This window comes from Mobula hypostoma, chromosome 5, assembly GCF_963921235.1.
Source record: "Mobula hypostoma chromosome 5, sMobHyp1.1, whole genome shotgun sequence".
NCBI classification, from domain to species: Eukaryota; Metazoa; Chordata; class Chondrichthyes; order Myliobatiformes; family Myliobatidae; genus Mobula; species Mobula hypostoma.
In genome coordinates this window covers 180915842-181060020 of record NC_086101.1, presented here as the reverse complement: position 1 = coordinate 181060020, position 144179 = coordinate 180915842, and the positions used below count along the sequence as shown (strand labels likewise).

General features: G+C 43.3%; 1 protein-coding gene across 1 annotated transcript; it reads right to left on the bottom strand.

Moving 5' to 3' along the window:
• Window positions 1–41339: 41339 nt before the first annotated feature.
• hpgd (15-hydroxyprostaglandin dehydrogenase) lies at window positions 41340–115843 on the bottom strand. The gene is made up of 7 exons (XM_063049480.1): window positions 115613–115843; window positions 114678–114801; window positions 105252–105358; window positions 94880–94976; window positions 55091–55167; window positions 50204–50367; window positions 41340–45797 (listed from the first exon to the last, which is right to left on the bottom strand). The coding sequence occupies exons 1-7, from the start codon at window positions 115703–115705 to the stop codon at window positions 45659–45661; spliced, it is 801 nt and encodes a 266-aa protein (XP_062905550.1). The 5' UTR covers window positions 115706–115843; the 3' UTR covers window positions 41340–45658.
• Between the last annotated feature and the right edge of the window lie 28336 nt (window positions 115844–144179).

Here is a 144179-nt window from a genome sequence, read left to right as displayed (position 1 = left end):
TAAGATGATGATGAGAGGCATTGATTGTGTGGATGGCCAGAGCTGGATTCCCAGGGCAGACATGGCTAACACAAGGTGCTTGGAAGTATGTACAGAGGGGATGTCAGGGGTAAGTGTTTTACGCAGAGAGTGGTGAGTGCGTGGAATGGGCTGCTGGCAACGGTGGTGGAGGCGGATACGACAGGGTCTTTTAAGAGATACTTTGATAGGTACATGGAGCTTAGAAAAATAGAGGGCTATGCGGTAGGGAAATTCTAGGCAGTTTCTAGAGTAGTTTACATGGTTGGCACAACATTGCGGGCTGAAGGGCCTGTAATGTGCTGTAGATTTCTATGTTCTATGTTCTATATCATAAATCTGATTCTGATTCTGATTAGTGGCAACTATCAGAGTCATAGAGTCATACTGGCCAGATCAAGTCCTTCAGCACACCAACCATCAACCATCAATTAACACCAACTTAACTTCATTTCAGTTCTTTGGCATTATCATTTCAGAGGATCTGTCTTGGACCAGCATGTAAGTGCTATTACAAAGGAGGCATACTTTCTGAGGAGTTTATGCATACTCGGCATGTCATTTAAAACTCGGACGAACTTCTACTGATGCACAGTGGAGAGTGTCCGAACTATTTGCATCACGGCCTGATATGGAGACACCAATGCTGAAGAATGGAAAATCCTACAAAAGGTAATGGATGCAGCACAGCCCATCGGGGGAAAAGCCCATGGCACCATGGAGCACATCTAAACGAAGTGTTGTCATGGCAACTGCTCTGCACGTGACCACAGAGCGTTATGGACACAGCTCAGCACATCCCAGGAACCAGTTCCCTCCCACCCCTCCACTATTGACTATGTCTATACTTCTCTCTGCCTCAGTAACACAGACTGGCTACTTTAAAGTTCAACATTCAAAGTTCAAAGTTACTTTGAACTTTTGAGCAGCGCACAATCAAATACTCTAGCCACCCTGGATGTCCTCTTTTCTCCTCTCTCCCCTTGTCACCTAACGCCAGGCTCAGCCACAGCTTCTATTCCACTGTTATCAGAATCTTGAACTGACTTCTTGCACCGTAAGATGAACTCATGACCTTTCTTTCTACCTCTTGCACTTTATCATTCACCTGCACTGCACTTCTCCGGCAGCTTTTCCTCTCCATTCTGGATCGTTATTGTTTTAGCTTGTTCTACCTCAATGCATCGTTTAACGATTTGATTTGGTTGAACTGTATGTGACAAGCTTTTCACTCTATCTTGGTACATGTAACAATAATAAGCCTGTATCAATACTAATAGAATCTCATTTAATACAAACATAATCTAAGCAAATCAAGGGGCTCCCTCAGAAGAGTGATTTGGTGGTTGCAACTAAAATCAGCCTCCACTGAGTCCAAAACTGAGATTAATTTTCTTTCAGTCTAATCACATTTATTGTTTTCTGCTGACATGGAGTAGAGCTGTTTGTGAGATTTATGTCTTGGCTCTGAGCCGCATTATTTCAGCTAAAAATAGACTGCTCACATAATTCCTTGTTTGATAAAGCTGAGGGTCAGGGATGTCAGCAGATAAGCTCCAATCTTCCCCAGTGTTTTTAATTCACTTACACTTTGCTCCCATAGCTACTGAATTTATTTGTGTAAATAAATCTTTTTATTTTCAACTCAGAATGTAGGCCCTCATCCACCTATCACCTCCTAGCTTCTCACATCATCTCCCCACTATCCCCCTCACCTGGTCACACCTGTCACCTGCCAACTTGTACGTGTCCCCCCCACCTTATTATTCTGGCTTCTGCCCCCTTCCTTTCCAGTCCTGATGAAGGTTCTTGGCCTGAAACATTGACTGTTTATTCTCCTCCTCCGTCACTACTATTCAGGGCCACAAACAGTCCTTCTAGCTAAAGTAACACTTCACCTGTGATTCTGTGGCGGTCGCCTGCTGTCCTTGGTGCTCCTGGTGTGGTCTCCTGTATGTCGGTGAGGCCCGATGTAGGTTTGTTGAGCATCTTTGCTTCGTCCGCCACAAAAAGCAGGATCTCCCAGTGGCCACTCATTTCAAATCTTCTTCCCATTCCCATTCCGACATGTCAGATCATGGCCTCCTCTACTGCCACAATAAGGCTAAACTCAGGTTGGAGGAGCAACACCTTATATTCCATCTGGGTAGCCTCCAACCTGATGGTGAGAACATCGATTTCTTGAACTTCTGGTAATGTGCCGCCCCGCCCTTACCATTTCCCATTCCCATTTCCCTCTCTCACCTTATTTCCTTACCTGCCCATCGCTTCCCTCTGGTGCTCCTCACCCTTCCCTTTCTTCCATGGTCTTCTATCCTCTCCTATCAGATTCCCCCTCCTCCAGCCCTTTATCTCTTTCACCTATCAATTTCTTAGCCCTTTACTTCACCCCCTCCCCCTCTCCCGGTTTCACCTGTCACCTGCCACCTTGTACTTCTCCCTCACTTTCTTATCCTGACTTCTCCCCTTCCTTTCCAGTCTGTTGAAGGGTTTCAGCCTGAAACGTTGACTGTTTACTCTTTTCCATAGATGCTGCCTGCATTTTATGTGTGTGGCTTTGGATTTCCAGCATCTGCAGGATCTCTTATGTCTGTGGGTATTACTAATGGTTCAGCTTTTATGGTTGTTACGGGGAAGCAGGTTTACAGGTTTGGTAGGTGAGACAGAAGACACTGATTATGAATAAGCGCGTTAACAATTTATTTACAGACAAACAGTAAGACATTCAACCAAACAATTAAGTTAAACAAGTTCTCATCTATACCAATCTAAGTTACAAAAACTACAAAACTAAACTCAGCAGGTACTTCATTAAGTCTCCCCAGGGTACACAACTATCAAATTAAACATTCAGCAGATACTCCGCTAAGTGGGCACGTGGGCCCTTATATAACAGTAGTATACTTTCCCAATGGTCCTTCAGCACTGGTCATGACCTCAGTGTGAAGGTGAGCCACTGGAGGCAACAGAAGGCCAGTGAGTCTCTCGAACATTCCATTCTTATACCTCTGTGGGACGTGGAACTGGCCGAAAGCGTTGTGGTGTGCAAGGCAATCAATAGGAAAGATCTGCTACATCCTTCGAATGGGCCAATTGATGACCAGCACGGTGGAGGCAGCTCTTGACTGGCAAGTAAACCAACCCTACATATTACAATTGCCTGTTGCTGAATGCCGCAAGCCGACGGATCTTAAGAGAATGTTACAGGGCAGTTAACAGTTAACCACACTGTTCTGGGTCTGTTATCACTTGCACATGAGATAAAGGCTTCCTTCTATAAGGCAAAATATTTTCTGTCCCAAGAGGGCCTATGTGGTTTCATGAGAGATTATTGATTGTTACATGGTGGATGAGAACACTCAGTTACTGCTGTAATGGAGTTAGACAGTTGTTGCCATGGTAGCGTGGCAGTTAGTGTGACCCTATTACAGCTCAGAGTGATGGAGTTTGGAGTTGAGTTCTCGTTGCCTGGAAGGTTTGTACATACACCCCATTATTTATTTATTATTCTGAAGGTGGAGGGGAGTGATGACGGCACTAAACGGCGACTCCTTTGCTGACAACTTTGGAAGCAGCTCTATTTCCATCTTTAACATCTTCATACATGTTACACTTATCCAGTTATGTTATATGGCTCAGAATGTTGGACAATATCTAGTAACATGAGGAAATGAATCGAAGCAGCAGAGATGTGGTTTTTGAGGAGGATGCAAAGAATATCATGGACGAAACAAATACCTAACGAGGGTGCCACAAACAGAGCAAACACAAAAAGAGAAATAATGTATGGGATCATGAAAAGACAACGTAACTTCATTGGACATGTGATTAGGAAAGAGGAGTTAGAATGCACTGTAATTATGGGAAAGATTGAAGGGAAGAAAGCAAGAGGAAGAAAAAAACAGCAGCCCCAGAACTGGAAATGAATACCAATGAATTGATCCACTTGCTGAGCACTGTGGCTCGTTGGACTGGAAGGGCCTCTTCCTTGCTGTCGCTAAATAAGTAAATAAATAAATCACAGAACCAAGTGTTTCTCTGCCTACTTTTGTGCCCATCTTCGCTACTCCCTTTTTCCTGCATTAGGTTTACAACCTTCTATGCCTTGCCTTTGAGTGTCTAAGAGTCTCTTCAGTGTAATAATTGTATCAGGTCCCATTGTTCTAGATAACAACACTCTCTGTATATAAACATTTCCTTCAGACTGCAAGCAGGCTTTTTTCCTCCACTGAGGGGTGAGTCTACAATTAGAGGTCATAGGTTAAGGCTGAAAGGTGAAATATTTAAAGGGAACGTGAGGGGAAACTTCCTCACTCAGAGGGCCGTGACAGTGTGGAATGAGTGGCCAGCATAGGTGGTGCATGCAAGCTCGATTTCAACATTTAAGAGAAGCTGGGATAACACATGGATGGTAGGGGTCTGGAAGGCAGTGGTCTGGGTGCAGGTCAATGGAACTAGGCAGTTTAAATGGTTCAGCATGGACAAGATGGGCCAAAGGGCCTGTTTTGGTGCTGTACTTTTCTTTGACTCTACCTCTTTATTGCTTTTATGTAACTCAGTAGTTGTGTCCTATCTATGTTGTACCACATTAGGAGGAAAGTTAACCCAAAAAAATTAATTCAGTATTGGGCAAATATACAACCCATGTAACAAGCTCTTCAGGCCTCTGCGGGGAGCCAGAGAGTGTTAGGTGCCCAGGTTTTTGTTATTGTTGAGTGCCGTTGAGTCGTTGTTGACTCATGGTGACCGTACGGATGGTGTAGTTGTCCATTGGGTTTTCGTGGCAAGATTCGGAAGTAGATTGCCAGGCCTTTCTTCTGTCAAGATGCTGCTGCTGTCCAGTTTGGAATCCAGCCAGATTCAAACTCAGGACCACCCATCTCGAAGTCCAGTACTAATGCTACTACACCATCTGCTGACCAGGTTTTTTAAGAGCACCTGAATTGGTTAATGGCTGTTGAATGAGGGTTGTTATTCGTTTAGAGTTCCTTGTGCTTTCTCTCGAGCAACTTGCTCTTTGTAATGCAGTCTCCATCTGTTTAGGCTTCTTCAGTTTATTTCAATAGGCTTGAGGATTACATGTTACTTGTGTCATTTAAGTGAATGCCTGATTTGTGCTAATCATGGGGTCCTAGTTTTGAGAATGTTACATCTTGCAGAGTTGCTCGGCTGAGCATTGATATTCTGTTGAAACTCTTATGAATAAACTCTGGTCGCTCTCTCTGCATTGAAGTCTGTCTTTCCTCCTCACTTGGGTTCTGACATTGGCAGTGCACTTGGTGTTAGAAGGGCCTCACCAAGTAGTGAACCCAATGGAGGTTGAAGAGTGATTTTTCCAGTCCTGATGAAGGGTCTCAGCCTGAAACGTCGACTGTGCTTCTTCCTATGGATGCTGCCTGGCCTGCTTCATTCCACCAGCATTTTGTGTGTGTTGCTTAAATTTCCAGCATCTGCAGATTTCCTCATATTTCATTTTGACAGCGGTTGGCTTCAGGTGAAAATGCCATTCATCTTCAAGTCCATGTTCTATGTCTACATTCACAGTGTCTTTAGTCAAATGAAGAGATTACCTGAGTGCTGTCAGTTCAGTGATAGGCTTAATGATGCACCGAGAGATCATTTAGTTTGTGGAATCCAACATGAAATTGAATGATGCAAAAATAGCTTATAACTGAAGCACAACTTACATTTAAAAGAGCAGTTGAAATTGCTGTATCAATGGAAGCAGAATCAGAATCAGAACCAGAGTCAGAATCAGGTTTATTATCACCGCCATGTGTCATGAAATCTGTTAACTTAGCAGCAGTAGCAGTTCAATGTAATACATAATATAGAAGGAAATAATAATAATAATAATAATAATAATAATAATAAATAAGTAAACAATTGCAGTATGCATATATTGAATAGATTAAAAATCATGCAAAAAGCAGAAATAATATATATTAAAAATGTGAGGTAGTGTTCACGGGTTCGATGTCCATTTAGGAATCAGGTGGCAGAGGGAAGAAGCCAGAGGTGCTATTGAGTTGCAGTCATGAATGAAACTAAGCATGAACAAAATTGCTTTGCCTAGATGGAGCCCTGTCTGGCTGGACAAATTGCCTTATCATTGTGGCAGACGCTCACATACTCCAGATAAATGCAGATTTAAAGGTGAAACTTGCAAAAAATGTAACAAAGTAGGTTAAATTCAAAGAACAAGTCAGGCAGACAATAATAAATGGACTGCAAAGAGAAAAGTTAAGAAGTCAAGCTGCAGTTTCAAAAGAAGCACTAATCTACACGTTCTTGATGAAAAATATGATAATGATGAGAGTGACTCAGGACTGAGTAGTCTTAAGATTTACATTGTGAAAACTAACAGGAGACAAGCAACATGGTTTACACCAGAAGTAAATTGCAAATTCATTAAACTGGAATTTGACACTAGCTCAGCTGTTTCAGACATTCCGCAAAATGAGTTTGAATGGCATTTCATAGATACTAAACTGAAGCCTGCCAATATCCGACAAAGAACTTACACTGGAGAAAAGGTAACTCCTGTGGGAATGATATTCATAACAATGAAATACAACAACGAACAAGCCATATTTGGCTTATATGTGGTAAAAACAGGAGGACCAGCATTGTGGGTATATGATTGACTGAGACAATTACAACTTGATTGGAGAGATATCCACCATTTGTATGCCGCATCCCTTGTAATAGAATCAATTGAAAATGAATTAAGAAAGGCACTGGATAATGCTACAGCCGTGTTCAAGGATGGCATTGGAAATCTCAAACATATCAAAGGCAAAATAGTGTAAATAAAAATGCCACACCTAAGTTTTGCAAAGCCCTTCGGGTTCCTTATACCGTTCACGGTAAAGTAGCCAGTGAATTCGATCGCATGCAGGCTGAAAGAAATTGTCCTGGGTTGAGTGGAGCCCATGGGCAACGCCCGTGCTCCCAGTGGCCAAAAATGGGTGTCAGGATATGTGGTGAATTTAAGTTCACCATAAACCCAGTATTGAAAGTAGATCAATATCCTCTGCCCAGGGTAGAGGATATCTTCACGAACATTTCTGGAGAGAAACACTTCAGCAAAGTGGACTTAGTTGAGATCTACCTACAGAAGAAGAAGGAAGAAGAGTCTGAAGCCTATTCTTGGAGTATTATCTATACCTGAACGCTGGCAGAAATCTATGGACCAGGTGCTGCAAGATTGTTCAGGCAGTCAGTGTTACCTGGATGACATCATTGTTACTGGTGAAGATGACAAGGAACATCTCCAAAACCTCAAGACAAAAGATTACAAAATTTATGGACTTAGAGCACAATGGGAAAAATATGAATTCTCTAAACCAAGTGTAACATGCTGTAGGGTTTCACTGCTGTGTAACACACTGCAAGGTTTCACTGATAGTGTGATGGTTTCTCTGTAGCAGCAATGTTTAGGTTATGACTAGAGATAATGGGGTTTGGAATGCTGTTGTTCTTTCTCGTGAGTCTAGAAGAGAGATTTTCCCGGGCTTTGGTCGATGAGAGGAGAAGAAGGAAGATGCGTGTGGAAAGAGCTGGAAGACTACCAGACGAAGTGGACCAGAAGCGAGGGTCTGAAGGTCGGCAACGCTCTGAGGAGGTCGATGGTCGACGAATGGCTGTATTTGTGAGCTTAAACCTGCACTTTTGACTTGGGTCCTTTTTCTTTTTATTTTCTTTGCTAACCCTATATTCAGATTAAGATTTATAAAGTTTAATCAGTTAATTGCATACGGTGTACTGTCTGATATTTTGCAGTGCGGATTTGTAACCGGGCAACACATCACGCAGCATCCACACAAACAAGATTTCTCAGTTTGGCAGGGACAGAAGTTGTCTTCTCCTGGATGAACACGTGCTGGCCAAGCCTGAGGGTTACACAAGTATCACTGACTGTGGTCACACTATTGATGCACAAGGATTACACAAGTGTGCTGAGAAAATTCAAACAGTGTTGCATGCCCCAAGTCCAAAGGACGTGTCACAGTTGCAGTCATAGTTCCTGCCAAATCTGGCTATTGTGCTTCACCCCTTGACAAAGCAGTTCAAGATGGTTTTCAAAAAGATAAAGGAAATGGTGATGTCAGACTCTGTACTCACACATTATCATCCACATCATCTCGCCTGTGATGCCTTGCCCTTATGGTATAGGTGCAGTCATCTCAAATGTTATGAGTGAAGGAAGTGAACGCCCCATTGCCTTTGCATTAAATTCCCTTAATGCTGCAGAGAAAAACATTTCAACCAGTACTTGTGTGGGAGAGAATTTACCCTTGTTACTGACGTTCAACAACTAATGTCCATTTTCAATCCGCAGAAGGGTGTTCCACTAATAGCAGCAGGGATGCAGAGATGGGCTCGGTTTCTTGGAGGACACAATTACAAGATTAAATTCCAGATGACAAGTAATCAATGCTGATGACTTGCCCTGCTTAACCTTGGAAAAAGAAATACTGGAAAAATTTACAAAAAAAGACTTTCCTCTTGATATATAGGACATAAGAGCATAAGATATAGGTGCACAATTAGACTATTTGGCCCATCAAATTTGCTCCCCTGTTTATAGAAAAAGCTTTTTCAAGTATATAAAAAATAAAAGAGAGATAAGAGTGGACATAGGACTGCTAGAAAATGAGGCTAGAGAAATAATAATGGTGAACGTGGAGATAGCAGATGAACCAAATGAGTATATTGCATCAGTCTTCACTGTGGAAGACACTAGCAGTTTCAATAGGTTTCAATCATCATCATCATCAGGTGCCATGCCCAGTTTGAGCTTTGACTGCCATGGCCCACACACTCTTGTTTCCAGTCAAGTGGATCAATTCATTGGTATTCATTTCCAGTTCTCTGGCTGCTGTCTCCATCATCATTTGTCTTTGTCTTCCTCTTGCTTTCTTCCCTTCAATCTTTCCCATAATTACTGTGCATTCTAACTCCTCTTTCCTAATCACACGTCCAATGAAGTTACGTTGCCTTTTCATGATCTCATACATTATTTCTCTTTCTGTGTTTGCTCTGTTCATGACATCCTCATTAGATATTCGTTTCATCCATGATATTCTTTGCATCCTTCTTTAAAACCACATCTCTGCGGCTTCAATTCGTTTCCTCATGTTACTAGATATTGTCCAATATTCTGAGCCATATAACATAACTGGATAAACGTAACATTTCAGTACTCAAGCCTAGCTTTGTATTGGTCAGTATACTCTTCATTCTCGTAAAGGTGTCTTTTGCCATCTCTAGTCTTCTTTTGATGTCCAAGTCGCACCTGCCATCTAAGCAGCAAAAGTTCTGTACTTGTTTTATGTCTTCCCCATTTATTCTCAGCCTGCATATAGGATCTTCCTTCTTTTTGGATATCACCATACATTCTGTCTTTTTGCAATTGATAGATAGACCCATTTTTGCACTTTCTTCAACAATTATATCAATTAAGTTTTGTAGTTTTTCCTCCGTACTTGCATTTAACACAGTGTCATCTGCATATCTGAAATTATTGATGTTTTCACCGCCAATTTTGATTCCCAAGATGTCTCTTATTTTTTGTAATATTGTTTCACTGTACACATTAAATAAATCAGGGGAGAAAACCCACCCTTGCCTAACGCTTCTCCTGATTTTCATAAACTGACTCAATTCTTCATCTATTCTTACAGTGGCAGTTTGTTCCCAGTACAGATTTCTGATTAGGTGGAGGTTTTTTGAATCTATATCCAGCGTTTCCTGTAATATTTCAAATAACTTATTGTGCTTCACTTCATCAAATGCTTTTGTGTAGTCGATAAAACAAACAAACAAATCTTTTTGCACTTGAATAGCTTGTTCTGATAGTATCCTTAACATCAATATTGCGTTTCTTGTACCTTTGTCTTTCACAAAACCACATTGTTCTTTGCTTATTTCAGCTTGTATCTTACTTTTAGCTCTTGTCATCAAAATTCTTATAAGTATCTTGGTGATATGACTCATTAAATTTATAACCATATAACAATTACAGCACGGAAACAGGCCATCTCAGCCCTTCTAATCCGTGCCGAACTTTTACTCTTATCTTGACCCACCGACCTGCACTCAGCTCATAACCCTCTATTCCTTTCCTGTCCATATAGCTATCCAATTTAGCTTTAAATGACAACATCGAACCTGCCTCAACCACTTCTGCTGGAAGCTTGTTCCACACAGCTACCACTCTCTGAGTAAAGAAGTTCCCCCTCATGTTACCCCTAAACTTTTGCTCTTTAACTCTCAACTCATGTTCTCTTGTTTGAGTCTCCCCCACTCTCAATGGAAAAAGCCTATGATCCTATGTAATTCAACATTCTATTGATCCAACTTTCTTAGGAAGAGTGATAAATACTGATTTTTTGATCTCTTCTGGTATTATTCCAGTCTCATAAATTTCATTGATTAAATCAGTAAGTTTTTCAATTCCATAATCTTCAAGGGTGATAATTTGTTCTATTACTAATTCATCAGGATCTGCTGCCTTTCCTTTCTTCATCTTATTTATTGCATTACAAACTTCAGATTTTAAAATACTTGGGCCTTCAATGTTTTTCTTAATTTCTGGTTTTTCGCCTCGATTGTCTTCAAACAATTCCTGAATATACTCAGTCCATCTGTTCATAATCTCATCTTTTTCCATAATAATGGTACTGTCCTTTGCTTTCAAGCATCCACCTGAAGAATAGAGGAGCTTTTTACCAGTGATATTCTTGATTTGTTGATGTAGACTTTTTGGATCAGTAATAGGGATTCTTTCTATTTGCTCACATTCCTGGTTTAACCATTCTTCTTTGGCTTTTTGACATAAACTTTTAACTTTCTTATCTAAGGACTTATATTCTATAGGATTTGCTTTCTTCCTTCTTTCTTCCATTAGATTTTTGATTTCATCAGTCATCCATTTATTTTTCGTGCTTTTTTACTTTTTTAGGAATCATTGACTTTGCTGATTCTACCAAGGCATCCTTTAGAGAGTTAAATTTCATTTCTACGTGATTGCTATCATCTTCAACAGATTCTATTTCTGGACTTTGAAATCTATTCCTTACTTCAATTGTAAATTTTTGTCTTTAAGTTTTCTTCTTTAATTAATTGCAAGTAGTCAAGGGATTGTTCAGGTTTTTGCTTCTTTAGTTTTTGAAGTTTTACTTTTACGTGACATACTATTGGGTTATGGTCACTATTACAGTCTGCACCTGGACATGCTTTGCATTGAGTTACTGAGTTTCTAAATATTTGGTTGATAGTAATAAAGTCAGTTTGATTTCAAGTGTTATCACCTGGACTTTTCCAGGTTCACAAGCATCTTGGATGGTTTTTAAAGTAGGTATTCATAATGACCTGGTTATTCATCTTGCACCATTTCTCACCTCTTTCATTTCTTTCCTCTAGTCCAAATTTTCCTATGGTATTTCCATCAGCACCTTGTCCTACTTTAGCATTTAGATCTCCCATGACAATAACAATATCTTGAGATTCGCATCCATTCTTTGCTTGTTCAAGCTCTTCATAGAAATTATCTATATCTTCATTTGTTCCATCTGCTGTTGGTGCATATACCTGTATAATTGCTAAATCAAATGATTATCCTCTGAATCTAACAAGGAGCACCCTTTCCAATATTGCCCAATGTCCTAAAACACTTTTTGCCATGTTTTCATCCATAAGAATTCCTACTCCATTATTATGGGATGTTTCACAAGAATAAACTAGTGTTTTATTTCTAATCTGACATGTTCCAACACCTATCCAACGAACTTCGCTAATTCCCATGATGTTAATCTTTAGTCTTTTCATTTCATTTATCATGTTGTCCAAACTTCCTGCTTGATATAGGGTTCTTACATTCCAAGTGGCAATAATTTTCTTTTGTGTTACCTGAATTTTATGACCAGTAGCTTGATGACGGTTGGGGATCCCCTGCTGGCCAGAATCAACCCAACCGAGCGAAACATCTTCAGAGTTGTCTTGACGCTGTTGTTGTGTGATACATTTTGTGAGTTTGACCATGGTTTTCTTAGCAAATAGCAATGGTGGTTTTCTATTGCCTACCATTGGGCGAACTAAAGAAATCGCCATTTCTCTTTCCAAATGTTCATCCGCCTATACTATAGCCTTTGATATTTGAGGTCATAGGTCATCCACCTTCTCCGTCATAAGTTCAGTTACTGAACCTGATGGATCCAATAGGTTTCAATAGGTACATTTAAGGCCAGAGAAATGTATACAATATACATCCTGAAATTGAAGGGTGTGAGGGAACAAAAGTGAGTGCAGTTGCTATATTACAAGAGAGAAGGTGCTCAAAAAGCTGAAAGGCCTGAAGGTATATAAGTCACCCAGACCATATAAACTGCACTCTAGGTTTCTGAAAGAGGTAGCAGTAAAAAATTGTGGAGGCATTAGTAATGATTTCAAGAATCATTGGACTCTGGCATTGTTCTGGAGGACTGGAAAATTGTAAATGTCACTCCACTCTTTAAAAAAGGAGGGAGGCAGCAGAAAGGAAATTATAGACTGGTTACCCTGACCTCAGCAGTTGGGAAGATGTTGGAGTCAATTGTTCAGGATGAGGTTATGGAGTACTTGAACTGAATTGAATTGAACTGACTTTATTACATACATCCTTCACGTACACGAGGAGTAAAAATCTTTATGTTACATCTCCGCCTAAACGTGCAATGTGCAATTTATAGTAATTTGTAATAAATAGTATGTACAACAGGACAGTCAATATAACATAGAACTACAATTGTATCAGTGTGAATTAGTCAGTCTGACGGCCTGGTGGAAGAAGCTGTCCCTGAGCCTGTTGGTCCTCACTCCTATGCTGTGGTATTGCTGTCAAAGCGACCTGCACCTTGGTCATCTCTGAGCTGAAGTACGCAGGAGTTCCAATGAGTGGACGGTCGCAAGGCTCTGTGACTTAATGGCATCCCAGGCTGGGTACAGGATGTGCACGGCACAACTGGCAGGTGTGTATACAGGCATTTTTAATCTCTCCCTCTCCCCGTGTAGAGTGCCCTCCTGTTTCAAAACATTCACCATTGTCCTTGTACCTAAAAAGACCAAGGTAACATGTCTGATCGACTGGTGTCCTGTTGCACTCACCTCAATAATAAGCAAATACTTTGAGAGGCCGGTCAAGGATTACATTTGCAGCAGGCTACCACCCACACTGGACCCACTGCAATTTATCTACCAACACAACCGATCAACAGATGATACAATAGCCACAGCTCTACCCACTGTCCTTACACATCTGGAGAAGAAGGATGCTTATGTGAGAATGCTGTTCTCGGACTACAGTTCAGCATTCAACACTGTAATTCCTTCCAGGCTTGACAAGAAGCTCAGAGACCTCAGCCTTCACTCTGCCTTGTGTAGCTGGATCCTGGGCTTCCTGTCAGATTGCCGGCAGGTGGTAAGAGTGGGCTCCCTCACCTCTGGCTCTCTGACCCTCAACACAGGTGCCCCACAGGGCTGTGTCCTAAGACCCCTCCTTTATTCCCTGTATACCCATGTCTGTTGCCACCCACAGCTCCAATCTGCTAAATAAATTTGCTGACAATACCACATTGACTGGCCTAATCTCAAATAATAATGAGGCAGCCTACAGAGAAGAAGTCATCACCCTGACATAGTGGTGTCAAGAAAACAACCTCTCCCTCAATGTCGCAAGAACGAAGGAGCTGGTTGTGGACTATAGGAGGAATGGAGACAGGCTAGCCCCTGTTGACATCAATGGATCTGAGGTTGAGAGGGTAAACAGCTTTAAGTTCCTCTGCATAAACATCGCCAAGGATCTCACGTGGTTGGTACATACCGGCTGTGTGGTGAAAAAGGCACAACAGCACCTCTTTCACCTCAGACGGTTGAAGGATTTGAGGGCCCATACCAGACTTCTAAGAATTTTCTATAGGGACACAGTTAAGAGCATCCTGACTGGCTGCATCACTGCCTGGTACTTCTCTCAATCGCAGGACTCTGCAGAGAGTGGTGCGGACAGCCCAGCGCATCTGTAGTTGTGAACTTCCCACTATTCAGGACATTTACAGAGACAGGTGTGCAAAAAGGACCCAAAGGATCATTGGGGACCTGAGTCACCCAGCCATAAACTGTTGGTGACACAGGACAAGATAGGTCAAAATGAGTATGGTTTCCTTAAGGGAAAATCTTGCTTGACAAGCCTGTCGGAATTCTTTTAGGAGTGTGACGGGGTCCTGAATTACTCCTATGAACTGTGCTTTTGAAAAGAGAGAGAGAGAGAGAGAGAGAGAGAGGTATTTAAAACCGATATGTTGTTTTGAAAAGAGAGAGAGAGCGACAAAGACTAACTCTTGAACTGTCACTTTAAGGCACAAGGAACTTCTGGATTTTTGCAGAGTTGGAGAGAGAGTACCGAGTAGCTCGTAAGTTGCTGTGGTGACTGAGGGTGGTGTTATTTGATGGACAATCAATGTTATGATTTTTTGGCAGCGTGTTTATACTTCCCAAGGACATGGCATGCTAGTGCATTTCTTACACAGACAAAGGAAGAAGGAGTTATTTGAATGACAGTTGGTATGCAGTACGGGGAGAAAAATAGGAGGTCAGATGATATAGACCTCAGGCTCATGTTTTGGACACTGAATGAGCTTTGTTGTGCCTGCAGGAAAAGTGGGTTTTTGGAGGATCGATCAGGCAGACCGATCAGTCGCTCTTGCAGTGAGAAAAGGGATTGACCGTTGGGGAGTTGTCCATGTGTCCAACTCTTGCCTGGGTTGATAGCTCCACCACAGAAAACTGGTCCCCTTTGTTGTGGTCACAGTCGGTGACTTTCAAAGTATTTCGGAGGACAACGAGAAGGTCGACAAGGTCAGCTCAACTGAAGACTCAAATCTCTCCCCCTCTCTCTCTCTCCATCACTACTCAACTCAATACAACGAACTGAACTGAACTTTACTCATCATCATAAGACTATCTATTTACCCCTAGACTTGAAGAAGCTTGGTTTTCATATATTTCCACACTTACTGATATACTTACTTATATATATATAATCATTGCTAACCTGTTTGATTTATCTACATTTGTATTACTGTATTGCGTAGTTACTAATAAATATTATTAGTTAATAGCAATACTGGAGTACAAAGTATTTTCCATCTCTGCTGGTTCTTTAACCCGTCACGGGGTATGTGACACCGAGATTGCATGTAGCGTAGATAAAGGGAATGCAGTGGATGTTGTATATTTGGATTTTCAGAAGGTCTTTGACAAGGTGCCACACATAAGGCTGCTTACCAAGTTAAGAGCCCATGGTATTACAGGAAAGTTACTAGCATGTTTAGAACATTGGCTGATTGGTAGGTGACAGCGAGTGGGAATAAAATGATCCTTTTTTGTTTGGCTGCCAGTGACTAGTATTGTTCCATAGGGGTCGGTATTCAGACTGCTTCTTTTTATGCTGTATATCGATGACTTAGGTAATTGAATAGATGGACGTCGCCACTTTTGGAGATAATATTAAGATCGGTGGAGGGGCAGGTAGTGTTGAGGAAACAGACAGGATGCAGAAGGACTTACAGAGATTAGGAGGATGGGCAAGAAAGTAGCGAATGAAATACAATATTGGAAAATGTATGGCCATGCACTTTGATAGAAGAAATAAATGTGCAGACTATTTTCTAAATGGAGAGAAAATTCAAAAATCTGAGATGCAAAGGGACTTGTGCGTCCTTGTGCAGAACACGCTAAAGGTTAACTTGCAGATTGGATAAGTGGTGAGGAAGGGAAATGCAATGTTACTATTCGTTTCAAGAAGTCTAGAATATAAGAGCAGCAATGCGATGCTGAGGTTTTATAAGGCATTGGTGAGACCTTACCTTGAGTATTGTGAACAGTTTTGGGCTCTTTATCCAAGACAAGATGTGCTGGCATTGTAGCAGGTTCAGAGGAAGTTCACAAGGATGATTCTGGGAATGAAAGGAATGTTTGATGGCTCTGTGCCTGTACTCGCTGGAATTTAGAAGGATGAGGGGGGATCTCATTGAAAACTTTCAAATGTTGAAAGGCCTAGACAAAGTAGATGTGGAAATGTTGTTTCCCATAGCAGGGGAGTCCAGGACAAGGGAGCGCAGCCTCGGGATAGAGTGGCGTCCATTTAAAACAGAGATACGGAGGATTTTTTTTAGCCAGAGGGTGGTGAGTTTGTGTAACTTGTTACCACAGGCATCTGTGGAGGCCAGGTCATTAAGTGTAGTGGGGGCAGAGCTTGTTAGTCTCTTGATGGACCATGCTATCAAAGGTTAACGGGAGAAGGCCGGAGTGTGGGGCTGAGTAGGGGAATGATTGAATGATTGAATGATTGAATGATGGAGTAGACTCAATGGGCCAATTGGCCTAATTCTGGTCCTAGGTCATGGTTAAAGGGTGAAAGGTGAAATGTTAAAGGCAACAGTAACTCAAGTCACCACATTTTACAACAGTGCTGTGTAGAAGAGCATCTTTGAACACACAACACATTGATCCATGAAGCAGATGGGCTATAGCAACAGTAGGCCACTAAGTGTATAAGGAAGGATATTTCTTGGTGACTCCAGACCCACCCATCGATACAATTTATTCTTAACTGCTGTCTGAAGAGGCAATTCAAGGTATCCAGTCTCCAGGACAATTCAGGAATGGACAGCAAAATACACACCTTATGAATGAATGCACCCCAGTGTTAGAACAATTCAGTGTAACAGAAATTCACTCTTGAAGAATTCACAAAAAAAGGATTAGGATACAGAATAAGAATCCACTCTTATGAAATATATAATAGAAAATGTAACTAAATAAACACAAAATACCCCAAAAAATTAACTAACTTATACCATTTCTGCCAAGGGTTTGTGGTGCAGAACATTGCAATGCACGTTTTTTTAGGAGTGCATCCCCTCCATAACTGAGTTCAGTCTGAACAGGGAAAAGGAAAGCTGGATCAGGAGAGACTGAGGGATGTGGGGATAGTGCAGGAACACAGACCTGAAGTAGAAGTTCAGCCACAATCTTGTTCAATGTCAGAGTGACCTGGCTTCCTCTGCTCCTTATTCTTATTTCTATTAACTGTACTGGATGTACTAAAATAACATTTACACAAACTACTCAGAGACTGATGTGGGGACTTTACAGAATCCACATGTCACTGTGCACCAAAGATCTGCCCTGTGAGAGAAGACTATCATAACCCATCCCTACAAAACATTCCACCAACATGGTGGTTAGGGAAGGTACAATAACAACATTTAAAAGACACTTGGACAGGGAGATAGTTAGGAAAGGGAGGAATATGGGACAAATGCTAGCAAATAGGACTGACTTAGATGGGAATCTTGATCAGCATGGACTATTTGGGCTGAAGGGTATGATAGATAATTGGAATGTACAGATAAATTGCCAAAACTGTTTGATGAAAATAAAATTTGCCTGTTTCTATGAATTAAGATATTACTGCACTATCTTAACTGCTGTAAAGTTGAATTGATCAACTGAACTATATTAAAGCTAGTTGGCATGACTACAATGACACACATTGGGCTGTAATATATTTATGAGCTAAGTAAATGACTCTTTTGGAAGTGACCAATATTCCTCCCACAGAAAAGAATAACCGTAAATGTATGTTGTTGCTCTTGTCTGGGACCTTGGTGTTCGTCAACAGCCTGATGTCAATATCACTCAAGGCACTTATGTCTACTGTTGTAACAGTGGGTCATGTATGCCAGTCTAGAGTAAGTATATGCTTGCGAAATTGAGTGGCAACCAGCCGACTGTCTCAGTCGCTATTTCCACATTATAATAGAGTCAAAGTCGAGCATGTGTGCACAGGTTCAATGAAAAACATACTTGCTCCAGTATTACAGGCACATAGAATCTGAGATTCAACATAAACAAGAATTCATTGACATTCGTTATACAAGAAAGAACACAATCAGAACAAAGAAAAAGGTCCATTGTAGTGTAAACTTCCACAGTGTTGCTGAACTGTAGTATTCGGGTCACAGACAACACTACAGGCCCTTCGGCCCAAGATGTTGTACCAACCACTTAACCTGCTCCAAGATCATTCTAACCCTTCTCTCCGACATAGACCTCTATATTTTCTCTCTTCCATGTGCCTATTTAAACATTTATTTTATTTATTGACATACAATGTGGAATATGCACTTCCGGACTTCAAGTCACAACACCCAGCAATCCCCTGATTTAAACCTAGCCTAATCACAGGGCAATTTACAATGACCAATTAACCTGACAACTGGTCCTCTCCTTAGACTGTGAGAGGAGACTGGAGCACCCAGAGGAAACCCACAAGGTCATGGGAAGAATCTACAAACTCCTTGCAGCAGCAGGAATTGAACCCGGTTGCCTGCACTGTAAAGCATTGTGCTAACCACTCTAATGTATACAACTACTCTAGTGTCTCTAATGTATCGGCCTCTACCATCATCCCTGGCAGCGCATTCAATGCACCTACCACTCTCTGCCAAACACTTATGTCTGATGTTTCCCCCCTCCGACTATACTTTCCATCAATCACCTTAAAATTATACCCGTTTTGGCATAACCAGTTGTGTCGGTTGGTTCAAGAACTGAGTGGTTGAAGGGCAGTCGCTGTTCTTGAACCTGGCAGTGTGGGGCTTCTGTACGTGCTGACCAGTGGTCTCTGTGAGTGTGGCGGTGGTCTTCAATGATAAATTTTGCCTTCCCAAGGTAGAACATAATGTAGATGCTGGTATTAAAACAAGGTGAATATGTTAACTGGTTGGGCTTGTATCAAATTCTGCACTCTATATGTTTAGTAACTTCTTTATTTCATTTAACATGCAAAGTTAGATGAGCAGTGTGAATTTAACAAGTTTTCATATATTGACTCTATTAATAGAACAGTTTCTCACAGCTCCAGAGCCGAGCTCACTGTGGCCTTCTCAGCACTTTCCTTTAATAATTTACAGAGAGCAAACAAGTACGTGTTTATATAATTTATTTTTTTTTCTCTCTTGTTAAAATACATTAGATATGATACAAGATACAGAAGCATAAGAAACTACATTTGACCCCAGTTAGAGCATTATTTATAGGCATCGGTTAATCTCGTGAGATCATGGATTTGCGCCTTGGAAGGTTTCCAGGGCGCAGGCCTGGGCAATTTTGTATGGAAGACCAGCAGTTGCCCATGTTGCAATTCTCCCCTCTCCACGCCACCGATGTTGCCGATACAACTTGGCACCGGTGTCGTTGCAGAGCAATGTGTGGTTAAGTGCCTGGCTCAAGGCCACAACATGCTGTCTCAGCTGAGGCTCGAACTAGTGACCTTCAGATCACTAGACCGACGCCTTAACCACTTGGCCACACGCCAACACCAATATAGCATTATATTCTTGTCATTAAGGAAGGACAGACAAGGTAAAGAGAGATCTATGGATCACATACAAAGCAGGCACAAGAATTTTTAGAAGTGTGATTCTCTTCTGATAACTCCAGAAACAAACATATCGAAGTAGATGCCATCTACGAACCTGTAAGAGCCAAAAGAACTCAAAAGGTCAACTGAAGTGAATAGAACTCAAAAGGTCAACTGAAGGAGTAGCCAATCAGGACCGAGGCAAGCGATCGGGGCCAACATAAACGCGAGCACTCCCAGAGAGAAACACTAAGAACTGTGCGCTGAGGTTATCACCTCAACTGGTGATGAAACATCTGTAAGCTAATTGCTAAGCTCAGCGAACTCTGCAACATCAAAGATTTACAGAGTACCAACAGGGAGGTAAGGCTTCAGTCATGTAGTTTCACAAGGAAAGTAGTGAATGGCCAATATTCAAGTAAATTAATTAAAAAGATGGTATATGCCACCATATATTGCCTTGAGATTCATTTTCTTGTCAGCATTCACAGTAGAAGGGAAGAAATACAACAGAATCAATGAGAAACTACAAAGACTGAGAAGAACTAATGTGCAAAAGAAGTCAAACTATGCAAATATCAAGAATAATTAACCAATCAATCAATAAATAAATAAATAGTCAGACAGGTAGTTAGTGCTGAGAACACAAGTTGTAGAGTCCTTGAAAGTGAGTCTATAGGTTGCGGAATCAGGTTAGAGTTGAGGTGAGTGAAGTTATCCACGCTGGTTCAGGAGCCTGATGGTTGTAGGGCCCTGAATCTGGTGATCAGGCCAATCCCTCAACTTTCCAGTGTGCAGTTAACCCATATATTACTAAATCTACTTAACTTCCTTGTCTTTTTTGTATATGTGCAAAATTAACACCAATCACTATGAGGTCGGGATGAAAAGGGTGCAGAATTCCTACTGGGTGGTCTAATTAAGTTGCTTATTGAAAGATTTGGTTAAAATCAACTATTTCCTTTAGTGGAAGAGGATATAAAACTAGTGTTTGCTTATTAGGGTAATACCAGAAAACAATTATCACTTACATGAGAAAATCTGCAGATGTTGAAAACTAAAGTGGAAAATGTAAAGTTAAAAGAAGCTTTATTCAAACACTATTGATGACGGGTGGGATAGAAGCATAGCATAATGCTTTACAGCACCAACTGAAAGATCAGGGATCAATTGTCACCACTGTGCAAGGAGTATTATCTTCTCCCTGTGAGTTTCTCCAGGTGCTCCTGTATTCCAAAGACGTGCAGGTTAGGGTTAGTAAGTTATGGGCATGATATGTTGATGCCAAAAGCATATTGACACCTGCAGACTGCCTGCAGCATGTTCTCAACAGAAACAACATATTTTACTGTATTTTTTGACATGCGTGTGACAAATAAGTCACGAGTATAATCTATAAATGACTCAAATTACACCTTCAATAATACTCTCCAATTCCATATATTTAACCATATAACAATTACAGCACGGAAACAGGCCATCTCAGCCCTTCTAGTTCGTGCCGAACTCTTACTCTATCCTAGTCCCACCGACCTGCACTCAGCCCATAACCCTCCATTCCTTTCCTGTCCATGTAACTATCCAATTTAACTTTAAATGACAACATCAAACCTGCCTCAACCACTTCTGCTGTAAGCTCGTTCCACACAGCTACCACTCTCTGAGTAAAGAAGTTCCCCTCATGTTACCCCTAAACTTTTGCCCTTTAACTCTCAACTCATGTCCTCTTGTTTGAATCTCCCCTACTCTCAATGGAAAAAGTCTAACCATGTCAAATCTATCAATCTCCTTCATAATTTTAAACACCTCTATCAGGTCCCCCCTCAACCTTCTACGCTCCAAAGAATAAAGACCTAACTTGTTCAACCTTTCTCTGTAACTTAGGAGTTGAAACCCAGGCAACATTTTAGTAAACTTCTTCTGTACTCTCTCAATTTTATTGACATCTTTCCTATAATTCGCTGACCAGAACTGTACACAATACTCCAGATTTGGCCTTATCAATGCCTTATAAAAATTCAACATTACATCCCAACTATACTCAATGCTCTGATTAATAAAGGCCAGCAAACCAAAAGCTTTCTTCACCACCCTATCCACATGAGATTCCATCTTCAGGGAACTATGCACCATTATTGCTAGATCCCTCTGTTCTAAAGCATTCTTTAATGCCCTACCATTTACCATGTATGTCCTATTTTGTTTAGTTCTACCAAAATGTAGCACCTCACATTTTTCAGCATTAAACTCCATCTGCCATCTTTCAGCCCACTCTTCTAACTGTCCTAAATCTCCCTGCAAGTTTTGAAAACCTACCTCATCATCCACAACACCACCTAACTTAGTATCATCTACATACTTACTAATCCAATTTACCAACCCATCATCCAGATCATCAATATATATTACAAACAACATTGGACCTAGTACAGATCCCTGAGGCACACCGTTACACACCATCCTCCAATCTGACACACAGTTATCCACCACTTATACAGTTATTCAGCACATCCTTTCTAAGGTAAGGGGCCTAAAACTGCTCCCAATTCTCCAAGTGAGGCCTCACTGGTGCTTTATAAAGTTTCAATATTACATCCTTGCTTTTAGATTCTAGTCCTCTTGAAATGAATGCAAACATTGCATTTGCCTTCCTCACCACAGACTCAACTTGCAAATTAACCTTTAGGGAATCCTGCACAGGGACTCTCAAGTCCACCTCAGTTTTTTTTTTGTATATTCTCTCCATTTAGAAAATAGTCAACCTTTTCATTTCTTCTACCAAAGTACATGACGATACACTTCATGACATTGTATTACATCTGCCATTTCTTTGCCCATTCTCCTAATATGTTGAAGTCCTTCTGTAACCTCTCTACTTCTGCAAAATACCTGCCCCTCATCTATCATCATATTGTTTGCAAACTTTGCAACAAAGTCATCAATTCATATTATTTACATATAACATTAAAAGAATTAATCCCAACACAGACCCCTGTGGAACACCAGTAGTCACTGGTAGCCAACCAGATAAGGCACTCTTTGCCTCCTGCCAGTCAGCCACTGCTTTATCCATGCTAGAATCTTTCCTGTAATACCATGGGCTCGTAGCTTGTTAAGCAGCCTCATGTGTGGCACTTTGTCAAAGGCCTTCTGAAAATCCAAGTACACAACATCAACCAATTCTCCTTTGTGTATCCTGCTTGTTTTCCTTCAAAGAGTTTCAACAGACTGGTCAGGCAAGATTTTCCCTTGAGGAAACCATGCTGGTCTGGCTTATTTTATCATGACCAAGTACCCTGAGACCTCATCCTTAATAATTGACTGCAACATTTTCCCAACCACTGAGGTCAGACTATCTGGCCTATAGTATCCTTTTTCCTGCCTCTCTCCCTACTTGAAGAGTGGAGTGACATTTGCAATTTTTCCGTCTTCTAGAACCATTCCAGGATCTTGTGATTCTTGAAAGATCATTAGTAATGCCTCCATAATCTCTTCAGGCACCTCTTTCAGAACTCTGAACACTATCTTGTCCATGTGACTTATTTACCTTTAGACTTCTCAGTTTCCCAAGAACCTTCTCTCTAGTAATGGTAACTTCACACACTTCATGACTCCTGACAACTGGAACGTCCACCATACAGCTAATGTCTTCCACAGTGAGGACTGACGAAAAGTGCTTATTTAGTTTGTCTGCCATTTCCTTGTCCCCCATTACTACCTCTCCAACATCGCTTTTCAGTAGTCCGATATCAACTCTTGCCTCTCTTTTACATTTTACGTATCTGAAGAAACTTTTGGTATCCTCTTTAATATTGTTGGCTAGCTTACTTTCATATTCCATCTTTACCTTCTTAATGACTTACTTAGTTGCCTTCAGTTGGTTTTTAAAAGCTTCCCAACCCTCCAACTTCCCATTAATTTTTGCTCTGTTATATGCCCTCCCTTTGTCTCTTATGTTGGCTTTGACTTCTCTTGTTAGCCACTGTTGTGTCATCTTGCCTTTAAATTTACTTCTTCCTCTTTGGGATATATATATGCTGTGCCTTCTGAATTGCTTCCAGAAATTACAGCCATTGCTGCTATGCTGTCTTCCCTGCCAGTGTTCTTTTCCAATCAATTCTGGCCAGCTCCGCTTTCATGCCTCTGTAATTCGCTTTACTCCACTGTAATACTGGTACATCTGAATCTAGCTTCTCATTCTCAAATTTTAGGGTGAATTCAATCATATTATGATAATTTTCCTCTCAGGGTTCTTTTTACCATAAGCTCTCTGATCAATTCTGGTTCATTGCACAACACCCAATCCAGAATCCAAATCCTCCAGTTGGCTCAACCAGGAGCTGCTCTAAAAAGCCGTCTCATATGCCCTTTAGAAATTATCCCTCCTGGAATCCAGCACTAACTGGATTTCCCCCATCTACCTGCATATTGAAGTCCCCCATGACTATTGTAACATTGCCATTTTGGCATGCATTTTCTATCTCCCATTGGAATTTATAGGCCACATCCTTTCCACTGTTTGAGGTCTGTATACAACTCCCACTAAGGTCTTTTTACCCTTCCAGTTCCTTAGCTGTATCCACAATGATTCAACACCTTCCAACCCTATGTCACTTATTTCCAATAATTTGATTTCAATTTTTACCAACAGTGTAACACTGCCCCGTCTGCCTTTCTGCCTGTCCTTTCAATACAATATGTATCCTTGGACTTTATGATCCCAGCTATAATCTTTCAGCCATGATTCAGTGATGCCTACAGTATCATACCTGTCAACCTACAACTGTGTTGCAAGTTTATCTATTTTATTTTGTATACTGTGCATATTCAGATATAACATCTTCTGTCCTGTATTCACCCTTTTTGATTTTTCCCGCCTTTTACTTTGCAACTCGTCCTGTTGACTGCACTTTTGCCCTATCAACAGCCTCTCCTCACTACACATTGCCACTCTCTGTAAACCAACTACCTGATCCGCCTTTCCTTCTTGCATTGAAATTTACACAGTTCAGGACACTAGTCACGACATGCTCAACCTTTCGATTCCTAACTTTGCCTGAGGTCTCACCAACATCTGCCTCCACAACCTCTCTACTAACTGTTCTGACACTCTGGTTCCCATCCCCCTGTAACTCTAGTTTAAACTCCACCGTGCATCATTAACAAATCTTCCCACTTCAATATTAATCCCCTTCCAGTTCAGATGCAAACCATCCCATCTGTAAAGGTCCCACCTTCTCTGGAAGAGAGCACAAAAAATGTTATGCCCTCCCGCCTACACCAACTCCTTAGCCACATATTAAACTATATATTCTTCCTAGTTCTGGCCTCGCTGGCATGTGGCATGGGTAGCAATCCAGAGTTCTCTACCCTACCCTTTAACTTAGCACCTAATTCCCTGAACTCCCTATGCAGAACCTCATCACTTGTCCTACCCATGTCATTGGTACGTGGATGGCCCATGACTTTTGGCTGTTCGCCCTCCCACTTAAGAATGCTAAGGACTCGATCTGAGATATCCCGGACCCTGGCACCCTGAGGCAACATACCGTCTGGGAATCTCGTTCTCGCCTACAGAACCTCCTGTCCATTTCCCTTATGCAAATCATTAGGGCAGAGATGATCCAAAGAAAGATCAGAAACAAACCCAAACTGTCTCAGATCTACACAGCCACCCAAAATGTCTGGAATGTGTAGCAGAAGCTCCAGTTCCTCATTTTACCAGTGCTGAGATAAACTTGCCCTTGACAGTGGTTGCTTTATGTCGGGATTGAGAGTTGTTGTACCATCCAAGCTGCGAGTTAAAGTGCTGGAGGAACCACATGCCAGCCATCTAGTAGTCAAAATGAAAGCGGTGGCTCAGAGCTTTGTCTGGTGTCCTGGGATGGATCTGCAGCTCAAACAGCTTGCCATGCAGCCAGCCATGCACTGTGCAGAATGCCAACATGTCCAGAAAATGCCAAGAGCCACACCCCTGCATCCCTAGGAATGGCCTGGATTGTCCAGGCAGAGGAATCATGTGGATTTTGCCAGACTATTCATGGGCAAAAATTTCTTGGTAGTAGTCGATGCAGCTACAATGTGGCCAGAAGTGTTCCCAATGGCCTCCACTGCAGCCTCGCACACTGTAGATATGTTGAGAAGCCTTTTGCAAGGGCTGGTGTTCCAGAAGACTTAGTCAGTGACAATGGACCAAGGTTTGTGGTGGAACAGTTTCAGTCATTCCCAAAAATGAAGGAATAAGACATATCACATCTGACGAGTACCACTCAGCTACAAATGGCTAGGTGGAAAGGTTTGTCCAGCATCGAAGGAATGCACTGTGAAGAATGTCAGGAGAACACACTGCAGTCTCACTGAATCAGAAGCTCGCCATTTTCCTCCTTGCAAATCACAATGCAGCACATTCCATAACCAACAATTCACAAGCTACAGGTTTGATGAGCCAAGCATAGAGGCAACACATCAAATGTATTTCCACGGCTTTCCATTGTAGCCATTTTGGAGCAGATATTAGATTTTAATAAATTTTAATAAACTTCTGGCTTAATATGTTGCTAATGACTACTTATTGGCACCAAACAGAACAAAGAAAACTACTAAATACTTTTTAATAACACTTTATTAATAATGATAGCAGCTAACAATGGAGAGGCGAGCAAGCGAGGCAGATAGAGGCAGAGGCTCGAGGCACATGGGTGCAAGGCAGAGTTGAGGCATCCCTGACAGTGAGGAAAGAACCAATGTTCGTTCAGTTTAAGCTCTGGGCCAAATTGCAAAGGTTGGGTAAGGGTCAAATCATTGCAGCAGGGTCCAGGCCCCAGCGTGGTGTGAGAGTGAGGAATGACCCAACGTTTGGGTGATTTAAGTGCCGGGCCAGATTGAGAATGTCAGGTTGTTGGGACTTGAGGCAAGGAATAGGCCAGTTCTGCTTGGTTCGACTCACTGCTTGGTGATGTTAGTCTGTTCTGTGCTGATCTGAGCCTATGGCCTGCTCTGACTGCATTAATGACTTGCTTCGTGTCTTTCGTAAAACTTCAGTTCTGAATGCTATTTGCTTGCTTAGTTTCGCTGTTTGCATGATTTGTTTTTTTTCTGTCTGCATACTGGGTGTTTGATGGTCTTTTTAAAAAATGGGCTCTTCTTTCAGTTAGTCCTGACGAAGGGTCTCGGCCCGAAACGTTGACTGTACCTCTTCCTAGAGATGCTGCCTGGCCTGCTGCGTTCACCAGCAACTTTTATGCGTGTTGCTTGAAATTCCAGCATCTGCAGATTTCCTTGTGTTTGTGTCTTTTGGGTTCCTTTGTGTTTGTGGCTGCCTGTAAGGAGACAAACCTCAATGTTGTATAATGCATAATATTTTGTTAATAAATGTACTTTGAACTTTGAACTTTAATATTGACAGTAACTTCTGATGACAGTTGTTTGACATCCATGAGTTCTTGTACTAGTTGGTCATACTTGGTAGGGTTTCCTAAAGCCATAAGAAATCCTTTTTGTCTCCATATGTTTCCAAAGTCATGACCAATGCTAAAAGCATATAGAGAATCAGTAGTATAGAAATTAACTGACCTTCCTTCTGCCAACTTACAGGCTTCAATCAGAGCTTTCAGTTCTGCCTATTGCTCAAGAGTTACAAGGAACCATGCTTCCTCATGCCCCATTTCAGTTCTAGGAACCACAGCTGAATTCCTCTTTCAATCATTCAGAAGCCACCAGTGTACAGCATCAGATCAGGGTTTGATAGATGTGCTAATATGTAATAACTTCCTCCTTCATGCACATCATTGTTCTTACACAGTCATGGTCATCAACGTCTTCCATGTCCGATGGCAACATTGTATCTGGATTTGCTGGGCTTGCTCGTTGAATGATGATATTAGGTGCCTCAAGACCATTGGCCCACCAAGCAGCTGTGTCAGTACCTCCAGCTGAACCGTGTTTCTGTGTGTTTCTCCCAGCCATCGGTCTGTGATTTTGTATTGCCATGTGCTCCTGTCCCCGCTCCTGCTCCACTCCAGCCCCTGTATTACTGAGTCCTCCGTCTCTCACCTGTTTCTCATTATTACTTGTTTTGCTGCCACCTGTGTCTCATGGTGCTCCACCTATCATCTGCCTCGCTGTCTATTGCTCAGTATATTTTAGTCCTCTGTTTTCACCTGTTTGTTGCCAGATTGTGCCAGTAGTTTTCTTAAGCCTTTCCAGCATTTGTGTCTGAACTCTGTCCGTCTGAATATCAACTCTGCCTGTTTCCCGATTCTGGATTTTTGGATTTCTCTGGAATTTTTGATCTCCGCCTGAACTTTGACGCCGACTTTGTTGTCCCCACCAACCCCCACTGGATTTGCTACACAGTACGTGGTCTGCGAGTGGGTCCCTGCTTCAACGTCCTGACAAGCTGTTACTTGAGAGGCCCTATTCATAGTCAATTAAGTGTGTACTCAGTGCGGACATCGAACATTTGAAACTTGATCATGCACGTTGCTAGAAACAGCGAAAACCGCCCGTTCCAACATGTCAGTCCATGGACTCCTCGTGTGCCACGATGGAGCCACTCTCAGGGTGGAGGAGCAACTGCTTACATTCCATCTGGGTAGCCTTCAATCTGCTCCAAGTTGATGGCATGAATAGTGATTTCTCCTCCTGGTTAAAAATATTCCTCCCCCTCCCTTCTTCTTCTATTCCACACTCTGGCCTCTTATCTGTATTCACGATCAACCTCCCCTGGGTCACCTCCTCGTTCCCTTTCCTCTCCTACCAGATTCCTTCCTCTCCTGCCCTTTATCTTTCCTACCCACCCGGCTTCACCTATCACCTTCTAGTGATCCTCCTTCCCCTCCCCTTCCTTTTAGTTCGGGCATCTTCCCCCTTTCTTTCCAGGCCTGAAGAAGGACCTTGGGCTGAGAAGTCGACTCTTTATTCATTTGCATAGATGCGGCCTGAGCTGCTGAATTCCTCCAGCATTTTGTGTTTGTTGCTTTGGATTTACAGCATCTGCAGAACCTCTCGTGTTTAGGAATATAATTTCAAAGCTTGTGTTTATGACTGCCAGATAGGTTTTCTGTACTGCTCTTTTGCATGATCTGCAGTGAATTTTCCGCTAGTCTTGGGAAAACTTCTGTCCCAAGTAAATTACTTCCTCTTGCTGCAATTGTGCTTCTTTCCTGATTTCTGAAAGAACCTTGGATTAAAACATCTGTATCCGACATAAATCAGGAGGTCAACTGTCCATTTCTTTCCAAACATGTTGCCTGACCTGCTGAATTCCTGTGTTGTTCCAGATTCCAGAATTCCTCTGTCTCTTGTACAGTTAAAAACTTGGCTGTCTGGCACTTCATTAACCATTGCTCTTCAGAACCGACACGTTAGAGGGAGCTGTTGGTCCAGGTCCGGACATAGCTGCAGGATGCAGTGTAGTAGTTGACACAAAGCTTTTCAGCGCCAGTGATTAAGTTCAATTTCTGCCAGTGCCTGTAAAGGGTTGTATGTTCTCCCCATGACTGCATGGGTTTCCTCTGAGGGTTCTGGTTTCCTTCAACAGCTCAAAGGTGCACAGGTTGGCAGGTTATTTATTTACTTATTTATCTACCTATCTATTTAATCCAAGGGAGTAAGAATCTTCATGCTGCATCTGTCACTATGTACAAGCAATAAAGAATGGAAATGTGTGAGGATATTGCCCAAACACTAAGGTTGTGTACTTTATTGTTTTGTATACATGTACATACAGTCAGACCTGAGGAGAGCTATGGCACCAGTGACCCCTGTTTCCATCCAGGGGGTCAGTGTGGACATGGTGGAGGATTACAAATACCTGGGGATACGAATTGACAATAAACTGGACTGGTCAAAGGCTGTCTACAAGAAGGGTCAGAGCCGTCTCTATTTCCTGAGGAGACTGAGGTCCTTTAACATCTGTTGGATGATGCTGAGGATGTTCTACGAGTCTGTGGTGGCCAGTGCGATCATGTTTGCTGTTGTGTGCTGGGGCAGCAGGCTGAGGGTAGCAGACACTAAAGAATCAACAAACTCATTCGTAAGGCCAGTGATGTTGTGGGGATGGAACTGGACTCTCTGACGGTGGTGTCTGAAAAGAGGATGCTGTCCAAGTTGCACGTCATCTTGGACAATGTACTGGTTGGGCACAGGAGTACATTCAGCCAGAGACTCATTCCACCGAGATGCAACACAGAGCGTCATAGGAAGTCATTCCTGCCTGTGGCCATCAAACTTTACAACTCCTCCCTTGGAGGGTCAGACACCCTGAGCCAATAGGCTGGTCCTGGACTTATTTCATAATTTACTGGCATAAAATTACATATTACTATTTAACTATTTATGGTTCTATTACTATTTATTATTTATGGTGCAACTGTAATGAAAACCAATTTCCCCTGGGATCAATAAAGTATGACTATGACTATGACTATATGCAATCACACCAATGTCTATTGATAAATCTGATGGCCTGGTGAAAGAAGCTGTCCCAGAGCCTGTTTGTTGGTCCTGGCCTTAATGCTACGGTACCGTTTGCCTGACGGAAGCAGCTGAAGCATTTTGTGGTTGGGGTGGTGTGAGTTCCTGATGATCCTCCGGGACCTTTTTTTTGCACCTGCTGCTGTAAATGTCCGGAATAGTGGGAAGTTCACATCTACTGTTGGCACCACGCTCTGCAGTGCCTTGCGATTGAGGGTACTACAGTTCCCGAACCAGGCAATGATGCAGCCAGTCAGGATGTTCTCGATGGTAATTCTGTGGAAAGTCCAGAGGATTTGCAGGACTCATGCCAAACTTCATCAGTGGTCTGAGGTGAAAGAGGTGCTGTTGTGCTGTCTTCACCACACGGATGGTATGTACAGTCCAGGTGAGATCCTCGGTATTGTGTATACCGAGGAACTTGAAACTACTCACCTTCTCAACTACAGTCCCATTGATATCACTAGCCTGTCTCCATTCCTCCTGTAATCCACAATCAACTCCTTCATTTTCTCAACATTGAGGGAGAGGTTATTTTCTTGGGACCTCTGTGTCAGGGCATTGACTTCTCTGTAGGCTGTCTCATCACTGTTGGAAATGAGGCCTATTAATGTCGTGTCATCTGCAAATTTGATTGGCATATTGGAGATGTGCATGGCAACACAATTGTGGGTGTAAGGGAGCAGAGGAGGGGACTCAGGACACAGCCCTGGGGTGGCTTCTGTGTTGAAGGTCAGAGGGAGTTCATCCTTGTCACCTGCCGGTGATCTGACAGGAAGTCCAGGATTCAGCTGCACAAGGCAGGGTGAAGGTTGAGGTCTCTGAGCTTCTTGTGAGGCCTGGGGGGGGGGGGCGGTGAACTACGGCAATGAATGCTGAACTGTAGTCCAAGAATAGCATTCTCACATAAGCATCCTTCTTCTCCAGATGTGTAAGGACGGTATGTAGAGCCGTTGTTATTGTATCATCTGTTGATTGGTTGTGTCAGTAGGCGAATTGTAGGGGGTCCAGTGTGGGTGGTAGCAAGCTGCAGATGTCGTCCTTGACCAGCGCCTCAAAGTATTTGCTTATTACTGAGGTGAGTGCAACAGGGCACCCATCATTCAGCCATGTTACCTTGGTTTTCTATGATACAGAGACAATGGTGGTTGTTTTGAAGCAGGAGGACACTCTACACTGGGAGAGGGAGAGACTAAAGATGTCTGTATACACACCAGCCAGCTATGACACGAGTACTCTGAGCACATGCTCTGGGATGCTGTCTGGCCCCTCTGCCTTGTGGTTGTTGATGCGTTGGAATGACCTACGTACCTCAGCCTGGGAGATGACCAAGGTACAAGGTGCAGGTTAATTGGTCATTGTAAATTACCCTGTGATTAGGCTAAGTTTAAATTGGGGATTGTTGGGTGGCGCGGCTCAGATAGTGGTGGTGATGCTGCCTCACTGCTCCAAGGATCACACTAGCAGATAGGGTGATTGGGAAGGTGTCTGATGTGTTGGCTTTCATTACTTGGGGGATTGATTTCAAGATCCTCGAGTTAACGTTGCAGCTCTGTAAAACTCTGGTTAGATCATTCTTGGAGTACTGTGTTCAGTTCTGTTCATCTCATTGTAGGAAGGATGTGGAAACTTTAGAGAGGGTGCAGAGAAGGTTTATCAGGCCCTGAATTAGAGAAAGTTATGTGGAAAGGTTGAGCAAGCTAGGGCTTTTCTCTTTAGAGGGAAGGAGGATGAGAGGTGACTTAACAGAAATATATGAGCCGATGAGGCATAGATCAAGTGGACAGCCAGCACTTTTTTCCCCAGGGTAGAAATGGCTAACACAAGAGGACATAATTTTAAGATGATGGGACGAAAGTAAAGGGGATGTCAAAGATTGTATTTTTTTCACACTAAGTTGGGGAGGTGTGTGGAACTTGCCTCCAGGAGTGGTGGTGGATGCAGATACATTAGAGATATTTAAGAGACTGTTTGAAAGGCACTTGAAGAAAAAAAATGGAGGACTATGTGGCAGAGAAGGTTAGATTGATCTTAGTGTAGGTTAGAAGGCTGGCATTACATTGTGGGCCAAAGGGACTCTACTGAACTTTATTGTTCTATGTCCTACCACAGCATGTATATATATATTTATAATATCCTACATGCTATTTCTTTCAGGTTTCAACTTGACCAGTGACAAAACTGCTACCCCTGCCTGACAATTACCTTGTCTGATCAGACCAACCTTTATCATCGCTATTTACCAAAGATCTATTAATTCGGAATCTTTATTGTCTTCTCGTGTTAAATCATCCACATCCTTGAAATTATCACCCTGAGAAATTTAATGCCAATGCAATCAACACATTTGCAAGCAAGCTTTATTTCCTCATAATTCAACTAAGTACTGTTTATCCGAATAGATTAATGACTCCATTCTTACAACCAGCCTTTTGAGCATATAAGCATCTGGTGTCTGAATTATCTAGTTGGAAGGTTGAGAGTTCAAGCCCCATGCATTTTCTTGGCTGTGCTCCCGTTCTAGGGAAGACCGGACTATCATTGTGGGTAGTTTCTATTTAAGATATTAAATGTTAAACATTAACATGTAGAAGGATTCCCTGTCCCCATTTGATGAGTCACAGACTTGACCTCGGTGTGTTGGTGATCAACCATTTCAACCTCTGGATGTTGCTATCAAAGTTCAAAGTAAATTTATTATCAAAGTATGTATATATTACCACATACTACCTTGAAATTCATTTTTTGTAGACATTTACAAGAAAATATAGAAATATAATAGAATTTATGAAAAGCTATAAATAACAAAGATTAACAAACAACCAGTGTGCAAAAGAAGACAAATTGTGCAATTCGTAAAAAAAGCAAATAAATAACGAGTTGCAGAGTCCTTGAAAGTGAGTCTGCAGGCTGTGGAGTCAGTTCAGCATTGAGCTGATTGAAATTATCCATGTTGGTTCAGGATCCTGATAGTTGTTCCTGAACCTGCCGGTGTGGGGCTTAATGCTCCAGTACCTCCTGCCCGATGAGAGAAGAGAGATGAGAGAAGAGAGCATATCCTGGATGATGGGAGACCCTGATGATGGATGCTATTTTCTCGTGCCAGCGTTCCTTGTAAATATGCTGAATGATGGCGAGGGCTTTTCCTGTGATGAACTGACCTGTATCCACCACATTCTGTAGACTAGGGGTTCCAAACTTGGAGTTCGCAGACCCCTCAGTTAATGGTAGGGGTGCAAGGCATAAAAAAGGTTGGGAATCCCAACCCCCCCCAGTGCAGACTGTTTTGTTCTTGGGCATTGGCCGTGAAGCAACCAATCAGGGTACTCTCTGCCGTGCATATAAAGACTTCCTGACAGTTTACACTCCTTCAGGTAGGTGCCTTTGGAGGGCAGCCTATTCTGAGGGAATTTGCTGGAACATTTCTAAAGCACTGTTCTTAGCCAAACAGAGCACTATGAAAACTAAACCGCATTGAATAATGAGAAGGAAGGAGGTGTCAGCATCACAGGTAGAGCAATGACACTTCAAGATAGAGAAGGCAGCAAGGTCATAAACTGTCCAACACAAGAAAATCTGCAGATGCTGGAAATCCAAGGCAAAACACACCAAATGCTGGAGGAACTCAGTAGATCAGGCAGCACCTATGGAAAAGAATATGCAGTTGATGTTTCGGGCCGAGACCTTCATCAGGACTGGAAACAAAGATGAGATGTCAGAGAAGGGAGGGGAGGAAGAAGCACAAGGTGGCAGGTGAAAGGTGAAACTGGGAGAGCGGGAGGGAGTGGAGTAAAGACCTGGGAAGTTGACTGATAAAAGAGATAAAGGGTTGGAGAAGGGGGAATCTGATCGAAGAGGATAGAAGATCATGGAAGAAAGGGAAGGGGAAGGAGAACCAGAGGGAGGTGATGGGCAGGCAAGGAAATAAGAGAAGGGAACAGAAAAAGGAATGGTGAAGGAGGGGTGGTGGGCCAATTACCGGAACTTCGAGAAATTGATGTTCATGGCATCAGGTTGGAGGCTACCTTGATAAGATGTTGCTACTCCAACCTGAATGTGGCCTCATCGCAGCCGTAGAGGAGACCATGGACTGACATGTCGGAATGGGAATGGGAAGTGGAATTGAAATGGGTGGCTACTGTGAGACTCCGCCTTTTCTGGCAGATGGAGCATACGTGCTCGCAAAATTCTCCTTGCTCTATTAGAACTTAATAAAATTATTGTAATGCAACAATTTTTATGCCATTTCTTGACTTCTGAAAGAACCTTGGATCAAAAACATCAGAATCAAGATTCAAAGTGCATTTATTATCAAAGGATGTACAAATTATACAACCTTGAGATTTGTTTGCTTACAGGCAGATGCAAAGCGAGGAACCCGGAAGAACACAAGAAAAATAAGACCAACCCCCAGTGCCCACAGAGAAAGAGGAAAAAAACCACAAAACAAATCATATAAACAATAGAAGCGAGGAACAACAACAGCATTCTGAACCAAATTGAGTCTTTAGATCCAAACCCCTGGAGCAGCCCAGAGTAGGCCCAAAGCCTCGGTATTCAGTTCATCATATTAGTGGGGCAAATCACTGCAAAGTTTGCAGACACGAAGCACAGCAGCCAGGGGGCAGTCTCACAGCCTCAGTGTCGTGGAGAGATGAGCATCCAGACTATCCAACAGTTTAAATCTTTTCTTATTGTAATTTATAGTGGATTTTTGCACTACTTTATTTTATATATATCAGAATCAGGTTTATTTATTATCACCAGCATGTGATGCGAAATTTGTTAACTTAGCAGCAGCAGTTCAATGCAATACATAATCTAGCAGAGAGGGGGAAAAAAATAATAATAAACAAAATAAAACATAATAGATAAACAAGTAAATCAATTACGTATATTGAATAGATTATTAAAAATGTGCAAAAACAGAAATACTGTATATTAAAAAAGTGAGGTAGTGTCCAAAGCTTCAAAGTCCATTTAGGAATCGGATGGCAGAGGGGAAGAAGCTGTTCCTGAATCGCTGAGTGTGTGCCTTCAGGCTTCTGTATCTCCTACCTGATGGTAGCAGTGAGAAAAGGGCATGTCCTGGGCGCTGGAGGTCTTTCATAATGGACACTGCCTTTCTGAGACACCGCTCCCTAAAGATGTCCTGGGTATATATACATATATCTTCTTAGTGAAATTTATGGTTATTATTATATATCACATTGTACTGCTGCTGCAAAACAACTAATTTCACAACATTTGCAGGAGATATTAAACCTGATTCTGATTGTCTCTATAGATGCTACCTGACCTGGTGAGTTCCTCCAATACTGTCTGTGTCTGCTCTGGATTTCCAGAATCTGCAGAACCTCTTGTGATAATGCCTTTGGTTTTTTCCATGTTTAGATAAATTTGGATTATTTCCCCTGTCAGAGTGTATGGGAAATATTTAGAAGTTTTATTTTGTCTTAACTTGTGTCATCACTACTGTCTTGTTTATTATTTATTATTATTTATTGTAGTGTCTGCACTGTTTTGTGCACTTTATGCAGTCCTGGATAGGTCTGTAGTCTAGTGTAGTTCTTGTGTTTTTTTTTCTTACGTAGTTCAGTGTAGTTTTGTGTTGTTTCATGTAGCACCATGGTCCTGGAAAACGTTGTCTCGTTTTTACTGTGTACTGTACCAGCAGTTATGGTTGAAATGACAATAAAAAGTGACTTGACTTGACTTGACTTGTCATTATGGTTATTGTAGTTTATTTTGATCATGAGTTATGTAAAATTTATGTCACTTTGTTTTTTCTTAACTGCAATTTACTGCGCTGTTGCTTCAATAAGTTTAACTTTCATGGTGTTTGCCCTCTGGGTATATGGCTCAAGAAGCTGCTCTAGCCAAAGAATTAAAGAATGGGCCGTGACCGGGCATGTATCTGGATAGTGGTTCAGCGTCCAGAGCAGAGAACACAGAAATCAAAGACGTAGAGATCTGGAGAATTTCAGTCTATGTTGTAAGTGCAAAGTGTCTCCGTGATGTGTGCCCCAAGAAGATGTCCAGAAATCTAACGTTAGCTATGATCGTCTTGGGTGCAAAATGAATCAGGTTCCAGGAAAAACAAAAAGCAGCTAAGTCACCGAAAGAGATTGCTAGAGCCCATTAAAGAGAATCCATGGCTTTCTAGTAGTTAGTGGTTCAACAGAAGACCTCAAGTATTCGGTATATCCGAAGAAATAGGAGCAGCATCTACCATCAGAGATCGTCATCACCCAGCCCATGCTCTTCTCTTGCTGCTGCCATCAGGTAGGAGGTACAGGTACCTCAGGATTCGCACCACCAGGTTCAAGAACAGTTACTACCCCTCAACCATCAGGCTCTTGAACAAAAGGGGATAATTACATTCAATCTTGAGTACTAGCCTAAAACTACCCAGGACATCTTCAAGGAGCAGTATCTCAGAAAGACAGCATCCATTATTAAGGACCTCCAACACCCAGGGCATGCCCTTTTCTCACTGTTACCATCAGGTAGGAGGTACAGAAGCCTGAAGGCACACACTCAGTGATTCAGGAACAGCATCTTCCCCTCTGCCATTCGATTCCTAAATGGACATTGAACCCATGAACACTACCTCACTTTTTTAATATATACTATTTCAGTTGTTGCACAATTTTAATCTATTCAATATACATACAATGTTATTTATTTATATGTTCTATATTAAATATTGCATCGAACTGCTGCTCCTAAGTTAATAAATTTCACGACACATGCCAGTGATAATAACATGATTCTGATTTTGATTCATTCTATTTCTTGTGTTCCCAGAACGGATCGCTTGCAAGCCAGAAGAAAGAATCTCGGGGTTGTATGTGGTGACATGTATGTACTCTGGTTATAAATTTTACTTTGAGCTTACTGAAATTTGATTAGGCAAGGGTTAAATCAGGGGATTTCTGGGCGGTATGGCTGTAAGGGCCAGAAGGGCCTGTTCCATGCCTTATCTCAATAAATAATAAATAAAATTGCTGAAACTGTGAGATGTGATTCTTCCTGGGACATTTTATAAAGCCTTCTGCAATGATCAGGTAACATTTACCACAGGAATTCTCCCTTTCTTTAAAGAGTTATTAAAACAAAACCTTCATTTCAGTTTAAGAGTTTCTTCCCTCAAGCATTTAATCTGACAAATAGTGACTCCCACCACCATTCTATCTATTATCCCCATCACTACATTACATTGTAAGCACTTTAAACCACTTTTTATGATTCTGTTTATATCATAAAAAGGCTATTATTTATGAAGTTAGGCACACTTTATTCCACGTCTGTTATTTAAACTCCAACTTTTACTCATGCACAATTTATTCCATATCTGTTCTTTAACCTCCTACTTTATTTTTATATGATTTTTTTCTACTTTATAATTGTTGAATGTTTGTCTTTTGTTGCATGTTACTCCCTGACCAACACACCCCAGCAATTCCTAATACATGTAAATGAATACGACAAATTAAGTTGGTCGTTGAAGTGCTTTGTTTTACCACTGGGTCATGCTTGTGGCCTCTCTGAGTTTGGATGAGGACAGGGAAGAGAACGTGAGTTCACACAGAGCAATGAGGAGTTGTAACAGACCATCCCCTCTCTAAAAGAAGTCTTCTACTGTATTTGGATGAGCTCCATCTGATTTTAGTCTGTGCCTCCCTTCCCCATGCATCCAGAAACTTCACACCTTCAATTGTCTATGATTAAACCACACACGCTTCACCTGCACCACTAAGTCTGTATGCTAGACCTACTGGAGGCAAGTCCAGATTCTCATAACTAATAGCAAAATCTAAAATTATATCCAGCAGAGGAGTCAGATATTTCACCCATAGGCCAACAACCATCATCCCACCCATCCTCCACTCGTTTTTGTGCCTCAGTGACTGAAGCTGGGCACAGTATTATTGAAGGTGTAATTTGAGTAGTTTAAAGATTATACGCGTTACTTATTTGTCACACGCACGTCAAAGTATACAGTAAAATATGTTGTTTCTGTTGAAAACGTGCTGGAGGCAGTCTGCAGGTATCAATATGCTTTTGGCACCAACATATCATGCCCATAACTTACTAATCCTAACCTGCACGTTTTTGGAATACGGGAGCCCCTGGAGAAACTCACAGGGAGAAGATAATACTCCTTGCACAGTGGAGACAATTGATCCCTGATCTTTCAGTTGGTGCTGTAAAGCATTATGCTATGCTTGTATCCCACCGGTCATCAATAGTGTTTGAATAAAACTTCTTTTAACTTTACATTTTCCACTTCAGTTTCCAATGTCTGCAGACTTTCTCATGTAAGTGATAATTATTTTCTGGTATTACCCTAGTAGGCAAATACTAGTTTTATATCCTCTTCCACTAAAGGAAATAGTTGCTTTTGACCAAATCTTTCAATAAGCAACTTAATTAGACCACCCAGTAGGAATTCTGCACCCTTTTCATCCCCACCTCATAGTGATTAGTGTAAATTTTGCACATATACAAAAAAGACAAGGAAGTTAAGTAGATTTAGTAATATATGGGTTAATTGCACACTGGAAAGTTGAGGGATTGGCCTGATCACCAGATTCAGGGCCCTACAACCATCAGGCTCCTGAACCAGTGTGGATAACTTCACTCACCTCAACTCTAACCTGATTCCGCAACCTATAGACTCACTTTCAAGGACTCTACAACTTGTGTTCTCAGCACTAACTACCTGTCTATTTATTTATTAATTGATTGATTGGTTAATTATTCTTGATATTTGCATAGTTTGACTTCTTTTGCACATTAGTTCTTGTCAGTCTTTGTAGTTTCTCATTGATTCTGTTGTATTTCTTCCCTTCTACTGTGAATGCTGACAAGAAAATGAATCTCAAGGCAATATATGGTGGCATATACCATCTTTTTAATTAATTTACTTGAATATTGGCCATTCACTACTTTCCTTGTGAAACTACATGACTGAAGCCTTACCTCCCTGTTGGTACTCTGTAGATCTTTGATGTTGCAGAGTTCGCTGAGCTTAGCAATTAGCTTACAGATGTTTCATCACCAGTCGAGATGATAACCTCAGCGCACAGTTCTTGGTGTTTCTCTCTGGGAGTGCTCGCGTTTATATTGGCCCCGATCGCTTGCCTCGGTCCTGATTGGCTACTCCTTCAGTTGACCTTTTGAGTTCTATTCACTTCAGTTGACCTTTTGAGTTCTTTTGGCTCTTACAGGTTCGTAGATGGCATCTACTTCGATATGTTTGTTTCTGGAGTTATCAGAAGGGAATCACGCTTCTAAAAATTCTTGTGCCTGCTTTGTATGTGATCCATAGATCTCTCTTTACCTTGTCTGTCCTTCCTTAATGACAAGAATATAATGCTATATTGGTGTTGACGTGTGGCCAAGTGGTTAAGGCATCGGTCTAGTGATCTGAAGGTCACTAGTTCGAGCCTCAGCTGAGTCAGCATGTTGTGGCCTTGAGCCAGGCACTTAACCACACATTGCTCTGCAACGACACCGGTGCCAAGCTGTATCGGCAACATCGGTGGCGTGGAGAGGGGAGAATTTCAACATGGGCAACTGCTGGTCTTCCATACAAAATTGCCCAGGCCTGCGCCCTGGAAACCTTCCAAGGCGCAAATCCATGGTCTCACGAGATTAACCGATGCCTATAAATAATGCTCTAACTGGGGTCAAATGTAGTTTCTTATGCTTCTGTATCTTGTATCATATCTAATGTATTTTAACAAGAGAGGAAAATAAATTATATAAACACGTACTTGTTTGTTCTCTGTAAATTATTAAAGGGAAGTGCTGAGAAGGCCACAGTGAGCTCGGCTCTGGAGCTGTGAGAAACTGTTCCATTAATAGAGTCAATATACGAAAACTTGTTAAATTCACACTGCTCATCTAACTTTGCATGTCAAATGAAATAAAGAAGTTACTAAACATATAGAGTGCAGAATTTGATTCAAGCCCAACCAGTTAACATATTCACCTTGTTTTAATACCAGCATCTACATTATGTTCTACCTCGTGAAGGCAAAATTTGTCATTGAAGACCACCGCCACACTCACAGAGACCACTGGTCAGCACGTACAGAAGCCCCACACTGCCAGGTTCAAGAACAGCGACTGCCCTTCAACCACTCAGTTCTTGAACCAACCGACACAACTGGTTATGCCAAAACGGGTATAATTTTAAGGTGATTGATGGAAAGTATAGTCGGAGGGGGGAAACATCAGACATAAGTGTTTGGCAGAGAGTGGTAGGTGCATTGAATGCGCTGCCAGGGATGATGGTAGAGGCCGATACATTAGAGACACTAGAGTAGTTGTATACATTAGAGTGGTTAGCACAATGCTTTACAGTGCAGGCAACCGGGTTCAATTCCTGCTGCTGCAAGGAGTTTGTAGATTCTTCCCATGACCTTGTGGGTTTCCTCTGGGTGCTCCAGTCTCCTCTCACAGTCTAAGGAGAGGACCAGTTGTCAGGTTAATTGGTCATTGTAAATTGTCCCATGATTAGGCTAGGTTTAAATCAGGGGATTGCTGGGTGTTGACTTGAAGGCCGGAAGGGCCTATTCCACATTGTATGTCAATAAATAAAATAAATGTTTAAATAGGCACATGGAAGAAAGAAAATATGGAGGTCTATGTCGGAGAGAAGGGTTAGAATGATCTTGGAGCAGGTTAAGTGGTTGGTACAACATCTTGGGCCGAAGGGCCTGTAGTGTTGTCTGTGACCCTAATACTACAGTTCAGCAACACTGTGGAAGTTTACACTACAATGGACCTTTTTCTTTGTTCTGAGTGTGTTCTTTCTTGTATAATGAATGTCAATGTTTTCTTGTGAATGTTGAATCTCAGATTCTATGTGCCTGAAAACACAAAATAATCTGCAGATGCTGGGGTCAAAGCAACACTCACAACACGCTGCAGGAACTCAGCATGTCGGGCAGCATCCATGGAAAAGATCAGAAGGGTTCCAGCCCAAAACGTCGACCAATCTTTTCCACGGATGCTGCCCGACCTGCTGAGTTCCGCCAGCGTGTTGTGAGTGTTGCTCTGTGCCTGTAATACTGGAGCAAGTACGTTTTTCATTGAACCTGTGCACACATGCTCGACTTTGACTCTGTTATAGTGTGGAAATAGCGACTGAGACAGTCGGCTGGTTGCCACCCAATCTCGCAACCATAAAGTTACTCTAGACTGGCATACATGACCCACTGTTACAACAGTAGACATAAGTGCCTTGAGTGATATTGACATCAGGCTGTTGGCGAACACCAAGGTCCCAGACAAGAGCAACAACATACATTTACGGTTATTCTTTTCTGTGGGAGGAATATTGGTCGCTTCCAAAAGAGTCATTTACTTAGCTCATAAATATTTTACAGCCCAATGTGTGTCATTGTAGTCATGCCAACTAGCTTTAATATAGTTTAGCCGATCAATTCAACTTTACAACAGTTAAGATAGTGCAGTAATATCTTAATTCATAGAAACAGGCAAATTTTATTTTCATCAAACAGTTTTGGCAATTTATCTGTACGTTCTAATCATCTATCAGACCCTTCAGCCCAAATGGTCCATCTGATCAAGATTCCCATCTAAGTCAGTCCTATTTGCTAGCATTTGTCCCATATTCCTCCCTTTCCTAACTATCTCCCTGTCCAAGTGTCTTTTAAATGTTGTTATTGTACCTTCCCTAACCACCATGTTGGTGGAATGTTTTGTAGGGATGGGTTATGATAGTCTTCTCTCACAGGGCAGATCTTTGGTGCACAGTGACATGTGGATTCTGTAAAGTCCCCACATCAGTCTCTGAGTAGTTTGTGTAAATGTTATTTTAGTACATCCAGTACAGTTAATAGAAATAAGAATGAGGAGCAGAGGAAGCCAGGTCACTCTGACATTGAACAAGATTGTGGCTGAACTTCTACTTCAGGTCTGTGTTCCTGCACTATCCCCACATCCCTCAGTCTCTCCTGATCCAGCTTTCCTTTTCCCTGTTCAGACTGAACTCAGTTATGGAGGGGATGCACTCCTAAAAAAACGTGCATTGCAATGTTCTGCACCACAAACCCTTGGCAGAAATGGTAAAAGTTAGTTAATTTTTTTGGGTTTTTTGTGTTTATTTAGTTACATTTTCTATTATATATTTCATAAGAGTGGATTCTTATTCTGTATCTTAATCCTTTTTTTGTGAATTCTTCAAGAGTGAATTTCTGTTACACTGAATTGTTCTAACATTGGGGTGCATTCATTCATAAGGTGTGTATTTTGCTGTCCATTCCTGAATTGTCCTGGAGACTGGATACCTTGAATTGCCTCTTCAGACAGCAGTTAAGAATAAATTGTATCGATGGGTGGGTCTGGAGTCACCAAGAGATATCCTTCCTTATACACTTAGTGGCCTACTGTTGCTATAGCCCATCTGCTTCATGGATCAATGTGTTGTGTGTTCAAAGATGCTCTTCTACACAGCACTGTTGTAAAATGTGGTGATTTGAGTTACTGTTGCCTTCCTGTCAGCTTGAACCAGTCTGGCCATTCTCCTCTGATCTCTCTCATTAACAAAGCATTTTCACCCACAGAACTGCTGCTCACTGGATATTTTTTGTTTCTTTCACCATTCTCTGTAAACTCTAGAGACTGATGTGTGTGAAAATCCTAGCAGCTCAGCAGTTTCTGAGATACTCAAACCACCCCGTCTGGCACCAACAATCATTCCATGGTCAAAGTTACTTAGATCACATTTCCTCCCCATTTTGACTTTTGGACTGAACCTCTTGACCATGGTACCACAGTAATGCAGCAATTAGTACGAGGCCATTACAGCTCAGTGTGTTCCAGAGTTCAGAGTTCAATTCCAGCTCCGTCCTGTATGGTGTCTCTGTATCTCCTCCCTGTGGAATGTGTGGGCTTTCCCCAGGTGCCCAGGTTTCCTCCCACAGTCCAAAGATGTATCAGGTAGGTTAACAGTTTATTGTAAATTGCCCCATGATTAGGATAGGGTTAATTGAGGTTGTGGGGATGCTGGGGAGGAGTGGCTCGAAGAGCTGGAAGGGCTGACTCTGCATTGTATCGCTAAATAAATAAATAAATAAATGCCTGCATTCCTTTATGCATTGGGTTGCTGCCACATGATTAGATAGTTAGATTAAAGACCAATTGTACAGGTCTGCCTAATAAAATGGCCACTAAGTGTTTATTAATAAACCAGATAGATTTTTAACAGCTTTCTGGCAGTGTGTGGTCACCATTACTGACCTTCACTTCGTATTCCGGATTTATTTAAATAATTGAATTTAAATTTCCTACCAGAGGGAATCAAAGTCCACAACCTGCAATACCAGATATTTGATCAGCAAACGATTTTTTCTGTGAAATTCATTGCCACAGGCAGCTGTGGAGGCCAAGTCTTTACATATATTTAAGACAGAGGTTAATAGATTCTTGATTGTTCAGGGCATGAAGGGATACAGGGAGAAGGCAGAAGACTGGGGCTGAGAGGAAAATTGGATCAGCCTAATTCTGCTCCTATATCTTATGTTCTAAAATGTACTTGACCTGAACAAAGATCACCAGGATAAACATAATCTCAGCCATCTCTCATGGATGTTGTGTGATGGAATATGATCCTAGTTCTACCCTGGAGTCATTGTGGATGAGTACTGAATAAGACATAAATCTTCTCCTTGGATCCCACTTCTTTCTTGTTGCAACAACTTAGGTTCAAATAATTCCCCTTCTCTCCATCAAACTGCTCACTTAACTTCTGGGCAAAAATGGCTAAAAAATCAAAGAGCATCTTAAAAGCTTACAACTCCTTCACACACAAGTAAAAATCTGCAGATGCTGGAAATCAAAGCAACACACACAAAATGCCAGAGGAACTGAGCGGACCAGGCAGCATCTATGGAAAAGAGTAAAGAGCCAATGTTTTGGGCTGAGAACCTTCATCAGGTTGATAAAAATTGTTTCCGGGTTGTGGATATTGTTCGTTCAAACTTTGCTTTTCCACTAATCATAAAAACAAAGCAAATCCTGACAAAGGGTCTCAGCTCAGAATTCCTCTCCATAGATGCTGCCTGACCTACAGAGTTCCTCCAGCATTTTGTGCGTGTGTTCTCTGGATTTCCAACAACTCAGAATCTCTTGTGTTTTGAAAACAAAAGACCACGTGAAAGCCAGATAATGTTATAAATGATGAAATATTACAGAGCTAACGTGTTTTATTTGAACAAATTAACATTAATCACTTCAAGTTACTTTTGCTGCCTTTGCTAAAAGATACGGTAATCTTTGGTCCCAGTGTGAAAATGACACTGAAAGAAAAAGCATGAGGTAAAAAGACTTTAAATGTCAAAATATAGACCCGCTAGAAGCATGTGATCCTCAAAGCTTGATTTTCACTTAAGTGGCCTGATAAAAAAAGATGTTGGTGGGGAGGGAAGAATAACTTGAGCAGAATAAGTTGGAGGAGCATTCTTTCTCTCTTTCCAGACTAACCTACTTAATGTTGAAATACTTAAATGGACTGTTTTCAAATCTCTTCACGATGCTGAAATTGATGAGTCTCTCCATTCGTAATCTCACAGAGAAAGGATGAAGCTTTGCACTGCTCCTCTTTCTCTCACAGGAATCATATTTAGGACAGACACTGGACTAAATGGCTGGAACTCTCCAATTCATGGGGGCAGCTGGCAAAGAACATCTATCCTTTTGCCCCTTCCAGAGAGTTAGTTGGTAAACATATCTACCCCCCAGCACTCAGCAACGTAGACTGCAGACAATGATGGGTGATCCTTGAGTGCTGCTGTCATGAGGTACGCTGCCATGAGGTTCCTCAGCCTTGATTTCACAGGTACCTTGGCAAAACTTAAACTTTCCCTCCTCTAAAATGCCCTCTAAAGCCTATTTCCAGAATTTCCAGTCACTTTTTCTAAAATTTTGCATTCCCTGTTATATTAAATAGGTGACGGGGTGTAGATATATCTCTACTAAAGGAAGTGTAAAGTGCTCCTTTCCTCCGTTAGCCTGCAGGTTATCCTTGGGCGAGATGTCGTACCTGCTTAGTGATGCAAGTCACACAAGTCCTGTTTATGCGACCACTGACGTCAGGCAGACAATCCCTGAAGAGTGTTGATAATGATAGGGGTCACCCCTCTTGTAAAGATACTGCCCAGAAGAAGAGAATGGCAAACCACCTCAGCAGATAAATTTGCCAAAAGCAATCCTGGTCATGGATGAAGACCATGATCGTCCACGTCATACCGCATGGCACATAATAATGATTATGACAATATTATATTAAAGGCACCGTAATAATTTTGATGGAGTTTGAATGATTATCTGTCATTGTAGCCTGAAGTTTGAGCAGTTCAGGAATTATCCTGAAGTATACAATGCCCAGATAACCTTTTCTATGGAAGGAGCATCAAAAATCAAGCTGCTTTTAATTTACATCAAAATTAGCTGAAGGAATCCTCTATGATCTTACATTTCAGGACTGCATAAACAAAATTAATTTATAAATAATTTAATGCAAAGAGAAAAGACACCCAGGAACGAGTGTGTACTATCAGTTTGCATAGGTGCCAAAGCAAAAGTTCTTTCTGCTCCGTTGAGTCCCCTGTTCAGATAGTGCACTCCTGGCAAGACACAGCACTTCTTGATGATAGTTTACTTTAGTGCTGGCTGAACCAGAGACGAGTCATAATTTTCAAAGTGGATTCCCTTTGTCTTGGTTATTCTCATTACTGCTCCATTCAAGTCTTCCTCTTGAATTATTTTCATCAGTCCCTGAACGATTAATGCAGGGCTGGAAATTGCAAATAAAATAGAGGATAAGACAAAAACATATTCAACTGCATGCAGAAGCAATCAGTCCTATTAAGGAATTTAAAATGTGTTCTGCTGTTTACTGCCATGACCGATCTACAAGTTATCTCCATGATCTAGAAATTAGATACCACCTTTATGTGAAATGTGCCTGTGCTAACCTACAATCAAGGATCAATTGACAAATAATGTGAAAGAAATTGTTTGCTTGGGTCTGGCTCATTAAGAAGATAACCTGTAATTTTACAGAGAGTATCTGGAATATGCTGACAGAGAAGGTGGTGGAATCCAATACATTTGAAGATTTGTTTCTTTGTCACATTTACATTGGAACACCAGAACATAAGACCATAAGACATAGGAGCAGAAATAGGCCATTCGGCCCATCAGGTCTGCTCCGTCATTCATTCATGAGCTGATCCAATTCTTCCAGTCATCCCCACTCCCCTGCCTTCTCCCCATACTCTTTGATGCCCTGGCTAATCAAGAACCTATCTATCTCTGCCTTAAATGCACCCAATGACTTGGCCTTCACAGCTGCTCGTGGCAACAAATTCCACAGATTTACCACCCTCTGACTACAGTAATTTCTCTGCACCTCTGTTCTAAATGGACGTCCTTCAATCCTGAAGTCGTGCCCTCTTGTCCGAGACTCCCCTCCCATGGGAAGTAACTTTGCCATATCTAATCTGTTCAGGCCTTTTAATATTTGGAATGTTTCCATGAGATGCCCCCTCATTCTCCTGAACTCCAGGGAATACAGCCCAAAAGCTGCCAGACCTTCCTCATACAGTAACCCTTTCATTCCTGGAATCATTCTCATGATGTACTGTATGTTACCTGTTTCAATAACCAACACAACCTGAGGACAAGCTGGGTGCAGTCCGGAAGTGTTGCCATGTTTCCTGCACCAAAAGTTTACTAACTCTAATCTGTGTGTCCTTCGAATGTCGGAGGAAAGTGGAGCACCCAGCGGAAACATGCGTGAGAAAGTACAATCTCTTACAAGCAACGGTGGGAATTGAACCCCAATTCACAATCACTGGTGCTGTAAAGCGTTACACAACCACTACCTGAACTGTTGATCAATCAATGTTTAACGAGCCTCCCCTCTATTGACTCCACCTACACTTCCCTGTGACTCCGCACAGCAGCCAACATAAACCCTAAGCCCATTGAGGACCTAAAGACCACTCTCACCCCATCAATCTCTCTTCTCTCCACTCCCCTGTCGGGCAAAAGACAGAAAATCCTGAGAGTAGGTAACCCCACTCTCAAGAAGAGCTTCTATTCCACTGTGAATGGAGCCCTCCTACACTAAAAGATAAACTCCTGATCTCCATTCTACCTCACTGTGGACCCTGCTCTTTATTTCTCCACTTTCACTGCACATCCGTTGTGATACTGTAACTGTCCAAGCATCCTTCAAATGTTGTTATTGTACCTGCATCACTCTTCCTCTGGCAAGTCATTCCAGACATTACTTTGCCAAAGTCTGAGGCACACATGTAGAGCTAGGCTGCCTAAGACACTTCCACAGTACTGTAGTAATTTTATGTATTGCACTGTACTGCTGCCACAAAGAAAAACAAATTGCACGACATAAACCTGATTCTGATATATAGAAACATAGAAATCTACAGCACATTACAGGCCTTTCAGCGCACAATGTTGTGCCAACCATGTAACTCGCTCTAGAAGCTTCCCAGAATTCCCCACCACATAGCCCTCTATTTTTCTAAGCTCCATGTACCTATCTAAGAGCCTCTTCAAAGACCTCTACCACCTTTGGTGCCCTGACTAATCAAGAAGTTATCCATGCACCCACCACTCTCTGTGTGAAAAACTTACCTCTGACATCCCCCTTGTACCTTCTTCCAAGCACCTTAAAACTATGCCCCCTCGTGTTCGCCATTTCAACCCCGGGAAAAAGCCTCTGGCTATCCACATTATCAATGCCCCTCACCACTGCTGAATTCACTGCTCATCCTCCATTGTTCCAAGCAGAAAAGACCAAGTTCACTCAACCTATTCTCACAAGGCATGCTCCCCAATCCACGCAACATCTTTGTAAATCTCCTCTGCATTCTCTCTATAGTATCCAGCGGATACGGGTCTCTATCTGATCTGGGTCTCTATCGTGAACTGAGAGTGGGAAGGGGGCAGAGAGAGGGGAATCATAGTTGGAAAAAGGGGAAGGGAGAGGGGAGGGAACGGGAAGCACCAGAGAGACATTCTGTGATAGATAGATACATTATTGATCCCAAATATTACGGTAGAAATACACAAATATTGGAAGAGAAGGAAGAAAGAATAAAAAAAACAAATTATCTTAAACAGTCTAACAGGAGGGGGCCATCACTTCTCTGACTATAGGTCGACTCATTATACAGCCTAATGGCTGAGGGTAAGAATGACCTCATATAGCACTCTTTGATCAATATACCAATTGTTTGGAATCAAATGAGCCTGCCCGGTGCCTCATTGCTGGGTGTGTCTGTACCTGCGCCACCCACGCCGCTGGCACCCCCCCCCCCTCCAGCAGTGCTCCTCTCTCTCCATTCCCAACATCCTTTGTTCCCACCAGATTTACAAACTCACTCTCCACTCCACATTGTAAATACCGTACCGTGCAAAAGTCTTGGGCGCCATAGCTATAGATATGTGCCTTAGACATTTGCATAGTACAGTATACACCCCTCCCTCTGTGCAAAGAAGTTGTGCCTCAGATCCTTTTAAAATCTTTCCCCTGATCACTGCGAACCATAATACTAGCTTCACCATCCCCTTTGCTCCTGATCTCTACGTAGACAATACCACACAGAAACAGGCCCTTTGGCGTACTGAGCCTGTGCCAATCATCAAACACCTACTGTACGTATACTAACACCAGCACTCCCAACAATTCTCCCTGGATTCTGTCACAAACCCACAGAGTTAGGGTCATCATTACTATTTACCTATTGAGATACAGGGTGGAATAGGCCCTTCGAGCTGTGCCACCGAGCAACCCCAGGTTTAACCCTAGCCTAATCATGAGACAATTTTCAATGTCTAATTAACCTACCAGCCGGTACATCTTTGGACTGAGAGAGTTAGTTAGTTAGTCCTACTTTACTGATCCGGGGGGAAATTGGTTTCCGTTACAGTTGCACCATAAATAATAAATAGTAACCCCATGTATTTGTAATCATCCACCATGTCCACACTGACCCCCTGGATGGAAACAGGGGTCACGGGTACCTTAGCTAGTCCTGGTCTACCACCAGCTCCTTAGAAAACTGGAGCAACTGGAGGAATCCCACATGGTCACAGTGAGAACATGCAAACTCCTTATAGACAGCGGCAGGAACTGAACCTGGGTCGCTGGCACTGTAATTATACTATGCTAATTTTAAGTGGCCACTTAAGCTGCATGTTTTCTGCTGCTACATCTTATGGCCTAAGTCACGGGGAGACATTCAAACTCCACACACTCATAACCAGGGATCTGGATTGATCTCAAGTTACTGGAGTAAGAAACCACACCTTCACCAGCTGGGGTCACTTTGTTGTCTTGAAACCTCTTTTATTCCTCAGCAACTCACACAAAGTGCTGAAGGAACTCAGCAGGTCAGGCAGCATTTACAGAAGGGGATAAACTGTTGATGTTTCAGGCTGAGACACTTAGTCAGAACTGGAAAGGAAGGGGAAGAAAACAGATTAAGGAGGTGGGGGAGGAGGAGGAGGGCAGGCTAGAAGGTGATAGGAGAAGCCAGGTGGACGGGCGAGGGTGGATGAAGTGAGAAGGTGGGAGTGATAGGTGGAAAAGGTAAAGGGCTCAAGAAAAATGAATCTGATTGGACAGTGAACCCCGGAAGAAAGGGAAGGAGGAGGAGCACAGACAGAGGTAATGGGCAGGTGGGGAGAAGGGGTAAGAGGGAAGCCAGAGTAGAGAACTGGAACAGAAAAAAGGGGAAGGAGGGGAGAGAAATTATGGAAGTTAGAAAAATCGATGTTCATGCCATCAGTATGGAGGCTACCCAGATGAAATGAGGTGTTGCTCCTCTAACTTTAGATTGGCCTCTTTGTGGTAGTAGTGGAGGCCACAGACCAATGTGCCAGAATGGGAGGTAGAATTAAAATGGGTGGTCACCGGGAAATCCGATCTGTTGGGGTAAATGAAGGTTTTCCTTAATCCTCTCTGTCCACTTGTCTCCCCCAACATAAACTGCTGTTACCTCAGATCTTCATCTGATTTTTATGAAACAGTCATTGACCTAAAACAATGATCCTGTTTCACCCTTATCAGATAATACTTGACCGATTGATACTTCCCTAGATTTTCTATTTGATATCTTATCACAGACCATCGTTCTACATAAACATCTCTCAAAATGTACTTACTCTAATATTCCATAGTGATCAATCAATTCTTTGACAGTGTCCTTGAAAATGTAAAACTTCCCCATCATTTCCTGGCTGTCAACAGAGTTAAGCAGGGGAGTGTCCACAAAGGCTGGACAAATGGTGTTGACCCGGACTCCGTAGCCTGCCAATTTTGATGTGGCCTGAAAGCAAAGACACAGGGGAGTTACCTCCTGCTATGCCAAGTGGTCAAGTTAAGCACACACAATCTGAGGCAGGTAAAGGTCAGCAGATGAACCTCTGTGAGAATTCTAAGACAAGGCGAAGCTGGAAGGTTTGCTCACCTTAAGAATTTCTACTGTGCAGAAATAGGCTGGGAAGCCATTTTGTTTTTGGGATTGGCCCTTTACACCCTTTTACTTACTGCCCATTACAGCACTGGCGTTTGGGGCAGCATTGAAGGTCTTCCATCTCTGGCAGTGTTCGGGGCTTCCTTCATCACAGCAGTAGCTTCCTTTGTGTTTTCACTACTGTCAGTCACGGAAGTCCTGGGTGGAGGCTCAGGAATACCATTGCAGTCAGGTGTAGAGGGATTCTTTATTGCTGTTTCCGCAGCAGTTTTGTTTTATCAGTCAGTTGTTAGTTCTGAGTTGAACTCCTGACCTGGAGGACCGGTGGACCACTCTTAGTCTGGCCTCTACCCTCTGACCTGTTTGGCATGGGTGACCATACCAAGAGCCAAAGCATACAGCCTTGACTCCAGTCAACATAGCTCTCCGGGTCATTAAGGCATGCAAACCTCCAAACCCAGCAACAAGGTTGTGGTTCTCTTGGAGGTTCACAGCCTTTACTCATAGTGTAAAGGCAATGGTGGGCTTACATCTTGAATGTCAATAGCCAACAAGGTTACTCCAGCAAGATTGTACCCTGGACTGTGATGTCAAATTAAGGGGTAGGCCATTTTGGACTGAGATGAGAAAGAAATCTTTTCACTCAGAAGGTAGTGAACTCGCTGTGGAGACTCAGTCATTGAGTTCATTCAAAACAAAGATCGTTGCATGACTACAGTCCAATAATTTAACCTCTATTCAACTGTACAGTACCTCCAATAGTGTCGATAAGACTCATAAGCAAAATTCATAAACACAAGAGACTCTGCAGATGCCGGAAATCTTAAGCAGCTCATGCAGAATGCTGGAGGAACTCAGCAAGTCTATGAAGAGCAATAAACCGTCGACACTTTGGGCCGTGACCCTTCGTCGGGACTGGAAAGGAAGGGAAGGTAGAAGCCAGAGTAAGAAGGTGGGCTGAGGGGAAGGAGTACAAGCTGCCAGGTGATAGGTGAGGAGCAGAGGAGGGGATGAAGTGAGAAGCCGGGAAGTGGTAGGTGGAAGAGATAAAGGGCTGGAGAAGAAGGAATCTGTTAGAAGAGGACAGTGGACCATGGAAGAAAGGGGAAGAGGACAGTGGACCATGGAAGAAAAGGGAAGAGGACAGTGGACCATGGAAGAAAGGGGAAGAGGACAGTGGACCATGGAAGAAAAGGGAAGAGGACAGTGGACCATGGAAGAAAGGGGAATAGGACAGTGGACCATGGAAGAAAGGGGAAGAGGACAGTGGACCATGGAAGAAAGGGGAAGAGGATAGGCACCAGACAGAGGTGATGAGCAGCTGAAGAGAACAGTTCCCCCTTCCTTCCCAGTCCTGATGAAGGTTCTCAGCCTGAAACATCAACTGTTTATTTCCCTCCACAGATGCAGCCTGATTTGCAGAGTTCCTCCAGTATTTATGAGTGTTTCTTTAGCAAAAGTTACTAGTCACCTAGTGCAGGGAAGCAACAGTGTGTACTGACTAAGTAAAACTTCAATGGCTTGAAGTCACTTAACACCCATTTGAGTTTGTTCATTAGTTGGGGTCGAACATGGATGTTGGCTTCTCTGCTGTCAGCACGATACACGAGTCAGGGCAGTATAATATGGAGAGGGAGCTGTTGCTCGTATAACAGGCAACCCCTCTCTACGCAACTGATGAATCCAAAGGAATGGCAGATACCGATACAGTTTGGCACCAGCAGTGTTGCAAGAGTTGCCAGTCAATGCTGAAATCAACTTAAGGCTGCCTTAGGGGCCTCAGCTCCAGACTCTTCCTTGGGGTTTACTCCCAAAGCCTTCCCCACGAGTGGGTAGAGCCGCAAGGCAGCACAGGTTTGAGATCAGAGGTTTCCTTCTCCTAGATGAGCTGCCAACCACAGCTGAACAGCTGTCCAAAGTGACTGGTTTCAAGGTGCCAGTAGCCTTTGCCCCTTCTTAAAAAGGAAAAGACTGATAAAGACAAATGTAGGTCCCCTGCAAACAGAAACAGGTGAATTGATTATGGGGAGCAAGGACATGGCAGACCAATTGAATAATTACTTTGGTTCTGTCTTCACTAAGGAGGACATAAATAATCTTCCAGAAATAGTAAGGGACAGAGGGTCCAGTGAGATGGAGGAACTGAGCGAAATACATGTTAGTAGGGAAGTGGTGTTAGGTAAATTGAAGGGATTGAAGGCAGATAAATCCCCAGGGCCAGATGGTCTGCATCCCAGAGTGCTTAAGGAAGTGGCCCAAGAAATAGTGGATGCATTAGTGATAATTTTTCAAAACTCGTTAGATTCTGGACTAGTTCCTGAGGATTGGAGGGTGGCTAATGTAACCCCACTTTTTAAAAAAGGAGGGAGAGAGAAACCGGGGAATTATAGGCCGGTTAGCCTAACGTCGGTGGTGGGGAAACTGCTGGAGTCAGTTATCAAGGATGTGATAACAGCACATTTGGAAAGCGGTGAAATGATCGGACAAAGTCAGCATGGATTTGTGAAAGGAAAATCATGTCTGACGAATCTCATAGAATTTTTTGAGGATGTAACTAGTAGAGTGGATAGGGGAGAACCAGTGGATGTGGTATATTTGGATTTTCAAAAGGCTTTTGACAAGGTCCCACATAGGAGGTTAGTGTGCAAACTTAAAGCACACGGTATTGGGGGTAAGGTATTGGTGTGGGTGGAGAATTGGTTAGCAGACAGGAAGCAAAGAGTGGGAATAAACGGGACCTTTTCAGAATGGCAGGCGGTGACTAGTGGGGTACCGCAAGGCTCAGTGCTGGGACCCCAGTTGTTTACAATATATATTAATGACTTGGATGAGGGAATTAAATGCAGCATCTCCAAGTTTGCGGATGACACGAAGCTGGGTGGCAGTGTTAGCAGTGAGGAGGATGCTAAGAGGATGCAGGGTGACTTGGATAGGTTGGGTGAGTGGGCAAACTCATGGCAGATGCAATTTAATGTGGATAAATGTGAAGTTATCCACTTTGGTGGCAAAAATAGGAAAACAGATTATTATCTGAATGGTGGCCGATTAGGAAAAGGGGAGGTGCAACGAGACCTGGGTGTCATTATACACCAGTCATTGAAAGTGGGCATGCAGGTACAGCAGGCGGTGAAAAAGGCGAACGGTATGCTGGCATTTATAGCGAGAGGATTCGAGTACAGGAGCAGGGAGGTACTACTGCAGTTGTACAAGGCCTTGGTGAGACCACACCTGGAGTATTGTGTGCAGTTTTGGTCCCCTAATCTGAGGAAAGACATCTTTGCCATAGAGGGAGTACAAAGAAGGTTCACCAGATTGATTCCTGGGATGGCAGGTCTTTCATATGAAGAAAGACTGGATGAACTGGGCTTGTACTCGTTGGAATTTAGAAGATTGAGGGGGGATCTGATTGAAACGTATAAGATCCTAAAGGGATTGGACAGGCTAGATGCGGGAAGATTGTTCCCGATGTTGGGGAGGTCTAGAACGAGGGGTCACAGTTTGAGGATAGAGGGGAAGCCTTTTAGGACCGAGGTTAGGAAAAACTTCACACAGAGAGTGGTGAATCTGTGGAATTCTCTGCCACAGCAAACTGTTGAGGCCAGTTCATTAGCTATGTTTAAAAGGAAGTTAGATATGGCCCTTGTGGCTACAGGGGTCAGGGGGTATGGAGGGAAGGCTGGGTTCTGAGTTGGATGATCAGCCATGATCATAATAAATGGCGGTGCAGGCTCGAAGGGCCGAATGGCCTACTCCTGCACCTATTTTCTATGTTTCTATGTTTCTCTGTTTCTTCTGTCAGTAGAAATGTTTCCGTTGGGCTTAGTAGCTGAGCCACATGTGAAGGCTAGGAGCCGGACTTGGTTGTCAGAGGCTATTTGAGATGCAGATCATCGGGAGCATGATGGAATGTGGGGAGAAGGCAGGAGATTGGGGCTGAGCGGGAAAACGATCAGCCATGACAAACTGGCAGAACAGTCTAGATGGGCCAAATGGCCGAATTCAACTCCTATATCTTATGGTCTTATGTTCTGAATTGGTAGTGGAAGCTCACGCTCACTACCACTGTACTCCACCCTCCCCACCCCCCATCCTGGGTTGTAACGACCTTAAGGAACCAAACAACTGGTACAATTGGGGTTTTAGTGACATGGTGATTTCAATGTTAAAAGCCCTTCTACAAACTGCTGCAAACCCAGTCCAGGAGAAGAGGGTGAACAACATTCTTTGTTAAGTGGCCTTCCTGAAACCAGTTGTGCGGATTCCTGGATGGGAAGTCTTTCTGCTTCAATATGCAGTGCAACAGAGAGCAGGTACAGAGAATGGAAACGTTTTAACACGAAGCACCAGGGGTTGCTAGCCATACGGTAGACCTAAAACCTGCTGGGGTGGCAGGGTGAAGAAACTCTGCATCAGTGTACCGGGCAAAGCTCCCTCGTGCCGAAATCCACCGGCAGTCCACGTGACCAGTGAACACGGCATTTTAAATGCTGTTTTAATCAGCTACATTAAATACTAACAAGAGAATGAAGTTGAGCAGGGAAGGTTAATGATTGTGGGAGGACTTGTGTGTACTCACTGCTATTGCCCTGGTGAAACCAACGACACCGTGTTTTGTGGCTGTGTACACTGGCCCATGCGGCGCTGGGTATATACCTAAAAGGATAAAACAAAACAAAGCAAGGAGATGAAATAGCTGAAACAAATAGGTAGCATACAGTACCGTATAAAAGTCTGTCTTAGGCACATATATATATATAGCTGGGGTGCCTAAGACACTTCCACAGTACTGTAGTAATTTTATGTATTGCACTGTACTGCTGCCGCAAAAAAAATTTTGTTGACATATGTGGGTGATGATAAACCTGATTCTGATCTGGGTCTGAGGTGGACTGAGAGTGGGAAAGGGGCAGAGAGAGGGGAATCATGGTTGGGAAATGGGGAAGGGGGGGGTAGTGGCAAGCACCAGAGAGACATTCTGTAATGATCAATAAATGTTTAGAATCCAATGGCCTTGCCTGGTGCCTTCAGGGCTGGGTGTGTCTGCTCCTGCGCCAGCCCACCCCATCCCAGCACGCCTTCTCTGCCACCTGTCCTTTAAACCTCTGTGGCGCACCACCCACTGCGGGGAACCTGAGGGGGAACTTGTTCACTAAAAGAGCATGCTGCGAGTGTGTTCTGAACTGCCAGCAGAAGTGGTGGATGGAGGTTTGATTGCAAAATTTAAGAGAAGCTTGGATAAATACGTGGATGGCAGTGGGATAAAGGCCCGCAGTTCAGCTGTGGTTCGAGGGATTAGACAGAACAACAGTTCCGCATACTCTAGCTGGGTCAAAGGGCTTGTTTATGTTCTGTGAGAGCAAGTACAACAAAGGATCATTCAACATCTGTTTCACGGCGAACTACCTCATGGTGTTTAATGAGAGCGCAATCAAATACAATTTGGCACTGAGGCAGACAGGAACTTCGAGCTGGGAAAGGGGTCAATTTAAGGAGCAAGGGAGATGAGGTTGAGTACAGGGCTACGGTAGGAAACTTTGTCACATGGTGTGAGCAGAATTATCTGCAGCTTAACGTGAAAAAAGACTAAGGAGCTGGTGGTGGACCTGAGGAGAGGTAAGGTACCGGTGACCCCTGTTTCCATCCAGGGGGTCAGTGTGAACATGGTGGAGGATTACAAATACCTGGGGATACAAATTGACAATAAACTGGACTGGTCTAAGAACACTGAGGCTGTTTACAAGAAGGGTCAGAGCCTTCTCTATTTCCTGAGGAGACTGAGGTCCTTTAACATCTGCCGGACGATGCCGATGATGTTCTATGAGTCTGTGGTGGCCAGTGCAATCATGTTTGCTGTTGTGTGCTGGGGCAGCAGGCTGAGGGTAGCAGACACCAACAGAATCAACAAACTCATTCGTAAGGCCAGTGATGTTGTGGGGATGGAACTGGACTCTCTCACGGTGGTGTCTGAAAAGAGGATGCTGTCTAAGTTGCATGCCATCTTGGTCAATGTCTCCCATCCACTACATAATGTACTGGTTAGGCACAGGAGTACATTCAGCCAGAGACTCATTCCACCGAGATGCAGCACAGAGCGTCATAGGAAGTCATTCCTGTCTGTGGCCATCAAACTTTACAACTCCTCCCTTGGAGGGTCAGACACCCTGAGCCGATAGGCTGGTCCTGGATTTATTTCATAATTTACTGGCATAATTTACATATTACTATTTAACTATTCATGGTTCTATTACTATTTATTATTTATGGTGCAACTGTACGGAAAACCAATTTCCCCCGGGATCAATAAAGTATGACTATGAAAAAAAAATGAGACTGTGTGCATACTATCAGGAGACTGTTCCTTTGCAAATTGTACAAAAGCAACTAATTACTGTATGTAAATTTACCTGTAAATTTTGGAATTTTATCTAATTCACTGATGTATTCATATGTTCATATAAATACTCAGAGATGAGTAATTGCAATGTGGCTGATCCACAGATGCTCGCAGTTCATAGTGAAAAGCAAAAAGGAGATAAAGGACCCTAACCCTAAAGCCCTTTGAAATGGCGGGATTAGATCTGCACCTCATTCCACCAATCCTAAAGACAAGAGGCTTTGACCTCTGGAGGACAACATGAAATCTGTGCTCAAATTTCACTTCAGTAAGGCAGGAGCAGAGTACACTGCTGTAATCTAATAACACTCCATGTAGAAGAGTACAACACAGAAACAGGCCCTTCAGCCCACATTGTTGTGCCGAACCAATTAAATTAGCGATTGAATGGCTAACTAAATGAATCTCTTCTGCCGATACAATATCTTTCCATTTCCTCACATTCATGTGGCTACCTAAACGTCTCTTTAAAGTTTCCGGGTTCTTCATGCATTAAGGCAGCTTCATGCTGCCTTAATGGTGATAGAGTTCTTCTTGTCCCTACCTAGCAACTCATGAACTTCCGTATCCAACATATCATTGTCCACTACTTCTGCCATCTCCAAAGGAATTCACCACGAAACATATCTTTAACAACGCCCCAATCCACTTTGCTTTCTGCAGGGATCGCTCCCTCTATGATTCCCTTCTCTATTTATCCCTCCAGACTAATCTCCCTCCTGGCACTTATCCCTGCAAGTGGTCAAAGTGCTAAACCTGCCCATTCACCTCTATTCAGGAGGGCCACAAGCAGTCCTTCCGGCAATACTCCACCTGCGAATCCGTTGGGGTTGGCTATTGTGTCCGGTGCTTCCAATGCAGCTTCCCCTACATTAGTGAGACCCGTCGAAAATTGGGGGACTGCTTCATTGAGCATCTCTGCTCTATCGGCCAAAAGTGGAATTTCCTGGTGGCCAAATGTTTTAATTCAGAGCCCCATTCCAAAATGCCAGCCCATGACTGCCTCTTGTGCTAAGATTAAAAAAGGGCCTCCTCCTGGTCCCCCCTTCGTACCCTTTCTCCTATGGTCCTTCCTCCATCCTCTCTAGACCTTTACCTTTCCTACCCATATGGCTACACCTATCACCTCCCCCCAACTTTTTATTGCAGTATCTTCTCCCTTCCTATCCAGTCCTGAAGAATCACCTTGGCATGAAACATCAATTGTTTATTCACTTTCATAGATGCTGCCTGACCTGCTGGGTTCCTCTAGCATTTTGTGTGGGTTGCATTTCCAGCATATGCAGGATTTTTCATGCTCCTAAAAGTCTCTAGTGTATCTGCCTCTACCACACCAGGCAGCACATTCCAGTCACCTACCATTCTCTGTGTGAAAAAAAAAACTTGCCCCTCACTTCGACTTTGAAATTAACCACTCTCACCTTAAATGCGTGCCTTCTGGGATTAGATATTTCAACCCTTATAAAAAAAATACTGTCTGTCTACTCTACGCCTCTCAAAATCTTATAAATCTCTATCAGATCTCTCCTGTGCTTCTGCCACTGCAGAGGAAACAACCCAGGATTGTCCAGCCTCTCGTTAAGATACATGTCCTTGAATCCAGGCATCATCCTGCTAATCTCCTTTGGCATTCTTCCCAAAGCCTCGACATCCTTCCTATAAAGGAGTGACCTGAACTGCATATAATAATTATGTAATTACATGCAACTTTATCCATATAAGTCATGGCCAAAACTAAATTATTGTACAGTGATGTAGTACTTTATAATCCGGGCACAGAAACGTAGCCTTGTTTGCTGTTCTCTCTGTTTACTCTTTTTTCCTGTTAATTTTTGAAATCAAGTCCAGAAATAGATAAAGTAATTGACAAGGCAAAGGAGTTACTACACAAAATCTGATCAGTGGATAGATAAAAGGGATTGCCTGAATAAGTGTTTCTAATTTACTCACTAATACATATCCTGGAAGCTGGCATGGTTAGTTATTTATGTGTCCCTGGGTTTTTTGAGTAGGGTAAAGAGCACAAACAGCAGAAATTCCTGGCTTGTGCCAATGTCGATCTGTAAGTTACTCTTTCTAACCTGACTTGCGCTTAGCATGCTATTTGTAGGATAAACACAAGTGATTCTGCAGATGTTGGAAATCCAGAGTAACACATAGAAAACGCTGGAGAAACTCAGCAGGTCAGGCAGCATCTGTGGAAAGAATAAACAATAAAAGTTTCAGACCAAGATCCTTCCTGGCCCTGAGGTGTGACTGTTTATTCATGATTGTTTAATGTCATTTCCAATACACTAGTGTAAAGGAGAGTTGATACTCTGGAACTGATGCAGCACAGAAAAAACATTAAGATAAAGACAGACATCCCACCCTGCAAAAACTTATTTCAGCGAGGTCTCAACCGGAAGTCTCAACCTCATAGCAGTCTGTGTCAATGAATTTGTTAATTTTGCAAGGCATCAGATTTACAAGTGTTTTGTGAGACAGCTGACTTCTGAATTCTGTCTTAATGTGCCGTGTTCACAATAGCTGCTGTCTTGGTTGATGAGCAGGCATAGTTTTCTGCTATTTCTGAATCAGGAAACATTTTCCTGAATAGCTTGCCTGTGTGCTTACACGCCTGGAATGGCAGATTATGCTCAAAGGTGAAAGATGTAAAGTACACCTCAGCTCTAGTGACCTTCTCTGTCAGACTTTGGTTTTCTGCTGAAAAGAACTGTGAAATACTTGTGCAGCCTTCCCTGCGCTTAGCCTCCCTAACATGTTGTGGTCCCTAAAAGAAATAATAGCATAAAGTGTATACTTATTATAGGTATGCGCTGCTTAACGTCCATTCGGACAACGTCCGATCGCATATACGTCCATAGTCACACACACACACTCACTCACTCACACATTGCCTGTAATAGTCAGGATCAGAACTTACATTTTTACATCGAAACGGGGGTTTCAAATGACTGATTTAGAAGTTCTGTATCTTGAAGTTCAAGTTTATTGTCATCTGGCTGATTGTCCACAAACAAAACCATCTCTGTTTGGACCATGGTGTAGCCACAATACATATATCACGCACACCACATAAAACAATATATTACCATATTATTTAATAAAGTGTAATTCAAAATGCATATAAAGTGCGCAGTACAGGTAAACAGTTCATTGTCCTAATGACGAGACCTCAGTGGGGGCCAGGTACTTATTAAAATCGTTTTTTCTTCTGAAAACAGCAGTGCTTAAACCCAGCCCATCATGGGCATCGATGTAGCTGTAAGTGGAAGTGTTTCAGGAAAAATCCCCCGAAGAATTTGCTCCTTGCGAGCACGTTTTTAAAGATGTCTTAGCGGATGATTTTGGAATTTCACTCCAATTTAAACCCTGCTCTAATCTCCTTTAAGACACCAATGCGCCCCGCCCGTATATGACAGCCTCGCGTAGTCGGGTTGTCACCGCCAGCCTTGGGAATTTCTTCACCAGGCTTTTGTACTTCATCACCGACAGTTGTCCGGATGATTTCAGTGTCATTACAGACGGCAGTAACTGAACTGATGGAATATGGAAGAGATAGAGAAGTCGACTGTAGAGCCTGCCCACAGAGAAAACTGAACGGTCTACTTAGCACAAACAGAGATCAAGCAGGATTCATTCATTTTCTTTCTTTCTTTTTTGTCCCTCTCCCTCTCTAAAAAATCCATTTCCGGGATATTGTATATAATTTGCGGGCATCAGGGAGCTGCTATCCATATGCGGGAGACTCCCGGAACTCCCGGGAGAGGTGGGATGTCTGTAAAGAGCACAATAAAAAAACAACACAATATATTATAAATACATAAAGTATCTTATATACAGATCAACCTTCACTCATCCGACTACCTGTAATCCGGTTCCTTCAATAATCCGGCACTGATTATGCTTTATGTGATCCTTCTGTAATTCCGCATTTTCACTAATCCGGCACTCCTCAGGTCCCAATGGTGCCGGATTAGTAAAGGTCGACCTGTACATAGATTCATTGTATAAGACCATAAGACCGTAAGATATAGGAGCAGAAGTAGGCCATTTGGCCCATCGAGTCTGCTCCACCATTCAATCATGGGTTGATCCAATTCTTCCAGTCATCTCCACTCCCCTGCCTTCTCCCTATACTTTTTGAACCCATATAGTGATGCTAGGCACTGGAGTGTCTGTATATAAGGCGACTGACATGAAATAATAAAGTAGTAGTGATGGGAAGTGTGGAGGTTACTTGTCTGGCACCACTGTGCCGTCAATATAAAGAGGGGTGTGAGTTCTCCTAAAGCTGATAACTATCTCCTTTGTCTTGTTGACATTGAGGAAGAGGTTACTTGCCTGGCACTGGGGCTCAAGCTCTTCCACCTCCTTTCGGTAGGCAATGTCATGGTTATCGGTGATGAGCCCCACCCCCTATCATGTCATCGGCAAACTTGGCAATGCGATTCCTCAGGCGTTTGGCCATGTAGTCAGGTGTGAGCACAGTGTACAGCTGTGTGCCCAGCACACAGGTCTGGAAGGCACTCATGTTGGGGAGGAAGGAGTGGTTGTGTGTTCTGACTATCTGAGGTCTGTTGTTTAGGAAGACTATCACACAGTTGCACAGAGGTATATTTTTTTAGATTAGATTATGAAGACACGCAGTCCTCTTTTATTGTCATTTAGTAACGCATGCATTAAGAAATGATACAATATTTCCTCCAGTGTGATATCACAAAACACAGGACAAACCAAGACTGAAAAAACTGACAAAACCACATAATTATAACATATAGTTACAACAGTGCAACAATACCATAACTTGATGAAGAACAGTCCATGGCACAGTAAAAGAGTTCAAAGTCTCTCAAATGTCCCACATCTCACGCAGACAGGAGAAGGAAGAAAACTCTCCCTGCCATGCCCGACCACAGTCCAACTCTGAGTCATCCGAAAACTTCGAGCCTCTGATCAGCCCTCCGACACCCAGTACTGAGCACCATCTCTATCCAAATGATTCGACCTCAATCTTGCTTGCCAGCAGCAGGCAAAGCCGGGGATTTTGGGGCCTTCACTCCAGAGATTCTCGATCGCGCAGTAACAACGGCAGCGAACTAGTGTTTCAGAAATTTCTCCAGATGTTCCTCTGTGCTTTCACGTCTGTCTCCATCAAATCAGAATTGTCCACGGCCCCTATTTAACTGATACAATATCATTTTCACCGGAGAGCTGTGCGCGCACGGCGCGCTGCTATCTCATCCTCCCGCCTGACTGAGGAGAAGGAGTTTGCACAGATCCTTTCCATAAATGTTGCCAGTATTTGTAGGATACATTTTTTCCACAAACTGGACTACACAACCAGTCAGATAGAAAGTCAATGCATGCAGATGCTGGAAATCTGAAATTAAAGCAATAAATGCTGGCAACACTCACAAGGTCAGGCAGCATCTACAGACAAAGAAACCGAGATAACATTTCAGTATGAACAACTTTTATTGAGCGCCTCTATTCTGAAGGATGTTGAACTTGAGAGTTGCTACGCCTGCTCAGATGAATATCACCAGCATTTTCTGTTTTTATTAAAAAGCAGAATTATGATGAAAATGAGTTAGAGTTACATTCACCATAAGATAATGGAGCAAAATTAGGCCATTTGACCCATCGACCCTGCTCCGCCATTTCATCATGGCTGGTCCATTTTCCCTCTCAGCTCCAATCTCCTGCCTTCTCCCTTCATGTCCTGACTAATGAAGAATCTGTCAACCTCTGCATTAAATATACCCAATGACTTGGCCTCCATAGCTGCCTGTGGCAAAGAATTTCACAGATTCACTTCTCTCTAGCTAAAGAAATTCCTCCTCATCTCCATTCTAAAAGGATGCCCCTCTGTTCTGAGACTTGTGTCCTCCGGCCTTAGACTCTTCCGTCATGGGAAACATCCTCACACATCCACTCGATCAAGGCCTTTCATCTTTCAATACGTTTCAATGAGGTCACCCCTCATTCTTCTGAATTCCAGTGAGTAGAGGGACAGAGCTATCAAACACACCTCATATGACAAACCTTTCAATCCCAGAATCATTCTCGTCAACCTCCTTTGGACCCTCTCCAATGTCAACGTATCCTTTCTTAGACAAAGGGCCCAAAAGTGCTCACAATATTCCAAGTGAGGCCTCACCAGTGCTTTATAAAGCCTCAGCAATGCATCCTGGCTTTTATATTCTAGGCCTTCTGAAAGGGTGAAGAGTAAGGCAGGTCTCAGTGGAAAGGGTTATAAGCTTCATAACAAGGGGAATTGAGTATAGGAGCAAAGAGGTCCTTCTGCAGCTGTACAGGGCCCTGGTCAGACCACACTTGGAGTATTGTGTACAGTTTTGGTCTCCAAATTTGAGGAAGGACATTCTTGCTATTGAGGGAGTGCAGCGTAGGTTCACAAGGTTAATTCCTGGGATGGAGGGATTGTCATATGTTGAAAGATTGGAGCGACTGGGCTTGTATACACTGGAATTTAGAAGGATGAGAGGGGATCTGATTGAAACATATTAGATTATTAAGGGATTGGACACGCTGGAGGCAGGAAGCATGTTCCCGCTGATGGGTGAGTCCAGAACCAGAGGCCATAGTTTAAGAATAAGGGGTAGGCCATTTAGAACGGAGTTGAGGAAAAACTTTTTCACCCAGAGAGTGGTGGATATGTGGAATGCTCTACCCCAGAAGGCAGTGGAGGCCAAGTCTCTGGATGTTTTCAAGAAAGGGATGAATAGAGCTCTTAAAGATAGCAGAATCAAAGTTTATGGGGATAAGGCAGGCACTGGATACTGATTGTGGATGATTAGCCATGATCACAGTGAATGGCAGTGCTGGCTCGAAGGGCTAATGGCCTACTCCTGCACCTATTGTCTATTGTCTATCAGCCAAATGGTGGTAAATGGGACTAGCTGTGATGCACAGTTTGGTCAGCATGGGCTGAAGGACCTGATACTGTGCTGTACGACTGGATAGATACAGCACGAATGTTCCCAATGAGTGGCGAGTACAGGAGTAGGAATACCTTCAACACGACGACTTATATCCTAGGAGTTTAGAAGCAAGTAGATATGGAAATTCTTGAATTGTTCTTATAGATTAAATGTGGAACATTCCAAACAAAGGAGACAGGAAACAGGAATGACAGGCCAGTTATCCTGAAACCAGTGGTATGGAACGTGCTTGTTTCTATTATCATGGAAGTGGTTTAGAAGCGCTTAGGAAATATTAACAGGATTGGGCAGGGTTAATGTGGATTTATGAAAGCAAATATGCCAAAAGAATCCTAACTGGTTGCATCGTGGCCTGATATGGCAATTCTAACACACAACAACACAAGAGGCTGCACAAAGTATGGACACAGCCCAGTCCATTACAAGCAAAGCCTTCCCCACCATTGACAGAATCTACAGGAAGGCAGCACCCATCATCAACAAACCACACTATCTAGGTCATGCCTTCTCGCTACTGTCAGGCAGGAGATACAGAAGTCCAAAGCCCTACACCGCTAGGTTCAGGACCACCCATGATCCTGTTTTTGAACTGATCCTACTCCAGCAAGAGAAAACTATGGACAGCCTCTTCCACTACCATGGACTTGGCTCTGTACTGATGTCTTGTTTTGCCTAGTCTATTTATCACTTCACTATCTAGTCTGCTCCTCACTGATAACTACAATACTATGCAAAAGTCTTTGGCATATGCAAAAATATTCTACAAAGTGAAGAAGATGCTTCTAAAAATGATGCAAAATTTCTAAATATAATATTTTTCTATATAGAGCAGAAAACAGTAAAAAAACTAAATCAAATCAATATTTGGTGTGACCATCCTTTGCCTTAAAAACTACATCAATTCTCTTGGGTACACTGTAGTTCAATTTTACAATAAAATTGGCTGGTAGGTTGTTCCAAGCATCTTGGAGAACTTGCCACAGTTCTGCAGACTTTGGCTGTCTCGCTTGCTTCTGTCTGTCCACGTAACCAGAGGCAGCTTCGATGATGTTGAGAGCAGAGCTTTGTGGAGGTCATACCATCTGGAACCACATAAAATAGTGTCCTGGGGTCCACAGACCCCTTGGTTAATGGTAGGGATCCAAGTCATAAAAAAATGTTGGGATCCCCTGATATAAAAATCTAGGGAGCCTAAGACTTCTGCAGAGTGCTATAACTTAGGTGCACCTCAAGGATGGGTGCTTAGCCTCTCTAAACTCATTACTGTGCAGCTCAAATGCCATTTATAAATTTGCAGGTGACACCCCTGTTGCTGGAGGAAACTCGCATGACACTGAGGACTGAGGTAGATAGAGTTGTGTTGTAATAACGCACTCAGCATCAGCAAGACAAAGGAACTGACTGTAGACTTCAGGAAGGGGAAATCAGGAGAACGCACACCTGTTCTCATTGAGGGATCAGTGGCGGAAAGGGGGAGCTGCTTCATCTTCCTGGGCATCAGCATCTGAGAGGATCTATCCTGGGCCAACACATTGATGTATTTACGAAGAAGTATGAATACAGCGGTTATACTTTGCTGAGCGTGTGACGAAGTTTGGTGTGTCACCAAGACTCATACATATACAATTGAGAGCATTCTTGAGTACATGCATCAGAGCCTGATATGGAGCCTCCAACGTGTAGGATCACTAGAGGCTGCAGAGCGACATAGCTTCAGCGTATTATCGACTCAACTTGCTCCATCATGGGCACAATTCGCTCCATCATCAAGGATGTTTTTTTAATCTTCCCCTTTGCTCGCAGTGCTTAGCAGCGGAGTCATTGAACACAGAGTTTAGGACAACAGTGCAACTCATAGCTTGGCCATTTGGCCCACAACATCTGTGCCAAACACAATGCTCAGCTAAAGTAAATCCCTTCTGCCTGTACATAATCCATAGCCCTTTGTCCCTGCATATTTATGTGTCTATCTAAAAACCTTACAAACAGCACCATTGCATCTGGTTCCTTCACTTCCACTAGTGGCATCCTTCAGGCACCTATCACTCAAACATAGCAAAATGTCCTCCTCTCACCTTAAGCAATGCCTTTTAGTCTTTCTTGTCTTCACCCTGTGAAAAATATTGACCGTCCACCCTACATCTATGACTTATAATTTCATTAACTTCCATCAGGTCTCCCTTTAAAGCCTCTGGCATGCCACAGAAAACAAATGTTTGCCCGACCTCTCCTTAAAGATAATATTGTCTAAATCCAGGCAGCATCCTGGCAAACCTGTTCTATATCCTTTCTGTACTCACCTCAACTCTGAACTGATTCCACAACCTAGGGACTCCACAATTCATGTTCTCAGGGTCTACCTTTCTATCTATCAATGCAGAGCTTCTCTTTTACTGCACATTGGTCACTGTTAGTTTTTATTTGTGTGTAATTTTTCATTGATTCTATTATATTTCTCTGTTCTACTACAAATATCTGCAAGAAAATGAAACTCGAGGTAATATATGGTGACATACATATCTTTTGACAATAAATTTACTGTGAATCTTGAAGATCCTTCTTGTAAATGGGGGTGACGAGAACAGCACATGATACTCCAAACATGGCCTAAGCAAAATCTTCCGCAGCTGAAAAGAGTTGTTATTGGCTTGGTGGTGTTTGAGGAAGAGTTTAGACAAATACAGTGGATAAAAGATATTTTCCTGCAGGCTTCCATTCTCCTTTTCCCCATGTCACACTTCTGTAGCTCCCACAAAGCCACAATGCCTGCAGCCTACAAGGAGGGTGAGGTAGGTCATGTGACATTAACAATAGATCTTAACTTTATCAGCAAGTCACTATCCTACTGTCAGTGTGATGCTAATTTCATGTAAAGCAAGTCTGCTCAGGACTGCTGGTTTATAAATTATTAAATTGATTGTTGTTATTGATATGCAATGAGAGGCCAAAGATGTCCTTGCACATTCCAGCCAGTTAGTTGGTTAGCACAGGTTTTCAGAACACAGTGGGGCATGATGCAACAGGTTCACCCTTTTGAAAGATACTCTGGTCTCTGAGATAGAGATCACCAGATTGCTGGATGATGTGGGAAATCACACAGGTGTAGTGTTATAGTGTTATACTCCCTTTCAAAGTGTACATAAAAGGCATTGAGCTCATTGGGGAGGGAAGCATCACAACCATTAATGCTATTAAGTTTCACCTTGTGGGAAGTAAAGACATGCAAACTCCGCCTCAGCTGTCAAGCATCCAATTGTGCCTCCATCTTCTGATGGGATTCGTTTTGCTCTCACCCTTCCATAGGTCGTTCCTGGGCGTCTTGTAGGGTATTGGATCACTGGTCTTAAACGCCAGAGATGTGGCCCTCAGCAGTCTGTGAACCTCCAGGGCTTCTGGTTTGGGAAGACTCGGTATACTCTCAAAGCCACATACTCTTCTGCATATTCCCTCAGATCCAAAGATGAATCCCTGAATATTGTTCAGACCACTGATTCAAAGTAGTCCTGAGCGCTCACCTCTGCCTCCCTTCACAATACATTAATGGTGCTCACCGCTTGTGTTGCAACCCTCAGTCTCTGGCAGGGTACTGTGAGTGAAAGGAAAGCTCTGTGTGCATGGGATGACGCGCAAGTGTTCTTGATGGTGGTATAACAGTGATTAAATATGCTGGCTCTGTTGGTTTTGCAGGTAACGCGTTGATGGTAATTAGTCAGAGTTCTTCAAGCTAGCCTGGTTGAAGTTCCCCACGATGATCAGGAAAGCATTAAGGTGTGCTGTTTTGCGACTACTGATCACATTGTTTAGCTCCTACAGTGACAGTTTGACGTTTACCAGTGACAGAATGCTCACCATTACCAGGATAACAAGGGAGAACTCCTTCTGCAGATAGAATGGATCACACTTGACTTCTACTAAAACCTACTCTAAGATCAATCTAACCCTTCCCTCCTGCATAACTCTCCATTTTTCTATCATCTATGTGCCTATCTAAGAGTTTATTAAATGTCCCTGATGGATCTGCCTCTATCACCACCCTTGGCAGGGCATTACATGCACTCAGCATTCTCTTTGTGGAAAAAAAAACTTACCTGTGATGTCCTCCCTATACTTTCCTCCAATCACCTTAAAATTATGCCCCCTCGTTTCAGCCATTTCTACCCTGAGAAAAAGTCTCTGGTTATCCACTCGATCTAAGCCTCTTATCAACTCCACCATGGACAGTCCTAAGCCCAGCTGCAAAAGGAGGAGGGTTGGGCATGGAGCTAGCAACCCCATCGTGTAAAAACCCAGTGCTACAGAAACACCAGCAGAAGCTCCAAAGACCTCATCCCTGGGAAAGAAAGGATCTTCAAGGATGGGCTACACCTGGGAAGGACTGGCGAAGGACAGAGGATGGCAAACTGCTGTTGGTGGCCTATGCCCCAGAAGGGGTGATGACCTTAAGAGAGCAGCCTCTTATCATTTTGTACACCTCCATCATCACCTTTCATCCTCCTTCACTCCAAAGAGAAAAGCCCTAGCTCAATCAACCTATTCTCAAAAATACATCCTGATAAATCTCTTCTGCACTCTTTCCCAAAGTACAATACCCAGAAATGGCCATAATACTCTAGAGAGGTCAAAGCTAGTGTTTTATATAAGATCATTGTGGCTTAATTGTTTATGCCTAGTTTGACAAGAACACAAGAAAATAGGAGCACAGACGGTCACCAAAGGCACATTTGACATGATGGAAAATTTCTCATGAGTAGCACCACCAGAATCAAGTTTCTGGAAGAGAAAACGGATTCATCGTGGTTGGATGTCGAAGGGGTCAACAGAATTTTCCAAAAATGAGCCATTATTCACAAAGAATGTTTGCTCTTAATTAAAACAAACAACGACTGATAGGCATAATTTCAGAAAGCACTCCAGTGGGTAATGCAGGATATAGAATTCTACATTAAATGTTTTGTGAAGACTAAAAGAGGTGTTGCTAAAGTTCAAGCTTTTCCATCTGAACTTGAACTGACTTCTAAGGAAGTTCCCAAGGTGCTGTGGAGCCAGTTCTCTACTGTTTAAGATCTGGTGTACAACTGGGAGTCAACCTCCACAGCGAGGGACTCTCCAAGTACAGTTTGACGTTGCAATACGTCAAAGCAATTCACCCTTGGAAAGAAGCCACCAAAATGCTTGTTACCACATGAACCTAACTATTTGCTGAGATTAAGTAATGCAGGAAGAAAAATCAGCTTTACCTACTGAAAGCAAAGTGAATTGAAAACCACGATAAAGACATTGTTGAACTAATTGACCACAAAAAAACAGTGAACATTTCTAGGTTAGGAAGCAAAGTCCTGAGGCAGGCCTTGAAAGAAGAATAACTTTGTTAATATCCAGTTTCTCCTCAGCAACATCAATCACATGTCACTCACCAGCATGTCTAGTACCAGAGGGCAGGCATTTAAGGTGAGAGGGGCTAATTTTAAAGGAGATATAAAGGACAAGTATTTTTATACAGGCAGTGGTGGGTTTCTGGAATGCACTGCAGATACAGTGGTGACTTTTAAGAGGTGTTTAAACAGGCACATGAATGTGAGGAAAATGGAAGGCTATGGACATTATGTAAGCAGAAGAGATTAGTTCAGTTGGCCATTTGGTAACTAATTTAATTGGTTCAGCACAACATTGTGGGCAAGAAACCTTGGGCTACTGAACCACTCAACACTAAGAATGTCAGGATCATAGCCCAATTCAACAATCAACCTGGTCGAGGAGCGTCTCTAATGTCTATGATTTGGTGCTCTATTAACAAGTCTCTTTGATGTATACCTACTGTGAGGAAGTTTAACTCCTCCCTTCAACGGGAGTTCAGTGAGATTCTCTCTCAACTGCTTCCTCTCTGAGATAAGGGTCACAGCCTGAAATGTTGACTGTGATCGAGAACCATTTTTATGGATCAATACTTTTAGACAAGGGTTCGGTGGAACCCCTGCTTTAGATGCTGCCTGACTTGTTGAGGTCCTCCAGCACTTCGTATAGGTTTCTCAAGATCTCTAGTATTTGCAGAAATCTATGGTGTCTACAGGTGGGTCAAAAATAGTTTACTTAGATCTCTTTTTCCCTAAAGGGAGAATTGAGTCTCTAAGTTTTCAACTTCTACAACAGTACCAGGTCTAATAATGAGATATTGTGCTAAATCTACTCTAAATCTTGGGAGAGATTCATGAAGCGGAGCAGCCATATAGACTGCTAAATTGAAAAACAGAGCCACTGACAGGCACTGTGCTGGCATGCTGGTGAAGTTAATGATCCAGTGAAAGAGCTGCATCAATGATTGTTATTATTTCATATACAACAAAAACAGCTAGTTCATTAATGATCTTCAGGGGAAGAACTCTCCTCTGCCTACTTGTCTGGCCAATATAGGACCCAGACCCACAAAATAGAGCTTTGACCAGCTGCCAATCTGGAAATTGGAAGTTTGGAGAGAAGGGGACTTCAATCAGCTCCACTATCCGAGGATAAAGGGGAGGAGCGGATCGCTGAGTTTTGACCAGTGACCAATCGGCATTTGGGATTGATTAGTAAGAGGAGGGGCAAGCAGAGTGGCCATTGTCTAAGTGGACATAGTCAGAGTGGTGATCGTAAGGCTTCAACAAAGAGGGGCTTCACTCAGAGAAAGCAAAGGAAAGAAAAGAAAAGCTAATTTTTTTTTCATTCTCCTTTATATCTGCTCAGCTAACAGTAGGGATTGGCCAGGATAGTGAAATGCTCCTCTTGCAGTATGTGGGGAGGCAGAGAGAACTCCAGTGTCCCTGATGACTACAACTGCGTAAAGTGCGTCCAGCTACAGCTTCTAACAAACCACGTTAAGGAGCTAGAGCTGGAACTGGATGAACTCCAGATAATTCGGCAGGCTGAAGGGGTGATAGAGAGTCATATAGGGAGGTAGTCACATCAAAGGTGCAGGATGCAGGAAGCTGGGTGACATTCAGGAAGGGAAAAGGGGTTAAGGAGTCAGTGCAGAGAACCCTTGTGGCCATCCCCCTCAACAACAGGTATATCACTTTGGGTATTGTCAGAGAGGATGACCTAACAAAGGAAAGTCACACTGGTCGGGTCTCTGGCATTGAGTCTGTGTCTGTGACTCAGGAGGGAAGTGGGTTGAATAAGCACACTGTGTTGATAAGGGATTCATCAGTTAGGGGAACAGATAGGAGGTTCTGTGTGCAAGAATGAGATTCCTGGATGGTATGTTGCTTCTCAGGTGCCAAGGTCCGGGATATCTTGGATCAAGTTCTCAGCATTTTTAAGTAGGAGATGAACAGCCAGAGGTCGTGGTCCATGTAGCTACTGATGATATGGGTAGGACAATTGCTGAGGTTCTGCAAAGGGAGTTCAGGAAGTTAGATGCTAAGTTAAAGGCCAGGACCTCCACGGCTGTGATCTTAGGATTCCTGCCCATGCTGTGTGCTAGTGAGGCCAGAACTGGGAAGATTTTACAGGTTAATATGTGACTAAGGAGTTGGTTTAGGAGGGTGGGCATAAGATTCTTAGATTATTGGATTCTCATCTAGGGAAGGTGGGGTCTGTACAGAAGGGATGGCTTGCACCTGAAATGGTGGGGGACCAATCTCCTAGCGAGAAGGTTTGTTAATGCTGCGTGGTGGGGTTAAACTAGAGATTCAGGGGGATGGAGGCCAAAGTGCCAAACCAGATAGTGGAGATGTTGTGGAGGCAGATGTTGGTAAGACCTCAGACAAAGTTAGGAATCCAAAGGTTGAGCATGTTGTGACTAGTGTCCTGAGCTGCCTACATTTCAGTGCAAGAAGTATCATTGGAAAACTGGAAAACAGTGCTGAAGATGGGGTAGGTGGTTTACAAACAGGCAATGTGTAGAGAGGAGAGGTTGTTGATAGGGCAAAATTGCAATCAATAGGATGAGTTGCAATGTAAAGAGCAGACAAAAGGGTGAATACAGGACTGAAGGTGTTGTATTTGAATGTGCGCAGTATACTGAATAAGGTAGATGAACTTGCAGCACAGTTGCAGATTGGCAGATATGATGTTGTAAGTATCACTGAATCATGGCTGAAAGATTATAGCTGAGAGCTTAAATATCCAAGAATACACGTTGCCTGAAAAGGACAGGCAGGAAGGCAGAAGGAGTGGTGTTGCTCTGCTGGTAAAAAGTGAAATCAAGACATTAGAAAGAGGTGACATATGTCTGGAAGGTGTTGAATCATTGTGGATAGAGTTAAGGAACTGCAAGGATAAAAAAAATTCCTGATAGGAGTTGTATACAGACCCCCAAATAGGAGTAAGAATGTGACCTACAAATAACAATGGGAGATAGAAAACGTATGCCAAAAGGGCAATGTTACAATAGGCATGGGGGATTTCAATATGCAGGTAGATGGGGAAAATAAGGTTGGTGCTGGATTACAGAAGGGGGAATTTCTAGAGTGCCTATTAAATAGCTTTTTAGAGCAATTCATGGTTGAGCCCACTGGAGGATTGGACATTGTGCAATTGATTAGAGAACTTAAAGTAAAAGAATCCTCAGCTGATGATAATATGATCAAATTCACTCTGACATTTGAGAAGGAGAAGCTAAAGTCAGATGTATCAGTATTACAGTTGAGTAAAGGGAATTACAGAGGCATGAGAGAGGAGTTGGCCAGAGTGGATTGGAAAAGAACATTGGCAGGGATGACGGCAGAGCAGCAATGGCTGGAATTTCTGGAAGCAATTTGGAAGGCACAGGATATAGACATCCCAGAGAAGAAGAAGTATTCTAAAGGAAAGGTGACACAACCGTGGCTAACAACAGAAGTCAATGCCGCCATAAAAGTCAAAGACAGGACATATAATAGCGCAAAAGTCAGTGAGCAGTTAGAGGATTGGGAAGCTTTTAAAAACCAACAGAAGGCAACTAAAAAAGTCAGTAAGGCAAAGATGAAATATGAAAGGAAGCTAGCCAATAATATTAAAAAGGATACCCAAAGTTTCTTCAGATACATAAAGTGTAAAAGAGAAGTGAGAGTGGATATTGGACTCTCCAGTGGATATTGCTGGAGTGGTGGCAATGGTGACAAGGAGATGGTGGATGATCTGAACAAGCATTTTGCATTAGTCTTCACTATGGAAGACACTAGCAGTAAGGTTGAAGCTCCAGATGCCAGGGAGCATGAAGTGTGTGAAGTTACCATAACTAGAGAAAAGATTTTTAGGAAACTAATAAATCTGAAGTTAGATAAGTCACCTGAACCAGATGGTGTACACCCCAGAGTTCTGAAAGAGGTGGCTGAAGAGATTGTGGAGGCATTAGTAATGATCTTTCACTAGATTTCATTAGTAATGATTCCAGAAAATTGTAAATGTCACTCCATTCTTCAAGAAGGGAGAGAGGCAGAAGAAAGGAAACCATAGGGCAGTTAGTCTGACCTCTGTGGTTGGGAAGATGTTGGCGTCAATTATTAAGGATAAGGTCTCAGGGTACTTGGAAGCACATGATAAACATTGGCTATAGTCAGCATGATTTTCTCAAGGGAAATTGTTGGCTGATAAATCTGTTGGCATTCTTTGAAGAAATTACAAGCAGGATAGACAAAAGAGAATCGGTTGATGTGTACTTGGATTGTGAGAAGGCCTTTGACAAGGTGCCACACATGAGGCTCCTTAACACGCTATCGGCCCATGGTATTACAGGAAAGATTCCAGCATGGATAGGCAAAGAGTGGGAATAGAGAGCCTTTTTTGGCTGGCTGCCAGTAATTAGTGGTGTTCCACGGGAGTCCCTGTTAGTACTGATTCTTTTTACATTATAAATCGGTGATTTGGATGATGGAGTTGATGGATTTGTGGCAAAGTTTGCAGATAATATGAAGGTAGGTAGAAAGGAAGGTAGTTTTGAGGAAGTAGAGGGGCTACAGAAGAACTCCCACAGATTAGGAGAATGGGCAAAGAAATGACAGATGGAATAGAGTGTCGGGAAGTGTTTGGCCGTATGGTCATGCACTTTGGTAGAAGAAATGAAAAAGTTGACTATTTTCTAAATGGAGTGAAAATCCAAAAAACTGAGGTGCAAAAGGACTTGGGAGTCCTTGTGCAGGATTCCCTAAAGGTTAATTTGCAGGTTGAGTCTGTGGTGGGGAAGGCAGATGCAATATTAGCTTTCTTTTCAAGAGGACTAGAATATAAAAGTAAGGATGTAATGTTAAAAGTTTATGTAGCACTGGTGAGGCCTCAGAGTATTGACAGCAGTTTTGGGCCTCTCATCTTGGAAAGGATGTACTGAAACCAGACAGGGTTTAAAGAAGGTTCACAAAAATGATTCCAGGAATGAATGGTTTGTCACATGAAAAGCATTTGATGGCTCTGGGCATGTATTCACTGGAATTCAGAAGAATGAAGAGTGACCTCATTGAAACCTATTCTTACTGTCAGAATTGGGGCAGCATGTTATCATAGCGGTTAGCACAACACTTTACAAGACCAGTGACCAGGGTTCAATTCTTTGCCACTGCATGCAATGAGTTTGTGTGTTCTCCCTGTGACCACGTGGGTTTCCTCCCACAATCCAAAGACCTGCAGGTCGGGAGGTTCATTGGCCATTATAAATTGTCTAGTGATAGGACAGGATTAAGTTGGGCATTGCTGGGCCAGCTGAGCTCAAAGGGCCTGAAGGGCCTGTTCTGCATTGTTTCTCAATAAATAAATACATACGTAAATTGGTCCTCAAATCTTAACTAATAAACCACTTAGCTCTAGTGCAAATATAAGAGACAGCAGATGCCGGAATCTGGAGCAACAAAGTGCAGTGGGAATAAACTCAGCTGATGAGTTAGCATCAGCTGTGGAAAATGACAGCCGACGTTTCAAGGTGAGACTCTCCTTTTGGACTGGAAATAGACATCATGAATTAAAAAAAAACAACAGCCCTGCCAGTGACAGGAGTGAATATATTTTCAAAAACTAATCTGTGTGCAATCTTTTCGTGAACACAGGTCCTTGTAGTTTATCAATGTTCAAAGAGTTCAGTCAGGAATCCATTTCCACAGCCATGAAGATTTTGCAAATCTTATTTGAGTAATTATTCATCCACAGAATATGAATGTCATGGGGGAATGGCTACATTTATTGGGACAGCACGGTAGCGTAGTGGTTAGCATAACACTGACAGTGCCAACAATCAGCGATCAGGGTTCAATTATTAAAGATCCCTTTCTCCCAGGGCACGCCCTTTTCTCATTGTTACCGTCAGGAAAGAGGTACACACTCAGCAATTCAGGAACAGCTTCTTCCTCTCTGCCCTGATTTCTAATTGGGCATGAACCCATGAACACAACTTCACTTTTTTTTATTATTTCTGTTTTACACTATTTTTAATTTAACTATTTAATATAAATACATATATTGTACTTATTGTAATTGATTTTTTTTCCTATACTTGTCTGTACTGCTGCCACTAAGTTAACAAATGTCACGACATATGCCGATGATATTAAACCTGATTTTGATTCTAGTTCCGCATTCCGCCATTCCGTGAGGAGCTTGTATGCTCTCCCCTCGACTGCGTGGGTTTTCTCCGGGTCATAAGCACACCAATTGGGTTTCTAAGCCAGAGGCTAGTCTTTTTATAAATTTCTCAATATAGAATTGTTGAATCATACAGTACAAAATCAGGCCCTATGGGCCTCTACGTTTATGCTGACTATCCAGTAGGGGAAAGTGGTTCTTAAAAGGAAAGGAAATGCTTCTACCCCCTTCCTTTCCAGTCTTGATGAAGGGTCTCGGACTGAAATGTCGACTGTTTATTCCTTTCCATAGATGCTGCCTGACCTGCTGAGTTCCTCCAACATTTTGTGTGTTCCTCTGGATTTCCAGTCTCTGCACACTCGCTTGAGTCCAGACCAACTGAGGTACAATTGAGCCAATGAAACGTCAAACTAGAGTGTACAGTTTCTGGGGTTAAAATTATCTGCAGCATTTCCATTTGCAAAACATTACTTCCTGTTTACTTGCACATGTAGTCCTTTTCACAACCAAAGTACGTAAAAAAAAAGCCTAAATATTCCCTTCCTCCACCCAGTGCACTGTGCATGCAGTTACTTTATTAGGCTCATCCAACAGCATCTCCCAAACCAGCAAATCAAGTTCCGCAAGAAAATGGGACAGCAAGCGTTCAGGTTCTTAATATCTCTCTCAGTTGTTTCTTTTTCGTCACTTTGGCTTTCCTCTTTGCATGACTGCAGATTGCACTACCTTCTTCCCACCATTCTGCTGTTTTGTACTTAACATTGTATCTAACCCCGTAGCCCCAGGAATCAACACCTCCCTTTGCAACTGGATCCTCATCTTCCTGACCAGCAGACCACAATCAGTAAGAACAGTCAGCAACTACTTCTCACACCTTTATTACTTTATTTTTATTTGTTTTATTTCCAGCCCAATGGGCCACACCCCCCTGCAATCCATCTATTTAACCCTAGCCTTATCACAGGACAATTTACAATGACCAATCAACCTATTGTCCAGTCTTTCGACAGTGGGAGGAGCCCCACATGCTCACAGGAAGTATGTTCAAGCCTCTAACACAGGGGTCCCCAACCTTTCTTTTGCACCGTGGACTGGTTTAATATTGACAATATTCTTGCAGACCGGTCGACTGGGGGTGGGGGGGGGAGGGGTGTTCAAGTAGGGTTAAACTCACCTCAACATGTCTTTTACATTTAGGGTTGCCAACTTTCTCACTCCCAAGTAAGGGACAAAAGTAACAGACAAATCCCGGGACACTTGCGTTTACCCCTAGAAAGACTACCATGACCATGAAGCCTTGCGGGGGCACTTTTGTGCGCATGCGTGACGTGCGCATATGTGACGTGCGCATGCACGTATGTGCCGATTTTTTTTCACATGAATCGGTTTTGGCTTAATCTTCCCAACTATACTGTACATACATTATTTCTACTTTATATAGGCTGTGTATTTATCATATCATTCCTGCTTTTACTATATGTTAGTGTTATTTTCGGTTTTGTGTGTTATTTGGTATGATTTGGTAGGTTATTTCTTGGGTCTGGGAACGCTCAAAAATTTTTCCCATATAAATTAATGGTAATTGCTTCTTCGCTTTACGCCATTTCGGCACGAAAGGTTTCATAGGGACGCTCTACCTTAGTGGGGGAAATACGGGACAAGGGCGGTCCCGTATGGGACAAACCAAATTAGCCCAATATATGGGATGTCCCGGCAAATACGGGACAGTTGGCAACCCTATGTTCAAGTTCAACAGTGCGTGACAGGGAATGAGGAAAGGTGCAGCTGACTCATCGTTTCCTCGCGGCTTGGTAGCACATGCTTTGCGACCCGGTACCAGTCCGTGGCCCGGAGGTTGGGGACCGCTGCTCTAACACAGACAATATTGGAATTGAACTCCAAACTCTGATGCCCTGAGCTGCAATAGTGTTGCGCTAAATATTACCATTGTGCCCTGTCTCACCATGGTGCCCTACAAGGCTGCATCCTCATTCCCTATTTCTACTCCCTGGACAACTCCCTCGCAACTGATTCTGCTCTCATTCCATCTACAACAGGGGCTCTCAAGCTGGACCCTTGCTTAATGGCATTGGTACACCTGTAGTGGGCCATATCTTAAATAATGATGAGTCAGAGTGCAGGGAGTAGATTACCTCATGAAATGGTGTCACGTCAACAACCTATCCTCCAATGTCAGAATAACAACAGAGCTAATCATTGACTTCAGGGAATTTCGGTTTACATCAACTGTTCTGAATGTGGGCCAGTTGGCAGCTTCAAGCTCCTAGCTGTGAATATCACAAATAGTCTGTACTGGTTTAACCATGCAGGTTAAGCCAAGAAAGTCAGCTAACATGACAATTTGCTGAAGAGAAATTTGGCAAGTTTCTTTTAACCCTCACCAATTGTTACTGACACCCCATTGAAAGCATCCTGTTTAGATGCATTACAGTTTAGTACAGCAACTGCTGTGCCCGTGACTGTAAAGAACTACAGAGAGTTGTGGACACAGCTCAGTATATCATGGAAACTATGAAAGGAGACTATCTAGTTTCTGTTCAAACTTCTTAAAAAAATCCATTAATTACTCACACTACCAGATGTTTGGAACAGTTATTACCCCTCAGCCATCAGACTCTTGAACAAAAGGGGATAACTTCACTCAACTTCACTTGGCCCGTCATTAAAATGTTCCTGGAACCAATGGACTCACTTTCAAGGACTCTTCAACTCATGTTCTTGGTACTTATTGCTTATTTATTTATTATTATTTCTTTCTTTTTGTCATCTTTTGCACTCAGGATAAATACCCAAGTTGGACGGTCTTTCATTGATTCTGTTTTGGTTATTATTTTATGGGTTTATTGAGTATGCCTGCAAGAAAATGAATCTCAGGGATGTATACGGGGACATATATGTACTTAGATACTAAATTTACTTTGAACAAACCTACCACCTGTGGTATCTCCACCCTTATGGCTTTACCTTAAGCTGCAACTCAGCTGATTCTCACCCTCATCTCGAAGACAGAGATTGAGTGAGCTCAAGTACTCCTCCAGAGACTTTGGCAAAGAAATGTAGGGAAAACACCAGCTGTGTTGCCTGATTTGGGGTGGCACAGTAGTGTAATGCTTTTAATATGCCAGCAAGGTGGGTTCAATTCTGCCAGTAAGGAGTTTGTACATTCTTCTGTAACTGCGTGCATTTCCTCCCAGTTCTCCGGTTTCCTCCCACATTCCAAAGATATAGAGAGTAAGTTAACTGGTCACATGAGCATAATTGGTGGCGTTGGCTTACTGAGCTGGAAGGGCCTATTACCATTCTGTACCTTCAAATAGAGTACAACATTCAAAGTAAATTTATTATCACAGTATGTACTGTAAATGTCACTATATATTCCCCTGAGATTGGAACAAAGAAATACAATAGAAGCAATGAAAAGCTACACACAGATAAAAACTGACAAACACCCAATGTGTAAAACATGACAAGGAGTGCAAATACACAAAAAAACTTAAGTAAAAAAGTTCTCCAAATGAAACATTGAACTCTGGCCCTAAGGTTCTTGAAAGTGAAACATCATGATTTATTAAAATAGAACAAGAGGGTTACTCAAGTTAATATTTATTATAAAACAAGTGTTGCAATAGCAGCTTATTGAACCATTATCTCATTCCTGTTTACAAGGGATTGATCCATGTAAATTGACTGGCAGAGTTTTTGTATTGGTACAGCATAGTCGCATGTAAAACATTAAAACAATATCAGCTTTGATTACCATTGTCAAATCTCCCCTCAGCCTCTTAACCCTCAACGATACGAGGGGAAGATCTAAGATCCTTCAAAACCTTTTTGCAAGCCAATGTCTTTCTAATGTCAATACAAGAGACTGCAGATGCTGTAATCTGGATCGACATGCTGTTGGAACTCACTGGGTCAGGCAGATGACGTGGAGGGAAATGGACAGTCGACATTTCATGCCGAGATCCTTCTTGTGTACTGATGAGGGTTTTCAGCCTGAAATGTTGATGATCCATTCCGCTCCACAGATGCTGCCTGACTCACTGAATTCCTCTGGTGATTTGTGTCCCTCTCTGATGTGTGTGTACAAACTTTCAGATATCAAAAATCTACAAACCTGCCTCCCCAGTAAGACATTACAAAGCACTTCTTGCAATACCATGGGCTTATGACTGAGTGTCTTTTGTTTAGAATTAATCTCTTGATTTTGCAGCTATTCCCCCTCTCTTCACTGTCAGAATATAAATTATACACGGTTTACACTCAGTGGCCACTTTATTAGATACACCTGTAATGCAAGTATCTAATCAGCCAATCATGTGGCAGCAACTCAATGCAAAAAGCATGTAGACATGGTCAAGAAGTTCAGTTGTCAATCATCTGAATGGGGAAGAAATGTGATCTAAGTAACTTTGACTGTGGAATGATCATAGGTGCCAGATCGGGTGGCTTGAGTATCTCAGAAATTGCTGATCTCCTGGAATTTTCGTGAACAATAGTCTCTAGAGTTTACAAAGAATGATGGGAGAAAAACAAAAAAAAATCCAGTTGGTGTCAGTTCTGTTAGAAAAAACGCTCTGTGGCCAACTTTCTTTGTAGTTTAACATTCTCTTTAAAGTTTCCTACTGTCAATATAAAATTATGTCCCCTTGTATTAGATATTTCCATGCTGGGAAAAAGTCTTTGGCTGTCTATGTCCCTTATCATCTTGTGTTCTTCTATCAGGTCACCTCTCATGCTCCTTTGCTCTAAAGAGAAAAGTCCTAGCTTGATCAATCTAAGCTCATAAGATATGTTTTCTAGTCCAGGCAGTATCTTCGTAAATCTCTTTACCCCCTTCTAAAGCAGGGGTTCCAAAGCTTTTTTATGCCATAGACCCCCTACCATTAACTGAGCGGTCCGTGGACCGCAGTTTGGGAACTGCTCTCTACAGTAACAGTGGGCATCCTCATTTACCTTCAGTTTGAGCTCATGCAGTTTGTACTGCTTCCTCAGACAACCAGCAGGAACCTCAGAAGCACTGGACGCCCAGACACAAAGTCTGAAAAGACTGGGACTGTCTGGGTTACACTGAGTGCATCCACCACTCCCATGCTACGCAGGCTGGACTTGCAGAGAGAGTGGTAAACACTGCCCAGTCCATCACAGGCTTCTGACTTCCTTCCATCCAGTCCATCTTCACAATGAGTTGCATTACAAAGACTAACAGCAACATTAAGGATGCCTGCCACCCTGGCACCTCCCTTTTCTCCATTCTACATTCTAGGAGAAAATACACGAGGTTGAAATCCTGGGCAACCTGACTTAAATATAAATACTGAAATCCGAACAAACCACCTCTGTCATATAATCTTCCCGGTGGTGCTGTCACATTCTTAGGCCCTTAATTCTATTCTGTTATTACCACATTGCATTTCTTTTTGCACTATTTCAGGCAGCACTACAATCTTTGCACCATTCTGTTGTCTTATAGTCAATACTGTATTTATTAGTACAATGCTTCGACTGTGAGCTTTATGCCAACGAGGAATTTCCTAGCACCTTGGTGTGAATGACAACAAACTAATCAGCTTTGATCCGAGTTTATCAGAACATCCTATAAGCATCAGCAGTTGCAGAAGAATAGGCAACTCAGTTCTAGGTCTATATTGATATTTTACCTGAATACCAACACCAGCTCCTTTACTCCCTTCATATGTAAATATGAACAACGGGCATCAAGAATAGCAAAAGAAATATGTCTCTCAGTTCTTGATTTCTCATCCAATAAGATCAAGACTGATCTTTTACCCGAGCACTAATGCTGGCTTCCTTATTCCCAACATCGATCTTAAATAAGCTCAGTAACTGAGCTTCCACAATCCTTTTAGTCCAAGGATTCTGAAGATCTAACAATCTTAATTGAAGAAACTCTGTTCAAAGTAGCTGACTGTGACCCCTAACCAATGGAGGAAGCGCACTACTTAGTCCAGCTTTTTGGGTATTTTGCTAGTTTCAAATAGTTCATCCTTCTTCAGAATGCAAAAGATTATGGACCCAGTCTGATTAATCTGTCCTTCTATCTCAATCTATCCTACCCGGTTCCAATCCAGTACACCATTGTCTCAGTCCTACTGTTGCACAGTGAGGAAACCAGACTTGTGCACAATATTCTGGGTGTGGTCCCACTCAGGCATCACTCTTTTATTCCAATCCCCTTGCAATAAAGATCTCTCTACAGAGCTTGTTTTTTTAATTGCTTTCTGTAGCTGAATAAAACCAGGGTGACCATGGGGAATAAGATGCAAATAAGGCTACTTTTACAGTGAATGAATAGGGGTAGCTGGAGTGAGAACATAGATCTTCTCCCTTGAAGCCAATCCCGGTTACTACTTCATCATGAATTCCAAGCGACCGAACCTTCTTGACCAACTTCCCCATGCGGGACCTTGTTAAAGGAATTGCTAAAGTTCCTGTAAGCATCCACTGCCTTGTCTTCATTAACTTTCCTGGTAACTTTCTCAAAAAACTCTAGAAGACTGGTTAGACGTAAATTATCATGCACAAATCCATTTTCACTATCCCTAATCAGTTCCTGTCTATCCAAATACTCATATCTGGCCTCTTAGAATACCTTCCGGTAACTTTCCCACTGCAGATGTCAGGCTCACCGACCTATTCTTTCCTGGATTAATCTTAGACAAGTATTATTTCCCTTTTACAAAGACAGTGGACTCTGGTAAATTGGGACACATTGGGACCAGCATCTTTTGTTCCAACTAAGAGGCTGCCCCAACTGTTTCATGGAAACAGTTAATAAGGTATATAAAAAACAAACTAAGTAACATGTTATGTATTCAAATGAAATACAGAATACATTAGAACACCATCAATACTAATACACTATTATAAAACTGTTTATTAGTTCCTAACAACACACATCAAATTTGCTGGTGAACACAGCAAGGCCAGGCAGCATCTCTAGGAAGAGGTACAGTCGACGTTTCGGGCCGAGACCCTTCGTCAGGACTAACTGAAAGAAGAGCTAGTAAGAGATTTGAAAGTGGGAGGGGGAGGGGGAGATCCAAAATGATAGGAGAAGACAGGAGGGGGAGGGATGGAGCCAAGAGCTGGACAGGTGATTGGCAAAGGGGATATGAGAGGATCATGGGACAGGAGGCCCAGGGAGAAGGAAAAGTGGGAGGGGGGGAAAACCCAGAGGATGGGCAAGGGGTATAGTCAGAGGGACAGAGGGAGAAAAAGGAGAGAGAGAGAGAGAAAGAATGTGTGTATATAAATAACGGATGGGGTACAAGGGGGAGGTGGGGCATTAGTCGAAGTTAGAGAAGTCAATGTTCATGCCATCAGGTTGGAGGCTACCCAGACGGAATATAAGGCGTTGTTCCTCCAACCTGAGTGTGGCTTCATCTTTACAGTAGAGGAGGCCGTGGTCTCCCCCTCCCCCTCCCACTTTCAAATCTCTTACTAGCTCTTCCTTCCATTCGTCCTGACGAAGGGTCTCGGCCCGAAACGTCGACTGTACCTCTTCCTAGAGATGCTGCCTGGCCTGCTGCGTTCACCAGCAAATTTGATGTGTGTTGCCTGAATTTCCAGGATTTGCAGAACTCCTCGTGTTATTAGATCCTAATACTATCGACAGAGTAATTCATCTGTGTTGTAAATGAAGATAATTGGCACACACACTTATAACTGCCTTCATGCAATGCTGTTGATAATTGCAGCCTCCAAATATTCATTTTATTAGTGACATTCAAGATGGTTGTCAATATCTTCAAATTTTCCATAGTTCCTAACTTGTTCAAGTAGTGAAATCATTTCACTTTCATTCCAGGCCATTTCTGGCATCTACAAGCATAAATGCTAGAAACCATAGTGAATCAATCAGTTTTGAATTGTCTTACTGCGTATTTCTCACCAACTATCAGTGACAAAAATCACTGCTTTTTTTTAAGGCAAACACACGCAACTGATGCTAGTTTAGAACCTGTTCGCCAACAGTCTCCTGTCCCAATTAAGCACTTGGTGTCCCAAGTGATGGGGATCCTGGTTATTTTCCCCAATCAGTTTTTGTTTCTTGAGAGTTGTCCCAGATAAACAGGACTCCTGATTAACTGATAACCCAATTAACAGGAATCCACTGTATATACTGCCTTTCTTCAGTCCTACAATTATTTCCTGAATGATTTGCTATCAGTTTTGAAGTTGAGTTCTAACAGTTTTCCTGCTGTGCCTACCATTTGGTTAGAGTTCAGTCTGCAGCAAGAATTAACAGAATGCTTGAGCTTTGGCCAGGTTCAGCACATTAATTAAATCGCAAGCAAGGCATGCCAGCAGGATGTTCAGTAGGTCCAAAACCAGAGTCATAGTGTCCTAGTACATTACAGCACAGAAACAGGCCCTTTGGCACATCTAGTCTGTGTCAGACTGGTAATCTTCCTAGTCCCATTGACCATAGCTCTCCATACCCTCCCATTCTTGTACCTATCCAAATTTCTCTTGAATGCTAAAATTGAACCCTCATCCACCACTTGTACTGGCAGCTTCACTGAGTGAAGTTTCCTCTCATATTCCCCTTAAACATTGCACCTTTCACCTTTAACCCATGACCTCTAGTTCTAGTCTCACCCAACTTCAGTGGAAAAAAAGCCTGCTTGCATTTACCCTATCTATACCCCTCATAATTTTGTATACTAACTAGTCTTAACTAAATTCTACAGAAGTACTGTTAACATGGTCTTGTATGGCAATTCGAAGCTGCAGAGACTGGTGAACGCTGCCAAATACATTGTGGGCACATCAGCAGTATCTGCAAGAGGTGCTGCCTAAACATCTATCATCAAAGATCCCTGGTATCCTGGCCATGCCATCTTAATACAACAGCTGCCGGGCAGGATGCACAGAAATTTTCACAGTCCCACACCACCAGGTTCAAGAACAAGGATTCAGTTCTTGAACAAGCCTGTGCAACCCTAATCACCACCTCAACAGAGCAACACTATGACCATTTGGTACAACAATGGACACTGTTCAAATTGCATACTTTCTGGTATACCTTTGATATAATTTACGTTTCATTTATGTTTATAATGTGAATATTTTTATTTGGAGATACAGTGTGGAACAGACCCTTCCGGCCCAACAAGCTGCACCAACCAGCAACTCACCTATTTAACACTGGCCTAATCGCAGCACAATTTACAACAGCCAATTAAACTACTAACCCCTCATCTTTGGACTGTGGGAGGGAGCTGGAAAACCTGGAGGTCACTCACACGGTCATGGAGAGAATGAACAAACTCCCTACAGACAGCACTGGAAATGAACTTTGAACTCTGATGTCGCAGGTGGTGAAAGCCTCACCCTAACTGACACGTTACCATGGCACCCCATGTTGTCACAATCTCCAGCAGGTCTTCCCATAAAATGACACATCCTCCCACTTAAGAGTTGTAATGCGGTGAGAAGCCTTTTTCTGGCATAATATTTAAAAAAGACAAAACTATTTTCCTTTCCATCAGCAGAAACTGAAATTTCTCTGTAAATGTTTCAACAGTGGTAATGAGTATAGCGATGGAAATTCTTCATCGTACAGTACTGTGCAAAACCCTTAGGCACACACAAGACCATAAGGCAAAGGAGCAGAATTAGGCCATTCAGCCCATTGAGTCTGCTCCGCCATTCCATCATAACTGATCCCAGATCCCACGCAACCCCACACACCCGTCTTCTCGTTATATCCTTTGATGCCCTGACCGATCAAGAAACGATCAACTTCCACCTTAAGTATACCCACGGACTTGGCCTCCGCTGCAGTCTGTGGTAGAGCATTCCACAGTTTCACTACTCTCTGGCTATATATAGCTAGGGTGCCTAAGACTTTGGCACAGTGCTGTATTTTTCAACATGGAGCGGAGAGCAAGACTGTAAATCTGGCAGGAGCACAGAATGTTGGGAATGGTGATGGTGTAGCACTGCAAGAGGGGAGTGCCAAGGGAAGGGGGAGGCACGGTTGCAGGCACACTGAACCTGAGACAGTAGGCAAGATAATTTGATTTCCAAACAATTGGTTTATTGATCATTAAAGAATGGCTCTCTGGTACTTCCTGCTCCCTCCCTTCTCCCTTCCCTTTTTCCCAACTGTGATTCCCCTCTCCCTGCTCCCTTCACAATAGAGACCCATATCAGATTCAGGTTTACCATCACTCACATGTCCTGAAGTTAGCTTTTTTTTGCAGCAGTAATATGTAATACATAAAGTTACTACAGTACTGTGCAAAAGTCTTTGGATCCCTAGATATATATATATATACACCTAAGACTTTGGCAAGTACTGTGTCTCAGCGTGAGTGATGATAATAAACGAATTACCAATTCTCGCACAGGTTTGAAAACAGCTGTCTTTCCTTGTACTCGCAAATTACTGACAAGGCAGATCCAAGTGCAAAGTGTCAAACACTACCTCTCTGTGAACTTCTGCCACTTTGTCTTCATGTAAAGGATTCTTCTATTTGTTGTTTCTAGGATGGAAAACAAATAAAACATCCCCAAAGCTTGCAGCTCAGCAACTGTGGCTAGAAGTTTGTTTTTCCAGGATTTCGATCTCTTCCAAGTGGAGATGCCTTCAGGCACGTAAACGAGACGTTTATAGAAGAAAACACACTCAGTGGCCACTTGATTAGGTACCTGCTTATTAATGTAAATATTTAATCAGCCAGTCGCATGGCAGCATCTCAGTACCTAAAAGCACGCAGACATGGTCAAGAGTTTCATTTGTTGAGGTCAACCACCAGAATAGGGAAGAAATGACTTTGAATGTGAAATGATTGTTGGTACCAAATGGAGTGGTTAGTATCTCAGAAACTGCTGATCTCCCAGGATTTTCACACACAACAGTCTGTAGAGTTTACAGAGTGGTGCGAGAAACAAAAAAACCTCCAGTGAGCGGAAATTCTATTGGCATAAAGGCATTGTTTATGAGAGGTCAGAGGAGAATGGCCAGACTGATTCAAGCTGACGGGAAGGTGACAGTAACTCAAATAACCTTGTGCTACAGCGCTGTGCAGAAGAGCATCTCTGCATGTGCAAAATGTTGAACCTTGAAATCAAAGGGCTAAAGCAGTGGAGGACCATGACATACACGCAGTGGATGCCTTATGTGGTACAGGAGGTCAGTGCTATAAACCTGATGCTGATTTTGATTCAGATCTTTCACAAAAGTAAAAATGAACTTTTCAAACCTAGACTCTCGTGGAGCTAGCAGGAACCAGGGCCACTCTTCCTGTCTTCACAGGTCACTGGTACTTGAAGACTGAATGTTCAGTCGACAGGAGATTGCACTAGAGAAGGCGCACTGGAGATCTATGAGGATGTTACTTGGGCTGCTGAATTTTACTTTTGTGAATAGATTGGGCTGCTTTCTTCGGAACAAGGCTGACTGGACATTTCACAGTGTTAAAAAAATGAGAGGTCCAAACAGGGTGAACAAGAAAGTTATGTTTATCATGACAAACGCAATCTTTAAGCACAGGCGTACTTGATTGACTGATAAGAAGAGAGTTACAGAAAAAATATTTCACATAGTGAACTCAGCTGATTATATTTAGCCTGTACTGAGTGAATCCTTGAATGGTCATGACTTGAGTTGAGATGAACAAAACATTGGAAATGAAAGTTATATAAATAATTTCATTTATGGTTACATAATCTCTTTCAGTGTAGTAGATTTCAACACAATGATTATCTATAGTTCTTTGGTAACATGATCAAATATCTGGACATCTTCTCCAAACATAGATTCATCATCCTTCATCATAGATTAACTCAGTCTTCGCCAAGGCAAAAACAACTAGTCTTCAGGTTGAAGTATGGTAAGTTTTAAATGAAGGAACAAGCAAATGTTGAAAACACCTACAAATATTTAAAAAAACTAATACTTAATTATTTTTAAAAAGACTACTTCTTCCTAGACAGTCCCTAGGGATGAAGGATGGCCTAGTTGCGATGCAGTTATAAGAGTTCCGAGGCGTCCAAGGAGACCGATACAGAAATAGTAGACTTTTTCATAGATGGGGCAAGAGGTGCTTCACAAGCTGGATGCGTCTCTGGTTTATGAGAAGGTCTGCTCCCTCTGCTGCTTATTGAGGGTTTCTGTGCATTCCTGAAGAATGATCTCAAGAGTCTTCAGGACCATTGAGCCAAAGCAACTCACCTTCCGTTTGGGAATGCAAGGAATTCTACCGCACTCCTTAGTTCCCTACTGCTTACCATGCAAGTCCTACCATGGTTTGTCCTCCCCAGGTGCAACCCCTCACACTTGTCTCTATTAAAATTCCACCTGCCATTTTTGAGCTGGTCCAGATCACTCTGCAACCTTTGATAGTCGTACTCACTGTCCATTATGCTACCAACCAATAAATTTCTGTCAACAATTTTTGCAACTGTTGGAATGACAGTGGCGTAGTATTTAGAGACCACAGGCTGATTTCAGTCTTTAGCTCTCCCTGAACCAGTTTTGGATAGAAACCCAGAAATTGGATTGAGACAGATCCTAATGATTAAATTGATAACTGTTGCTGCATTTTTTAAAACATAAAAGTTATACGATATATATACTCTGCTTTCAAAATGTTAGAGGGCAGCAAGTACCTGGAATGAGCTGCCAGAGTAATTGGTCAAGGTCGATACAATTGCAACATTTATGAGACTTTTGGATAGATACATAGAAGGGAGAGTCTTGGAAGGTTAATGGTCAAACATGGGTAATTTGGACTACTAGGGAGGATGTTGTGGTCGGCGTGGAAGAGGTCTCTTTCTGTGCTGTATTACGCTATGACTATGAATTATAAACTCAGCCACCTCCATCACGGGCACTAGCCTCCCCACCATCAAGGACATCTTCAACAAGCGATGCCTCAAAACCCACTATCCATCGTTAGGGACCCCTACCATCCAGGATATACCCTCTTCTCATTATTATCAACAGAGAGAAGGTACAGAAGCCTGAAGACATACACTCATAGTCTTAGGAACAGCTTCTTCCCTTCTGCCATCAGATTTCTGAACAGACAATGAACACAAGAACACATGACTTACAGAATTTATATTTCTTACTTCAATTTATAGTCTATTTTATGTATTGCACTGTACTACTGCACAAAACAAATTTCATGACATAGATCAGTGATAATAAACATGATTCTGACTCTAGCTGTGTTTAATTTATCCTCATGGTCACCTTGGTTTAACTGTCAGAAGCGTCCTGGAACTCACACTCCCTGCAGCTCAACAAGCTATTTAGACTCCTATCTAGTTCTGACAAAGGGTTTTGACCCAAAACGTTTCCACAGAGGCAACCTAACCTACTTAGTGTTTCCAGCATTCTTTCATTTCAGAATTCCAGCATATGTAATTTTAATGCCCACAAGTCAGTGGGAATATTGTATTTCTTCGAAGAAGCTTTTCAGCTCCCCTGTTATAGGAAAGATGTTACCAAGCTATAAAGAGTACAAAAAAAATTTACAAGATTGTTCAAAGTATCTTTATTATTGAAGTACATATATGTCACCAGTTACAACACTGGGATTCATTTTCTTACAGACATTCAGAGAAACAGAATGGAATCATTGAAAAACCACACGCAACAAAGACAAGCAATCAATGTACAAAAGATAATAAAATGTACACATACGAACCGGAAAAAGAAAGAAAATAATAATGATAAATAAATAAACAATAAATATTGAGAGCAACACACACAAAATGCTGGGGCAACTCAGCAGGTTAGGAAATAAATAATCATTTATTCTTTTCCATAGATGCTGCCTGGCCTGCCAAATTCCTCCAGCATTTTGTGTGTGTTGCTTTGGATTTCCAGCATCTGTAGAATTTCTTGTGTTAATAAATATCGAGATCATGAGTTGAAGAGCCCTTGAAGGTATATCCATACATTGTGTGATCAGTTTTGAGGTGAGTGATGTTGAGAGAAGTTATCCCCCTCAGGTTCAAGGTTCGAAGACCTGGGTTATAGGGAGAGGTTAGGCAGGCAAGAAGAAAATTGGCTGGGACACTGTTAGTCATTTTCTAGTGCCCTGATATGCGGTCCAGGGTTCAGAAACTAATGTGGCTGTTCGGCTCTACACTAGTTTTGTGCCAAGGTTGAGATTTTCAAGTTCAAGATAACACCACCTGCCTGAGCTGGTGATGCCTCCCTCCCAGATGTGTTGAACAACTTCTACACTCATTTTGAGGTGGAAAATGACGTGGCAGTGTGGAAGACCACCCCTCCTCCAAATGACCAGGTGCTGTGTCTTACCATGGCTGAGGTGAGGAGAACCCTTTGCAGGGTCAACCCACAGAAGGCTGCTGGACCAGACAATATTCCTGGCAGAGAGCTTAGAGGATGCACAGACCAGCTAGCAGAGATTCTCACTGACATCTTCAACATCTTCCTGAGCAGCGCCGTCATTCCTACGTGCTTCAAGGCCGCCACCATCGTCCCCGTGCTGAAGAAGTCTTCAGTGTCCTGCCTCAACGACTACCGTCCCGTGGCACTCACATCCATCATCATGAGGTGTTTCGAGAGGCTTGTCACGAGGCACATCAAGACCCTGCTGCCCCCCTCACTGGACCCCCTGCAGCTCGCGTACCATCCCAACTGTTCAACAGACGACACCATTGCCATCACCCTCCATCTGGCCTTAACCCACCTGGACAAAAAAGACACGTACGTTCGAATGCTGTTCATAGACTTCAGTTCAGCATTCAACACAATCATTTCTCAGAAACTGATTGGAAAGCTGAGCCTACTGGGCCTGGACACCTCCCTCTGCAACTGGATCCTAGACTTCCTGACTGGGAGACCTCAGTCAGTCCGGATTGGAAGCAGCATCTCCAACACCATCACACTGAGCACAGGGGTGCCCCCCAGGGCTGTGTGCTCAGTCCACTGCTGTTCACTCTGCTGACTCACGACTGTGCTGCAACACACAGCTCCAACCACATCATCAAGTTTGCCGATGACAGGACCGTGGTGGGTCTCATCAGCAAGAACGATGAGTCAGCATACATTGAGGAGGTGCAGCGGCTAACGGACTGGTGCAGAGCCAACAACCTGTCTCTGAATGTAAACAAAACAAAAGAGATGGTTGTTGACTTCAGGAGGACACAGAGCGACCACTCTCCGCTGAACATTGACGACTCCTCCGTAGAGATTGTTAAGAGCACCAGATTTCTTGGTGTTCATCTGGTGGAGAATCTCACCTGGTCCCTCAACACTAGCTCCATAGCAAAGAAAGCCCAGCAGCGTCTCTACTTTCTGCAAAGGCTGAGAGAAGTCCATCTCCCACCCCCCATCCTCACCACATTCTACAGAGGTTGTATTGAGAGCATCCTGAGCAGCTGCATCACTGCCTGGTTCGGAAATTGCACCATCTTGGATCGCAAGACACTGCAGTGGATAGTGAGGTCAGGTGAGAAGATCATCGAGGTCTCTCTTCCCGCCATTAGAGACATTTACACCACACACTGCATCCACAAAGCAAACAGCATTAAGAAAGACCCCACACACCCCTCATACAAACTCTTCTCCCTTCTGCCATCTGGTAAAAGGCACCGAAGCATTCGAGCTGTCACGACCAGACTATGTAAGTTTCTTCCCCCAAGCCATCAGACTCCTCGATACCCAGAGCCTGGACTGACACCAACCTACTGCCCTCTACTGTGCCTATTGTCTTGTTTATTATTTATTGTAATGCCTGCACTGTTTTGTGCACTTTATACAGCCCTGAGTAGGCCTGCTGTCTAGTGTAGTTTTGTGTTGTTTTACGTAGTTCAGTGTAGTTTTTGTATTGTTTCATGTAACACCATGATCCTGAAAAACGTTGTCTCGTTTTTACTGTGTACTGTACCAGTAGTTATGGTCGAAATGACAATAAAAAAATGACTTGACTTGACAAAGTAAATTCATTACCATATGCAACCCTGAGATTCATTTTCTTGCCAGCATACTCATCACCAGACATCTTTTTCCTCAGTCAAGGCTACATTGAAGGTGAAAATTAAACAGAAACACAAGGGATTCTGCAGATGTTGGAAATCAAAGGTAGCATATACAAAATGCTGGTGGAACTCAGCAATGTCAGGCAGCACCTATGGAAATGAATAAACATTTGACAGGTTGGGCCGAGACCCTTCATCAGACCTGAAAAAGGGTCTCGGCCCAAAACGTCAAATGCTTATTCATTTCTATAGATGCTGCCTGACCTGCTGAGTTCCTCCAGCATTTTGTATGAGTGGCTTTGGACTTCCAACTTCTGCAGATTTTCTCGTCCTTGTCTGTAAAATATGACCTATTATCACAAAACACCATCTTTCAGGTGATACAGTGATAAGGCTGATGAAATAACTGAAGTTTACAGTTGCCTCTCAGCACCAGAATCCCAGCTGCTCTCTCTGCTGAGCTTGAATGTTCCCCGTCATCTCAGGTCTCCTCCCACATCTCAGAACTGTGACAGTGAGAGTAGTTACGTTAATTGGCCACTGTAAGCTGCCTCTGGAGTGTGACGTGTGCATTAGAACATAGAACAAGTACAGCACAAGAACTACCCCCTTGGCCCAATTTAACACCTAACTAAACACTTCTGTCTGCACAATGTCCATAACACTTCCATTCTCTGCACATTCATGTGCCTAAAAGACTCATGCATGTCTCTATTTTATCTGCTTCCACTACCACCTCTGACAGTCCATTCTGGGCAACCACCACAGTGTTGATCGTGAACACAGCCCAGCACATCACACAAACCAATCTTCCGTCCTTGGACTCACTTTACATGGCACGCTGTCGGAGCAGTGCTGCCAGGATAATCAAGGACACGATCCACCCAGCCAATACACTTTTCATCCCTCTTCCCTCCGGGAGAAGGCTCAGGAGCTTGAAGACTCGTATGGCCAGATTTGGAAACAGCTTCTTTCCAACTGTGATAAGACTGCTGAATGGATCCTGACCCGGATCTGGGCCGTACCCTCCAAATATCCGGACCTGCCTCTTGGTTTTTTTGCACTACCTTACTTTCCCTTTTCTATTTTCTATTTATGATTTATAATTTAAATTTTTAATATTTACTTTCGATTTGTACTCCAGGGAGCGCAAAGCGCGGAATCAAATATCACTGTGATGATGTATGCTCTAGTATCAATTGTTTGGAGACAATAAAGTATGAAGTAAAGTATAAAGTATGAAAGTAAAAAAAAAACTACCCAGCATGTCTCTCTTACCTTAAATGCATTCCCTCCAGTATTAACCATTTTCACTCTGGAAGAAAAGTATTGTCTATCTACTCTACATATGTCTCTCTTAATCTTTATAAACTTCTATCAGATTTCTATATCTGCCACTCCAGAGAAAACTTTACAGGGCCTGTTTCTAGTCCAGACAAGAGTGAGAGAAATAAGGAAATATTGACAAACAAGAGAAAGTCTGCAGATACTGGAAATCCAAGCAACACACACAAAATGCTGGAGGAACTCAGCAGGCCAGGCAGCATCTACGGAAAAAAATACAGTCGATGTTTCAGGCCGAAACCCTTCAGCAGGACCCACTGAGATACTTTTACTCCAAACAATGCACTGACTTGACTGTGTTATCACAACACAGTAGTGTAGCAGTTAGTGCAACGCTTTTCAGCATTGGGGTTCAATTTCTGCCACTGTCAGTAAGGAGTTTGTACACTCTCCGCAAGACCGCGTGGGTTTCCTCCAGGTGCTCTGGTTTCCGCCCACATTCATAATATGATCATCAGCCATCTCTAAGACTGCTCGGAATGAAGCTGGTGTTCGATCCCTTGCTGCATTATGAACCTTCCTGAGCTGTCAGGTCATCTGGGGTGGGCCTGCTTACTGTCCCCAGGGTCAGAACTAAACACGGTGAAGCAGCTTTTAGTTACTATGCTCCACATATCTGGAATAATCTTCCAGAGGATCTGAAGTCTGCCCCAACTTTAAGCTCTTTTAAATCGCGGCTTACAACTTTTTCACTGTACCTTTTAATTAGAATCTCCTACACTATAACTTTCAGTTCCTTATTTTTATGTGTGATTTGATTCTCTTTATGTTGTCTGAAATTTGATGTTTGATTTTTATATCTTGTTTTGTGGAAAGCACTTTGAACTGTCCTGTGTTTGAAAAGTGCTATACAAATAAACTTGCTTTGCCTTCAAGGCTTCGTTGATTGGAAAAAAGGAACTCACAATACGTCCAGTATGTAACAAAACTAACAGAAGAGAGTTATTTCATCTCAAGACTGAGGTCCACAGAAAAAAGCTCTCTCATAGTCAGAGTACTCCAGCACAGGGACAGACACTTTGTCCCATCTGCCAAACTGTTAATACTGCCTAGCCCCATTGTCCCCCACCTGGGCTGTGGCCCTCCATATCCCTCCCATCCATGTACTGTACTTATCCAAATCTCTCTTAGATGTTGAGATGGAACATGTCTCCACAACTTTCACTGGCAGTTCATTCCACACTCGCATTATCCTCTGAGTGAAGAAATTCCCCCTCAGTTTCCCTTTAAATATTACGCCATATGATTCACCCATGGCCTCTTGTCCGAGTCTAACCCATCCTACATAATTAACTTTGTAGACCTCTGACAAATCTCCATTCATTCTCCAGCGCTCCAAGGAATAAAGTCTTAACCCATTCGACCTTTCCCTTTAACACATGTCCTCAGCTCCCATCAACAACCTTGTAAATTTTCTCTATATTTGTTCAATCTTACATTTCATGTAGGTAGGTGATCAGAATTGCACACAATGCTCCAAATTCAGCCTCACCAACATCTTATACAACATCAACATAACAGCCCAGCTCCTGTGATCAATACTTCGATTTATGAAGGACAATGTGCCAAAAGCTCTCTTCATGACCCCATCATCTGAATGTTATTGGAAGTAAAAACAAAGAAGAACATACTTAATGATGAAAACCAAGACAAAGGAAGGTTACAACTGTTACTTTTAATTCCAGGGTCCCTTATCACCCTCAAGGAATTTGTCCTGTTGCAGAGGGAAAATAACAGAATCTGAACCAGATGGAAGGCACGTTTGGAAACCCTGAGAGAACTGTTGACTCGAATCCATTACTCAATGCTCTTGAGGGAGAATCTCTTGATGACATACCACAACTCCCACCAGGCTCTTGAGAAAGTATGTTGCAACTGAAGAGCAAGGTTTGAGGTGGGACAGCCGACTAAAGTTTACAAGTTCCAAGGAAGAGGCTTCAAAAGCTTCTTCAAATGTAATAGTGAAGAAAATCAAGAGGAATTAAAAAAATACAAATACTTCTCAATTATAGAGAGTAGAAACCATCCAAGTAGGAGAAAAGCCTTCTTTTCAAAGTTCACAGTGGCTTTCACTGTATATATTTTATTATAACTAAAAGAATCATAAATATTTTCTCACCTGCTAAAGAGGCTATGTTCACTATAATTCCTCCTTTCCCACCATTCTGTTTGTTCATGTAGTCCAAAGCTAGGTACGTTCCTCGGATCACAGACGTCTGGCATTTAAAAAAAGAAGCATATTTTCAATCAAGCAGTCTTTTTAAAAAATTAAGTTGCTCTCCAATAAACTGGGTTAGTGAAATACAGCACACACACAAAATGCTGGAGGCCAGGCAACATCTATAGAAAAGAGAAAACAGTTGATGTTTTCTCTGAGGCCCTTCATCAGGACTGGAAAGAAAGAGAAGTGCAAGGCAGCAGGTGATAGGTCAATCCAGGAGAGGGGGAGGGATGGAGTAAAAAGCTGGGAAGTCGATTGATGAAAGAGCTAAAGGAGAGGACAGAAGGCTACGGAAGAAAGGGAAGGAGGAGGAGCATCAAAGGGAGGCGATGGGCAGATAAGGAGATAAGGTGAGAGAGGGAAACAGGAATGGAGAATGGTGAAGGGGTGGGGGGTTATAACTGGAAATTCAAACAATCAGTGTACATGCCATCAAGGTTGGAGGCTACCTGAGTGGGGCCTCATCGCGGTAGTAGAGAAAATAGAGAAGAAATGTGTTTAATTTTGTCTCCTAGTGTTGATCATAGCCTATTTGCCAAAAGTAGATTTGGATTATTGTGTGAAATGTCAGTGTGGTTTTTCTTCCTATTTCTCTGTAACAAGCACATGCTAATCTTACTGGAAGAAAGACATCTGGATTTCACGTTTGCTTGCCTCATTTCCAGTCATACAGTCTCACCCATAGTGCTGAACTCTCTATGGAATTGAGTCTAAGTGAAGAGCCTCAGACCTTCAGTTGGGTTGTTTGGTCTGGTCTGCTAAATAATGGGAGGGACATGTACATCTACTTAAAGATAAATATTAGTTTTATTTGTTGCATGTACTTGCAAAGAGTGAAATGTGTTGTTTGTGTCGGTGAATGACCAACACAGTCCAAAGATGTGCTGGGGGCAGCCCGCAAGTGTTGAAGGGTAATAACTATTCGTGAACCTGGAGGCTCTCTTACCTCCTTCCCAACGGCAGCAGGGAGAAGAGAGCATGACCTGGTTGGCGGGGGTTCTTGATGATGGATTTCTTATTTCACTACTCCTTGTAGATGTGCCCAAAATCGTGGGCAGGGTTTTTCCTTTGACGGACTGGGCTGAATTCACTACTTCGTGTCGGCTTTTCCGTGCATGGGTGGTGGTGTGTCCCTACCAGACATGGACGAAGATATTTCTGAAAAAATTCCCATGTGAGGGATTTGTTTTAAACTTGTTATTAAACTTAAAGCTGACATGAACTGGAATGCAATGTCTACAGTGTGGGAACGTACGGGTGAAGGAGACTTCACTGCAACTTTCCAAAAGGTTCTGAGGAAAGAATCGGGGGCACAAACTAAATTGGTGGAATGAACCAATGCAGACACAATGAAGATTTCTTTGTATTAACATGATTAAGTAATTATACCCAATGTGAATTCCCAATTTTGAAAAATACAGCTAGGGAACTGCAAAGTTACTTGTATTAGCTTTCAAATATTTTGGATCACAACCAAGATTTCCTCCCATACTAGTCAGCTTACTTTGTGAGGCTGCTTTGTATAAACAGTTGATTTGCTTATTTTTCCATTTAATTAAATGAATTGGTTTGTAACATCAAATCTTGCTATATTTATTAATACCACTGAGTCAATAAATGCAGAATCGCACAGCACTTCACAGGCCCTTCAACCCATGGTATTCTGCCAACTTTTCAACTACTCTGAAATCAATCTAACCATTCCCTCCCACAAAGACCTCCATTTTTCTTTCATCCATGTGCAGATTGAAGATTGCCTTAAATATTTCTAATGTATTTGCTGCTGGCAGCACATTCCATGTACCAACCACTCTCAGTACAAAAAAGTACATCTGATATCACCCATCCCCCCCACACCTATTCTTTCCAATCACCTTAAAATTATGCCTGTACATATCAGCCAGTTCCACCCTGGGAAAAAGTCTTTGGCTACACCACTTATCATCTTGTACTCCTCTATCAACTCACCTCTCATCCTCCTTCACTACAAAGAGAAAATCCCTTGCGCATTCAACCCAAGACATGCACTCTAATCCAAGCAGTATCCTGGTAAATCTCCTCTGCACCCATTCTAATGAGAGTTTTATAAAATTATCTCAGGGCTCTCAAACTCAATCCCCTGGCTAACAAAAGCCAACTCTCCATCCGCCACTTCTTAACCCAGCTCCACATGCTATCAATGTCCCGCTGAAACCTACAACAACCTTCTACACTACGAGTTCAAGATGGATAAGATTGACAGTATTTTTTCCCTCAACACAATAGAGTACTTAATTTCACAGTAAAATAAAGAGGATACAAAAAGCAGAATAATTTCTCCAGAGATAAAAATACGTATGTACAACAAACATATCTCAATCACTTATTGTTTGAGTGGGGTTGGGTTGGAGAGTGACAGAGGGATGGTGCAGATTGCTTCAGAAAGTCAAGCAGAAGTATGTTTGTTTTCTGACAAAGAGACAGTTACCAGAACTCAAAAAAAATATCAAAAAGCTACCTCTTGGGAATGAAATCAGTCTTTTCTTGAAGGCCAGATTTCAGTGCAGGTCAAAGTTCAAAACAAATTTACTGTCAAAGTACATGAAGATCACCATATACCATACTACCCTTAGATTTATTTCCTTGTGGGCATTCACAGTAGAACAAAGAAATACAATAAAGTCAATGAAAAAGCTGCAAAGATTGACAAACAACGTTCAAAAGACAAACAGTGCAAATACAAATACGTAAATAGACAGAAAGACAAACAAACAAATAAGACAAAAAAAATGAGTGTAGACTTGTTGAATGTGAGTCCATAAGTTCTGGAATCAGTCCAGTGTTGAGATAAGTGAGGTTACCATGCTGGTTCAAGAGCCTGAAGGTTGAAGGGTGGCATAATTGGGATTCAGAGAGGTAATAAAAGGGTACAGCAACAGGCAATTCACTCCTCCCAGTAGTTCTGTTCCACTCATCCCATCTAAATGTATCCGCATAATTCTCTATTCTGCTTCACCTTTACTGTGCAAGGGTCTGAGACACACATACATGGTCAGGGTGTCTAAGACTTTTGAAAAAGCACTGTGTTTATCAACATGGAGCGGAGAGCGAGTTTGTAAATCTGGAGCGAGCAAAAAATGTTGGGAGAGGCAAGAGTAGAGCGTCGTAGGAGGCGTGGGACAGGTGGCAGATAGGGAGTGCCAGAGGTGAGGGTGGTGTGTTTGCAGACACGTCCAGCCCAGAGACGTCAGGTGAGGTCATTTGATTCAGAATGTCTCTCTGGTGCTTCCCACTCCCTCCCCTCTCCTTTCCTCTTTTCCCAACCATTGGTTCTCCTCTCCCTGCCCTCCTTCCCACTCTCAGTCCACAACAGAGACCCATATCAGAATCAGGTCTATCACCACTCACACGTCATGAAATTGTTTTTTTTGCATTAGCAGTACAGTGCAATACATAAAGTTACTACAGTACTGTGCAAAAGTCCTCGGTATTGTAGCTACATACATATGTGCCTAAGACTTTCGCACAGTGCTGTATGTCCAGCCTTCTCACAGATGTATATATATACTGCTCATACCAAGCACTCCTCTGTGGGGAGTCCCATATTCTCAGTAATTCTTGGGTAAATAGACCAAATTCCCAACTGGACATACTTATAATGGTATCAAGTTACACTCTTTCTGATAAGTGGAAGCATTACCATAGCATCCACTCTATCAAAACTGTTCATGACCTTAGATTCTGTAGTAGACTATACCTCACCCTGAGAGGAAAGAGACAGTCCGGCAGTATAACAGACTCCAAATGTACCGAGAACCATGGCTCTATCAGCCATCAAACAGGAATTACAAATGCAATATCTGGTGTTTGAAGAAAGCTACCACAGTCTATATCCATTTCAGAGAAAACCATTCAGTGAATTTATGAATCTATTCTTACTATAACCAAGAAGGAACACAAGAGATTTTGAAGGTGCTTGAAACCTTGTGGAAAACACACAAAATGCTGGAGGAACTCAGCCAGCATCTATGGAGGTGAATAAGGAGTCGATATTTTGGGCTGAGTTCAAAGTCCATTTATTATCAAAGTATATATACCGTATACAACCTTGAGATTTGTCTCCTTGCAGGCAGTCACAAAACAAAGAAACACAATGGAATCCATGATAAAACGACACACAACAAAGACTGTCAAACACCAAATGTGCGAAAAAATCGTGCAAACAATAAAAGTAAGCAAACAAATAAGACACAGAACAAGAACTGCAGAGTCCCCAAAAGTAGGTCCACAGCCAAGGAATCAGTTCAGGGTTGCTGCTGGTCCAGGAACCTGACGGCTGCAGGCCACAAACATGGAGACAGTTTAGCATTGAGGCAAGTAGAGCCTCACAGGAATATAAATTGAACCCCAGTTCATCCTTCGCCCTCGGTTTTGATGCCTTGATCTTTTTAATCTGGCTCAGTGATTAGATTGAGTAAATATCAGTTCAATTTTCACTCTCTCTGGTCTGGGCCTTGCCATTTCGATCCAGCCCAAAGAGTCGATCAGGCCTCAAGTCCACTCTGGCAATAGCACCCAAGGCTGTACCGGCAATTCCTGAGAGCCCAGTTCTCTGAATCCTCCAGGATAACTCAAAACAATGTCAGGTTGTTCAGCCAGGTCAAAAGCATAATTCCAAAAAGGAAATTACATGCTGCGGGATTACAGTCCCAAAAATTTATTTAATAGAATAAAGGTGTTTTATTTGCTGCTCGCAACATGTCGCTGTCTCACCAACTCCATCTCAGCACTGTCTGCCTATACCCCTCCATAGAGGCTGCCTGATTTGCTGGGTATTTAGTGTGTGTTGCATGACAAAGGTGGCAAACATTTAGTCCATTTGCTCAAGACCAGCTCCCGACCCTATTAGTCCCATTAACCCTCTCCAGTGGCCCTGCAGCGTATTTTTTCATAGTCACAGTCATAGTCATACTTTATTGATCCTGGGGGAAATTGGTTTTCGTTACAGTTGCACCATAATTAATTAAATAGTAATAAAACCATAAATAGTTAAATAGTAATATGTAAATTATGCCAGGAAATAAGTCCAGGAACAGCCTATTGGCTCAGGGTGTCTGACCCTCCAAGGGAGGAGTTGTAAAGTTTAATGGCCACAGGCAGGAACGACCTCCTATGACGCTCTGTGTTCCATCTCGGTGGAATGAGTCTCTGGCTGAATGTACTCCTGTGCCCAACCAATACATTATGTAGTGGATGGGAGACATTGTCCAAGATGGCAGGCAACTTGGACAGCATCCTCTTTTCAGACACCACCGTGAGAGAGTCCAGTTCCATCCCCACAACATCACTGGCCTTACGAATGAGTTTGTTGATTCTGTTGGTGTCTGCTACCCTCAGCCTGCTGCCCCAGCACACAACAGCAAACATGATAGCACTGGCCACCACAGACTTGTAGAACATCCTCAGCATCATCCAGCAGATTTTAAAGGACCTCAGTCTTCCACTCAAGCTTCCTCCTGTACCTGTCTTTAGCCTCCCTGATCCTGGTTTTCAGGTCCCTCTGTATTGCCCTCAGTTCCTCCCTATTTCCATCTCTAAACGCCCTCTTTTTAGCATTCAGGATATCCTTAATATCCTTTGTTACCCATGGTTTGTTATTTGAATAACAAAAGACAGTTCTTGTCGGAACATTGCAGTCCACACAGAAGTTGATGTAATCAGTGATGCACTCTGAGAGCCCATCAATATCCTCTCCATGTGGCTCACAGAGTGCCTGCCAGTCTGTCACCTCAAAACAACCCTGGAGCGCCTCATAAGCCTTCTCTGACCATTTCCTCACTGTCCTCGAGGTTGCAGGTTTACTCTTCACCAGAGGCACGTAGCAGGGTTTTAGATGCACCAGGTTGTGATCTGACCTTCTCAATGGGGGGAGAGGAGAGGAGCTGTATGCATTCTTAACGTTAGCGTACATCAAATCCAGAGTCCTCTCCCCTCTGGTTGTACAGCTCACATACTGCATGAAGTTGGGCAGTGTTCTAGCCATGGTAACATAGTTAGTCACCTGAGATGGTAATGAGGGCACTCGGGTGCTGGGTTTGTAATCTGGCTATGATGGTGTAAATGATGTTACACGCCGACGTCGGGTTGGCAGAGGGAGGGATGTACACAACAACCACAATTGCATGCGAGATTTCCCTTGGCAAATAATATGGCCGGAGTCCAACAGCAAAAAGTTCAATATCCGGGCTACAGACACGTTCCTTGATCGTAATATGACCAGAATTGCACCATCTGTTGTTTACCAGAACCGCAAGCCCCCCTCCTTTACGCTTACTGCTCTCAGTGCAATTCCGGTCAGCTCCAACGGTCTGGAAGCCCTCTATGGAAACACTTTGATTGGGTTATTCTCTCTTACAATCCCTGCTTTGACCTTTTTTGGCACTGAAGATTAGATTTACCAACAGTCAGCCGACAAGCATGCCTTCGGATGAGAGTTAAAGCGGACTGACCCAGCATGCGACGAGGAACTCCTAGTGCTTGTTCTTGTAGAAATGAGACTGCAGGGCAACATCAGACTTCAGGCATGTCAGTCAGTGGCTTGTGCTAATATTATTCTTTTGACACAGTAGCTGTGTGCTACTGTAGACACTGTGGTTTACAATTTGCCCTGGAGGAACACGGCTTCGTTCAGCTGTATACGCGTATCATTGAATGACAATGAAACAAACTTGAATTTAAAGTTAACAAGTATGGAGAATGTGCAGACACTGCATGATCAACAACTGATCAGGACTGAACCTGGAGATGCTGTGCTAACTGCTGAGCCAGTACATTACAACATGTAAATGTTTTGTTGATAAAGCCCTCATGAGTTAGTTGACACAAGCCACACACACAATGCTGCAAACTTTGATGAACTCGGCCAAGAAAATCCCTTCAATTCGATTAATTTTTTAATGATATAACACATCCCTTGACTGTAAATGTTTTTTATATTCAGATATTTATCACAACACATTGATGAAGGTAGAGTAGTAGATGTAGTGTAGAGCAGTAGATGGATTTCAGCAAGGCATTTGACTAGGTACCCCATGCAAGGGTTATTGAGAAGGTAAGGAGGCATGGGATCCAAGGGGACATTGCTTTGTGGATCCAGAACTGGCTTGCCCAAAGAAGGCAAAGAGTGGCTGTAGACGGGTCATATTCTGCATGGAGGTCGGTCAGAAGTGGGGTGCCACAGGAATCGGTTCTGGGACCCCTGCTCTTTGTGATTTTTATAAATGACCTGGATGAAGAATGGGTTAGTAAATTTGCTGATGACACAAAGGTTAGGGATGTTGTGGATAGTGTGGAGGGCTGTCAGAGGTTACAGCGGGACATTGATAGAATGCAAAACTGGGCTGAGAAATGGCAGATGGAATTCAACCCAGATAAGTGTGAGGTGCTTCATTTTGGTAGGTCAAATATGATGGCAGAATATAGCATTAATGGTAAGACTCCTGGCAGTGTGGAGGATCAGAGGGATCTTGGGGTCCAAGTCCATAGGACACTCAAAGCTGCTGCGCAGGTTAACTCTGTGGTTAAGAAAGCATACGGTGCATTGGCCTTCCTCAACCGTGGGTTTGAGTTTAGGAGCCCAGAGGTAACGTTGCAGCTATATAGGACCATGTTCAGACCCCACTTGGAGTACTGTGCTCAGTTCTGGTCGCCTCACTATAGGAAGGTTATGGAAACCATAGAAAGGGTGCAGAGGAGATTTACAAGCATGTTGCCTGGATTAGGGAGCATGCCTTATGAGAATAGGTTGAGCGAACTTGGCCTTTTCTCCTTGGAGCGACGGAGGATGAGAGGTGACCTGATAGAGGTGTATAAGATGATGAGAGGCATTGATCGTGTGGATAGTCAGAGGCTTTTTCCCAGGGCTGGAATGGCTAGAACGAGAGGGCACAGTTTTAATGTGCTTGGAAGTAGGTATATAGATGTCAGGGGTAAGTTTTTTTTATATAAACACAGAGAGTGGTGAGTGCGTGGAATGGGCTGCTGGTGATGGTGGTGGAGGCAGATACGATAGGGTATTTTAAGAGACTCCTGGACAGGTACATGGAGCTCAGAAAAACAGGGAGCTATAGGTAACCCTAGGTAATTTCTAAGGTAAGGACATGTTCGGCACAGTTTTGTGGGCCGAAGGGCCTGTATTGTACTGTAGGTTTTCTATGTTTCTATGCTTTACATTGAAACATACAGTCAGTAGACTCTTAAGTACCTAATAAAGTGGCTACTGAATGTTTGTAGTCTTCTACTGCTGTAGCCCGTCCACTTTAAGGATCAAATCAAGTCTAATCATCATTCAGACCATACATGAATACAGACAAACGAGACAGCTTTTCTCTGGGGCCCAGGTGCATAATGTACATCCAAGAGTAAGAAAAAAAAATCATACATCATACTCAAGAAAACACATGTATAGTTTAAGTCCCTGACTAACATTCAAATTGTTGGTACAGCTCTTGGCAATCAAGTCTGTCCTTCTGCCAGTCGGACACTAGAGGGCAGCACCAGCAAGTGAGGCCAGCTCCCAATTGAGCACAAACCCCACACTACACTGCCTCCAGTTTGATGTGTCGTGCGTTCCGAAATGCTCTTCTGCACACCACTGTTGTAACACATGGTTATTTGGGTAACGAGCTCTTCGGGCCTGAGCGGGGAGCCAAAGATCACTGGGCTGTAAGATCTTGAGAAGCACCTGAATTGGTTAATTGTTGTTTAACAAGCCATAAATTGCATAGAGTTCCTTTTTTTTTCTCAAGTATAAAGCAATCTCATGTTGCTTTCTGCTTAAGCTCGCCAAGTTTATTTTGATAGGCTTAGATGTCTTTATTTTAGTGGATTCCTGAATATCATTAACCATGGATTTCTAGCATTGCAGTGTCACTTGACTGTGCCTCAGGCATTCGTTTGGAATTATTATCAACTCCATTTGCCATTTCTACATCAGAGTCTGTCTTTCTTCTGCACATTGCTAGCACACATCGTGACAAATCGATTTACTGTCATCTTCCTATCAGCTTGAACCAGTCTGGCTATTTTCCCCCGACCTCCCTCATTGACAAGGTGTTTTTACCCACAGACATGCCACTCACTGGATTTTTTTTTTCTCCCCTTTTTGGTTCATTCTCTATGAACTCTAGACACAGATGTGTGTGAAAATCCCAGGACATGAGGAGGTTCTGAGATGCTCAAACCACCCCATCTGGCACTAACAATCATTTCACAAAGTCATTGAGATCACATGTGTTCTCTGTTCTAATGCTTGGTCTAAACAACACTGAACCTGTTGACCATGGATGCATTGACTGGCTGATTAGATATTTGCATTAACGAATGGGTGTACCAAGTAAACTGGTCACTGAGTATATAGTGAAATGCATCATTTGCATGAACAACTAATACAACCCAAGACTGTGCTGGCCACCGCCTGAATGTGTAACCACACACTCTGGCATCAAGATAGTGTGCCCATGATGTACAGCTCAACAACACAAACAACCACAGACCAGCAGCAGCAAAACAAGTCTATACACACACACACACACACACACACACACACACACCTCCAACCCCCAGTTCAGGACATGTCCAGACCTCCAGCCTCCAGTGGACTCACCGACATCCGGTCTCCAACATCTTCAGACCCCAGACCACCTCACCAACCCCTCTCCCAAAACATATCCGCTGAAGATGACATTTCTTATTGCTGTATGGCTCACTGTGGCAGGCAAGTAGGCCTCTGCTTACCTCTCTGCTTTGATGATGGTGGTTCTGTGTTATGGATTGGACTACTGCGCTTACAGACTGGACTTTTTCAGACTTGCCGTTTTTATATTCTGTGTTTTTCGCCTGCTCCTTTCTGTTTTGTAGTGCAAGGGGTGGGAGTTTGGGGGGGGGGTTGATGTTTTTGGTGCCTTTTTTTGCGGGGAAGGGGGTTTTGGAATCAATGTTCTTGCTCTGTTTTGTGCAGGGGGAGTGGGGAGTGGGGTTTGGAGGTTGATGATCGGGATGCCGTGCTTTTTTGTGCAGGGAGGTGGGTTTGATGTTACACTCTGAATGACTTGCATGTTATTTCTTTGTTACGTGGCTATCTGGAGAAGACGAATCTCAGCGTTGTATATGGATACATATTTTGATAATAAACGAACCTTTGAAATAAAAGTGCAGCGTGTTGCGGTTGACAAGATTTCAGAAACAATATTACCTTTTTCAATGGCATAACGTGGGGACACTGTGTTCTTACCAAATTAATGTTGATTGTTTGTTCCCAGTTGTTCTCATTGTTAATTCCAGCATTATTGCACAGTATATCCAGACTTCCAAAGCGTTCAAGTGCTTTCTTAAAAGCACCTAAAAATCAATATAGGATGGAATCACAGAATAGTAAGATCGAAGAATGTTTGAAGTCATTTCTAGTACACAAGTGTAAAAGAGACCAAAATACAGTATAGTTACTCTGGATCTAATGCAGTGTATATATTTAAAAAAAAATTACACTAAGACATAATAAAAAAACACAATAAATATAAATGTATAACTTAGTGTATGTGTATATACATGCATATATATACATACACACACATATACAGTAAATGCAGGATCTGGAAATTAAACACAAAATAATCTGCAGATGCTGGGGTCAAAGCAACACTCACAACACGCTGGAGGAACTCAGCAGGTCGGGCAGCATCCGTTGAAACGATGAGTCGATGTTTCGGGCCCGAACCCTTCGTCAGGACTGAAGAGGGAAGGGGCAGAGGCCCTATAAAGAAGGTGGGGGGAGGGTGGGAAGGAGAAGGCTGGTAGGTTCCAGGTGAAGAACCAGTAAGGGGAAAGATAAAGGGGTGGGGGAGGGGAAGCAGGGAGGTGATAGGCAGGAAAGGCGAAGAAGGAATAGGGGAAAACACAATGGGTAGTAGAAGGATGCAGAACCATGAGGGAGGTGATAGGCAGCTGAGGGAGGGGGCAGAGTGAAATAGGGATAGAGGAAGGGAGGGGGGAGGGAATTACCAGAAGTTGGAGAATTCTATGTTCATACCAAGAGGCTGGAGACTACCCAGACGGTATATGAGGTGTTGCTCCTCCAACCTGAGTTTAGCCTCATCATGACAGTAGAGGAGGCCATGTATGGACATATCTGAATGGGATTGGGAAGCAGAGTTGAAGTGGGTGGCTACCGGGAGATCCTGTCTGTTATGGCGGACAGAGTGGAAGTGCTCGAAGAAGCGGTCCCCCAATCTGCGTCGGGTTTCACCGATGTAGAGGAGGCCACACCGGGAGCACCGGATGCAATAGATGACCCCAACAGACTCACAAGTGAAGTGTTGCCTCACCTGGAAGGACTGTTTGGGGCCCTTCTCGCCTCATCAATGATGCCCTCACCCGCATCTCCTCCATTTCCCGCACTTTGGCCCTCACCCCATCTTTCCGCCACAACAACAGGGACAGAGTTCCCCTTGTCCTCACCTACCACCCCACCAGCCTCCGGATCCAGCACATTATCCTCTGCAACTTCCGCCACCTTCTACAGGACCCCACCACTAAGCACATCTTTCTCTCTCCACCCCTCTCCGCTTTCCGCAGGGATCATTCCCTCTGTGACTCCCTGGTCCAAATGTCCCTCCCCACGGATCTCCCACCCGGCACTTATCCCTGTAAGTGTAAGTGCTACAACTGTCCCTACACCTCCTCTCTTGCCACCATTCAGGGCCCCAAACAGTCCTTTCAGGTGAGGCAACACTTCACTTGTGAGTCTGTTGGGGTCATCTATTGCATCCGGTGCTCCCGGTGCGGCCTCATCTACATCAGTGAAACCCGACGCAGATTGGGGGACCGCTTCGTGGAGCACCTCCACTCCGTTCGCCACAACAGACTGGATCTCCCGGTAGCCACCCACTTCAACTCTGCTTCCCATTCCCATTCAGATATGTCCATACATGGCCTCCTCTACTGCCAGGATGAGGCCAAACTCAGGTTGGAGGAGCAACACCTCATATACCATCTAGGTAGTCTTCAGCCGCTTGGTATGAACATAGAATTCTCCAACTTCCGGTAATTCCCTCTCCCTCCCTTCCCCTATCCCTATGTCACTCTGTCCCCTCCCCCAGCTGCCTATCACCTCCCTCATGGTTCTGCATCCTTTGTGACGAGAATACACATAAAATTAAGATGTTTGCTGGCCTGGGTTAGCATCAGTGACATCAGCAAGTGGTCTGCCACCTGCCCTCAGGGGAAGGAGAGATAAGGAACAATGGAGCAGCGTCTGGAGATGTGTAATGAAGGGACGGGGGAGAGAGAGCTGTCTGGAGCGGCTCCCCCTTTGAACCCTGAACTGCTTGAAGTGATGGACAGGCGATACCCCAGCAGGGGGATAAAAAGGGACAGGTTCGCTAAGGCAGGACACACGACACCCAAGGTAACGAGACCCTGGAAGCGGTGCGCCTCTCACAAGTAGGTGGGAAGTACCGGACAACGCACAGGGTGGAAAGGTATGATCAGCGGGAACCCGGTGTGTGTCCGCCCTTGCCTGGGTGCTGGGTTCACTGCAGAGGATCGACCGCATCTGGAGGAGGGGTCACAGTCGGTGACCTCAGGTGATATCACCAAGGACCTGCCCAAAAGCTGCTTGTGAGCCATATCGCCGGTCTGTGAGTGAAGCCGTATCTGAATGATCAGTCGTTCCCGTTCTCTTTCTCTCCCCCCACGTTGTCCATCGCCATGGCAACGATTACTGCGAACTGAACTACTAAATTGGACTGAACTTTGAATCACCTTGAAATTTGGTCATTTACCCCTAGGCAACGATAGAGCTTGATTGATGCTGTTATCTTAATTCTGTGCACCTGTGTTTATCATTGCTGAACTGTTGCATTTATTATCCTTTCGATTACTGTGTTGCTTGTTTCTTCAATAAAACTTTCTTAGTTCTAGTACTCCAGACTCCAACTGAGTGATCCATTTCTGCTGGTTTGGCAACCCAGTTACGGGGTACGTAACACCTTCTACTACCCATTGTGTTTTCCCCTATTCCTCTTCACCTTTCCTGCCTATCACCTCCCTGCTTCTCCTCCCCTACCCCTCTGTCTTTCAAATTTCTGGTTTTTCAACTGGAACTACCAGCCTTCTCCTTCCAACCCTCCCCGACCTTCTTTATAGGGCCTCTGCCCCTTCCCTTTTCAGTCCTGACGAAAGATTCCGGCCTGAAATGTCAACTCATCATTTCAATGGATGCTTCCCGACCTGCTGAGTTCCTCCAGCGTGTTGTGGATCTGGAAACTAGTTCCCTCTTCCCTTTCCAAAGCCCACATCCTCTTGAGGGAGAAGACCTTCTACCTAATAATTCAAATCGCCTGTCCAATTGCTAAATATTTTAAAGAAGTTAAGCATTTAACATGCTTGTTATTATTATCTAATCTCAGGGTTCTGTACTCTTATACATTCTCAGAGCATTGTCCCATTCGACACTGACACCATTACAGTCACTGTCTTGTGTTACATGTTTTCAAACATATCAAGGAGGAATCAAATACGATTTCTGGGAACTTTAATTCTTTCTTTGCAAACAACTCCCATATTCCGAGAATGCAGATAAATAAGAGAAGTAAGATTAAGTTTCTCTTTGTTTTATTTCTTCATTTTCTGACTCACACCGTCATATGTAGTGGTTGCAATGACGCTCTGCATTGTTATACTGTTTGTACAGTGTCTTTTTTCCAGATGTTTTATCTCTCACATCTGGTTTGTTCCTTATTTCCAAATAAGGGATTGACACTGCATCCCTCCAATTCTCTCACACAACTAGCAAGTTCAATCAGAATCAGGTATATTATCACTGGCATATGTCGTGAAATGAGTTTTGTGGCAGCAGTACAGTGCAATATATAAACTACTATAAGCTACAATAAAGAATATTAAAAATAAGTAGTTCAAAAAAGAGCAAAAAATTCATGGACTATTCAGAAATCTGATGGTGGAGGGGAAGAAGCTATTTCTAAAACACTGTGTGGGTCTTCAAGCTCCTGTACCTCTTCCCCAATGGTAGCAATGTGAAGAGGGTATGTGCTTCACGGTGAGAGTCCTTCATGTTGGATGTTGCTTTCTTGAGGCAGCACCTTTCGATGATAGTGGGAGGCTAGTGACCATGATGGAGCTGGTTGAGCTTGTAACTTGCTGCAACTTCTGATCCTGTGCATTGGTGCCTCCCTTTCAGACAGTGATGCAACCAGTCAGAATGCTCTCCACAGTACATCTGTATAGAAATTTGCAAGAGTCTTCAGTGACATACCCAATCTCCTCAAATCCCTAATGAAATTTAACTGTTTGTATCAACTCAAAAAAGTGCTGGAGGAACTTAATAGATCAGGCAGCATCTATATACAGGAATGGACGGTCACCAGTCCTGGTCGAAAACATAAATGCTGCCCGACCTGTTGAGGTTTCCCAGCACCTTTGTGTGTGGCTTCAGGTTGCCAGAATCTGCAGTCTCTCATGAGTCCAATTAGCTATTTGCATGACGACAATCAGAATATGTTATTAAGTTTTCTGACTTGCCTCCTGAATCATAAACAACTTCACAATGTAAGCAAGAGAAGGAATTGATTATGAACTTCAGGAGAGCAAGCATCCTCATTGAGGGGTCAGTGGTGGACAGGGTGAGCAGTTCAAGTTCCTGGGTGTCACCATCTCAGAAGATATATCCTAGGCACAACATATTAATGTAATCATGAAAATAGCATACCATTGGCTCTTCTGTTAAGAGTTTGAGAAAATTTGGTCTGTCACCAAAAAATTCTTATAGAATTTCCATAGATGTACAGTGATGAAAGTTCTGACTGGTTGCATCTGTGGTTGGTAAGGAGATTCCAATGCAGGGATCCCAAGATACTCAGGAAGTTGTGGACCCAGCCACCTCTATCACAGGCACAACTCTCTCCAACATCAAGGTCACTTTCAAGAGTTGGTGCCTCAAGATGATATCCATCACAAAGTACCATCCCTATTTGGTACATGCTCTTTTCCCCAGACCATCAAGGAGGGGTACAGGAGCCTGAAGGCCACACTCAATTGTTTGCAAAGTTTCTTCCCCTCTGCCAGCAAATTTCTGAACAGTCAATCTACCCATAAACCTCTACCTCAACGTTCTGTATTTTGCACTATATATATTTGTAACTTACAGCAATTTTTAAGTTTTTGTACTGAACTGTTACTGCAAAACAAATACCATCTCATAAATAATAATAAACTTGATTCTGACATTTCTCACTGCGTCGTATGCTGCTCACACATTGCATCATCGCTTACTGTCTGTGTGTGTGTATATATATATACACACACACATACATACACATATGCCCACCAGTTATTGACCCTTCTATGAAGGTGGAAGGAATTTCATATCATAAGGCATATGGTGTGCTGGGGCGTGGTGGGGGGGGCGTGTGGAAGAGTTGAGTTCAAAAGCCGTGAGGTAATGTTGAGGCTCTATGAGATTGTGGAGAGCACTCTAACTGGCTGTATCACCATCTATATCATTAAGGACCCCCACCACCCAGGACATGCCCTCTTCTCATTGCTACCATTAGGGAGGAGGTACAGGAGCCTGCAGGTACAGGAGGTACAGGGAAGCAGGCTGAGGGTAGCAGACACCAACAGAATCAACAAACTCATTAGTAAGGCCAGTGATGTTGTGGGGATGGAAGTGGACTCTCTGATGGTGGTGTCTAACACCCTAAGCCAATAGGCTGGTCCTGGACTTATTTCCTGGCATAATTTACATATTACTATTTAACTATTTATGGTTTTATTACTATTTATTATGTATGGGGCAACTGTAACAAAAACCAATTTCCCCCGGGATCAGTAAAGTATGACTATGACTATGAATATGAATGAAGGCACACATTCAACCATTCAGGGACAGCTTTTCCTTCTCTGCCATCCAATTTCTGAATGGATATTGAACCCATGAATACTACCTCACTACTTTTTTTTTTACATTACTTACTTAATTATATTTATAGTCATTCATGTTTTTATTATGTATTGCATTGCACTGCTGCTGTAAAAACAAATTTTACCATATATTCCAGCAATTTTAAATGTGATTTGGATCCTGAACTTTGGTTAGACCACATTTGAAGTATTGTGATCCACTCTGTTCACTTCATTATAGGAAAGATGTGCAAGCTTTAGAGAGGGTGGAGAGGAGATTTACCCGGATGCTACCTGGATTAGAGAACATGTCTTATGAGGATAGGTTGAGTGAGCTGAGGCAGTTCTCTTTGAAGTAGAAGGTAATGACAGGTGCCTTGATAGAAATGTACGAGATCATAAGAATAGAATGAGTAAATAGCTGGACACTTTTCCCCAGGGCAGAAATGGCTAATATGAGAGGGCATAACTTGAAGGTGTTTGGAGGAAAGTGTTGGGGGTTGGGGGGCTGCCAGAGATCAAGTTTTTTTTTTAAATACACAGAAAGTGATAGTTAGTTGTGTTACACACCTCGTGGGTATCTTGTGACTGTCTTATGAGCATAATGTAATGGTCTTGTGGAGGTCACATGATGTGATTTTCCCGCCAGTGTGAGGTCATATGATGACCTGTTCTCAACAGGTATAAAAAGGGAAACCCTGTTGTGACGCAGTTAGTTTCAGTTTAGTTTTGTGTTAGTTTGTCAGTTACTCCGTTATGCTGCATATTTGTCTCATGACGCAGTTTTGTTTTAAAATGGAGTTTTCCTTTCTTTTTAAGGTGCAAAGATTGGTGCTAGCAGTTTCGCCAATTACTGCCAGTTTTGTGTGTCGCATCTATAATTTTTACTTTACAGTTCAGGATTGGAGAGTGAAGAAAGAAGTGAATAAAGTTGGAGTCGTTTGGCAGTTTTATAAAGGGTCGACCTTATTAAGTTTTCATTCAGAAATAGTGACATGCATCTGACATAACTCCTGCAAGAGCAGGGAAGTTTGTGCAGTGTTCACTCGCCAGAAAAAAGTCAGTTCCTTTAAGCCGTTGTATTTCCTTCGTCGTGAATCCTTTGGAGAAGCAGCAGTAATGTCATGTCTTTGAAGAAATCTGTTTCCAGAGAAATCTCTCCTTATTGACTGTGTAAATCACTTGAACTTTCAAATTTACTACTTTAAGAACTGTTCGAATCTACCACTTTAAGAACTGTGTTCGAATTTAGCACTTTAAGTGTTCCAGAGCTGCCGTATAGCAGTTAACTTCCGGTTAAGTTAGTCGTTTAAATATTTTTCCACTATTGTTGAGCAGAGTTTAATAAATATTTGTTTGTTTATAAAACCTGATTCAATTATATATTCATTGATGCTGATTATGTAACACTTGGAACATGCCGCAAGTAGTCATAGGGGCAGATAATTAGGGACATTTACGAGTCTGTTAGAAAGGCACACGGATGAAAAGAAAAATGGAAGGATATGTAGGAGGGAAAGGTTATATTGACCTGGTGTAGGATAAAAGGTCAGCATGACATCATGGGTTGAAGAGCCTGTGCTGTTCTACAAAATCAAACAACATGGAGTCAGGCCCCTCAGTCTATGTTGACCACCCAGTACTCATCTAGACTTATCCCATTTGACAAAGATTGGCTCATCACATTTAACACCCTGACAATGCAAGTTTGCATCTGCATGCTTCTTACTTGCAGAGAGGGTAACAGCCTCCACCCAACACTGTGGCACTATCTTAGTGTGCCCTGATCTATTGAGAAGAAAATGCGAATCTTACAGTGCTAGACAATGTAAAAATATTGAGGAAAACAAAACAATCAACTTTATTGTCACTGATTAAATAGCATGAAACTTGTTTTACGGCAGCGGTACAGTGAAAACCTGTGTGGGGATCTTTAAAATCATTTTCCCAGGGTAGAACCGTCAAATGCTAGAGAAGGTGCATGCAAAGGAGATGTGTGGGCATGTTTTATCCAGAGGGAGAAGTAGGCGCCTGGAATGAGCTGCCAGGGATGGAGGTGGAAGCAGTCAGAACAGTGTTCGTTAGAAGGCTGCTAGACAGACACATGAAACTAAAGGAAATGGAAGAATATAGATTATGTGCAGGCAGATTTCCTTTAATTTGGCATCATTTTGCCACACATGTAGTCTGAAGGGTGTGTTCCTGTGCCATATCATTCAATATTTTACCTACAGTTCAAGTCATGAAGAGTCTAAATGACGTAAGAAAATTAATATCACTGGGACTGTTCGGTACAAGTCTAAGTATCAGAAAATACTTTGGACAAATATTAATACAAGAGGTGTGCGTGGGTGCATCAGCATGTACTTGACATTTACTGAAATTACATACACGTTGCACTGTTGCAATTATTAACCTACAAATCTCTCCAATTGATGACACTGTGTTATTGATCAAATTAAGATTCAACTTGCCTTTCCTTCTTGCTTCAGGTTATGCGAAAATTAGAATTATAGAGGATTCCAGGCCATTGGTTAATCAGGGCAGCTGCTTATTTGGGATAACTCTTAAAGAACAAAAACTAATTGAGAAAATAGCTGGGATTCTCTTCATTTATTTGGAACATTATGCTGTTTAACTGGAACAGGAGACTTGCTGAACAGTTTCTAACTGGCGTCAGTTGCGTGCAGTTGTTAGATACAAAACCATGCTTTGAGCAAACAGTTTTTAAATAGCATCAGTGGTATGTGCTTCTGTTTTAAAAAGTAATGATTTTTATCACTGGTAGTTGGCAAGAAATAGGCAGGAAGACAATTCAGAACTATTTTGCTTACTGCGGTTTCAAGCATTCAGGCTTGGAGATGCCAAATACGGCCAGGAGTGAAAGTAAAATGATCTCACTATTTCAACAAGTCAGGATCTACAAAGAATTTGAAGGCATCAACAATCATCTTGAATGTTACAATTAAAATGATGATTTGGAGGATGCAATTATCAAAAAATTGTCTGAAGGCCGTCGATTATCTACACGAGGTGTCTGCACTGATTTTGTTCATTTATAGTCAATCAAACGAACACAGCAGTGTACAGTCAGCTCCCATGGCTCCAAAGAGCTGTTTGCATGCAACGGGGCGCACCCCGGCACAGCAGTTCAACAGGGCGGGTTGAACTTGGTGAGGGTAGCCATCAGTGGGATCGTGATATGCCTGTCCCAGCATGTGAAGTCAGCTTTGGCGGACTGGGCAGGTGAGATCTTCAGTGAGACCCAACGGCCAGGGAAGCTGCCCCACAATGCTCTGGAGAAGAAAGGGTATGGCGGGGCACAGAAGTGGTCATGGTCAACCACTGCAGCTAAGGAACCCAGTTGTGACGAACGTCTTACCACTGAACCCGGACTTCTGAGGTCGAGAGAGTGAAGTGGAGTTTCCACTTTAAAAACCTTCCCGCACAGCTTCCTGCCATCATCAAATACGATGGACAACTACTAGGAACTCGTACACAGTTTTATACTACTGTAGTAGCATCAATAGTGTTCTAATTGGTTCTGTATTCCATTTAAACACACAACATGTTACTCAGTTTATCTTTTTCTTAAAATATGTTTTTAGCTATTTCCTTGAAACATCAGCTAATTGGGGCAGCCACTTAATTAGGCAAAAATGTACTGGTTCCAGTGTCACAATTAACCAGAAACCACTGTATTATCAAAGAGATCAAGATGACACCCTTCACCACTTACATTTCAACTGTTCTTCAGATCCCACATCACAGGCAATGAACAAAGTGTTGCAACTATCAAATTCCATATCCAAATCATTCTTACAGGATTCACCGGCAACGGCATTCACATCCAGGAGAACGACCTGAGGTTTGGGACAGCAGGGTGAAGGTAGAGAGTGAATGGAAAAGAGAGAAGCAACGCAGAGGACAGGGGGAGGTGGGGGAGACGGTCAGAATAAGGATGGGGTGTAGAATGAGTGGTCAGCGAGTGGAGGAATGTGGGGAGGTGATGGCGGTGAAAGGGTGTGATGGTGGAGGGGAGAGGTGGACAGAGAAGAGAGGACGGATGGGGAGAGAGCACAGTAGGAGTGGAAGAGAAAAGAACAGTGGGGGTGAGGGAAACATGCACCTAACAGAGGCAATAAATGGTGAGAATAAAAAAAGGGGGAAAGGGAAAAAGAAAGCTGAGAGGCCAGAGAAAGAAAAGGAGGGAATGAAGGTGTAACTACAGAGGGAACATAGAGAAGGAATGAGAGAGCATGTTTAGGAGGAATGGAGAAGAAACAGAAGGGGAATGGGTGAAATGGGAATGTAGTGATAGAATGAAGGGATGAGGGAAAAGAACAGAGAGAAGGGGAAGGAATGGCACAAGAAGGATGCAGGGAAGAAACGTATGGCAGGACTGGAGTGGGAGAGAAGAGGGGAGGGATGAGGGAAGATGTTGAGAGGGGAGGGCGACAAGGAATGACAAAGTAGTATACAGAGTGAAGATAGGGGACGAATGGAGAAAAAGAACAGAAGGGATAAACGCGTGGGCAATGACGCTAAGAAGAGAATAGTGGAGAAGCGCGGCGCGATGGGGAGAGGGAGGGAGAATAGAAGGCAAATGAAATGGAGTGCCACCATGTAAGTGGACGGGGCTCAGCATCCCCACCGGCAGCGTAAGCGAGATACCTTACAGCCCTGCCGGAGCAGCGCTTCACTGAACGCCCTGCCGATCCCCTGCGCCGCTCCTGTCACTAGCGCAACTTTGCCGGTCAGAGCCATCGGCAGCCTCGGAGTGCTCGCAGTTCTCGGCGTGGGGAGCCTTTATTGCACGGAAGGAGGCGGAAAGAGCGAGAGTCCGTTCTCGTAGTTTAGGGGCAGTGACCTTTGTGTTCCACAAACTTCAGCAAAGCTCTTCCCCCCTCCCTCCCTCTCTCTCTCTCTCTCTCCCCCTCCCTCCCTCCCTCGGTTTACTCTGTGAACAGCAATGTTTATATCACGTGCTTCTTTTTCTCTTCCTTCGTTCTGAAAAAGGCTCCGCGAATTGAAAAGGTGAACGTATTTGTCCTCTGCAGCTATTTCCTGGCCTGCTGAGTTTTACCAACATTTGATTTTGTTATTTCAGATTTCAAGCGTCTACAACGATGTAACCAGTCCTTCTTTGTTACTTTGACAAAACGTTTCAAAGTCTTGCGCCACGGTAATGTAGCGGTCAACGTACGGGTTCCCTTCGGCTGCTCCGGTCTACACACACACCAAAAGACGTATGGTTTAGGAAGTGATTGTGAGCTGTCCCGTGACGAGATTAGGGTTAAACAGGTGGATTGCGGGGCGGCGCGACTCGTTGGTCGGGAAGAACCAGTTCCGCGTTGTATCTCTGAACAAATAAAATAGCACTCTACTAGCATGACCACAGAGATTCAAGAAGGTAGCTCAGCATCACCTACAGGAGATGATAAGTAATGGGCAATATACTATCACGTTCCACAAATTCAAAACGTATATTACAGGTTCCCGGGAAGTCGTAATCAATACACAGCTCAATGTCGTACATTTTTGTTAAGTGTAGTTACTGTTGACTTGTGGACAGAGTCCGCGGCAAGACAGCAGGAATATAACCGTGATAAGAGTTAAACTCCAAACAAGGGACCATCTGCGGATGCTGGAAACACACACACACACAGAGTGTTGGAGGAACTCAGCAGGTCAGGCAGCATCAATGGAAAAGAGCATGGAAAGATGTGCTTGGTGGAGGGATGCCGCTGGAGATGGCGGCAGTTACCGAGAATTATGTGCTGGACGCGGAGGCTGCGCCCCACCCCACCAGCCTCCGACCTGGCACTTATCCTTGCAAATGAAACAAGTGCTACACCTACCCCTACACCTCCTCCCTCACTACCATTCAGGGCCCCAAACAGTCCTTGCAGCTGAGGCGACATTTCACCCATGAAACAACATACATCAAAGTTGCTGGTGAACGCAGCAGGCCAGGCAGCATCTATAGGAAGAGGCGCAGTCGACGTTTCAGGACTTCGTTAGTCCTGACGAAGGGTCTCGGCCTGAAACGTCGACTGCGCCTCTTCCTATAGATGCTGCCTGGCCTGCTGCGTTCACCAGCAACTTTGATGTATGTTGCTTGAATTTCCAGCATCTGCAGAATTCCTGTTGTTTATTTCACCCATGAGTCTGTTGGGGTAATGTACTTTAACCGGTGCTCCCGGAGTGGCCTGTTGTATATCGGTGAGACTCGACCTAGATTGGGAGACTGCTTCGCTGAGCATCTATGCTCTGTCCGCCAGAACAAGCGGGATCTCCTAGTGGCCACCCATTTTAATTCCACTTCCCAATCCCTTTCCGACATGCCCATCCAAAGCTTCCTCTACTGTAGCGATGAGGCCCCACTCAGCTTACAGGGGCAACATCTGGGTAGCCTCCAACCTGATGGCATGAACATCGATTTCTCAAACCTCCAGTAATGCCCCCCCTTCTGTATTCTCTATTCCCCTTTTCCCTTTCTTACCTTATCTCACTGCCTCCCTCTGGTGCTCCTCCCCCTTTTTCTTTCTTCCATGGCCTTCTGACCTCTCCTATTAAATTAACTCCTCCTCCAGCATTGTATCTCTTTCACCAATCAACTTCCCAGCTCTTTACTTCACCCCTCCCCCCCATTTCACCTATCACTTTGTGTTTCTCCCCCCCCCCACCCCAACTCTGACTTCTCATCTTTTTTTCTCCAGCCCTGCTGAAGGGTCTTGTATGAAACATCGACTGTTTACTCTTTTCCATAGTCGCTCCCCGGCCTGCTGTGTTCTTCCAGCATTTTGTGTGTGTTATTTTTTTTGGCAATGGTTTCTAACGGATAAGTAATGGCCTGGACAAGGGAGATAACCTGGTCTTTTCACACAATTTGTTAATATCCTTTGATTTAGTAAGTGAAACTCCAGATTATCGCTCTACTGAAGCTGGCAATTCATGGACTGACCCGAGATTTGATATTCAAATCCTTAGAGCTGATTTTGAATTTGTGGTCTCAAGGTTCAATGATGCAAGTCAGTCCAGGCTGGAGTTGGTGCTGCCCCCCAACCCCATGTCCAGTGTTTGGTATGCCAGTTTACGACTCGTGTGATCATGATATGACTTTTGCTGGCTATCGTGTGTGTGCTTTGTACCGTGAATGGCTGTTGATGCTGTATTTTGCACCTTGATCCTGGAGTCAGGCTGTTTCATTTAGCTATATCCATGAGTATTCATGTGTGGTTGAATGACAATTAAACTCATATTAATTTGAATTGAATTAAAATCAAGTTGTGTTTTTTGCCCTACGCACAAGTACGAGATACAATGAAGTACTTACGAGCAGCAGCATGACAGGCATATGGATTCAGACAACACGCAGAATATAAATTCAAAATATGACTTATACAAGACAGAGAGGAAAAGAATCTGTGCTAAAAAGACACTCGTGCATGATCACAATAAGAAGCAAGTGTAGCTAAGTCTTACGTAGTTTTCTGTTGCTGAGGTGCAATTCGAGTTTGCAGGTCAGTTCAGGAAAAGAAAATATAGAACTAAAACACTACAGTGCATTACAGGCCCTTGAGTCCACCAATGCTGTACTGACCTTTTTAACCTACTCAATGATCAATCTAGCTCTTCCCTCGTACCTAGCCCTCCATCTCTCTATGATCTACATGCCCATCTATGAGTTTCTTAAATATCCTGAATGTATCTGCCTCCATGACCTCCTCTGACAGGGCACTCCATGCATTCACCACTCTGTGTAAAAAAAAACACGTACCCCTGACATGTCTCATAAACATTCCTCCAAACTCCATAAAATTATGCCATTTACATCCCAGGAATATTCTCTGGCAGTCCACTCAATCTATACCTTTTATTCTCTTGTACACCTCTATCAAGTTGCCTTTCATCCTCCTTTGCTCCAAAGAGGAAATACCTAGCTTGCTCAACCTATCGTTATAAGACATGCGATCTAATCCAGGCAGTATGGTTGATGGTTGTAGAAAAGTAGCTGTCCCTGAACTTGGTGTAGAACTAAAAGCTTCTGTTGCTCCGTGAGCCAGGACCCTAAATTTGGGCCACCAGTACCACCTGGGGGGAATAATTCTTATAGTGAGTTTTGGCAGGGTATACACCCCTAGTGCTAGAAAATATGTGATAGCATTGGTAGCTTTCTGAGTGTTATCACTCGATTTTTAACCCCATGCCAAAACACACTTTTCAAAACTATACATAGCACAGAATAAAGGATTCTACTTCAAACTGATCGATCTTTCTTATTATTGATGCTTTGTCTTTGAAAATTGGTGGGAATATAGCTCAGAGTATATGCTTTTCAAAAAAGTTGTTAAAATTAGCATCTCTACAAATGTTATCTATTACTGGCAGTGACAACACAGTGAGGTGTACTTCTCTTTTCATGTTCTGTTTCACATTTATATCTTATATATCACCTTTTATACATGTATTTATATCACCTTTGCAGCAGGTGCTTTTTTCACCAGCAATGTTAATGTGATTTTTTTCTGTTTCTGGTACTGTGGTGGTGAGATAGTCCTGCACAATAGAGGAGAGAGAAGAGTAGATTTAGATCTGGAGTAGCTGAATCACCTTGCTTCAGAATGAAGAGCCATAAGCACAAAGAATCTACAAGTGTTTGTATTAAGAAGCAGTGTATCATACACCAGAAAACATCAAAAGAAGATGATGACCATTTAGTTAGTTCGCAAGACTATGAATCCTGGAAAACATTACTTGAAGCAGCCAAAGTGAAAAAACTGTGCCCCTATTTTAGACGTTGCTAAATAATTTGGAGAAAAAGAAGTCCAAGAATCTACTATCACTGAAAATGCCAAAGCCTCTTCACCATGAAGAGAGACTTAGAGACTCTGAAAAGGAAAGCCAAGGAAAGCATTACTGATGAAGCTGGTGAGAATACCTGTACATCAAAAGGGCCAAGTAGGAGATCTTCATCAGAAGCAAGGGTATATGATCAAATCTGCATTTTTGTAATAAGGTGAATATTCTGAAGGGCTCCAAATCGCGTGAAAAGCTTACACAAGCTGTACAACTCAGAGCTGACCAAACACTATGAGAATGTGCAACCCAAGAGGAAGATGAAAAGATTCTAGCAGTAACAAGCAGAGACATAGTTGCTGCAGAGGCCCACGATCATGTTTCATGCTATAAGGATTATACCAGAATCAAGAAAAAGGAACCTGAGTAAAAAGAGGATGGTTATGAACTGTATAAAAGGATTGAAATGGAAGCCTATAAAGACCTTTTCAAGTATATCAGAACAGATATCATACCCAACAAGATGATTGTACAAGTCACTTCTTTGGTCACAAAACTTGAATCTTTCATGCTATCTGGTGGAGTTACACTCCTGCAAGATTCTACAAGGAAGTACATTCATAGGAAACTGGAATCTGAGCTGGAAAATTCAGTAGATATGTTTCCAGATGACAAAGGAAAATTATTAATGGTCCCTGAAAGTGTATCATTAAGGGATATTGTCTTGGAAAATCAAACTCTACAGAGGGAACTCAAAGTTAGGAGGGCCAAGGCAACCAATTTCGACAAGATCATAGATACGACTTCATCACATACCAGGCCCTGTCCACACCAGAAGGATTGCTGAGAAAGACAGATAAAGCTACTTTAGCCACAACCTTGCAGAAAAATGTAGCAGTAGAAGAGCAACTCACAGGAAACTCTGCTACAGTGGCTGATGGAATGAACTTGGTCCAAAGAGTGAAAGGTGATCAAGTTACTTTCAGAGATGTGGCCACAACAATTCTGGGTATGGCTCTGAGGGAAGGCAGTCAGAGTGGCAGAATAGATGTTGTGTTTGACACATACAAGGAGAACTCTATCAAGAATGGAGAAAGATTTCTACGGGGTGAAGAGACTGGTCATGAGTTGCAAGGTATAACAGGCACACAGATGGTGAGGCAGTGGAGGAGCTTCCTGACCAAAGTCAGTAACAAAAATAGTCTTATTAGCTTCATAGTCCATGAATGGAGGAAGGCGGAGTACAGAGCAAAGCTACAGGACAAGATTCTGTATGCAACTGTAAATGACAAATGTTACAGAATCACATCTCAAGACAGTGAAGAGGTGTCAGCTCTTCAGTGTCAACGAGAAGAAGCAGATGGCCACCTACTTCTCCATGCTGCCCATGCCACAAGAGAGGGATGCCAATCTGTAGTGATCTGCTCAGAAGACACAGATGTCTTTATCATGTCTTTAGCATTTTGTGACAAGATTGAGGCCCCATTGTTCCAGAAGTGTGGCACTAGAACCCGTACAAGGCTTGTAGACATTAGAAAGCTTGCTGCCACTGTTGGTATAGAGGTTTGTAGGGCTCTCGTCAGGTTGCACACATATACAGGATGTGACACTAAGTGCTTTTGCAGGCAAAGGGGGGACAAGTGCCCTAAAACTTCTGACCAGCAACAGGGAAACACAGGACACATTCTCAGAGTTGGGTCAGGAATGGGACCTCTCCCCAGAACTGATGGACAAACTGGAGGCATTTACATGTCTCCTGTACGCCCCAAAAGCATCGACCACCAAGGTCAATGAGCTCAGGTATCACCTTTTCTGTGCCAAAAAAGGTGAAATCAAAAGTCATCAACTCCCACCATGCAAGGATTGCTTAACAAAACATGCACAGCGAGCCAACTACCAGGCTGGTATATGGAGAAGATGTTTGGAGAAGGACCCACAAGTGCCAAGCCCTGTTGGCAGAGGATGGAAGATGGAGAGAGAAGAGGAAGCTGAACAGTTGATGGTGCACTGGATGGAAGGCCAGCCGGCACCCGATGCCGTCCTGGATCTACTGGCCTGTAACTGTCCAAAAAAATGTTCACTCCCAAGATGTATGTGTGTTGCAAATGGCCTCAGGTGTACTGACATGTGTAGACTGGCAGACTGTGAGAACCAGGCATCCACCTCAGAAAGTGTGGAAATTTGAGATGAAGAAGTGGAAGACTTGGAAAATTATTATGATTATTAATAGGTTATAAAAGTATGGAAAACAAAGTATGGAAAGCATGTCTTTGATTAAATATATTCATTTTACAACCAAATGGGGCCTAGGTTATGGCTGTGTGGAACCCCACATTTGAATTATTGTACTGTAATTCTATATGCTATGACAAAAGCTTAAGATTGTTTTGATTTGATACAACAATATGGAAAATATCATGACATTGATAAAACTCCAGAAATCTCTCCAAATGAGGTTTTTTACCTTTTGTGAGGTGGGGTAACACTTTCTGCCGTGCTGATGTTAATATGGAATATATACAAAAAGTGATTACTTATTTGAAGTAATAAAGCTACCACTGGTACAAGGCTATCACGTATTTTCTAACTCTAGAGATGTATACCTTGCCAAAAATCACTATGAGCATTATTCCCCTCAGATGGTACCGACCAACCCTACTAGCTCACGGACTAATTATTAAGGACGTCCAGCACCCAGGGCATGCCCTTTTCTCACTGTTACCATCAGGTAGGAGGTACAGAAGCCTGAAGACACACACTCAGCGATTCAGGAACAGCTTCTTCCCCTCTGCCATCCGATTCCTGAACGGACTTTGAAGCTTTGGACACGACCTCACTTTTTAAAAAAATACAGTATTTCTATTTTTTGCACATTTTAAAAATCTATTCAATACACATAATTGATTTACTTGTTTGTTTATTATTATGTTTTATTTTATTTATTATTATTTTTTTTCTCACTCTGCTAGACTATGTATTGCATTGAACTGCTGCTGCTAAGTTAACAAATTTCACATCACATGCCAGTGATGATAAACTGTTCTGATTGTGACTCTTATTCTTAACCCCAGATCTATTGATGTTTATAGGGTTTAGCCTGTCTCCATTCCTCCTGTAGTTCACAACCAGCTCTTGAACAACAGTGTGAATTGAAGTTTGTTAAGACCATAACTGAGGAGCAGAATTAGGCCATTCAGCCCATTCAGCCTGCTCTACCATTCCATCATGTCTGATTTATTATTCCTCTCAGCCCCATTCTCCTGCCTTCTCCCCATAATCCTCGACGCCCTAACCAATGAAGAACCAGTTAATCTCCACTTTGAATATACTCAATGACTGGGCCTTCACAGCCATCTGTGGCAATAAATTCTACAGGTCCACCCCCACCCTCTAGATAAAGTAATTCCTCCTCATCTCTGTTCTAAATGGACATCCCTCTCTTATGAGGCTATGCCCTTTGCTCCTAGACTCCCCCACAAAAGGAAACATCATCTCCACATTCTCTCTATTGAAGCCTTTCAATATTTGACAGGTTTCAATGAAATCTCCCCTCATTCTTCTAAAATCCAGCAAGTACAGGCCCAGAGCCTCATTCATTAACCCTTTCACACCCAGAATAATCTTGTGGAGCTCCTCTGGACCCTCTCCAATGCCAGCACACCTTTTCTTAGATAAGGGGTCCAAAACTGCTCACAATACTGTACTGCGGTAAGACTAATGCCTTATAAAGCCTCAGTTTGTGTGCTTTAAATACAGAAGTTAATGGAGCAATTCAAGTTCTCTAATCAATGCTAATGTAGTCTAAAGGTACATTATATTTTTAATAATTAAACATCTAATAGCTGCAAAATTATAGGATTTGTACATCAATAACTATTTAATTACAATGCTTGTGATCCTAGAGGAAATGGTCTGAAATGTTAAGGTGTCTGGTGTGTTGGCCTTCATTAGTCTGTGATTGAATTCAAGAGCCGCGAGGTAATGCTGAGCTCTACAAAACCCTGGTTAGACCACATTGTGTTCAGTTCTGGTTGCCTCATTATTGGAGGAATGTGGAAGCTTTAGAGAGGGTGCAGGAGAGATTTATTGGATGCTGTCTCACTGCAGGGTATGTCTTGTGAAGATAGATTGGGCAAATTAGGGCCTTTCTCTTTGGAGTGATGATAGATGACCTGATAGAGGTATACTAGCTGGATAAGAGGCATAAATTGAGTGCATAGCCAGAGACTTTTTCTCCGTGTGGAAGTGGCTAAGGCAAGGTTTAAGCCTGGGGTTCGCAGCCCCCTCAGTTAATGGTAGGGATCCATGGCATGAAAAAGGTTGCGAACTCCTCGGGTAAGGTGCCTGAATGAAAGTAGAGGGGAAGTTGTCGGAGCTAAGTTCTTTACACAGTGTGTGGGTGCATGGAATGCCTTGTCAGGGGTGGCGGCAAAGGCAGATACTCTCAAGTAGGGCTTCTCAACTTTTTTTTATGTCATGGATCCCTATCATTAACCGGGGGTCCGTGGACCCCAAGTTGGGAATCCCTGCTCTAGCGGCACTGAAGAAACTCTTAGATAGGCACACTGATTATAGAGAAAATGGAGGATTTTGTAGGATGGAAGGGTTAGATTGATGTTAAAGTAGATTAAAAGGTCAGCACAACATCATCTGCTGAATGGCCTGTAGTGTGCTGTAATAGAAACATAGAAAATAGGTGCAGGAGTAGGCCATTCGGCCCTTTGAGCCTGCACCACCATTCAGTATGATCATGGCTGATAATCCAACTCAGAACCCTGTACCAGCCTTCCCTCCATACCCGCTGATCCCTTTAGCCACAAGGGCCATATCTAACTCCCTCTTAAATATAGCCAATGAACTGGCCTCAACTGTTTCCTGTGGCAGAGAATTCCACAGATTCACCACTCTCTGTGTGAAGAAGTTTTTCCTAATCTCGGTCCTAAAAGGCTTCCCTTTATCCTCAAACTGTGACCCCTTGTTCTGGACTTCCCCAACATCGGGAACAATCTTCCTGCATCTAGCCTGTCCAATCCTTTTAGGATTTTATATGTTTCAATAAGATCCCCCGTCAATCTTCTAAATTCCAATGAGTATAAGCCTAGTCGATCCAGTCTTTCATCATATGAAAGCCCTGCCATCCCAGGAATCAATCTGGTGAACCTTCTTTGTTCTCCCTCTATGGTAAGGATGTCTTTCCTCAGATCAGGGGACCAAAACTGCACACAATGCTCCAGGTGTGGTCTCAGCAAGGCTTTGTACAACTGTAGTAGTACCTCCCTGCTCCTGTACTTGAATCCTCTTGCTATGAATGCCAGCATACCATTCGCCTCTTTCACCGCCTGCTGTACCTGCATGCCCACTTTCAATGACTGATGTATAATGACACCCAGGTCTCATTGCATCTCCCCTTTTCCTAATCGGCCACCATTCAGATAATAATCTGTTTTCCTGTTTTTGCCACCAAAGTGGATAACCTCACATTTATCCACATTAAATTGCATCTGCCATGAATTTGCCCACTCACCTAACCTATCCAAGTCACCCTGCATCCTCTTAGCATCCTCCTCACAGCTAACACTGCCACCCAGCTTCGTGTCATCCGCAAATTTGGAGATGCTGCATTTAATTCCCTCATCCAAGTCATTAATATATATTGTAAACAACTGGGGTCCCAGCACTGAGCCTTGTGGTACCCCACTAGTCACCGCCTGCCATTCTGAAAAGGTCCCGTTTATTCCCACTCTTTGCTTCCTGTCTGCCAACCAATTCTCTATCCACATCAATACCTTACCCCCAATACCGTGTGCTTTAAGTTTGCACACTAATCTCCTGTGTGGGACCTTGTCGAAAGCCTTTTGAAGATCCAAATATACCGCATCCACTGGTTCTCCCCATCCACTCTACTAGTTACATCCTCAAAAAATTCTATGAGATTCGTCAGACATGATTTTCCTTTCACAAATCCATGCTGACTTTGTCCGATCATTTCACCGCTTTCCAAATGTGCTGTTATCACATCTTTGATAACTGACTCCAGCAGTTTCCCCACCACCGACGTTAGGCTAACCAGTCTATAATTCCCCGGTTTCTCTCTCCCTCCTTTTTTGGTTACATTAGCCACCCTCCAATCCTCAGGAACTAGTCCAGAATCTAAAGAGTTTTGAGAAATTATCACTAATGCATCCACTATTTCTTGGGCTACTTCCTTAAGCACTCTGGGATGCAGACCATTTGGCCCTGTGGATTTATCTGCCTTTAATCCCTTCAATTTACCTAACACCACTTCCCTACTAACATACATTTCCCTCAGTTCCTCCAGTTCCTCCATCTCACTGGACCCTCTGTCCCCTACTTTCTTAAGTACTGGGAATGAACTTCCATATTGGTGCTCGGGTATACAGTTCCAGGCATTTGAACTAGAGATAGGGAAAGAATAGTGATTAAAGTCCAAGCTTGAATGGTGTTTGATGTGCAAGGGAAGTGATGGGGTAGGATGTTCCCCTATGTGCAAGGGTGACAGATTCAAAGGTGTTGCCCATATTACCTCTTGAGATTGCCAACTAACATGTTGAACAAAGAGACTCTCAAGGTTTAATGCAACTTAATCTTTATTAGCACTTCTTGGCAATGATAATTAACACACACAAATTGCTGGCGGAATGCAGCAGGCCTGACAGCATCCATAGGAAGAAGCACAGTCGACGTTTCGGGCCGAGACCCTTCGTCAGGACTAACTGAAAGAAGAGAGAGTGAGGGATTTGATGTGGGAGGGGGAGGGGGAGATCCAAAATGAAAGGAGAAGACAGGAGGGGGAAGGATTGCTCCTTTGGCTCGTCCAACTTCCTCCAAACTAAAGGTGTAGCCATGGGCACCCGTATGGGTCTCAGCTATGCCTGCCTTTTTGTTGGCTTTGTGGAACAATGCATGTTCCAAGCATCCGTCCCCTACTTTTCCTTCGCTGCATTGATGACTGCATTGGCACTGCTTCCTGCACGCATGCTGAGCTTGTTGACTTCATTAACTTTCCCTCCAATTTTCACCCTGCCCTCAAATTTACCTGGTCCATTTATGACACCTCCCTCCCCTTTCTTGATCTTTCTGTCTCTATCTTTTTGGAGACAGCTTATCTACTGATGCCTACTATTAGCCCACTGACTCTCACAGCTATCTGGAATATTCCTCTTCTCACCCTGTCTCTTGCAAAAATGCCATCCCCTTCTCACAATTCCTCCGTCTCCGCCGCATCTGCTCTCAGGATGAGGCCTTCTATTCCAGGACAAAGGAGATGTCTTCCTTTTTTAAAGAAAGGGGCTTCCCTTCCTCCACTGTCAACTCTGCTCTCAAACACATCTCTCCCATTTCACGCACATCTGCTCTCACCTCATCCTCTTGCCATCCCACTAGGGATAGGGTTCCCCTTGTCCTCACCTACCACCCCACCAGCTTCCGGGTCCAACATATAATTCTCCGTAACTTCCGTCACTTCCAACGGGATCCCACCACCAAGCACATCTTTCTGTCATCGCTCCCTACATAACTCCCTTGTCCGTTTGTCCCCCCATCCCTACCACCGATCTCCCGCCCAGCACTTATTTCTTGTATGTGGAACAAGTGACCTCACACTTCCTCCCTCACCACCATTCAGGGCCCCAGACAGTCCTTCCAGGTGAGGCGACACTTAGAAGTGAGTCGAACCTATGAGTCAGCTGGGGTGATATACTGCGTCCGGTGCTCCCGGTGCGGCCTTCTATATATTGGTGAGACCCGATGCAGACTGGAAGACCGTTTCACTGAACACCTACACTTTGTCCACCAGAGAAAGCAGGATCTCCCAGTGGCCACACATTTTAATTCCACGTCCCATTCCCATTCTGATATGTCTATCCATGGCCTCCTCTACTGTAAAGATGAAGCCACACTCAGGTTGGAGGAACAACACCTTATATTCTGTCTGGGTAGCCTCCAACCTGATGGCATGAACATTGGCTTCTCTAACTTCCGCTAATGCCCCTCCTCCAGTTCTTACCCCATCCCTCATTTATTTATTTATTTATTTATTTATTTATTATTTTTCTCTTTTTTTTCTCTCTCTCTTTTTTCTCTTTCTGTCCCTCTCACTATAACTCCTTGCCTGCTCTCCATCTTCCTCTGGGCTCCCCGCCCCCTTTCTTTCTCCCTAGGCCTCCTGTCCCATGATCCTCTCATATCCCTTTTGCCAACCAACTTTCCAGCTCTTGGCTCCATCCCTCCCACTCCTGTCTTCTCCTATAATTTCGGATCTTCCCCTCCCCCTCCCACTTTCAAATCTCTTACTATCTCTTCTTTCAGTTAGTCCTGAAGAAGGGTCTCGGCCTGAAACGTTGACTGTGTTTCTTTCTACGAATGCTGTCTGGCCTGCTGCATTCACCAGCATTTTGTGTGTGTTGCTTGAATTTCCAGCATCTGCAGATTTCCTCGTGTTTGTGGAATGATAACTAATTAAGGTATTTATGTATTTAAGCACCTTTTATTTCATATCTGAACTTCAAACTCGAACCTTTTTTTCATATAGTTCTTTATTATTTATAATTGTTGAATATTGATTTTTGTTGTGGGCTGCACCCTCAGAGAGACAGTCTGTCTGGACTCTGGATCAAGGTCTCTTTGAGGGGGCATCTGCTGATGCTTGCATGCTGTGGGGGTTGTTAGTGTTTCTGCAGGCGCAGGTTTTGGGGGGGCTTGATGGTTTTGCTGCTGTTTGTGCGAAGGGAGGGGCTGAGTAGATTCAGAGGCTTTGATGATTATATGCGGTTCTTGTTTTGTAAATGTTGGCGAAGAGTAAGAACTTCAGATTGTATACTGTATACATTTTCTGATATTAAAGTGAACCTTTCGAAACTTTGAACCTCTGACTAACAAATTCCTAATACGTATAAGCAAATAAAGTTGATCCTTGATCCTTGATTATAAATCTGGTTCTGACTCATCTGAGTTACTTAAGCATCTGTGCATACTACTGATGTAAAAAAAACTTCACATTGGTTTACTGTTCTAACTTAGTACTTTTTATATTAAATCAAAAGACAAATAGCTTGGAATTGAATACTCACCATGTGTATGAATTGGCCAGATTCACTACAATTTTATAGTCGTTGAATTCAGAGCTCAGGGACCTCCTTCCTGTGATGGTTATTGCCATGCTATCACTCCCGATATCTCGGACTGCCCTTGTTTTGCACAATTTCTCCCGTCAATCTAAAGCCTTTCTTTGTTCTCATTCCTGGCTGGGATCTTATGATTTGAGGTTGTCACTCATCCAAGGACTGGGTAAACAAAACATAGCTTCTTTCCTTATTAGGTTTAGAGAGTTATTAATTTAAGGATGTATGTTAGTACTTCCAGTAGATTATGCAATCCTTTCAAAGGATGGCTGCCTTCAAACAGCATCATTTTGTTTCATCCTTTTTCTTGTGGTAAGACCACATAGAAAGAAATCTCTTTCTGATATGCGTTCACCAGGTGTCGGTCATTCGCTGGGTTTCTTTATTTTGTAGTTCCAGCAACAAAGAAACACAAGCACCACACACACACACACACACACACACACACAGTGTCTCTCTCTCTCTCCCCTCCCCCTCCCCTCCCCCTCCCCTCCCCTCTCCCTCTCTCTCCCCCTCTCCCCTCCCCTCCCCTCTCTCTCTTTCCCTTTCTCTATCTCTATATTTGTCTCTCTCACTTTGTCTCCCTCTCTTTCTGTCTCTTTCCCCCTTTCGCTATCTGTCTCCCTCTCTGTATTTTTCTGTTTCCCTCTTTATCTGCCATTCTCTCTCTCTGTCTCACTCCCCCTGTCCCTCACCCCCCCTGTACCTCACTCTCCTCTGTCCCTCAACTCTCACTTTTCTCTCTCTCCCTCCCCCTCCCTCCCCTTTCCTTCCCCTCTCAGCTGCTCTCCCAATCCCACCTCCCTTTAGCTAGCAGAGTGTCTTCCCAGAGTCTGTCAAGACACTTGACATCTTGACTCTGGCTACAGAGGTTGGGGAGTTCACAGAGTCATGGAGTCATGGTTACACAGCACAGGGACAGACACTTTGACTCAGCCAGTCTGTGCCAATCGGATAGCTATCCAGGCTCATTCCATTTGCCAGAGCAACATAGCTAAATTGCTGGAGCAACTCAGCAGATCATGTAGCATCTATGGAGAGGAAAAAAAAACAGTTGACAGCTTGGGCTGAGACCCCTCATCAGGACTGAAAAGGAAGGTGGAAGAAGCCCAAATAAAAAGGTGGGGGAGGAGAAGGAGAGCACTAGAACTTTATGGGCAAAATACCAGCAGTTGAGCATTTGTCCTTAACCTTCTAATCCAGGGGTTCCCAACCTCTTCTATGCCATGGACCCCTTCCATAATTGAGATGGTCCATGGAACTCCTGTTCTACAGTTTTTCAATCTATCTACATGTCCAACTACTCCATTTAGGTTTGTATTGAAAACGTGCAAACTAACAACTATTTGTACTTGAATTCATGCTGGTGTTCAAGACCAGCTAAAGCATTGTACCAAGAACAGTTTCCTCACACTTAGAATGCAAGAGGTGTATTCTAACTAGGGAGAACATCCTGCATTGGGCCAAATGGCTAAGTTCTATTTGCATGTATGACTGCATTTAGAGTGATAATTCAGACCAAGCATCGCACTGGAGTGATGGGTCCACCTTTATCCAGAATTTTCATCCCTCCCATGCCTACAGCCTGTATTGGACAATCAATGTGTAACAATAAGCACAGGAGATTCTGCAGACACTGGAAATCAAGGATCAACTTTATTCATTATATTGATTTACATGTATTAGGAACTTGCTGTGCCCTATTGATGCAATGCAACAAAAAACAACATTCAACAATTATAAAAAAAAATAAAAATTAAGTTAGAAGTACAGATACGGAATAAAATGTGCATAAATACCAGCATGTATTTACAGTGGAAGCAGCATTATAAAAAGGGCTTTAAAATATATAAAATTCAGTACGGTGACTGAGATAATAAACGGGGAGATGGAGTTAACTGGAATGATTAATCAGATTAACTGCCTGAGGAGAAAAGAAATACTTTTAAAATGACACAGACTAGCCATAGCACTTCCCAGAAGGGAGCTTATGGGAAAAGGCAGTTCTTCCTGCTTGCTTCTTTGTCCTAGACACATAAAAGTCCTGCTGCAATGGTACAGTGCAGCCAGTGACCTTTCCTGCTGTCCTGACAGCTCACTGTAGTTTCCACATCGGACAGTAATGGCTGATGTGCTGAGGCTCTCTAAGATGGCAGTGTAAGAGTTGCACCAGAATGTTCTGGTGAAGATGGAATCCAGAGCAACACACACTAACTCAGAAGGTCAGGCATCATCTGTGGAGAGTGATGGAGATCAATACACAGTCAACGTTCCAATCCCAGGACTGGAAAGGAAGAGGAAAGAAGCCAGAATAAGAAGGTGGGAGAGGGGAAATAGTATTAGATAGGTGAGAGCAGGTGAGGGGTATGTGGGTGGGTGGGGTAGGGGATTAGAAACATAGAAAGCCTGTAGCACAATACAGGACCTTTGGCCCACAATGTTGTGCCAAACATGTACTTACTTTACAAATTACCTAGGGTTACACATAGCCCTCTATTTTTCTAAGCTCCACATACTTATCCAGGAGTCTCTTAAAAGACCCTATTGTATCCGCCTCCACCACATTCGTCGGCAGCCCATTCCACGCACTCACCAGTCTCTGCGTAAAAAAACTCACCCCTGACATCTCTTCTGTACCTGCTTCCAAGCACCTTAAAACCGTGCCCTCTCATGTTAGCCATTTCAGCCCTGGGGAGAAGCCTCTGACTATCCACACGATCAATGCCTCTCATCATCTTATACACCCCTATCAGGTCACCTCTCATCCACCGTTGTTCCAAGCAGAAAAGGCCGAGTTCACTCAACCTACTCTCATAAGGCATGCTCCCCCAATCCAGGCAACATCCTTGTAAATCACCGTGGCACCTTTCCTATGGTTTCCACATCCTTTCTGTAGTGAGGTGACCAGATCAGAGCACAGCACTCCAAGTGGGATCTGACCAGGGTCCTATATAGCTGTAACATTACCTCTTGGCTCCTAAACTCAATCCCACGGTTGATGAAGGCCAATACACCGTATGCCTTCTTAACCACAGAGTCAACCTATGCAGCAGCTTTGAGTGTCCTATGGACTCGGACCCCAAGATCCCTCTGATCCTCCACACTGCCAAGAGTCTTACCATTAATACTATATTCTGCCATCACGTTTTACCTATCAAAATGAACTACCTCACACTTATCTGGGTTGAACTCCATCTGCCACTTCTCAGCCTAGTTTTGCATCCTATCGATGTCCCACTGTAACTTCTGACAGCCCTCCACACTATCCATAACACCACGAACCTTTGTGTCATCAGCAAATTACTAACCCATCCCTCCACTTCCTCATCCAGGCCATTTATAAAAATCACAAAGAGAAGGGGTCCCAGAACAGATCCCCAAGACACACCACTGGTTACCGACCTCCATGCAGAATATGACCTGTCTCCAACCACTCTTCGCCTTCTGCGGGCAAGCCAGTTCTGGATCCACAATACAAGGTCCCCTTGGATCCCATGCCTCCTTACTTTCTCAATAAGCCTTGCATGGGGTACCTTATCAAATGCCTTGCTGAAATCCATAAACACTACATCTACTGCTCTACCTTCATCAACATTTTTAGTCACATCCTCAAAAAATTCAATCAGGCTCGTAAGGCACGACCTGCCTTTGACAAAGCCATGCTGACTATTCCTAATCATATTATGCCTCTCCAAATGTTCATCAATCCTGCCTCACAGGATCTTTTCTATCAACTTACCAACCACCGAAGTTATACTCACTGGTCTATAATTTTCTGGGCTATCTCTACTCCCTTCCTTGAATAATGGAACATCATCTGAAACCCTCCAATCTTCTGGAGCCTCTCCCATCCCCATTGATGATGCGAAGATTGTTCACAGCTCCCCTTAAACTGCAACTGCTTCCTCCAACTGATGCAGGTATATATGTAGAAATACTACAACTACCAAGGTCTCCACTTCTTCAGTGCTTTAATGTAGCAACCAATCAAAACACCTTCAACAGAACCTCACAAATGTACAACCTTTGTCACCAAATTCCTAAAAGGATACTGAAACTCCAAATTCTAGCTCAATGCACTGTGTGAAAATCTGATCTGTATGAACTGTTTGAAAGACAAGTTTTTCACTGTACCTCAGTACATGTGACAATAATAAGCCAATATCAGTACCAATACTAAGATGTGGTGCACTTTCAAATCTCTTACTATCTATCTCTTCTTTCAGTTAGTCCTGACGAAGGGTCTCAGCCCGAAACGTCGACTGTACCTCTTCCTATAGATGCTGCCTGGTCTGCTGCGTTCACCAGCGTTTTTTGTGTATGTGGTGCACTTACTGCTTTTGGCTATTGGGTGGGATGAACTTGCCCTTCATGTTCTCTGTCATGGAGACGTCAGGGAAACAAGCCCCTCAGCCTACGAGGTCTGTACCAGCCAATTTACATCAATCCTGCATTAATATTAACCCACAAACAAGAGAAAATCTGCAAATCTGAGCAACACACACAAAATGCTGGAGGAAATCAGCAGGCCAGGCAGCATCTTGGGAAAAAAAGTACAGTCGACGTTTCCGGCTGAAACCCTTCGGCAGGACAGGAGAAAAAAAGCTGAGGAGTAGATTTAAAAGGTGGGGGGTGGGAAGGGAAAGAGAGCCACTAGGTGATAAGTGTAACCTGGAGGGGGAGGGATGAAGTAAAGAGCTGGGAAGTTGGTGAAAGAGACAGAAGGACATGGAAGAAAGAAATAAGTGGGAAGGAGCACCAGAGGGAGGTGATGGGTGGGCAAGGAAATAGGGTGAGAGAGTGAAAGGTGGGGGGAATTACTGAAAGTTTGAGAAATTGATGTTCATGCCATCATGTTGGAGGCTACCCAAACAGAATATAAGGTTTTGTTCCCCCACCCTAAGAGTGGCCTTGTCACAACAGTAGAGGAGGCCATGGATGGACAAATGGGAATGGGAAGTGGAATTAAAGTGAGAGGCCACTGTGAGATCCTGCTGGTTCTGGCGGACGGAGCGTAGATGCTCGGCGAAGCGGTCTCCCAATCTATATCGGGTCTCACCGATGTACAGGAGGCCACATCAGGAGCACTAAACACAACAAATGACCCCAACAGACTCACAGGTGAAGTGTTGCCTCACCTGGAAGGACTGTTTAGGGCCCTAGATGGTAGTGAGGGAGGAGGTTAGTTTCCGATCTCCATTGTGGAAGCAGTAATTCATGGCACAGGAAAGGTTACTTGGTTCGGGGTGTTCATGCCAAGTGAAAAGGGAAGCAGGCTGAATAAATTTTGAACCCAAGCTCTTGGTTCTCAACTTTGTAGATTTCTCACATCAAACATTCATTCAGATACAACTTAAATGAGATCATGCTTTCTGCCTTTGGGAGTTCTTCAGGCATTGAGATCCAGCCTATCAAGTTCAAGTTAGCTGTTGTCGTAGGCGTACATACACAGGGTATAATTGCCATGAAAATGAGCTTTTGCAGCAGCAGCACAGTATATTACAAGACGAGAACTCCATAAGCTAACATACGGTACACTCGATTCAACTTAATTTATACAGAACTTACGTGTGCTCTAAGTAAACGTACTACATGTGTAAGACTGAGAGAGAGAAAAGAAACATAGTCCTAAGGTTTTACAATTTGGTTCAAGAACCTGGTGGGAGTGGGGAAGGATCTGTTGTTGAACCTTGAACTGTGGATCTTCAGGCTCTTGTACCTCCCGCCAAAGGGCAACATCGAGAAGAGGGCTTGGCCTGGATAATGAGTGTTCCTGGTGATGGATAATGTCCTGAGTGGTGGGGAAAGCTGTACCCATGGTAAAAATGACTGTGTCCATTAGTGTTTGGGTGAGAAATGTTTCCTGTAATTCTTTCATTTATTTCCCTAAATCTATGTCTCCTATCTCTGACCTGTGTGTCAAGGAAAATATATTTTTTCCATTCACTTCCCGTAACTTTATGCACCATGATTAAATTTCCCTAAACCTTTGCTGCTTAGCTTCATCTACCGTTCACTCTCTCTGAATGATAGACGAAGCTTAGATATGGCTTAGATATGCTTTTAGTTTCCCGATTGCTATATTAAAAAGAATTCATTTGTTAATAAGTAAAACAGAGAGGAGAGTGGAAGAGTGGAAAAATAGGAGAGGGAGAGGGAGCAATTAATAGATCCCAAACAACAGGAATTCTGCAGATGCTGGAAATTCAAGCAACATACATCAAAGTTGCTGGTGAACGCAGCAGGCCAAGCAGCATCTATAGGAAGAGGCGCAGTCGACGTTTCAGGCCGAGACCCTTCGTCAGGACTAACTGAAGGAAGAGTGAGTAAGGGATTTGAAAGCAAACAACAGGAATTCTGCAGATGCTGGAAATTCAAGCAACACACATCAAAGTTGCTGGTGAACGCAGCAGGCCAGGCAGCATCTATAGGAAGAGGCGCAGTCGACGTTTCAGGCCGAGACCCTTCGTCAGGACTAACTGAAGGAAAAGTGAGTAAGGGATCCTGACGAAGAGTCTCGGCCTGAAACGTCGACTGCGCCTCTTCCTATAGATGCTGCCTGGCCTGCTGCGTTCACCAGCAACTTTGATGTGTATTGAAGGGATTTGAAAGCTGGAGGGGGAGGGGGAGATGCAAAATGATAGGAGAAGACAGGAGGGGGAGGGATAGAGCCGAGAGCTGGACAGGTGATAGGCAAAAGGGGATACGAGAGGATCATGGGACAGGAGGTCCGGGAAGAAAGACAAGGAGGGGGGGTGACCCAGAGGATGGGCAAGAGGTATATTCAGAGGGACAGAGGGAGAAAAAGGAGAGTGAGAGAAAGAATGTGTGCATAAAAATGAGTAACAGATGGGGTACGAGGGGGAGGTGGGGCCTTAGCGGAAGTTAGAGAAGTCGATGTTCATGCCATCAGGTTGGAGGCTACCCAGACGGAATATAAGGTGTTGTTCCTCCAACCTGAGTGTGGCTTCATCTTTACAGTAGAGGAGGCCGTGGATAGACATGTCAGAATGGGAATGGGATGTGGAATTAAAATGTGTGGCCACTGGGAGATCCTGCTTTCTCTGGCGGACAGAGCATAGGTGTTCAGCAAAGCGGTCTCCCAGTCTGCGTCGGGTCTCGCCAATATATAAAAGGCCACATCGGGAGCACCGGACGCAGTATATCACCCCAGTCGACTCACAGGTGAAGTGATGCCTCACCTGGAAGGACTGTTTGGGGCCCTGAATGGTGGTAAGGGAGGAAGTGTAAGGGCATGTGTAGCACTTGTTCCGCTTACACGGATAAGTGCCAGGAGGGAGATCAGTGGGGAGGGATGGGGGGGACGAATGGACAAGGGAGTTGTGTAGGGAGCAATCCCTGCGGAATGCAGAGAGAGGGGGGGAGGGAAAGATGTGCTTAGTGGTGGGATCCCATTGGAGGTGGCGGAAGTTACGGAGAATAATATGTAGGACCCGGAGGCTGGTGAGGTGGTAGGTGAGGACCAGGGGAACCCTATTCCTAGTGGGGTGGTGGGAGGATGGAGTGAGAGCAGATGTACGTGAAATGGGGGAGATGCGTTTAAGAGCAGAGTTGATAGTGGAGGAAGGGAAGCCCCTTTCTTTAAAAAAGGAAGACATCTCCCTCGTCCTAGAATGAAAAGCCTCATCCTGAGAGCAGATGCGGCGGAGACGGAGGAATTGCGAGAAGGGGATGGTGTTTTTGCAAGAGACAGGGTGAGAAGAGGAATAGTCCAGATAGCTGCGAGAGTCAGTAGGCTTATAGTAGACATCAGTGGATAAGCTGTCTCCAGAGACAGAGACAACACCTTATATTCTGTCTGGGTTGCCTCCAACCTGATGGCATGAACATCGACTTCTCTAACTTCCGCTAAGACCTCCCCCTCGTACCCCATCTGTTACTCATTTTTATGCACACATTCTTTCTCTCACTCTCCTTTTTCTCCCTCTGTCCCTCTGAATATACCTCTTGCCCATCCTCTGGGTCACCCCCCCTCCTTGTCTTTCTTCCCGGACCTCCTGTCCCATGATCCTCTCGTATCCCCTTTTGCCTATCACCTGTCCAGCTCTCGGCTCTATCCCTCCCCCTCCTGTCTTCTCCTATCATTTTGCATCTCCCCCTCCCCCTCCAGCTTTCAAATCCCTTACTCACTCTTCCTTCAGTTAGTCCTGACGAAGGGTCTCGGCCTGAAACGTCGACTGCGCCTCTTCCTATAGATGCTGCTTGGCCTGCTGCGTTCACCAGCAACTTTGATGTATGTTGGTTGAATTAATAGATCCCGATAGCTTAAGTGCTTTAAGAAAAAAAAGGGGCATTTCTTCTTATTCTCAAGAACACTTTGGGAGCAAAGATTTATTTGGTGGCCATGGCAAACTTTGGATATACAGAGGAGTTAATTAGTCAAAGCAACTTAACGTGAAGATTTTCATTGTGCATTTAAATTTACTTTCTTACTTAACTTATCAAATATTCAAAGTTCTAGATAGAGTAGACATGGAGAGGGAAATCTTAGGGCCAGATATCACAGCCTCAGAACAGAAGGAAGTCCCCTTAGAAATGAGGAAGAATTTCCTTAGCCAAATGGTGGTGAATCTGCGGAATTCATTACCACAAACGGCTGAGGAGTCCACGTCATTGGTTATTCATTATAGATTATAGTTAATTGGGATACATCAAGACCAGCACATTTTGGCCCAATTAGGTGGTTGCCCCAGTTAGCTGAAGCTTCATGGAAATATCTAAAAGGGATTAAAAGGACAAACTTTCACTTAATAGAGTAACAGATTTTTCACTGATGTCTTGTTTTCCGGACCTTTTCTTCATTATTTTGTTCCATTTATGTTCTGTGTGTTGCCTGAAGTCATGGGCCCGTAAGGCCGTTTCAGGCAAGCTTTTCATTGTATCTGTACCTCACTGCAATTGTGCACAAGACAACAAGCTCAACTGGACATAAAAATTTTGGAGGATCAGTACAACTGATTCTAAAAGGCTGTTCATGCTGATTATCTTGGCATTCTGTGATGTTTCAGATGGTTATACTTAGAAATTGGAGGACTATCAAAACACTGGTTTTGATTTATTCCTTTTCCATCATAAAATGTTTCAGGAATGTGTTGATTCGTCTCTGATTTGTAGATTGTAATTCCAGAGTATACTTCCATAGTCATTAATTCTAAAACTATCACTGGATTTGTACACTTTGCTGTTCACTGAGATGTAAGCATTTTGGACACTCAGTGGCAACATTAGACTGAGAAATTACATTAATATGTGTGACATGAAACAAGCAACATTAAAAAAATTAGTACATGGTTTAAACAATACACTCAGTGGTCACTTTAATTGGAGTACCTGCACACCTGCTTGTTAATGCAAATATCTAATCAGCCAATCATGTGGCAGCAACCTAATACATAAAAGCATGCAGGCATGGTCAAGAGGTTCAGTTGTTGTTCAGACCAAATATGGAAGAATTGTGACTTTCACCATGGAATGGTTCTTGGTGCCAAACGGGGCAGTTTGAGAATCTCAGAAACTGCCGATCTCCTGGGATTTTCACACAGATACAGTCACCAGAGTTTACAACGACTGGCACAAAAAAAACCAAAAAAAAAAAAATCCAGCGAGTAGCAGTTCTGTGGGGGAAAACAGCTTGTTAATGAGAGTGGGTGGAGGAGAATGGCCAGACTGGTTCAAGCTGACAGGAAGGTGACCACCCGTTACTACCGTGGTGTGCAGAAGAGCATCTCTGAATGCACAACATGCCAAACCTTAAAATGGATGGGCTACAGCAGCAGAAGACTGCAAACATACCTTCAGTGGCCATGTTATTAGGTGCATGGTGTATTTTGCGTCTGTTCAGTAATTTTAATGGCTCTCTTGCAGTAACTGCTCTCTGAAACTCTGTGAAATATGACTTCTCGGTAATAATAACTGGCTGGTAAGACTGACAATGTAATTACCATTACACGCAGCAGATGGGTCTGGAGCATCTCCAAGTGATTAACGTGGTAAAGTATCATTCAAATTACTCATTGAACTTACTGATTCTTCCCTTTTGCCATCAGATTTCTGAACAGTTCATGAACCCATGAACACTACCTCACTATTTTGCTCTATTTTTGCATTATTTATATATTTTTAATATATATATTCTTTTTAAAACATAGCAACAACAAATATGATTATGTCAGTGATAATAAATATGACTATAATATGGATTTTGGGAAGTCACATACGGTAGAACTTTTGCAGTGAATGTCAGGGCCCCGGGGACTGTTGCGCAACGCAGGGATCTTGGTGTGCACGTATCTTGTTCACTGAAAGTGGAGTCGTGGGTAGATAGGGCAATGAGGAAGGCTTTTGGCATGTTAACTTTCATAAGTTCAGGCAATGAGTATAAAAGTTGAACGTCGTGATGCAGTGGTACAGGTTGCTGGGGACGCCACACTTGGTACTTTGTGGTCAGTTTTGGTTGCGCTGATATAGGAAAGATGCTACTAAACTGGAAAGGGAGGAGAAAAAATTTCACAAATGTGATACATGGATTTGAGGGACTTGGTTATGGGCAGAGGTTGGACGGGCTAGGATATTATTCCTTGGAGCGTAGGAGACTGAGAGATGATCTTTTAGAGGTGTGTGAAATCACGAGGGGCATAAATAGGGTGAACACACATCATTTTTGATCCAGGCTTGGGAACTCATGAATGGGAGAGGGGCAAGATATCACAGGATCTTGATAGGCAACTATTTTACTAGGGTAGTATCTCTGTGGAATTAGCTGCCCGAGGAAGTAGGTGAGGAATGTACTTTGTTACAATAACAACGTTCAAAAGGCAGTTGGGCAGATACATGGACAGGAAAGACTTGGAAGGTTGTGGGTCAAACATTGACAAAATGAGCATCTTGGTTGGAATTGACCAGTTGGGCCAAAGGGCCTGTTTGCAAGCTGTATCACTCCATCACTCTATGAATCAGAGATTATTAGATTAGATTACATTCAACTTTATTGTCATTGTGCCGAGTACGGATACAAAGCCAATGAAATGCAGTTAGCATCTAACCAGAAATGCAAAGAATGCAAAGAAGGAACTCTTCTTCCGCCGTCTTCGTCTCCGAGCCTACTTCTTCGGCAAGGACTCTTCCACCCCCACCGATGACCCCTTCTCCCATCTTCAACCCTCCTCCTCTTCATGGACACCCCGCTCTGGTCTTCTGCCTGCTCTGGATCTCTTTATTGCTAATTGCCGACAGGACATCAACCGTCTCGACTTCATCGCACCTTATTCCCATTCCAACCTTACTCCTTCCAAACGCTCTGCTCCACTCCCTCCGCACTAATCCTAACCTTACTATTAAACCCACCAATAAGAGGGTTGCTGTTGTAGTCTGGTGTACTGACCTCTACCTTGCCGAGGCACAGCGACAACTCGCGGATACCTCCTCTTATTTACCCCTCGATCGTGACCCCACTAAGGAGCACCAGGCCATTGTCTCCCACAACATCACCGACTTTATCAGCTCAGGGGATCTCCCATCCACTGCTACCAACCTTATAGTTCCCACACCTCGCACTTCCCGTTTCTACCTCCTACCCAAGATCCACAAACCCGCCTGTCCTGGCCGACCTATTGTCTCAGCTTGCTCCTGCCCCACTGAACTTGTTTCTGCATACCTCGACATGGTTTTATTCCCCTTTGTTCAATCCCTTCCTACCTATGTTCATGACACTTCTCATGCTCTTAAACTTTTCGATAACTTTAAGTTCCCTGGCCCCCACTGCTTTATTTTCACCATGGATGTCCAGTCCCTATATACTTCCATCCCCCATCAGGAAGGTCTCAAAGCTCTCCGCTTCCTTTTGGATTCCCGACCTAACCAGTTCCCCTCTACCATCACTCTGCTCCGTCTAGCGGAATTAGTCCTTACTCTTAATAATTTCTCCTTTGGCTCCTCCCACTTTCTCCAAACTAAAGGTGTAGCTATGGGCACCTGTATGGGTCCCAGCTATGCCTGCCTTTTTGTTGGCTTTGTGGAACAATCTATGTTCCGTGCCTATTCTGGTATCTGTCCCCCACTTTTCCTTTGCTACATCGACGACTGCTTTGGTGCTGCTTCCTGCACGCATGCTGAGCTCGTTGACTTCATTAACTTTGCCTCCAATTTTCACCCTGCCCTCAAGTTTACCAGGTCCATTTCCGACACATCCCTCCCCTTTCTAGATCTTTCTGTCTCTGTCTCTGGAGACAGCTTATCTACTGATGTCTACTATAAGCCTACTGACTCTCACAGCTATTTGGACTATTCCTCTTCTCACCCTGTCTCTTGCAAAAATGCCATCCTCTTCTCGCAATTCCTCCGTCTCCGCCACATCTGCTCTCAGGATGAGTCTTTCTATTCCAGGACGAGGGAGAAGTCCTCCTTTTTTAAAGAAAGGGGCTTCCCTTCCTCCACCGTCAACTCTGCTCTCAAACGCATCTCCCCCATTTCACGCAACTCTGCTCTCACTCCATCCTCCCGCCACCCCACTAGGAATAGGGTTCCCCTGGTTCTCACCTACCACCTCACCAGCATCTGGGTCCAACATATTATGCTCCATAACTTCCGCCACCTCCAAGGGGATCCCACCACTGAGCACATCTTTCCCTCCCCCACTCTCTCTGCTTTCCGCAGGGATCGCTCCCTGCGCGACTCCCTTGTCCATTTGTCCCCCCCAACCCTCCCCACTGATCTCCCTCCTGTAACTTATCCTTGTAAGCGGAACTAGTGCTACACGTGCCCTTACACTTCCTCCCTTACCACCATTCAGTGCCCCAGACAGTCCTTCCAGGTGAGGCGACACTTCACCTGTGAGTCAGCTGGAGTGATATACTGCGTCCAGTGCTCCCGATGTGGCCTTCTATATATTGGCGAGACCCGACGCAGACTGGGAGATCGTTTTGCTGAACACCTACGCTCTGTCCGCCAGAGAAAGCAGGATCTCCCAGCGGCCACACATTTTAATTCCACATCCCATTCCCATTCCGATATGTCTATCCACGGCCTCCTCTACTGTAAAGATGAAGCCACACTCAGGTTGGAGGAACAACACCTTATATTCCGTCTGGGTAGCCTCCAACCTGATGGCATGAACATTGACTTCTCTAACTTCCGCTAATGCCCCACGTCCCCCTCGTACCCCATCCGTTATTTATTTTTATACACATTCTTTCTCTCTCTCTCCTTTTTCCCCCTCTGTCCCTCTGACTATACCCCTTGCCCATCCTCTGGGTTTTCCCCCCCTCCTCCTTTTCCTTCTCCCTGGGTCTCCTGTCCCATGATCCTCTCATATCCCTTTTGCCAATCACCTGTCCAGCTCTTGGCTCCATCCCTCCCCCTCCCACTTTCAAATCTCTTACTAGCTCTTCTTTCAGTTAGTTCTGACAAAGGGTCTCGGCCAAAAACGTCGACTGTACCTCTTCTTAGAGATGCTGCCTGGCCTGCTGCGTTCACCGGCAACTTTGATGTGTGTTGCTTGAATTTCCAGCATCTGCAGAATTCCTCGTGTATGCAAAGAATAGTGTTATTTACAAAATAACTGCGAATAAAAAGTATGTGCTACTGCACACAAATATAAAAGTACTGAGACAGTACAATATGGGTGCAATACTGCTTCGCGCTGTGATGTGAGGTTCAGCAGGGTCACAGCCTCAGGGAAGAAGCTCTTCCTGAGCCTGCTGGTGCAGGAGCGGAGGCTCCTGTAGCACCTACTGGATGGGAGGAGAGTAAAAAGTCCATGGTTAGAGTGAGATGCATCCTTGATAATGCCTTTTGCCCTGCCCAGGCAGCGTTTATGGTAGATGTTCTCAATGGTGAGTAATTGGGTGCTGATAATCTGCTGGGCAGTTTTCACCACCCACTGGAGTGCTTTGCGGTCCGATACAGGACAATTGCCATACCACACTGAGATGCAGTTGGTGAGTATGCTCTCAATGGTACAGTGGTAAAAGTCCATCAGTATCCTGGGACAGATCTTGATGCTCCGCAGGGAATAAAGGCGCTGTTGAGCACTTTTTGATCAGAATGGAGGAGTTCAGGGACCAGGTGAGATCCTCAGAAATGTGGACACCAAGAAATTTGAAGCTTGATACATGCACCACTACAGTTCCATTGATTTAGGTGGGGACATGAGTGTGGCTCCTAGCATGCCTGAAGTCCACAATGATCTCCTTGGACTTCTGGGTGTTAAGGGCCAGGTTGTTGTTGGCACACCACGCGGCCAGGTGCTGGACCTTGTCCCTGTAGGCTGTCTCGTCATCCCCTCTGATCAGGCCAGCCACCATGGTGTCATCTGCGAACTTGATTATGGAGTTAGAATCATGTACAGGAACGCAGTCATAGGTGAAAAGGGAGTACAGAAGAGGGCTCAGCACACAGCCTTGAGGCACGCCGGTGTTCAGGGTGAGAATGGAGGATGAGAGGTTGTCTAACTTAACTGATTGGAGTCTGTTAGTCAGAAAGTCCAGGTCCAGTTGCGGAGGGATGAGCTGACACCAAGCTGGTGACGTTTGGCGATCAGCTTGGAGGGGATCACCGTATTGAATGCCAAACTAAAGTCAATGAACAGCATTCTGACGTAAGAGTTGGGGCTGACCAGGTGGGTCAGGGCAGAGTGAAGTGCCGTGGAGATGGCGTCCTCTGTTGACCTGTTGATGCGAAAGGCAAATTGATGGGGGTCCAGGGTAGTGGACAGGCAGGATTTCAGATGTGATAGAACCAGTCTCTCAAAGCAGTTTGCAATGATGGGGGTGAGTGCAACTGGGCAGGAGTCATTCAGGCCCGTGCAGTGGAATATTTCGGCACTGGCACGATGGTGGTGATCTTGAAGCTTCTGGGGACAGCTGCCTGGGCCAGGGACAGATTAAAAATGTCCGTGAAGACCCCGCCAACTGCACTGCACAGACTCTGAGCACACGGCCATGTATTCCATCCAGACCAGCTGCTTTCCGTACATTCACCCTGCTCAGGGTGGAGCAAACATCAGAGGTGGAAAGTGAGAGAGGCAGTTCACCAGGTGGGAGATCGGCTTTGAGGGTGACCTCCTTGTTCTCTCGGTCAAAGCGAGCGTAGAAGTAATTGAGCTCATCAGGGAGGGAAGCAGAGCTGGAAGGGGGCACAGTACTAGGTGGTTTGAAGTCTGTAATGACCTGTATGCCATGCCACATGCACCTGGGGTCCGAGGAGTTGAAATGCTCATCGATTCTCTGTTTGTATATGTGTTTATCCACGCCACATATATATGTCACAGCCACGCTCAAAGA

Bases quoted from the DNA above. Each gene is read 5' to 3' on its own strand.
- hpgd (XM_063049480.1), bottom strand. From the start codon at position 115,705: ATGGCTCTGACCGGCAAAGTTGCGCTAGTGACAGGAGCGGCGCAGGGG. The intron at 114,802-115,612 runs GTATCTCGCTTA...CCCAAACCTCAG, and splicing joins TGCTCCGGCAGGGCTGTAAG to GTCGTTCTCCTGGATGTGAA. The intron at 55,168-94,879 runs GTGAGAAAATAT...TTATCCTTTTAG, and splicing joins GAACATAGCCTCTTTAGCAG to GTATATACCCAGCGCCGCAT.